Source organism: Dendrobates tinctorius, unplaced genomic scaffold (genome assembly GCF_039654945.1).
Source record: "Dendrobates tinctorius isolate UK_male_01 unplaced genomic scaffold, ASM3965494v1 ptg000297l, whole genome shotgun sequence".
Lineage (NCBI taxonomy): Eukaryota > Metazoa > Chordata > Amphibia > Anura > Dendrobatidae > Dendrobates > Dendrobates tinctorius.
In genome coordinates, this window is record NW_027361964.1 from 2733864 (window position 1) to 2876292 (window position 142429).

Sequence of the window (142429 nt, forward strand, 5' to 3'; positions counted from 1 at the left end):
AGATTTTGTGCTGATTTTGCCGGCGTTTTTACACCTGCAGATTCCTATAATGGAATGGGTGTAAAAACACTGCGGAATCCGCACAAAGAATTAAAAAGCTGCGGAAAATAAACTGCTGTGTTTCCACGAGGATGTTTCTGCAGTGTGTGCACAGGGTATTCTTTTTCCATAGGAAAACATTGTACTGTAATCTCTTGCGGATCCGCACAGCAATCCACGTGTGCATGTAGGGTTGAGCAGGTTCGCAGGATGCAGTGACGAGACACTAGACGGATGGTGGTTTGCAAAATAACTTTTATCTAACTGTAGCCACTGGGCTTGGCTGAACAAATATAAATTAAGGACAAAAACAAACAGTCCACACAGGGACTCAACAATCTTAACAAGATTATAATGCCACTTAGCCTTCCAGGGACTGCTGGTTTCGTGAGCGTGGCCGCGTAGAGATCGCTTGGGCGGCTGTCCTGAAGCCTCGCTACTCCGGGAAGGAATGGGGCTCAACAGGCCCTGAAGGAAGCGATGCCGATGGGGCGCAACAGGCCCTGAAGAAAGCGATGCCGATGGGGCGCAACAGGCCCTGAAGAAAGCGATGCCGGTGGGGCGCAACCGGCCCTGAAGAAAGCGAAGCTGGTGGGGCACAACAGGCCCTGAAGAAAGCGATGCCGATGGGGCGCAACAGGCCCTGAAGAAAGCGATGCCGATGGGGCGCAACAGGCCCTGAAGAAAGCGATGCCGGTGGGGCGCAACAGGCCCTGAAGAAAGCGAAGCCGGTGGGGCACAACAGGCCCTGAAGAAAACGATGATGGTGGGGCGCAACAGGCCCTGAAGTAAGCGATGCCGGTGGGGCACAACAGGCCCTGAAGAAAGCGATGCCGATGGGGCGCAACAGGCCCTGAAGAAAGCGATGCCGATGGGGCGCAACAGGCCCTGAAGAAAGCGATGCCGGTGGGGCGCAACAGGCCCTGAAGAAAGCGAAGCCGGTGGGGCACAACAGGCCCTGAAGAAAACGATGATGGTGGGGCGCAACAGGCCCTGAAGTAAGCGATGCCGGTGGGGCGCAACAGGCCCTGAAGAAAGCGATGCCGATGGGGCGCAACAGGCCCTGAAGAAAGCGATGGCGGTGGGGCGCAACAGGCCCTGAAGAAAGCGATGCCGATGGGGCGCAACAGGCCCTGAAGAAAGCGATGCCAGTGGGGCGCAACAGGCCCTGAAGAAAGCGAAGCCGGTGGGGCACAACAGGCCCTGAAGAAAACGATGATGGTGAGGCGCAACAGGCCCTGAAGAAAGCGATGGCAATGGGGCGCAACAGGCCCTGAAGAAAGCGATGCCGATGGGGCGCAACAGGCCCTGAAGAAAGCGATGCCGGTGGGGCGCAACAGGCCCTGAAGAAAGCGAAGCCGGTGGGGCACAACAGGCCCTGAAGAAAACGATGATGGTGGGGCGCAACAGACCCTGAAGTAAGCGATGCCGGTGGGGCGCAACAGGCCCTGAAGAAAGCGATGCCGATGGGGCACAACAGGCCCTGAAGAAAGCGATGCCGATGGGGCGCAACAGGCCCTGAAGAAAGTGATGCCGATGGGGCGCAACAGGCCCTGAAGAAAGCGATGGCGGTGGGGCGCAACAGGCCCTGAAGAAAGCGATGCCGATGGGGCGCAACAGGCCCTGAAGAAAACGATGATGGTGGGGCGCAACAGGCCCTGAAGAAAGCGATGCCGGTGGGGCGCAACAGGCCCTGAAGAAAGCGATGCCGATGGGGCGCAACAGGCCCTGAAGAAAGCGATGCCAAAGGGGCGCAACAGGCCCTGAAGAAAGCGATGCCGATGGGGCGCAACAGGCCCTGAAGAAAGCGATGCCGATGGGGCGCAACAGGCCCTGAAGAAAGCGATGCCGGTGGGACACAACAGGCCCTGAAGAAAACGATGATGGTGGGGCGCAACAGGCCCTGAAGAAAACGATGCCGGTGGGGCGCAACAGGCCCTGAAGAAAATGATGATGGTGGCGCGCAGTGATGACGTAGTTCCCCAGATGACCTGTAGCCGTCCTTTATCAAGGAGTCTCTCCCAAAGCCGGGGTAGTGGGCCTTTTTTCTCACCTGTGACGAGGTGGCGTATCTTCAGGCCGTTGATGGCCGGTCGGCGTGATGGGGGAAGGTTGGGGGGAAGTGTCCAGGCCTCTGTGACCTGGTTACGTGTACTCATGGCCACAACCTGAGGAAAAGTTCCTCTCTCACCAAGGCGGGGGGCAGCGGGGATGATTCTCTCAGAACGGGGGCGGGGAGCAGTCTCTGGTAACAGTCTCTCACGTCTCTCTTGTCGGTCACTGCACAGCTTTCTACTCTCAGGCTCCTCTCCGTGCCCCTGCAAGTCACCCAGCCTCCTGCCTTCTCCCTCGCTCTCCCCCAACTGCCACCTCAGCGCGCCCCCTGCTCCTTGTGTCCTAGCCCCGCCCCCTGTTGCCCTGACAACCTCAGTCGCATGTCTCCCTTTGTAATCCTCCTGATGTGGTTCCTTCAATAACTCTGATGGCGGTCCCCTTGGTTCCGGCCCAATCACTATATGGGGGTCCTCCTGCCCACATGCACATACCCCTAAGCTGCAGCGTTTCAGAGAAAACATGCTAATGGCTGCTGGGGAGCGAGCGGCGCTGTGCACTGGTCCTACAGACAGGCGACCTCTTCCCGCCCGCTGACAGTGACTGAGACGTGTCACCCAATGTGTGCGTATAGCAGAGACTTGTCAGTCACCATCAGCAGCCGGGGACCTGTCTGTAGGAGGAGTGCACAGCGCCGCTCGCTCCCCAGCAGCTATTACCATGTTTTTCTCTGAAACGCCGCAGCTTTTGGGTATGTGCAGAAGTTCAGGCATTGGCAGCGCTTTCAACGCAGCCCATGTCCGTCTCTGCAGGTGAGCTGCGGATGTCGGTGCATAGTGGACATAGGATTTCTAGAAATCCCATCCACTATGCTGTAACACCTGGACGCTGCGGGTTTGGCGCTGTGGATGTACGCACCGTCCAACCCGCAGCGTTTACTGATCGCGGGAACATACCGGCTGGGAGAGCCGCTGCTGACAGAAGCTGCACAACCCATGAGCGGCCTGTTTCACTGGTCAGGAGAGGGTTAATAACTTTATTATTATAAGAAGTCATTTACTATAACAGTATTCCATATAATGCAGCTCATGCCGCGGTTACTGTATGGGGGCTTGTACTCCCAGGCTGGGCGTATAAGACCCCCAGCCTGCATGAGCCAGAGCAGGGAGCAGAGCTGACCCCAGCCTGTCGGAAAGTGATCAGCTCCGTGTTCCCGCTGCACTGAGGACTCTGCCAGGCTGCGAGCCTGTGTGCACATTCTCAGGAAGGCAGCCTGATGACAGAAGCCATCATGGATTGGGGGGCCCTTCATTGGACGGGGCCCGGGGCAACTGCCCCCTCTGCCCCCCAGTAGCTACACTACTGTCTTGGGGAAGTGGAAATACTAATATGGGTGCCAGGCCCCAGCTGGTAGATGACAGATCACAAATATTCCTAAGGCTCTAAGGCCCACCCATCTCGTAACATATACGTGCCCACTCTACTGCACCTGTGCACCTCCTCACTCCCAGGCCCTTGTTATGCAGTTTAATCTGCAGTGCCTTAATCTGCTCCTGACTCTGTGAGTCCCTCCTTCTGCACCTTTATCTGCTCCTGGCTCTGTGAGTCCCTCCTTCTGCACCTTTATCTGCTCCTGACTCTGTGACTCCCTCCTTCTGCACCTTTATCTGCTCCTGACTCTGTGAGTCCTTCCTTCTGCACCTTTATCTGCTCCTGAATCTGTGAGTCCTTCCTTCTGTGCCTCAATGCAATATACTAAAGGAACAGAAAGCGCAATAGGGTCTCATCCGGGTTAATATTAAAAGAATAAAAGAGATTCACTCACCTATTTGTAGGAGAGATCAAGCACATAGGATTCGTGGTCAGCTGCTGCACGTCCAAAGGTCAAACCAGGTGACATGTCTGTCATCCCCTGAGGAAGAAGTAGTCCTTACTGCGAAACGCGTTGGGAATAAATGATTAATCTTTCACCGTAAGTGGGATTCTGTATTTTGTCAAGCAGCGCATGGAAGTCCATACATTATTTCCATTAGAATTGATCCTTCTGTGCCTCGTACTGCGCCTTTATCTGATCCTGAATATGTGAGTTCTTCCTTCTCCTACTTGTACTGCGCCTTTATCTGCTCCTGAATCTGTGAGTCCCTCCTTCTGCCCCTCTCAATACTGCACCTTTATCTGCTCCTGATTCTGTGAGTCCCTCCTTCTTGCACCTTTATCTGCTCCTGATTCTGTGAGTACTTCCTTCGGCCCCTCTCAATACTGCACCTTTATCTGCTCCTGATTCTGTGAATCCCTCCTTCTTGCACCTTTATCTGCTCCTGATTCTGTTAGTCCCTCCTTCTGCACCTTAATCTGCTCCTGATTCTGTGAGTCCCTCCTTCTGCACCTTTATCTGCTCCTGATTCTGTGAGTCCCTCCTTCTGCACCTTTATCTGCTCCTGATTCTGTGAGTCCCTCCTTCTGTGCAGTGTCCAGGCTTCTTTACTGTAACAGCAGTGAAAGATTCTCCTTCTCCAATCACCTGAAGGTCAGAGAATTTTTACTTTTTTCCTTCTCTGCTGCTTTTTCATTGGATTACCTCCTTTTTTCCCTGTGACCCCACAGATGACCCTCATAGACACTGGATGGACCAACATCTATGCTGTGATGGACGTGGTGGCCCCCGTACGCTGCCACGTCATTGTGAATCTGCAGCATCACTGGACCCCACAGCTTCTACCTCCAGAGTCTGCTGACACTGAGGCGGGAGGCAACGACACTCAGATCTCTGTCTCCAGAAATACTCTCAGTTCTGCAGAAATTTCACACATTTCACTAATGAAGCTTCACAGCAGCAAGAGTAGCTGAGAGAAGAGAGTGCACCCAGCTGCGAGACCCCCGCACCCCCAGGCATGGAAAGCCCCCTGCCCCACACACTGCTGCTGTGCCAGGGTAAGTGACCGCTGCATATAATCTGCTGTGTTCTGTGTATACTGTGTGTGATCAGCTATGGACGGGGCAGGGAGCGATGTGCTCAGGATTCTCCATAGACTGCTGCCTGTCACATCACTTGAAGGTTGTACAGTAATGATGAGGGGAACTTCATCCTCTTACCTGCCAGGTAGAGCTGCACACCTGGCCAATCTGCGTACTCCCTCCCAGTAACTAATCTCCAGCTTCATTACCACTGCTTACCTCATCTCTAATATGTCTCCAATACTGCACCTGGACTTCAGAATGTTCCACCTGGACCTGATCATCCCCAGGAGCACAGCATACTCCTCCTGTCTCCAAGACTTCTCACATGCTGCACCTGGACTTCAGAATGTTTTACCTGGCCTGATCATTCCAAGGAATGAAATGTACTTCTAGTATCTCCGAGACACCTCCTATACACCTGTACTTTAGAATGACCTGAACCTGATCATCCTCAGCAGCACAATGTACTCATCCTGTCTCCAAGACTTCTTCTTTGCTGCACCTGTACCCCAGCATGTTCTACCTGGACCTGATCATCCCCAGGAACACAGCATACTCCTCCTGTCTCCAAGACTTCTTTTATGATGCACCTGTACTTCAGCATGTTCTACCTGGACTTGATCATCCCCAGGAACACAGCATACTCCTCCTGTCTCCAAGACTTCTTTTATGATGCACCTGTACTTCAGCATGTTCTACCTGGACCTGATCATCCCCAGGAACACAGCATACTCCTCCTGTCTCCAAGACTTCTTTTATGATGCACCTGTACTTCAGCATGTTCTACCTGGACCTGATCATCCCCAGGAACACAGCATACTCCTCCTGTCTCCAAGACTTCTTTTATGATGCACCTGTACTTCAGCATGTTCTACCTGGACCTGATCATCCCCAGGAACACAGCATACTCCTCCTGTCTCCGACTTCTTTCATGATTCACCTGTACTTCAGCATGTTCTACCTGGACCTGATCATCCCCAGGAACACAACATACTCCTCCTGTCTCCAAGACTTCTTTCATGATTCACCTGGACTTCAGCATGTTCTACCTGGACCTGATCATCCCCAGGAACACAACATACTCCTCCTGTCTCCAAGACTTCTTTCATGATGCACCTGGACTTCAGCATGTTCTACCTGGACCTGATCATCCTCAGGAACAGCATACTCCTCCTGTCTCCAAGACTTCTTTCATGATGCACCTGGACTTCAGCATGTTCTACCTGGACCTGATCATCCTCAGGAACACAGCATACTCCTCCTGTCTCCAGTACTTCTTTCATGCTGCACCTGTACTTCAGAATGTTCTCCCTGGACCTGATTATCCCCAGGAACACAGCATACTCCTCCTGTCTCCAAGACTTCTCCCATGCTGCACCTATACTTTAGAATGACCTGGACCTGATCATCCTCAGCAGCACACCATACTTCTCCTGTCTCCAAGACTTCTCTCATGCTGCACCTGTACTTCAGAATGTTCTCCCTGGACCTGATCATCCCCAGGAACACACCATACTTCTCCTGTCTCCAAGACATCTTCTTTGCTCCACCTGTACCCCAGCATGTTCTACCTGGACCTGATCATCCCCAGGAACACACCATACTTCTCCTGTCTCCAAGACTTCTCCCATGCTGCACCTGTACTTCAGAATGTTCTCCCTGGACCTGATCATCCCCAGGAACACAGCATAATCCTTGTGTCTCCAAGACTTCTCCCATTCTCCCAGAGATGACAAATGATGACCTGCCCCTCGCTTATATCAAGCACTGGATAATCTATCTTGGTAGACAAGTACTAGTATAAAATTTCCCCCGCGATCATCACATGCCTATGTTCAAGATATTCGTATCTGGAGATCTTCTGTAGTGCTCTGGATTCTCGGATTGGTCAGGACTTTTCTGTTGTGACTATAATTGGGACATAATTTTGAATCTCTACACTTGTCAGCAGAATCCCTCATTGTCATCAGATGGTGTGGCCCCTGGGTTGTCTCTGTGGCCCTGTGCCCTCTCAGCTCCTAATTTGGAGTCTGCTGACTCTGCTTTTCCCCTCCCATATGTATGTGAACCCCTCTAATGTTCTCCAGTGTCAGAAGTTGCACAAGAACGCAGCATCCTTTTCAGAGAAGCAGGAAGAGTTGTCGGGGGCCCACAGCTGAGCACTATGTCTACACCCATTAGGGCTGATATAAGAATGCCCCCCACCCCACATAACATTATAATGTGCTTATAATCCTTCTAATATCAGGAAGTGATATTTATAAGTGTCGCCATCTGAACCTTACTTCCCCTTTACTTTATATGCACCCTCATGCTGGCAGAGATTCCCTGGTCAGAGCTTTTACATCAGTGCCCATCTGATGGCCAGAGCCTCCACAGCACCACATGGCTGTATACAGTGGTCTCCAAGACACACCACCCCTTAAGGAGAACCTGCCACGTTGTCCCAGCAGCTGTTAGGAGGAGCAAGACAACACGTGAGACTGTGGGAGAAGTTTGAGATGACTTAAATTGCTTTTTCTAGCTTTAGGAGTCCGGTAGGTGGCCTTACATGGTGATTGACAACTATCTCTGACTGTAGGACCACCTACTCCTAAGTAGAGAAAGAGCAATTCAGGTACACATAGTCTTCTCCCCCAATCCTATTTCTTAATTCCCCCAGTCCTCTCGCTCAATGTCCTGCTGGTCCCCACTGGCGTGAGGCCTGGAGATGAGCAGCCAAAACAAACTCCGGGGGCGGACAATGCAGGGTTCTCATGGTACAGCCCCTGGATCTGATGAATCTGTCATATTAATGCTGAGAGAACGTTGTGACAGTGTCTGCACTCATGGCTTATGCTGCTATTGTCACGGGTTTACCACAACAGAGCGGGAACAGAAGGCTGCTGCGTTTGAGTTAACGTATTCTACCACTGGTTAGAAGCAATTCTGCTTCATATTAAATGGGTGCAGGTTTCCGTGTGCTGTGCAGGGGTTAAACTGTTTAGCTTAGAATCTCTGAAGCCTCCCTGCTTGGATGGTCTCAGCTGTTCAGTATCGGCCAATCCCCTCTGTTATATAAACTCACCACTGGCAATCTGTACTTCCTGGTGTGGAGTGGAGGAGCCGGTTGGTGGTAGAGCAGTTTTGAGTGTTGATCTGTGACTGTTCCTTGGTGATTTGTCTGTGTGCAAATCCTCACCCTCTCCCATTTCATTTACCTTACTTTATTTCCTGGTGTTCCTCTCAGTTGTCTGTGAGTGCATATTTGTATGTTTGGTATTTTCATTTATCCCTGTACGTCCTCCCTTGTTAGTCTGGTTTGTGTATATATATACACTATCACTCTCCACTTCCCTGGGTGGGGAAGGGGGGCAGATATATGATATATATGGCTCAATGGGGTCAGCAAGGTAAGTGGTCCCGGCATCTTCACCATCAGAAGTAATCCGGGAGCAGAGATACCTAGGACACCCCTAGCGCTAGGGACAGGGAAGGAGAACCTGGCCCCTGATATTCCAACATCAGAGCTGTGACAGCTATTTGTGGGTGCACAGAATAAGATGCAGCATGACCAGTCAGAATAGTGAGAAAGTCATCAGAAAGGAAATGATAGGAGACAAAGCACAAGCTGTCAGAAGGCAGGAAAAACAGGTGAAACTCGGACATCCATAATCAATCAAGACCAGAAGGCTGTATTGGTCCAACAGCAGGTATGAGGCCGGCATATAGCCCAGAAACAAGCGAGTGCAGCAGGTGTGAGGCCGGCATCTATCCCAAAAACAACAGAGTGCAGGGGGTGTGAGGCCAGCATCTATCCCAGACACTGAGGAGTGCAGCAGGTGTAAGGCCAGAATCTGTCCCAGACACTAGGGAGTACAGCAGGTGTAAGGCCAGAATCTATCCCAGACACTAGGGAGTACAGCAGGTGTGAGGCCAGCATCTATCCCAGACACTAGGGAGTACAGCAGGTGTAAGGCCAGAATCTATCCCAGACACTAGGGAGTACAGCAGGTGTAAGGCCAGCATCTATCCCTGACACTAGGGAGTGCAGCAGGTGTAAGGCCAGCATCTGTCCCAGACACTAGGGAGTGCAGTGGGTGTGAGGCCAGCATCCGTCCCAAAAACTAGCGAGTGTAGCAGGTGTGGGGCCAGGACCTGTCCCATAAAAGAGTGGGTATAGTGGGTGCGAGACCAGGACCTGACCTAGAAACGAGCAAGTGCAGCGGGTGTGAGGCCAGCACCTGAACCAGAAATGAGTGAGTGCAGCCTGTGTGAGGCCAGGATCTGAGTCCGAAACAAACGAGTGCAGCTGGTGAGAAAACCGTATCTGTCCCATAAACGAGAGAGTGTGGGTGGGTGTGAGACCAGGACCTGTCCCATAAACAAGTGGGTGCCGTGGGTGTGAGGCCAGGACCTGTCCCAGAAGTAAGTAGGTGCAGCGTTTGTAAGGCCAGCACCTGACCCAGAAACAAGCAGGTGCAGTGGATGTAAGACCAGGACCTGACCCAGAAACAAGCAAATTCAGTGGGTGTGAGGCTAAGACTTGCCACAGAAGTGAGTATGCGCAGCAGGTGTGAGGCTGGGACCTGACCCATAAACAAGCGAGTGCAGCAGGTGTGAGGTCAGGACCTGTCGCAGAATGAGCAGGTGCAGCAGGTGTGAGGCCGGGACCTGACCTGGAATCAAGCGAGTGCAGAGGATGTGAGGACAGAACCTTTCCCAGAAACGAGCTGGTGTGAGGCCAAGACCTGTTCCACAAACAAGTGTGAGAATAGCCATCAGCAGCTAATCTGTCATGTTTTGCCTAGTACAGAGCCTAAAAGAGGGGCACCTCCAGAGGGGGCAATCTGGAAGGTTGTCCAAGAGAGGGTGGAGCCTGCAGAAGAGGATTCTGGAACACTGGCCCTGAGAGAGTGGAGCCTGAGGAGGAGTCTTGAAAGTTGGGCCTGAAGAGGTGAAGCTTGACATAGGGATTCGAAAACCCCAGAAAGAAGACCGTTTTTCTGCTCCTCCCCCTCAGGTTCGTTCTGAGCCTTTTTGAAGGGGCTTCTCAGAATGACATGGACATTGCATTGAACAGATATTGGATCGCCCTCACCCAGGACAGCGGGGTACTCGGAGCCGGGCCCGGTGGATTTCAATGGGAGATGTCACGGTAACTGTAACCCGGTCCACGGCCCTGGGCGTCCATTGTAAAAGGGGAATGTTGAGCGTGTGGATGATGATTAAAGTTTATAAGTGAATGATTCTTGACGCCACCTGTGGTGTTCGGCAATGAAGATGTTAAGCCGACGCTGCAGACAGATCCTCTGGGACAGATGGTGTGGTGCAGCAATGATGTTGTGGCCCTCCACAGGTAGGGCTGTAGTCCCAGGGCAGTGTAGATAGAGAGAGAGTGAGGAGAGGAGAACGGTGTAGTGTCTGGCACCGAGATGTAGCAGTGCTGAGTGGGTTGGCGCAGTAATAAGCGGAGGACACCAGGGCATGTAGCTCCAAAGCTTTACTCACAGTCTGTTGAGCATACAGGTGCCCGCCTCGGTGCCGTGTCCTCCCGGTCAGGGGCTCAGCCAACATATGTGCCTTTTCTGAACATCTCCCTTTTGCGCCTATAGTGAAGTACTCTCAGTACTGAGTTACCCTGGGGTTCCTCCTGTCAGATGTTCCTATGAACACTACTTGTACGGCAGACAGCTGTAGCCTGCTTCGGGGACTCCTTACTACTAAGTCCCGGCTCACTCTCGTTGCTGTTGTGCCCCCAAGTCTTGTGTGGGAATAAAGTGGTGACAACGTCTATTCCTCCGGTGTCTGCTGCAGGACCATTAGTATCCATACAACCTCGGGGACCGGACCCCGGCCTTGCGCTGTGAACTTGGGAAGGGTTCTGCTCTAACCCTAATCCTTAGTCCTCCTCTCCTTACATTCCGTACTAATCCTTCCTTCTTATGGAGAGAGTCAGGCTTTCCATCAATGTCTCTTTCCTGTGCCAGCGGGCCCAGGTCACTGAGGTCGGCTGCAGCACTTCCTTCATCCATCCCACTCAGGGGATCTTCACTCCTCCACTGACTCTGTCAGACTCACTGACCCAGTCCTAATAATCTCCCGCTCTCTTGTGCAGACTAATCTCCACCCACCTCCCAGCACTCTTCGTGTTCCAAGCAGGGAGCCACCAAAGGTGCTTTGCTACAGTACTTTGTGGTGTGGGGTGCAGGTGTTGGAGTGTGGTCAGGTGTCTCCACCTTACCTGAATGGTGGGGTACCACACCTCAGGAGGAGGTGCAGCACCTCTGTGGCGACTGAACCCTCAGGCGCGCCACAATATCATTAGTGGTGGCATAATATCCTCCGGGGGAGGGGTTCTCTCCTGTAGACGTGATTGTGTACTGTGCTGTCTACCTTGATCTTACCGCTGGGCCTGGTGACAGGTTGCCGCAGTCCTATGATACAGGCAGAATGTCCCCACAACAACGGGCATGACTGTGAGCACTGGAATAGCAGTGCGAGAGGGGCCAGGATACAATGATGAAGGACATCAAACCTATGGGCTATTAACGTTTAACCGTCCAGCTCAGTATTCAGGAGCAGTAATATGTGATGAAGGGACCTGCGCTCATCCAGATCTTAACCATCGATCTATAAATACAAGGTTCTTAGTTCAGACTTTTATGACAGTGTACAAGCCATTGCCACAATGTTCTCTCAGTCCACGAGTCCCCACGTCGTGATGGTGGACCCCCAGACAAAAACCATTTGAAATGGGGTCCGGTGTTACTAGATGAGCGAAGGTGACGTTGATCTATGACAGATGAGTCTGATGTTAATAGAGGCCAGGTACTAATGTTAGGTCCAGTGCAGAAGGACAAAACTGTCCACCACAAGAGCAAAACCAGAGCTTACCGGACTTACGCAAGTACTGGTATATAACAGGTGGTAAACAATGTCAAAAGAGACTTCTTCACCAGGGAATGAAAATTTCTCTAGTAGATGACACTAGTAGATGACCTTAGAGTCATTTACCAGTGATTGAAAATATTTTTTTTTCAGCTGACCTTACTCTAGTGGTTGACCAGGGAGCTGAGTGTTATGAATGGGTCACCGAGGAGGATAGCAGGACCAAGCTAAGCCACAGAAAACCAGAGAGGTTGGTAACTAAGCAGATTGCAGACCCCTGATCTTACCACACAACTAGCAGTAGCCGTGGAGCGTACCTACGATGATCCTAGACGCCTCGGCACAGCCGGAGAACTAACTCAGCCTAAAGCAAGAAAGGGGAAATCTAAACTGCCCCGCAGCAGACCCCAAAGGAATAGACAGCCCCCAAACATATATTGTCGGTGAGACAAGATGAAAGCACAAACGCAGGCAGGAAAATAGGCTGAGCAAATGATGGGGCCCACACTGACTAGACAGGACAGGAAAGGATAGATACTGTCTGCAATCACGCAACAAAACCCTGCCAAAAAATTTCCAACACGTCTGATGCACAAAAAAACACTGAAGTCGCACGACTTCACCTCCACTATATCAGCACTCTGGTATGTACTAAAAGCAAAGCAAAAAGAGACCAATATAACAGGGGACAGAACAAACTGACACAAGCAGTAACATATGGGTGGTGATCCAGCACAGCCCCAGCAGGAGCAAGCTGACCCGCACAACAAGCAGAGATAGACAAAACCAGATCAAATGCAAACAGAAAAGCAAATGAACCACTTACAGTTAGGTCCATATATATTTGGACAGAGACAACATTTTTCTAATTTTGGTTCTAGACATTACCACAATGAATTTTAAACCAACAATTCAGATACAGTTGAAGTTCAGACTTTTCAGCTTTCATTTGAGGGTATCCACATTAACATTGGATGAAGGGTTTAGGAGTTTCAGCTCCTTAACATGTGCCACCCTGCTTGTAAAGGGACCAAAAGTAATTGGACAGATTAAATAATTGTAAATAAAATGTCCATTTCTAGTACTTGGTTGAAAACCCTTTGTTGGCAATGACTGCCTGAAGTCTCGAACTCATGGACATCACCAGACGCTGTGTTTCCTCCTGTTTGATGCTCTGCCAGGCCTTCACTGCGGTGGTTTTCAGTTGCGGTTTGTTTGTGGGCCTTTCTGTCTGAAGTTTAGTCTTTAACAAGTGAAATGCATGCTCCATTGGGTTGAGATCAGGTGACTGACTTGGCCATTCAAGAATATTCCACTTCTTTGCTTTAATAAACTCCTGGGCTGCTTTGGCTTTATGTTTTGGGTCATTGTCCATCTGTAGTATGAAACGAGGACCAATCAGTTTGGCTGCATTTGGCTGGATCTGAGCACACAGTATGGCTCTGAATACCTCAGAATTCATTCGGCTGCTTCTGTCCTGTGTCACATCATCAATAAACACTAGTGACCCAGTGCCACTGGCAGCCATGCATGCCCAAGCCATCACACTGCCTCTGCCGTGCTTTGCAGAAGATGTTCTATGCTTTGGATCATGAGCTGTTCCACGCCTTCGCCATACTTTTCTCTTTCCATCATTCTGGTAGAGGTTGATCTTGGTTTCATCTGTCCATAGAATGTCCTTCCAGAACTGTGCTGGCTTTTTTAGATGTTTTTTAGCAAAGTCCAGTCTAGCCTTTTTATTCTTGATGCTTATGAGTGTCTTGCACCGTGCAGTGAACCCTCTGTACTTACTTTCATGCAGTCTTCTCTTTATGGTAGATTTGGATATTGATACGCCTGCCTCCTGGAGAGTGTTGGTCACTTGGTTGGCTGTGGGGAAGGAGTTTCTCTTCACCATGAAGACTATTCTGCGATCATCCACCACTGTTGTCTTCCGTGGGCGCCCAGGTCTTTTTGCATTGATGAGTTCACCAGTGCTTTCCTTCTTTCTCAGGATGTACCAAACTGTAGATTTTGCCACTCCTAATGTTGTAGCAATTTCTCGGATGGGTTTTTTCTGTTGTTGCAGCTTAAGGATGGCTTGTTTCACCTGCATGGAGAGCTCCTTTGACCGCATGTTTCCTTCACAGCAAAACCTTCCAAATGCAAGCACCGAACCTCCGATCAACTCCAGGCCTTTTATCTGCTTAATTGAGAATGACATAACGAAGGGATTGCCCACACCTGTCCATGAAATAGCCTTGGAGTCAATTGTCCAATTACTTTTGGGCCCTATAAAAACAGGGTGGCACATGTTAAGGAGCTGAAACTCCTAAACCCTTCATCCAATGTTAATGTGGAGACCCTCAAATGAAAGCTGAAAGTCTGAACTTCAACGGCATCTGAATTGTTTTTTTTAAAATTCATTGTGGTAATGTCTAGAACCAAATTAGAAAAATTGTCTCTGTCCAAATATATATGGACCTAACTGTAGCTGAACCATGCAGGAACAGAGCAGGAGACATCAGACCTCAGAAAGCACAGAAAGAAAATCACCAGCAGGGATTGAAGGAAGTGAGCTGTCTTAAATACACCAGACAGAAATCCCAGATCTCCAATCGTCATCATCATTATCAGGTGGCAAGCCTCTGTCAATCTGACCAGCTCCACTACCTCCAATAACCACCAGAGGGAGCCCAGAAAGAGAACTTGCAACACCTCTGTCAATCTGACCAGCTCCACTACCTTCAGTAACCACCAGAGAGAGCCCAGAAAGAGAATTCACAACAGCTGACCTTACTCCAGTGGATGACCATGTAGGGAACATTACTTTAGTGGATGACCAGGGAGAGGACCTTATTCCAGTGGATGACCATGTATTACTCATCATGACTCTATTGTCAGATATCCTGGGGTAAGGGAATTCTTCCCTGTCCTTAGCGCTAGGCGGCCCTAGCTTGCCCTGTTCCACAGATTACCTCAGATGGTGAAGATGCCAGGGCCATGTACTTTGTCATAGCTCCTGAATCCACCCTTAGTCTGTTCCCTCCCCCACCCAGGGAAGAGGGGAGTAGTAGTGTATGGAAATACATCAACCAGACTAACAAGAGAATGTGTACAAGGAAAAATGAAAATACCAATCACACAAAGACGCTCTCACAAACAACATAGGGGAACACTGGAAGTAAAGGAAGGGAAAAATCAAAGTAGGAGAAGAAGAGTATTTTCACACAACCAAAACCAAGCAACTGTCTTTACATAAATACACCAAATGCCTCCTCAACAAAACTCCTCAAGCTCCAGAGCTGGGCAGCTTGCAACTAACTCTGGCAATGACTGCTTGCTAGAGGTCAGTATATATAGGAGAGAGGAAATGACCAATACTGAACAGCTGAGATCATCAAAGCAGGAAAGCTTCAGAGACTCTCAACTGAACAGATTAACCCCTCCACTGCTAACAGAAACCTGCACTGTTTAATATGAAGGTGAAGTGCTTCTAATCAGTGCAGGTGTAGGAGAAATCAGACGCTGGCTCCTCTTTGTCGTGATTAACCCGTGACAGTACTCCCACTTCTACAAGGGGTCTCCAGAACCTCAGGGCCGGGTTTATCAGGGTGTGCCGCTGGAAAAGACCGACTCAACCTTACGGAAAGGTATTCAGATGCTGGTACCCACATCCTCTCTTCCAGTGTACCAAATAGTGAAGCAACTGACGAACCAAGCGACAATCAACGATCTCAGCAATCTAAAATTTCAAATACCCATGAACAGTGACCGAAGATGGAAGTAGTGGTGCTGGTACAGAGGATGCAAAGTATTTTTTGAGTAGATAACGGTGAAACATATTATGAATCCTAAAGGTGGGCGACAAAGCAAGGTGGAAGGCTACAGGATTGACGACGACCACAATCTTGTAAAGACCGTTGAACCTAGGTCCCAATTTCCAAGAAAGAATCTTCAACTTAATGTTCTTCGAGGACAACTACACCAAGTCACCAACACACAGGACCGGACCCACCAAGTGTCTCCGATCAGCCACATTCTTACAATTGGACCCCATCTTCGACATATGGTAGTAATAGAAGATGAAAACTGCTCCTCTTCAAGTATTCCCAAGGAATTATTCCTATTAAAAGAGTAAAATGACGTTCATTTAAAACTTTAAAATGGAGATACAAACAGTTCACCTAATGGAAAAGCAGCAGGGCGTCCCCTTGAGCTCCTACGACCTCCTTCTCAAGATCAGAGCACATAGACGCCATAACTGCACCTCTTTGTAGTGTAGAGACCAGTTCACAATTAATTACTATTAAAACAGCGAGATAAGGCATCCGCATTAATGTTCTTGCCCCCCGGCCTATACGTAACAAACAATTTACAGCAAAGGAAATAAGTAATTGATCCCTTGCTGATTTTGAAGGTTGCCCACTGAGAAAGACATAAACAGTCTGTAATTTTAAGGGTGGGTTAATTTTAACATTGAGAGATAGAATATCAAAAATAAAATCCAGAAAATCACATTGTATAAATTATATAAGTGCATTTGCATTTTGCAGTGAGAAATAAGTATTTGATCCCTCTGGCAAACAAGACTTAATACTTGGTGGTAAAACCCTTGTTGGCAAGCTCAGCAGTCAGACATTTCTTGCAGTTGATGATGAGGTTTGCGCACATGTCAGGAGGAATTTTGCTCCACTCCTCTTTGCAGATCATCTCTAGATTATTAAGATTTTGAGGCTGTCGCTTGGCAACTCGGAGCTTCACCTCCCTCCATAAGTTTTCCATGATCTTAATTTGCTTCTTTTTAAGCCACTCCTTTGTTGCCTTGGCTGTATGTTTTGGGTCATTGTCTTGCTGGAAGACCCAGCCACGACCCATTTTTAATGTCGTGGCGGAGGGAAGGAGATTGTCACGCAGGATTTTTTGGTACATGGCTCCATCCATTCTCCAATTAATGCGGTGAAGTAGTCCTGTGCCCTTTGCAGAGAAACACCCCCAAAGCATAATGTTTCCACCTCCATGCTTGACAGTGGGGATGGTGTTCTATATAAATACATCAAATGCCTCCTTAAAGAACCAACTCCTCCAGCTGCTGAACCAGGCAGCATGAATCTAACAGCTGAGAACATCAAAGCATGAAAGTTCCAGGAGGTACAATTGAACAGAGTAACCCCTGCACTGCTAAAAACCTGAACTGTTTAATATGAAGGTGAAAAGCTTCTAATCATTGCAGGAGTAGGAAAAATCAGAAGCAGGTGTCTTCTGGCTCCTCTTTGGCACAGTAAACCCGTGACAACTCCAGTGGATGACCAGTTAGTGGTATTATTCCAGTGAATGACCAGGAAGTGGACATTACTCCAGTGGATGAGCAGGGAGTGGACATTACTCCATTGGATGACCAGGGAGTGGACATTACTCCAGTGGATGACCAGGAAGTGGACATTATTTCAGTGGATGGCCAGGTAGTGGGCATTACTCCAGTGGAATACCAGGGAGTGGACATTACTCCAGTGGATGACCAGGGAGTGGATATTACACCAGTGGATGACTAGGAAGTGGATATTACTTCAGTAGATGACCAGGTGGTGGACATTACTCCAATGGATGACCAGGAAGTGGACATTACTTCAGCGGATGCCGAGGGAGTGGACATTTCTCTAGTGGATGAACAGGATGTGGACATTACTTCAGTAGATGACCAGGTGGTGAACATTACTCCAGTGGAGGACCAGGAAGTGGACATTACTTCAGCAGATGCCCAGGGAGTGGACATTACTCTAGTGGATGAACAGGAAGTGGACATTACTTCAGTGCATGACCAATGAGTGGACATTACTCCAGTGGATGACCAGGGAGTGGACATAATTCCAGTGGATGACCAGTGAGTGGACATTACTCCAGTGGATGACCAGGGAGTGGACATTGTCCCTTATGCATTTATTTGCAGTATTACTTACATTTTGGGTGTTTTTCATTGATTTCAGTCCTATCTTTGGCCAGCACCATCTTTGTGGACTTAGAACAGCCAGTCATCTTCCAGAACAGTGACCCCAGCTTTGGACACCAGGTCATACAGCTGGAAAAATGGTAAGAGAATTATCTGCTGCTTCCTCTATACTAGATGGTCCAGAAATGACAATCCATCCTTGGGGAGAGGGCATCTCATGGCGTGTCCGGGGTCTCATTACAGGGTGATCGTTAGTGCCCCCTGCTATCCAGAGGCAACGGATAAAACTGGTCAGTTGTATCGCTGTGATCCAGAGTCCACCAGCTGCTTTCCAATCACCATCACTGGTAATAGTGTGGTCACATGTCAGAAATTGAGAGATCTAATGATTGCGATGTAAAAATAGAGATGTGATGGATTTCACAATCCATGAATAAATGTAATGGAATAAAAAAGTGTCCAGAATGATCCTGTGTGTGATCTGCTGCAGGATCTCCAGATGATGATCACATCTCTCTTGGGCTGTCTCTGTCCCTTCAGGAGAAACCTCTTCAGTTACTGGTCAGTGACTCCAGGAGTTTACAGCTTTGTGCCCTGTATTGTATTTCTCATGTCCAGGTGCAATATTATTGGCTCTGTCTTTTTATATGTCTTATCTTCTTTATATGTCCTGTTTTATGCATCATGTTGTACTGTAGGTTGCTCCATTATTTCTCCATTATTCCTTGTCCTATGTTTTATGTGCCATGTTGTAGGATTCTTCTTCTTTGTTCTTTGTCCTATGTTTTATGTGCCATGTTGTAGATTCTTCTTCTTTATTCCTTGTCTTATGTTTTATTTGTTATGTTGTAGGATTCTTCTTCTTTGTTCTTTGTCCCATGTATTATGTGCCATGTTGTAGGATTCTTTTTCTTTATTCCTTGTCCTATATTTTATGTGTTATCTTGTAGGATTCTTCTTCTTTATTCTTTGTCCTATGTTTTATGTGTTATGTTGTAGATTCTTCTCCTTTATTCTTTGTCCCATGTTTTATGTCCCATGTTGTAGGAATCTTCTTCTTTATTTCTTGTCCTATGTTTTATGTGCCATGTTGTAGGATTCTTCTTCTTTGTTCATTGTCCTATGTTTTATGTGTTATGTTGAAGGATTCTTATTTATTCCTTGTCTTATGTTTTATGTGTTATGTTGTGGGATTCTTCTTCTTTATTCTTTGTCCTATGTTTTGTGTGTCATGTTGTAGGATTCTTCTTCTTTATTCTTTGTCCCATGTTTTATGTGTTATGTTGTAGGATTCTTCTTCTTTATTCTTTGTCCCATGTTTTATGTGTTATGTTGTAGGAATCTTCTTCTTTATTCTTGTCCTATGTTTTATGTGTTATGTTGTAGGATTCTTCTTCTTTATTCTTTGTCCTATGTTTTATGTGCCATGTTGTAGGATTCTTTTTCTTTATTCCTTGTCCTATATTTTATGTGTTATTTTATAGGATTCTTCTTCTTTATTATTTGTCCTATGTTTTATGTGTTATGTTGTAGATTCTTCTTCTTTATTCCTTGTCCTGTTTTATGTGCAATGTTGTAGGATTCTTCTTCTTTATTCTTTGTCCTATGTTTTATGTGCCATGTTGTAGGATTCTTTTTCTTTATTCCTTGTCCTATATTTTATGTGTTATTTTATAGGATTCTTCTTCATTATTCTTTGTCGTATGTTTTATGTGCCATGTTGTAGATTCTTCTTTATTCTTTGTCCTATGTTTTATGTGTTATGTTGTAGGATTCTTCTTCTTTATCCTTTGTCTTATGTTTTATGTGTTATGTTGTAGGATTCTTATTCTTTATTCTTTGTCTTATGTTTTGTGTGCCATGTTGGAAGATTCTACTTTTTTATTCTTTGTCCCATGTTTTATGTGCCATGTTGTAGGAATCTTCTTCTTTATTCTTTGTCCCATGTTTTATGTGCCATGTTGTACGATTCTACTTTTTTATTCTTTGTCCCATGTTTTATGTGTTATGTTGTAGATTATTCTTCTTTATTCCTTCTCCTATGTTTTATGTGTTATGTCGTCGGATTCTTCTTAATTATTCTTTGTCCTATGTTTTATGTGCCATGTTGTAGATTCTTCTTCTTTATTCTTTCTCCTGTGTTTTATATGTCATGTTGTAGATTCTTCTTCTTTATTCCTTGTCCCGTTTTATGTGCCATGTTGTAGATTCTTCTTCTTTATTCTTTGTCCTTTGTATTATGTGCCATGTTGTAGGATTCTTATTCTTTATTTCTTGTCCTATGTTTTATGTGCCATGTTGTAGATTCTTCTTCTTTATTCCTTGTCCTGTTTTATGTGCAATGTTGTAGGATTCTTCTTCTTTATTCTTTCTCCTATGTTTTATGTTATGTTGTAGGATTCTTCTTTATTCTTTGTCCCATGTTTTATTTGCCGTGTTGTAGGATTCTTCTTCTTTATTCCTTATCCTATGTTTTATGTGTTATGTTGTAGGATTCTTCTTCTTTATTCCTTATCCTATGTTTTATGTGTTATGTTGTAGGATTCTTCTTCATTCTTTGTCCCATGTATTATGTGCCATGTTGTGGGATTCTTCTTCTTTGTTCCTTGTCCTATGTTTTATGTGTTATGTTGTAGGATTCTTCTTTATTCCTTGTCCTATGTTTTATGTGTTATGTTGTAGGATTCTTCTTCTTTATTCCTTGTCCTATGTTTTATGTGTTATGTTGTAGGATTCTTCTTTATTCTTTGTCCCATGTATTATGTGCCATGTTGTAGGATTCTTTTTCTTTATTCCTTGTCCTATATTTTATGTGTTATCTTGTAGGATTCTTCTTCTTTATTCTTTGTCCTATGTTTTATGTGTTATGTTGTAGATTCTTCTTCTTTATTCTTTGTCATATGTTTTATGTGCCATGTTGTAGGATTCTTCTTCTTTATTCTTTGTCCTATGTTTTATGTGTTATGTTGTAGGATTCTTCTTCTTTATTTCTTGTCCTATGGTTTATGTGTTATGTTCTAGGATTCTTCTTCTTTATTCTTTGTCCTATGTTTTATGTGTTATGTTGTAGGATTCTTCTCCTTTATTCATTGTCCTATGTTTTATGTGGCATCTTGTAGGATTCTTCTTCTTTATTCTTTGTCCTATGTTTTATGTGTTATGTTGTAGATTCTTCTTCTTTATTCTTTGTCATATGTTTTATGTGCCATATTGTAGGATTCTTCTTCTTTATTCTTTGTCCTATGTTTTATGTGTTATGTTGTAGGATTCTTCTTCTTTATTTCTTGTCCTATGTTTTATGTGTTATGTTGTAGGATTCTTCTTCTTTATTCTTTGTCCTATGTTTTATGTGCCATGTTGTAAGATGCTACTTTTTTATTCTTTGTCCTATGTTTTATGTGTTATGTTGTAGGATTCTTCTTCTTTATTTTTTGTCCTGTGTTTTATGTGCCATGTTGTAGGATTCTTCGTGTTTATTCTTTGTCCCATGTCTTAAGTGCCATGTTGTAGGATTCTTCTTTATCCTTTGTCTTATGTTTTGTGTGTTATGTTGTAGGATTCTTCTTTATTCTTTGTCCCATGTTTTATGTGCAATGTCCCATGTTTTATGTGCAATGTTGTAGGATTCTTCTTCTTTATTCCTTGTCTTATGTTTTATGTGTTATGTTGTAGGATTCTTCTTCTTTATCCTATGTTTTATGTGCCATGTTGTAGGATTCTTCTTCTTTATTCTTTGTCCTATGTTTTATGTGTCATGTTGTAGGATTCTTCTTCTTTATTCTTTGTCCTATGTTTCATGTGCCATGTTGTAGATTATTCTTCTTTATTCTTTGTCCTATGTTTTATGACCCATGTTGTAGATTCTTCTTCTTTATTCCTTGTCCCATGTTTTATGTGCCATGTTGTAGATTCTTCTTCTTTATTCTTTGTCCTATGTATTATGTGCCATGTTGTAAGATTCTTCTTCTTTATTCTTTGTCCTATGTTTTATGTGTTATGTTGTAGGATTCTTCTTCTTTATTTCTTGTCCGATGTTTTATGTGTTATGTTGTAAGATTCTACTTTTTTATTCTTTGTCCTATGTTTTATGTGCCATGTTGTAGGATTCTTCTTTTTTATTCTTTGTCCCATCTTTTATGTGTTATGTTGTAAGATTCTTCTTCTGCATTATTCTTTGTCCTATGTTTTATGTGCCATGTTGTAGGATTAATCTTTTTTATTCTTTGTCCCATGTGTTATGTGTTATATTGTAGGATTCTTCTTCTTTATTCTTTGTCCTATGTTTTATGTGTTATGTTGTAGATTCTTCTTTATTCTTTGTCCTATGTTTTATGTGCCATGTTGTAGGATTCTTCTTCTTTATTCCTTGTCCCATGTTTTATGTGCCATGTTGTAGGATTCTTCTTCATTACTCTTTGGCCTATATTTTATGTGCCATGGTGTAAGATTCTACTTTTTTTCTTTGTCCCATGTTTTATGTGCCATGTTGTAGGATTCTTCTTCTTCATTGTTCTTTGTCCTATGTTTTATGTGCCATGTTGTAGGATTCTTCTTTTTATTCTTTGTCCCATGTTTTATGTGTTATGTTGTAGGATTCTTCTTCTTTATTCTTTGTACTATGTTTTATGTGCCATGTTGTAGATTCTTCTTCTTTATTCTTTGTCCTATGTTTCATGTGTTATGTTGTAGATTCTTCTTCTTTACTCTTTGTCCTTTGTTTTATGTGTGATGTTGTAAGAGTCTTCTTCTTTATTCCTTGTCCTATGTTTTATGTGCCATGTTGTAGGATTCTTCTTCTTTATTCCTTATCCCATGTTTTATGTGTCATGCTGTAGATTCTTCTTCTTTATTCTTTGTCCCATGTTTTATGTGCCATGTTGTAGGATTCTTCTTCATTATTCTTTGTGCCATGTTTTATGTGCCATGTTATAGGATTCTTCGTCATTATTCTTTGTCCTATGTTTTATGTGCCATGTTATAGGATTCTTCTTCATTATTCTTTGTGCCATGTTTTATGTGCCATGTTATAGGATTCTTCATCATTATTCTTTGTCCTATGCTTTATGTGCCATGTTGTAGATTCTTCTTCATTATTCTTTGTCCTATGTTTTATGTGCCATGTTGTAGGATTCTTTTTTTTATTCTTTGTCCCATGTTTTATGTGTTGTGTTGTAGGATTCTTCTTCTTTATTCTTTGTCCTATGTTTTATGTGTTATGCTGTAGGATTCTTCTTCTTTATTCTTTGTCCTATGTTTCATGTGCCATGTTGTAGATTATTCTTCTTTATTCTTTGTCCTATGTTTTATGTCCCATGTTGTAGATTCTTCTTCTTTATTCCTTGTCCCATGTTTTATGTGCCATGTTGTAGATTATTCTTCTTTATTCTTTGTCCTATGTATTATGTGCCATGTTGTAAGATTCTTCTTCTTTATTCTTTGTCCTATGTTTTATGTGTTATGTTGTAGGATTCTTCTTCTTTATTTCTTGTCCGATGTTTTATGTGTTATGTTGTAAGATTCTACTTTTTTATTCTTTTTCCTATGTTTTATGTGTTATGCTGTAGGATTCTTCTTCTTTATTCCTTGTCCTATGTTTTATGTGCCATGTTGTATTATTCTTATTCTGTATTCTTTGTCCCATGTCTTAAGTGCCATGTTGTAGGATTCTTCTTCTTCATTGTTCTTTGTCCTATGTTTTATGTGCCATGTTGTAGGATTCTTCTTTTTATTCTTTGTCCCATGTTTTATGTGTTATGTTGTAGGATTCTTCTTCTTTATTCTTTGTACTATGTTTTATGTGCCATGTTGTAGATTCTTCTTCTTTATTCTTTGTCCTATGTTTCATGTGTTATGTTGTAGATTCTTCTTCTTTACTCTTTGTCCTTTGTTTTATGTGTGATGTTGTAAGAGTCTTCTTCTTTATTCCTTGTCCTATGTTTTATGTGCCATGTTGTAGGATTCTTCTTCTTTATTCCTTATCCCATGTTTTATGTGTCATGCTGTAGATTCTTCTTCTTTATTCTTTGTCCTATGTATTATGTGCCATGTTGTAAGATTCTTCTTCTTTATTCTTTGTCCTATGTTTTATGTGTTATGTTGTAGGATTCTTCTTCTTTATTTCTTGTCCGATGTTTTATGTGTTATGTTGTAAGATTCTACTTTTTTATTCTTTGTCCTATGTTTTATGTGTTATGATGTAGGATTCTTCTTCTTTATTCCTTGTCCTATGTTTTATGTGCCATGTTGTATTATTCTTATTCTGTATTCTTTGTCCCATGTCTTAAGTGCCATGTTGTAGGATTCTTCTTCTTCTTCATTATTCTTTGTCCTATGCTTTATGTGCCATGTTGTAGGATTCTTCTTTTTTATTCTTTGTCCCATCTTTTATGTGTTATGTTGTAAGATTCTTCTTCTTCATTATTCTTTGTCCTATGTTTTATGTGCCATGTTGTAGGATTCTTTTTTTTATTCTTTGTCCCATGTGTTATGTGTTATATTGTAGGATTCTTCTTCATTACTCTTTGTCCTATGTTTTATGTGTTATGTTGTAGATTCTTCTTTATTCTTTGTCCTATGTTTTATGTGCCATGTTGTAGGATTCTTCTTCTTTATTCCTTGTCCCATGTTTTATGTGCCATGTTGTAGGATTCTTCTTCTTCATTGTTCTTTGTCCTATGTTTTATGTGCCATGTTGTAGGATTCTTCTTTTTATTCTTTGTCCCATGTTTTATGTGTTATGTTGTAGGATTCTTCTTCTTTATTCTTTGTACTATGTTTTATGTGCCATGTTGTAGATTCTTCTTCTTTATTCTTTGTCCTATGTTTCATGTGTTATGTTGTAGATTCTTCTTCTTTACTCTTTGTCCTTTGTTTTATGTGTGATGTTGTAAGAGTCTTCTTCTTTATTCCTTGTCCTATGTTTTATGTGCCATGTTGTAGGATTCTTCTTCTTTATTCCTTGTCCCATGTTTTATGTGTCATGCTGTAGATTCTTCTTCTTTATTCTTTGTCCCATGTTTTATGTGCCATGTTGTAGGATTCTTCTTCATTATTCTTTGTGCCATGTTTTATGTGCCATGTTATAGGATTCTTCGTCATTATTCTTTGTCCTATGTTTTATGTGCCATGTTATAGGATTCTTCTTCATTATTCTTTGTGCCATGTTTTATGTGCCATGTTATAGGATTCTTCATCATTATTCTTTATCCTATGTTTTATGTGCCATGTTGTAGATTCTTCTTCATTATTCTTTGTCCTATGTTTTATGTGCCATGTTGTAGGATTCTTTTTTTTATTCTTTGTCCCATGTTTTATGTGTTGTGTTGTAGGATTCTTCATCTTTATTCTTTGTCCTATGTTTTATGTGTTATGCTGTAGATTCTTCTTCTTTATTCTTTGCCCCATGTTTTATGTGTTATGTTGTAGATTCTTCTTCTTTATTCTTTGCCCCATGTTTTATGTGCCATGTTGTAGATTCTTCTTCCTTATTCTTTGTCCTATGTTTTATGTGTTATGTTGCAAATTCTTCTTCTTTATTTTTTGTCCTATGTTTTATGTGTCATGTTGTAGATTCTTCTCCTTTATTCTTTGTCCTATATTTTATGTGTCATGTTGTAGATTCTTCTCCTTTATTCTTTGTCCTGTTTTATGTGCCATGTTGCAGATTCTTCTTCTTTATTCCTTGTCCTATGTTTTATGTGCCATGTTGTAGGATTCTTCTTCTTTATTCTATGTAATTACTTATATGCTTTGTTATTGGATATATCTTTATTATTTGACCTGTGTTTTCTTCTTTATTTACGTTTACGTTCCTTGTTCTTTACCCTGTGTCGTTCCTACGATATACCGTAACTCTTCTGTTATTTTCTATGAGGCTTGTGGACCAACTCTGAGAAGAACCTGTGGAAATAACATGTATGTGAATGGCCGCTGTTACCTGCTCGATGGCAGTCTGCAGGTGTTGAGGTCTCTGCCCCCTTCTCTTCCAGGTATCTGCTCCTCAGAATGTGACTGTTCATCACACGCTCTTATACATGGCTGCTCCATGTCTTTCCGATTCATGGTTGCCCACTGGTTACCTCTGCTACCTTTCAGGGTTGATCTCCAATGTTTAAATTTATATAGAATCTTTATATTCTTCATGCATTTCCATAGGGTTTCCAGGGTGCACAGGTTTTTACCAAACACTTAAAAAATAAGCTCAGATGGTGATTGGTTTTCTATAAACTTGACTCTAACAGTTTTTTGAAATGTGCACCATGATAGCAACCACTGATCTCCTGCTAAAAGTCTCCGCATAAGAAGAACTTGTGAGCCTACACATGTAATATAGGAGACGCCTCCATCCCGTGTAATGGAGGAGAGGCCTCCATACCGTGTGATATAGGAGAGGCCTCCATCCCATGTAATATAGGAGACGCCTCCATCCCGTGTAATAGAGGAGAGGCCTCCATACCGTGATATAGGAGAGGCCTCCATCCCATGTAATATAGGAGAGGCCTCACGTAATAGAGGAGATGCCTCCATACCGTGTGATATAGGAGAGGCCTCCATCCCATGTAATATAGGAGAGGCCTTTATCCCGTGTAATATAAAGGAGAGGCCTCCATCCTGTGTAATATAGGAGAGGCCTCCATCCTGTGTAATATAGGAGAGGCCTCCATCCTGTGTAATATAGGAGAGGCCTCCATCCTGTGTAATAGAGGAGAGGCCTCCATCCCGTGTAATATAGGAGAGGCCTTTATCCCGTGTAATATAAAGGAGAGGCCTCCATCCTGTGTAATATAGGAGAGGCCTCCATCCTGTGTAATATAGGAGAGGCCTCCATCCTGTGTAATAGAGGAGAGGCCTCCATCCCGTGTAATATAGGAGAGGCCTCCATCCCGTGTAATGTAGCGGAGAGGCCTCCATCCCATGAAATATAGGAGAGGCCTCCATCCTGTGTAATAGAGGAGAGGCCTCCATCCCATGTAATATAGGAGAGGCCTCCATCCGGTGTAATATAGGAGAGGTCTCCATCCCGTGTAATATAGGAGAGATCTCCATCCCATGTCATATAGGAGAGGCTTCCATCCCGTGTAATACAGGAGAGGCCTTCTGTGACACTAGTCACTTCTCACGGCCAAGCTGTGAGTCAGAGTGATCAAGGAGTCCAAGGTCAGAAGCCAGGAGGGTACTTCATAAACAGAAGGAAGAGATAAAAGCGTATTCATCAGGTAACGTTCCGAGGTCAGAGTACTGGTAGGATAATGGATCAGAGCTGAAGGGGTTAAACATGGGGGTGGTCAGAACAAAGTCCAAGGTCAGGCAACAGTTCAAGCATATAGAACTCAAGGCACAGGAAGCACAAAGCACAAACCTCAATAAACACACTGACTGCTCAGCATGTCCCTGAACCAGACTGGACAGTCATGCTGTTAATCAAAGTACTGACAGCTTCAGCACGCCCCTGTACCGGATTGGACGGCCGAGCTGTCAGTAACTGCATTCCAGACGCCCTGAGGGATGGTGTCACGGGGTCCTTCTCCGATACCACGCAATCAACAGGGCGAGGGAAGTGTGAACAATCCAAAGACCTTTATTATAGGCAAAATTAAAAGGTCCATAAACAATCCACCATACTGAGGATACAGTAGTCCAGAACACGAATGCAGTTCAGTAACAGGATGAATGTCCAAGGAAATGAGAGTCCAATAATCCAGCAGTCAGAGGTTAAAATGGGTCCATATGCTTCCCCTCCTCTCTGACGTGCTGTTTTCACACGATCATAACGACACAAGGTCAGACTTGTACAGCTCCTGTCCTCCCCAGCCCCCTCCTTATGTCCAGGGGTAGTCAGACAGGTTGGGGCAGTTTTCAGGCCTCCCAGACCTGACAAAGGTGTCTTGGGGATTAAGGCACTACAGGGGGTTCATCAAGAGGCATAGATACAGTCAGGCTGCAGACAGTAAGTGAGCTAATTCAATTATCAGACTTTTGGAAGGTAACTGAGACTCTAGAAAATATGGGAATACACGGAATGATACAGGGCAACAAGAGAGCACTATGGAATTCCATTAAATATAAATATACACAAAATGATACCCACATAACATATCACACCATCACAGGTGGAACCGTGACAGTACCCCCTCTTCTAGGGTGGGCTACTGGACCCCTAAGCTTCTCAGGAAATTTTAGATGGAAGTCCCTGACTAACCGATTGGCCTTCACATCTCGAGCAGGGACCCAGGATCTCTCCTCTGGTCCATATCCCCTCCAGTGGTTGAGGTACTGGAGGTAATTACGGACCCTCTGAGAATCCACAATCCTCTGAACCCCATATTCCAGGCCACCGTCTACTTAAATTGGAGGAGGCGGTGATGAGGGAGACAATGCAGAAGGGACCTACTCCTTTAATAGGGATTTATTGAAAACGTTAGGGATGCGAAGGGATGGAGGAAGCTTTAATCTAAAAGCCACAGGATTGACCAACTCTAGGATCTCTTGTGGACCAATAAACTTTGGGCCCAACTTCGCCGACGGCACTTTAAGTTTAATGTTCCTAGATGACGACCAAACCTTATCCCCAATCTTAAAAGCAGGACCCACCGACCGTCTTCTATCAGCCTTACATTTTTAGCGAATCTGGGCAGACCCAATATTCGTTTGAACCTCCCTCCAGACATCCCCATGTCTCTGTATGGCGACCTCCACCCCAGGGAATTCAGAACTAATCCTAGAAAATTCACCAAAATGGGGATGAAACCATAATTACAGAAGAATGGTGAGGTCCCGTTAGATTGATTTACTCGACTGTTGAAAGCAAACTCAGCGAGCGGTAAAAATGAAGACCAGTCCTGTCGCAATGCCACAAAGCACCTTAAAATCTGTTCCAAATATTGATTTGTCCTCTCAGTCTGACCAATGGTTTGTGGGTGATAAGCAGATGAAAATGAGAAGTCAATCCCTAGTTTACTGCAAAAAGCTCTGCATAATTTAGAGACGAATTGTACTCCCCTATCAGAAACCATGTTCAGAGGAATCCCATGTAATCTTACAATATGAGAGATTAACAACCTGGAGAGTGTCTCTGCATTAGGTAATCCTGACAAAGGAACAAAATGAGCATGTTTGCTGAATTGATCAACTACCACCCAGATAGCAGTCTTCCCATCAGACAGAGGCAAATCAGTAATGAAACCCATGGAAAAATGAGTCCATGGTCTTTCTGGAATAGGCAATGGAGCCAATTCCTCAGTCAGCCGGCCATGACTGACTTTGGCGCATTCGCAGACTTCACAAGCATATAAAAAATCCTTAATATCCTTATGCATGGACTGCAACCAAAAAAGTCTAGTGATGGCTTTCCTTATGGCAGTAACCCTAGGATGGTCGCTTAAAACGGAATCATGAAATTCCTGTAACACCCGCAATCTTAGGTACACAGGCACAAATAATTTGGATCCTGAGGAAGTAGAAGGAGCCAACGACTGGGCTTTATGAATCTCCTCTTCCAGCTTCGAGGTTCCATAGACACCACAATAAACTGAGGAATAATGGAGGATGGAGGTTCTGGAGGAGAAATGGAATCTAGACTTAGATAAAGCATCAGCTTTCACATTCTTAGACCCTGGCCTGAATGTAATAGAAAAATTAAATTGAGAGAAAAACAAGAACCATCTGGCCTTTTAGGAGGTAATCTTTTAGTCGATTCAATGTAAGCTTAATTCTTCTGATCTGTGATCACCATTACTGGATGAACCGCCCCCTCCAAAACATGCCTCCATTCATCAAAGGCCAATTTGACAGCAAGTAACTCCTGATTCCCAACATCATGATTTCTCTCCGCCGGTGAAAATTTTTTAGAAAGAAAAGCACACAGACGCAGGTTAGTCAGAGTTTTGGGCCCCTGAAATAAGACTGCCCCCACTCCATTCTCCGAAGCATCCACCTCTACAATGAATGGTTCTTGGAGATCAGGTTGGATCAGAAAGGGTGCGAACATAAAACATTCTTTTAATCTTTCAAAAGCCCTGGTAGCACCCGGCGACCAAACCTTGAGATTCAACCCCTTACTTTGTGAAAACCACTTGATAAATTTTCTACAATAGTTGGCGAATCCCAGAAAATGCTGCAAAGCCTTAAGATCACGAGGTTGAGCCCAATCAATTATGGACTGCACCTTCCCAGGGTCCATCTTAAACCCTTCTGCTGACAAGGTAAACCCCAAGAAAGAGATTTCCCAAACAGAAAAAAAACACATTTCTCTAATTTAGCAAATAGAGAGTTCTCCCTCAGTCTCTGTATCATCACACGGACATGTTTCTAGTGCATGTCCAAGTCTGGAGAGAAAATTAGAATGTCATCGAGGTAAATCACAACAAATCTTCCAATGCAATCAGAGAAAATATCATTCATAAAATTTTGAAACACAGCAGGTGCGTTAGATAATCCGAAAGGCATGACAATGTTTTCAAACAGACCCTCAGACGTTAAAAACACTGTTTTCTACTCATCACCCTTCCGGATGTATATCAAATTGTAAGCCCCTCTAAGATCAAGTTTAGAAAACACCCTGGCACCCAGAAGCTGATTGTATAGGTCGGGGATGAGTGGAAGTGGGTATTTTTAACCGTGATCTAGTTTAGTTCACAGAAATCAAGGCATGGACGGAGACCCCCATCTTTCATTTTAACAAAGAAAAATCCAGCAGCTACAGGGGAGGAGGAAGGACGGATATGACCCTTTTGTAAACGTTTGTTAACATATTCTTTCATGGCGTTCCGTTCAGGCCCCAACAAATTGTAAAGGCAAGCTTTTGGCAACTTGACGCTATGAATAAGGACAATAGCACAATCATAGGGACGATGGGGAGGTAGTATTTCAGCCTCTTTTTCTGAGAACACATCTCCAAAATCCTTCAGGTACCCCAGAAGACCCTCCAGACTAGCGGAGCATATTTTTACATTTTTTTAACATTTCTTGGACCAGTTGGGGCTCCATTTCACAATCTCCTTCAGACACCAATCAATAACTGGATTGTGAATCTGCAACCATGGAAACCCCAGTACCAATCCAGCAGGTAAATCCAACACAAAACAGGAGATGGATTCAGAGTGGAGAGCTGACACTTGGAGAGTGAAATCCACCGTTGCACTCTTGACCAAATTGTGAGCCAACGGTATCTTGTCAAGGGCAATGACTTGAATTAATCTTTCTAAACTAACTGTCCCTAAACCTAACTTCAGAACCAGTCCCGAATCAATAAAGTTAGCAGCAGACCCACAGTCAATGAATACCAATGTTGATAACACCTGGTGCTCAAAGGAAATCATCATATTTATCAGTACTTTATCAGAGGAAGAAAAAGGTACCTGGGAGTTTACGTGACCTCCTCGGTCGTCACCCAGACTCAGACGTTCTCCTGATGGTTTGATGCTTTGAGGACGAGTTGGGCAATTCTTAAGAAAATGTTCAGAGAGACCACAATATAGACAGAGTCTGAGATCTTGTCTCCGTCTTCTCTCCGCAACACGAAGACTGGCAACTCTAACCTCAGGTAAATGGACCTGCTCTCATGGATTCTGCGGTCCATTTGTATGGCCTGAGTCATGGCCTCCATCAGAGAACAAGGGGCATAATGGAGGACCAGAGCATCCTTGAGAGTCTCGGAAAGGCCTCTTTGGAACTAGCACCTGAGAGCAGCATCGTTCCATAGAACTTCCGTGGACCACTGACGGAACTCAGTACAGTAGTCCTTAGCTGTGCGACCCCCCTGTGCAAGTTCATGATCTTAGCCTCCGCGACCTGGATTCTGTTGGGTTCGTCTTATATCAGACCTAAACTGTCAAAAAAGGCATCAAAGGAGAACCGTTCTGGGCTTGTGGGGACAAATAAAATGCCCATGTCTGAGGACCCTCTTGCAGTAGTGATATGATTATTCCCACCCGCTGGATCTCCTCCCCTGACGACCCGGGGCGCAGGTTGAAAAATAACTTACAGCTCTCCCTGCATACCCTAAACTGGTCTTTAACTCCCGAAAATTTATGAGGGAGGGATATGACAGGTTCGGGAGAGACCAACTGTACATCAGAGGGTACTGATGTTACAGCTACTGCCAGCAGTGAGTCGCTATGGGAGGTCTTCATCAAGTTATTTATCTGACCCTACAACTGATATTGCGATGACTCCAGACTCTGGCAATCTTTCGCCAGATACTGAGTCATCTGCATCAAATTCGCTACCTGGTCACAAAGCGTGTGAACAGGATCCATACTGGCGAAAAAGAAAAACGTATGAGCCAGACGTAATGTGACGCTAGTCATTTCTCACAGCCAAGCCGTGAGTCAGAGTGGTCAAGGAGTCCAAGGTCAGAAGTCAGAAGGGTATATCCTAAGCAGAAGGAAGAGACAAAAGCATAGTCAGGTAATGTTCTGAGGTCAGAGTAACGGGAAAGTAACAGATCAGAGCTGATGGGGTTAAACAGGTGGATTGTCAGAACGAAGTCCAAGGTCAAGCAACAGATCAAGCAAACAGAACTCAAGACACAGGAAAGCCCAAACCTCACAAGATGAATGTACGTCTGGCAGTGAGTGATCTGGGAGAAGCTGCACTCAGTTAAGTAGGCATGGCAATTACCCGGGATAGTGAACATCTGAGACAGCCGACGCCTCCCAGTCACTGATTGGCTAGTCGAGCTGTCAATAAACACACTGACCGCTCAGCATGCCCCTGAACCAGATTGGATGGCCATGCTGTCAATCAAAGTACTGACAGCTTCAGCACGCCCCTGTACCGGATCGGACGGCCGAGCTTTCAGTAACTGCATCCCAGACACCCTGAGGGGTGGAACCGTGACACCTTCCATCCCATGTAATATAGGAGAAGCCTCATCCATCTGAGCATTTTTCCCCAAGCACAGCTGCACCCTCCCCATTGAAGTGCAGCCTATCCCTACTATAGAGCCTGTAGACAACAAAGAACCCAAACCCTTCCTTCCTGCACCAATTTCTAAGCCACTTATTTATCTCCTTAAGCTGCCGCTGCCTTTCTAGTGATGCTTGTGACACTGGCAGTATTTCTGAAAACACCACCTTGGTGGTCCTGGCCTTCAGCTTCTCTCCACGTTCCTTGTAATCATTCTTAAGGACCTTGCACCTCCCGCTAACTTTGTCATTGGTACCAATGTGTACCATGACCCGTGGGTCCTCACCAGCCCCACGCAGCATTCTGTCTATCCGATCCGCAATATATCGAACCCGAGAACCTGGCAGACAAAACACTGTTCGGCATTCACAGTCTCCAGTACTGATCCTGATGTAGTGATTCCATTTCTGGGCCTGCTGTAGTAATCCTAGTCCTGGACCTGCTGTAGCGATCCTAGTCCTGGACCCGCTGTAGTGATCCTAGTCCTGGGCCCGCTGTAGTGATCCAAGTCCTGGACCCGCTGTAGTGATCCTAGTCCTGGACCCGCTGTAGTGATCCTAGTCCTGGGCCTGCTGTAGTGACTCGAGTCCTGGGCCTGCTGTAGTGATCCTAGTCCTGGGCCCTCTGTAGTGATCCTAGTCCTGGACCCGCTGTAGTGATCCTAGTTCTGGGCCCGCTGTAGTGATCCTATTCCTGGGCCCTCTGTAGTGATCCTAGTCCTGGGCCCGCTGTAGTGATCCTAGTCCTGGGCCCTCTGTAGTGATCCTAGTCCTGGACCCGCTGTAGTGATCCCAGTCCTGGGCCCCCTGTAGTGATCCTAGTCCTGGGCCCGCTGCAGTGATCCCAGTCCTAGGCCCCCTGTAGTGATCCTAGTCCTGGACCCGCTGTAGTGATCCTAGTCCTGGGCCCGCTGTAGTGATCCTAGTCCTGGGCCCGCTGTAGTGATCCTAGTCCTGGGCCCGCTGTAGTGATCCCAGTCCTGGGCTCGCTGTAGTGATCCTAGTCCTGGGCTCTCTGTAGTGATCCTAGTCCTGGACCCGCTGTAGTGATCCTAGTCCTGGGCCCGCTGTAGTGATCCTTGTCCTGGGTCCTCTGTAGTGATCCCAGTCCTGGGTCGTCTGGAGTGATCATAGTCCTGGGCCTGCTGTAGTGATCCTAGTCCTGGACCCGCTGTAGTGATCCTAGTCCTGGACCCGCTGTAGTGATCCTAGTCCTGGACCCGCTGTAGTGATCCTAGTCCTGGACCCGCTGTAGTGATCCTAGTCCTGGACCCGCTGTAGTGATCCTAGTCCTGGACCCGCTGTAGTGATCCTAGTCCTGGACCCGCTGTAGTGATCCTCGTCATGGGCTCCCATTCCTAATATCTGCCAAACAGGTAGATTTCTTAGGTTGTGCCAGATCAGGACCGAGCTCCCTGGCACTTTTCCCCCTAACAATTCTTGTAACATTTCCCCAGTTACGCACTTCTCTGTCCTGATCTTCTCCACCTCCACCGTCCTCCATATCCCTGGCCCGGCCATAGGCTCTCAGTGAGCTCTAAACTCCTCCCCAGGTCCACTATGCTCCTGAGTGTGGTAAGCTGCACATTTAGATCCATTACCTGGGCTTCCAAACATGTAACTCTCTGCCATCGAGTTCAGACATATTCACCCTCAGACGGCTGCTCAAGGCCTGCAGACATCTCACAGGATGCTAGATTTTTAGTAGGACGCCTTCTCCTCATGCTTCATGTTTTTGCCGTTCTTCATGAGCTCCTGTATTTTTCCTGGGCGTCCGTCTGGTTTCCATGCTTTGTCCACACATCTATTATTTGAATTTCCACTTTAATGTGTCTTCTTTTTTTACCTTCTGTGTTAGTTTTTCTGGATCTCTGTCGTCAATGTCTTTTTTTATGTCCTTATGGAAGTTGCCACATTTCTATATTATTTGTGATGTTTCTGTGACATCTTCTCATTATTCTGCCATGTTCTCCACAGAATGCTCTCTCCGTGGCCTGGACATTGCCTTCCTCATCGATGGCTCTGGCAGCATCGCTGGGGCTGATTTCCAATTAATGCTGGATTTTGTCACTACCATAATGGAGGATTTTAGCGGCAGTAACACTCAGGTAACACAATCGTCTCCACCACAGAGTCTCTGACCTTCTCCACCAGTCTGCGGCCGAGTCACTAGACATTGGCCAGCTACAAACTGGTGGAAGATCACATGTGTAACCTGAAGCAGAAAAGTTCCTGCCATGGATCTGCACGCTGAGGACATGGTACAGACATACTGTGGTGCACATGATGGAGATGATGGCTGTACGGTAAATGGTTCATGTATAGAATCATAGAATCATAGAATCCTAGAATGGTAGAGTTGGAAGGGACCTCCTGGGCCATCTGGTCCAACCCCCTGCTCAAAGCAGGATTCGCTAAATCATCCCAGTCAGATGTCTGTCCAGCCTCTGTTTGAAGACTTCCATTGAAGGAGAACTCACCACTTCTCGTGGCAGCCTGTTCCACTCATTGATCACTCTAACTGTCAAAAAGTTTTTTTCTAATATCTAATCTGTGTCTCCTCCCATTCAGTTTCATCTCATTGCTTCTAGTCTTTCCTTGTATGGTCAGGTCCATGTCCTGTTCCCGTATCTGTTCTTCTCTTTCTTATAATGACCCTATAATATCAGCCTCATGGTGAACCCATGTTTTCCCCCTCTTGTTTCCCCAGTTTGCCCTCATGCAGTATTCCAAAGAATTTGAAACGCATTTTTACTTTGCAAACTTTTCAAAAATAAGAGACCCTAAATCATTGACAAGTGGAATAACCCATCAGCAAGGAAAAGCAACACGGACCTGCAGGGCCATCCTGGAGGCCATGTAAGATCTTCGCCTACTTATTGTTCATGGTTAGAGATCCTCTAGGCTTAGATGAGACCACAACTAGTATAAAGCTGAATGAAGTCTCATAAGCAGCAGATTGATGGGACTTCATATTAGAACCTCATATACTAAGTGCATAAGGCTGGATGCCGCAGTGCCTCAGCCCCAAGTACCAAGATGCTGCCTAATACTGAGCTACTCTATCTAAGCCTCATGTGCCTATCGGATGTAATGCCGGCTGTTTAGCTACTGGATCAAAGACTCTCATTTGTGATACTGTTGGCCAGGTTGATGCAGCTACTCTTATCGTGTGTGATACTGTTTGTAGAGTGAACCTCACTTTACCATATAGAACAGGACTTCTTCTGTAGTAAGTCATTGCTATAACTTTTCCTGACCTCTGACCTTTCATAGTAAAGAACTATTTGATCCAAGAAGAGGCACTCGTAAGAACGTGGAGAAGCTTCTGATTATTATAACAGATGGAGAATCGCGCATGGACAGCACTCCATCATCAGAATCCACCCGGGAGGCCAACAGGATCGGGGTGCGGCGCTTCGCTATTGGGGTAGTTATAAGTCGTAAGCTTAAAGATTACACAGCTTTTCCGTGCACCTTGTATCCAAATTTCTTTCCTAAATGACCAACAGGTAGGAAATGTGTTCTCTCTTCCTATGGCTTATAATGAACTAAAGTCAATCGCCTCTCCGGAACCAGAAGATCACGTCTTTAAGGTTACTAATTTCTCTGCATTGGAAAGCTTACATAAGATGTTAGAAGACAAAATCTTCGCTATTGAAGGTAATGTGGCACAAATGAGCAATGACCCCTCTGACATTCAGTGTGTTCTCCTGTATTTTCCTGTACTCAACTGTCTTTATTTCTGACTCTGAGGAATGAGAAATGGAGAAGATTGAAGAGAACTATCTGTTCTCTATCGTCTCTGCATCTAATCTTCATTCTTCTGTTTGTTTTCCTCACCATTCTTTTCATTCCTGGGTCTCTTCCTCATCTTCTCCTCATCTGTCTTTATTCCTCAGTTTGTTTTCCTCCACATTGTCTTCATTCATTGGTCTGCTCTCCTTCACCTTCTGTGCTCTTCATTCTTGGTCTGGTCTCCTCCACCTTATGTACACTTCATTTCTTGGTCTGTTCACCTTCACCATCTCAACCTTTCCTTCCTTGGTCTGTTCTCCTCCTTTTCTCTACTCTTCATTCCTCAGACTGTTCTCTATCACTATCTCTGCTCTTCATTCCTAGGTCTGTTCTTTCCTATTCTTCATTCCACACTCTGTTCTTCTTCACTCTTTGTTCCTTTGTCTGTTCTCCTCCACCATCTCTACTCTTCATTCTTTGGTCTGTTCTTCTCCACCTTCACTATTCTTTGTTCCTTGTTCTGTTCTCCTCCACCTCCTCTACTCTTCATTCCTCAATCTGTTCTCATTCACCTTCCCTATTCTTCTGCCATGGATCGGTTTGGGGATTCGATCTGCTAACCTGTTATTCCGTGGTCGGTTCCTCGGTCTGCTGAGCTACTTCCTTTTCTTCCCTGCCAAATGCTGAAGATTTAAATTGTCTTTGTTCCCCCCTTCTTGGTTTGCTCCTCTCCAGATGTTTTCCATTTTCCCATTTTGGTCTGCCCTATCACATTTTGGAAGGAGTTTTATATGTTCACCCTTCATTGCTGGCTATAATTCTAGGTGGAGTTGAGTTTAAGAGTTCCAGCCCCTCAGCTAAGGGATTTGTGTTGCATGGTAAATACCAGTTGAATTCCTGCAATAAGTCTGTTTGTCTTCCTTCTCAATTTGTCTTCCATTCACCTCTTTAGGTTTCTGGGAGGTTATTCTTGTTTTCTTTATTTTGGCTCTCTTTAACTTTCCCTCTATACCTCATATGAACTTGTTTCAAATGTTTTCACCTTGGGATTTCACATCTTCGTGCACATTTTCCTCTCCTCTTGTTGGCTGTGTGTTGTGGCATTACCTCTGGTTCCTTAGGCAGTACGAGAAACCATTTGATGGCCACTGAGGGAGCAAGGTCCGAGCTGGTGCTTTTGAGTTGTGCGGTTAGGCTCTTCTAGTCTGTATAGGGATCAGTTGGGTGTGAGTGCGGCATCTGTAGTAGTTCTTCCCTTTTTTCGTTACCTGTAAGTGAGTGTGTATTATGTTCATAACATCTTCATTTCGTATTCTGTTCTTCACTGCCTTCTCTACTCTTCGTTCCTTGGTCTGTTCTCTTTCACATTCTCTACTTTTAATTCCTCGGTCTGTTGTCCTCCAACTTCTCTACTGTCACGGGGTTACTGCGACAGTGTCGACCCAGAAGACCGCAGCGTCTAATTTCTCCTACTCCAGCACTGAGAAGAAGCACTTCTCCAACATTTTATATGGTGTTTATTCCTCTTGGTAGAACAAGAGTTAATCGGCCATGTTGGAAAACTGTGCTTGCAGCTGAGCTCAGTTAGCAACTCCCTTCAACTTTATAATGCAAATCTCTGTCGGAGCTAGCATTTGCTGCATGGCTAACACTTCCTTCTCCATCTTCCCCACGCTCAGGGGGTGATCGCTTTCTCGCTCTCCCTCCCTCATAAGAAGAGGTGTTGAGGGAGTTATCTGTGACTGTTGCGTGGTTTGTATATGTGGTAATTCCCTTCCCTTCTCTACTTTAGTTTATTCCCCATCCTCCACTCCTCGATTCATTCATCTGTTATATGTGAGTGAATATTTTATACGCCTGAAGATTTCTGTTAACTCTTGTTTGTGTAGTCTTGTTTGTCAGGTTGGTGTACTGTGGTGCACAATAACGCCCCTCTTCCCTGGGTAGGGGAAAAGAACAGATGAGGGCTAACTCAGGAGATAAGGCAAGGGTGGAGGCCCCGGCATCTTCACCTTCAGAAGTATCCCAGGGAATAAGGTGAGCTAGGGAGCCCCCTAGTGGTAGGGTCAGGGAAGGAGCCCCTGGTCCCGGGTCACCTGACCACTGTGTCATGACATCTACTCTACCTTCCGCAGTTTGTTCACCTCCACCTTACTCTACTATTTGTTCCTTGGTCTGCACTCTTTCACTTTCCCTACTCTTCTTTCCTCAGTCTGTTCTCCTCTACCTTTTCTACTCTTCGTTCCTTGGCTTGTTCACCTTCACCTTCCCTATTCTTCATTCCACACTCGGTTCGCCTCCAACTTCTCTACTCTTCATTCCTTAGTCTGTTCTCCTTCACCTTCACTGCTCTTTGTTCATCAATCTGTTCTCCTTCACCTTTGCTGCTCTTTCTTTATCAGTCTGTTCTCCTTCACCTTCCCTATTTTTCATTCCGTATTCTGGTCTTCCCCTCGTTCTCTACTTTTCATTCTTGTTTTCCTCCACTTCTCTACTCTTCATTACACAGTCTGGTCTCCTCCACGTTCTCTACTTTGCATTTCTTGGTCTGTTCTCCTCCACCTTACTCTACTCTTCTCTTCATTACTCGGGCTGTTCTCCTTTACCTTCCCTACTTTTCATTCATTGGTCGCTTCTCTGTCTTCTCTACTCTTCATTCCTCAGTCTGTTCTCCTTCATTTTCCCTGTTCTTCATTCTACAGTCTGCTCTTCTCCACCTTCTCTATTCTTGTTCCTCAGTCTGTTCTCCTTTACCTTACCTACTTTTTGTTCCTTGGTCTTTTCTCCTTCACCTTCTCTACTCTTCATTCCTCAGTCCGTTCTCCTTCACCTCACCTACTTTTTTCTCCTCGGTCTGTTCTCCTTCACCTTCTCCACTCTTCATTCTTCAGTCTGTTCTCCTTCACCTTACCTACTTTTTGTTGCTTGGTCTGTTCTCCTTCACCTTCTCTACTCTTCGCTCCTCATTCTGTTCTCCACCTTCTAAACTCTTTATTCCTCGATCTGTTCTCTGCCACCTTCCCTACTCTTCATTCTTCCGTCTTCTTTTTGGATTATAGGATTCTTTCCCTCTTCATTCCTCAGTCTGTTTTCATCCATCTATTATTCTCTTCACTTCAAGGTCTGTTCTCCTCCACCATCTCTACTCTTCATTCCTAGGTCTACTTTCCTTCACCTTCTCTACTCTTAGTTCCTTAGACTGTTCTCCTTCACCTTCCCTATTCTTCATTCTGTGGTATGTTTTCCGCCACCCTCTATACTTTGCATTCCTCAGTCTGTTCTTCTTCACCTTCTATACTCTACATTCCTTGATTTGTTCTCTTCCACCTTCCCTATTCTTCATTCCGCAGTCTGTTCTCCACCTTCTATACTCTTCGCTCCTCGGTCTTTTCTCCTTCACCTTACCTACACTTTGCTCCTCAGTCTCTTCTCCTCCACCTTCTCAACTTTCATTTCTCGATCTGTTCTCTGCCAACCTTGTGTACTCTGCATTCTTTGGTCTGTTCTCCACCCACTTTCTCTACTCTTTATTCTTCATCCTGTTCTCATTCACTTTCTACACTCTTCGTTCCTCGGTTTATTCTCTATACCTTCTCTCTTTACTAGTAATTTAATTGCATTTCATTGCACTATTTGTGTGAATTACCTTGTACAAAATTTCTATAGATCTGACTTTCAGAACTGCATTGTAATTAACTTTGTGGATATACAGTATCTATGGGCATAGATAACCGTTATCATTCCTTGGTAGTCTTCTGCCATCCAGTGGCTATCTCTTGTATTGTTTCCTAGCTTGATTATTTTGTGTCTCTCAATAGCCTGCACTTGCGTCTTGGTTTTAACTATTAACTTTTTATTTTTATTTTTTAGTTGTGTATCGTACTAAGATATTTATTGTTTATATACATTTGTTTGATTATTACGGAGTAACACATATGATATTTTAGGCTTGCTCAGAGGTTTCTTTCCCTATTCATTTCTCAGTTTGATCTCCTCCACCTTCTCTACTTTACATTCCTTGGTGGGTTCTCCTCCACCTCTCTACTCTTTATTCTTCTCCTCCACCTCTTCTACGTTTCATTCCTACGTTTCTCCTCCTACACCTTCTCTACTTTTCATTCCTCAGTCTGTTCTCCAGCACCTCGTCTACTCTTCATTCATCGGTTTGTTCTCTTTCACCTTCTCAACTCTTAATTCCTCGCTCTGTTTTCTTCTGTCTCCTGTACTCTTCATTCGTCGGTCAGTACTCCTTTTCTCTTCATTCCTCGGTCTGTTCTTCTCCATCTCCTCTACCCTTCATTCACTGGTCCGTTCTCCACTCTTCATTCCTTAGTCAGTTCTCCTCTACCCTTCCTTCACTGGTTCGTTCTCCTCCACTCTTCATTCCTTAGTCTGTTCTCCTCTACCCTTCCTTCACTGGTTCGTTCTCCTCCACTCTTCATTCCTAAGTCTGTTCTCTACCCTTCATTCACTGGTCCATTCTCCTCCACTCTTCATTCCTTAGTCTGTTCTCCGCTACCCTTCCTTCACTGGTTCGTTCTCCTCCACTCTTCATTCCTTAGTCTGTTCTCCTCTACCCTTCCTTCACTGGTCCATTCTCCTCCACTCTTCATTCCTTAGTCTGTTCTCCTCTACCCTTCCTTCACTGGTCCGTTCTCCTCCACTCTTCATTCCTTAGTCTGTTCTCCTCTACCCTTCCTTCACTGGTTCGTTCTCCTCCACTCTTCATTCCTTAGTCTGTTCTCCTCTACCCTTCCTTCACTGGTTCGTTCTCCTCCACTCTTCATTCCTAAGTCTGTTCTCCTCTACCCTTCCTTCACTGGTTCGTTCTCCTCCACTCTTCATTCCTTAGTCTGTTCTCCTCTACCCTTCCTTCACTGGTTCGTTCTCCTCCACTCTTCATTCCTAAGTCTGTTCTCTACCCTTCATTCACTGGTCCATTCTCCTCCACTCTTCATTCCTTATTCTCTTCTCCTCCACCTTCATCCATCAGTTTGTTCTCCTATACTCTTCATTCATCGGCCTGTTCTCCTTCTCTTCTCTTCATTCCTCGGTCTGTTCTCCTCTACTCTTCATTCACTGGTCCGTTCTCCTCCACTCTTCATTCCTTAGTCTGTTCTCCTCTACCCTTCCTTCACTGGTTCGTTCTCCTCCACTCTTCATTCCTAAGTCTGTTCTCTACCCTTCATTCACTGGTCCATTCTCCTCCACTCTTCATTCCTTATTCTCTTCTCCGCCACCTTCATCCATCAGTTTGTTCTCCTATACTCTTCATTCATCGGCCTGTTCTCCTTCTCTTCTCTTCATTCCTCGGTCTGTTCTCCTCTACTATTCATTCCTTAGTCTGTTCTCCTCTACGCTTCATTCATTGGTCCGTTCTCCTCCACTCTTCATTCCTTAGTCGGTTCTCCTCTACGCTTCATTCATTGGTGCATTCTCCTCCACTCTTCATTCCTTAGTCGGTTCTCCTCTACCTCCATCCATCAGTTTGTTCTCCTATACTCTTCATTCATCGGCCTGTTCTCCTTCTTTTCTCTTCATTCCTCTGTTTTTTCTGTATCTCCTCTACCCTTCATTCATTGGACCGTTCTCCTCCACTCTTCATTCCTTAGTCGCTTCTCCTCCACCTTCATTCATCGGTTTCTTCTCCTATACTCTTCCTTCCTTTGATACATTCTCCTCCACTCTTTATTCCTTAGTCTTCCTCCACCTTCATTCATTGGTCCGTTCTCCTCCACTCTTCATTCCTAAGTCTGTTCTCTACCCTTCATTCATTGGTCCATTCTCCTCCACTCTTCATTCATTAGTCTGTTCTCCTCTACCCTTCATTCATTGGTCCATTCTCCTCCACTCTTCATTCATTAGTCTGTTCTCCTCTACTCTTCATTCATTGGTCCATTCTCCTCCACTCTTCATTCCTTATTCTCTTCTCCTCCACCTTCATCCATCAGTTTGTTCTCCTATACTCTTCATTCATCGGCCTGTTCTCCTTCTCTTCTCTTCATTCCTCGGTCTGTTCTTTATCTTCTCTACCCTTCATTCATTGGTCTGTTCTCCTCCACTCTTCATTCCTTAGTCTGTTCTCCTCTACGCTTCATTCATTGGTCTGTTCTCCTCCACTCTTCATTCCTTAGTCTGTGCTCCTCTACGTTTCATTCATTGGTACATTCTCCTCCACTCTTCATTCCTTAGTCGGTTCTCCTCCACCTGGATTCATCAGTTTGTTCTCCTATACTCTTCATTCATCGGCCTGTTCTCCTTATTTTCTCTTCATTCCTCGGTTTGTTCTCTATCTCCTCTACCCTTCATTCATTGGTCCGTTCTCCTCCACTCTTCATTCCTTAGTCTGTTCTCCTCTACGCTTCATTCATTGGTCTGTTCTCCTCCACTCTTCATTCCTTAGTCTGTGCTCCTCTACGTTTCATTCATTGGTACATTCTCCTCCACTCTTCATTCCTTAGTCGGTTCTCCTCCACCTGGATTCATCAGTTTGTTCTCCTATACTCTTCATTCATCGGCCTGTTCTCCTTATTTTCTCTTCATTCCTCGGTTTGTTCTCTATCTCCTCTACCCTTCATTCATTGGTCCGTTCTCCTCCACTCTTCATTCCTTAGTCTGTTCTCCTCTACGTTTCATTCATTGGTCCGTTCTCCTCCACTCTTCATTCCTTAGTCTGTTCTCCTCCACCTTCATTCATTGGTCTGTTCTCCAAAAACCACAAAAAATTCCTCAGATGGTTCTCGTATATGTCGCTCATCTTCTCATCTGCTTTCATTCCTCAGTGCTTTCTTTTCCTACTCCTGTCTTTCTTTTGTTGCTGTCTACCATCTTCTATTACTTTCTTCACTTGTGTTTATCTGTCTCCTCCTCGTCTCTTCATTATCCTCCTCCTCTTACTCTTTTCTCCTTTTTTATTACCAGGTCTACAGTCTCTAAGTAGAGATAAGTTTCAGATGGAAGTGTCTCAAGAAGGGTTCAGTGCGTTGTTGACTCCGGTACGGCTCAGCTCACGGCATTTGTGCCCCACCTAGTATATCCCATGACTTACTATTAGATATGCAGCAATTGATGTCGATAGATGATGCAAGTATATAGTATGTACGTCCTGTATGGACACTCACACATTAAGGGCATATATTTCACAGATGAGTAGTTTGCCCATTGGTGCATCTTCTTACCATAGTCACTGACCTTATTCCTCTATTATAATAGACGGCTCTACACTCATTCACATACAGTTGTAATATGAGCGGTACGGGGGTGAGCGGTGCAGTAAGAGCTTACGCTCCTGAATTAACCACTATTTCTGATCCACAGGATGGCGTGATCCTGGGGGCAGTGGGTGCCCATAACTGGGCAGGAGGGGCATACAGCTACAGAACGGGGCAGGAGTCGGCGACCTGGATAAATGCCCCTGAGGACGGCACTGACATGAAGGATTCCTATATGGGTGAGAACAGATGCCATATAGAATTCTGTGTGTGATTTATAAATGATAGTTCTCTTATATCTCCTAACTCAAGCTTGCCCCTACATTTCTCAGGCTATGCCATGCAGCTGGTCAACCAGGATTTAATTGCCATCGGCGCACCACGATTCCAGCATCTGGGAAGAGTCCTCCTCTATAGAAGAAACCCAGACACCTTGTCCTGGCATCAGGTGGCCACAACCACAGGAGAGCAGGTGAATGGAGGGTGATGGAATACTGGGTATTATCGAAAATGGCCAACAATGGAGAACAACTGGACCTGATCCATAAAGCCGAGCAGGGGTAGAGACATGATGAGCAGACGAGGAGAAGATATGGTGCAGGCATCACCCGAATATACATGGAGCACGCAGGACATGTAGTGAGCACAGTACACAGGAGTATACATGGAGCGGACAGTGAGTAGTGTAGAGAAGACATGGAGCAGGCAGGACATGTAGTGAGCGGAGTACAACCAAGTATACATGGAGCAGGCAGGACATGTAGTGAGCACAGTACACAGGAGTGTACATGGAGCGGACAGTGAGTAGTGTAGAGAAGACATGGAGCAGGCAGGACATGTAGTGAGCGGAGTACAACCAAGTATACATGGAGCAGGCAGGACATGTAGTGAGCGGAGTACACAGGAGTATACATGGAGTGTTCAGTGAGTAGTGTAGAGAAGACATGGAGCAGGCAGGACATGTAGTGAGCGGAGTACACAGGAGTATTCATAGAGCGGGCAGTGAGTAGTGTAGAGAAGACATGGAGCAGGCAGGACATGTAGTGAGCGGAGTACAACCAAGTATACATGGAGCAGGCAGGACATGTAGTGAGCGGAGTACACAGGAGTATACATGGAGTGTTCAGTGAGTAGTGTAGAGAAGACATGGAGCAGGCAGGACATGTAGTAAGCGGAGTACACAGGAGTATTCATAGAGCGGGCAGTGAGTGGTGTAGAGAAGACATGGAGCAGGCAGGACATGTAGTGAGCGGAGTACACAGGAGTATACATGGAGCAGGCAGGACTTGTAGTGAGCAGAGTACACAGGAGTATCCATGGAGCAGGCAGGACTTGTAGTGAGCAGAGTACACAGGAGTATCCATGGAGCAGGCAGGACATGTAGTGAGCGAAGTACACAGGAGTATGCATGGAGCAGGCAGGACTTGTAGTGAGCAGAGTACACAGGAGTATCCATGGAGCAGGCAGGACTTGTAGTGAGCAGAGTACACAGGAGTATCCATGGAGCAGGCAGGACTTGTAGTGAGCGGAGTACACAGGAGTATACATGGAGCAGGCAGGACTTGTAGTGAGCGGAGTACACAGGAGTAAACATGGAGCAGGCAGGACTTGTAGTGAGTGGAGTACACAGGAGTATCCATGGAGCAGGCAGGACTTGTAGTGAGCGGAGTACACAGGAGTATCCATGGAGCAGGCAGGACATGTAGTGAGCGAAGTACACAGGAGTATCCATGGAGCAGGCAGGACTTGTAGTGAGCGGAGTACACAGGAGTATCCATGGAGCAGGTAGGACATGTAGTGAGCAGAGTACACAGGAGTATACATGGAGCAGGCAGGACTTGTAGTGAGCGGAGTACACAGGAGTATACATGGAGCAGGCAGGACTTGTAGTGAGTGGAGTACACAGGAGTATCCATGGAGCAGGCAGGACTTGTAGTGAGTGGAGTACACAGGAGTATCCATGGAGCAGGCAGGACATGTAGTGAACGAAGTACACAGGAGTATCCATGGAGCAGGCAGGACTTGTAGTGAGCGGAGTACACAGGAGTATCCATGGAGCAGGTAGGACATGTAGTGAGCAGAGTACACAGGAGTATACATGGAGCAGGCAGGTCTTGTATTGAGCGGAGTGCACAGGAGTATCCATGGAGCAGGCAGGACATGTAGTGAGCAGAGTACACAGGAGTATCCATGGAGCAGGCAGGACTTGTAGTGAGTGGAGTACACAGGAGTATCCATGGAGCAGGCAGGACATGTAGTGAGCGAAGTACACAGGAGTATCCATGGAGCAGGCAGGACTTGTAGTGAGCGGAGTACACAGGAGTATCCATGGAGCAGGTAGGACATGTAGTGAGCAGAGTACACAGGAGTATACATTGAGCAGGCAGGACTTGTAGTGAGAGGAGTACACAGGAGTATACATGGAGCAGGCAGGACATGTAGTGAGCGAAGTACACAGGAGTATCCATGGAGCAGGCAGGACTTGTAGTGAGCGGAGTACACAGGAGTATCCATGGAGCAGGTAGGACATGTAGTGAGCAGAGTACACAGGAGTATACATGGAGCAGGCAGGTCTTGTATTGAGCGGAGTGCACAGGAGTATCCATGGAGCAGGCAGGACATGTAGTGAGCAGAGTACACAGGAGTATCCATGGAGCAGGCAGGACTTGTAGTGAGTGGAGTACACAGGAGTATCCATGGAGCAGGCAGGACTTGTAGTGAGTGGAGTACACAGGAGTATCCATGGAGCAGGCAGAACTTGTAGTGAGCGGAGTACACAGGAGTATCCATGGAGCAGGTAGGACATGTAGTGAGCGGAGTACACAGGAGTATACATGGAGTGTTCAATAAGTAGTGTAGAGTATACATGGAGCAGGCAGGTTATGTTATGAGCGGAGTACACAGGAGTATACATGGAGTGTTCAGTGAGTAGTGTAGAGAAGACATGGAGCAGGCAGGACATAGTGAGCAGAGTACACAGGAGTATACATGGACCAGGCAGGACTTGTAGTGAGCAGACTACACAGGAGTATCCATGGAGCAAGCAGGACTTGTAGTGAGAGGAGTACACAGGAGTATCCATGGAGCAGGCAGGTCTTGTAGTGAGCAGAGTACACAGGAGTATCCATGGAGCAGGCAGGACTTGTAGTGAGCAAAGTACACAGGAGTATACATTGAGCAGGCAGGACTTGTAGTGAGAGGAGTACACAGGAGTATACATGGAGCAGGCAGGATTTGTAGTGAGCGGAGTACACATAAGTATCCATGGAGCGGGCAGTGAGTAGTGTAGAGAAGACATGGAGAAGGAAGGTCTTGTAGTGAGCGGAGTACACAGGAGTATACATGGAGCGGGCAGTGAGTAGTGTAGAGAAGACATGGAGCAGGCAGGTCTTGTAGTGAGCGGAGTACACAGGAGTATACATGGAGCGGGCAGTGAGTAGTGTAGAGAAGACATGGAGCAGGCAGGACTTGTAGTGAGCAGAGTACACAGGAGTATACATGGAGAAGGCAGGACTTGTAGTGAGTGGAGTACACAGGAGTATCCATGGAGCAGGCAGGACTTGTAGTGAGCGGAGTACACAGGAGTATACATGGAGCAGGCAGGACTTGTAGTGAGTGGAGTACACAGGAGTATACATGGAGCAGGCAGGTCTTGTAGTGAGCGGAGTACACAGGAGTATACATGGAGCAGGCAGGACATGTAGTGAGTGGAGTACACAGGAGTATACATGGAGCAGGCAGGTCTTGTAGTGAGCGGAGTACACAGGAGTATACATTGAGCGGGCAGTGAGTAGTGTAGCATAAAGAGGACGGATGTGACTGACTACAGACAGTTGATGATCCTCAATGTTTTGTCCTTGCAGATTGGCTCATATTTTGGCTCTGTGCTCTGTTCGCTCCATGTGAATTCTTCTCGGTCTTTACTTCTGGTCGGGGCTCCGACGCATTTTTCTGCTGAGTCTCCAGGTGGTCTTGTTTTTTTGTGCCCAATCACAAGGGTGAGTCCTTGCCAGAGATAGAATGGCCATCTGATAATGCCTGTAGATCTGTGGGCACAGGGGAAGAAGGCGGCCTATTTGTATCATGAAGCCACTGCATCCCCCTACTTCATGTCAGGATCCTGACAGCGCCGGCGTGCAGCCTCCGCTGAGCAGGGACTCACCCGCAGTGTAGGGGGGGCCTGGGGACAGGTACGGCCGGAAAGTACAGATGCACAGGACCTGTGGACGCTGAAGTTTAGCAAGCAGTCACAGGACCTACGGTCATGTGACTGCAAGGGGGCGGGGCTTAGCATCCTGATTTCAGAGATGGCAGGACACTATACAGAAAACTCAGTCAGGCAAAACGGAGGTCATACACAGTACGGGCAAGCCGGGTACAGGAGGGATATACAGATGGGAGGTCAGACAAAGCCAAAGGTCATACACAGTACGGGCAAGCGCGGCACAGGAGGGATATGCAGATGGGAGGTCAGACAAAGCCAAAGGTCATACACAGCACAGGCAAAGCAGGTACAGAGTCAGCAAACCAGAGACGTAAACCGTAACAGAGCAGGGTCAGAATGCCAGGCAGACGGACAATGATTGGCATGACGCACGGACAGAGCAGGGTCGGGCAAACTCAGGAGTATAAGCGACAGGGGACGGCTCTCCCCTGAAGCAATAAAAACAATCCCCAGATCCACAGAGAGGCTCTCAGAGTTAACTCCTACACCACCTACCCAAAACTCAAAACACACCATGACAGTACCCCTCCTTCAATGGGGGGCCTCCGGACCCCCAGGTCTCTCAGGATACCGAGCATGGTAAGCTCTAACCAAACGATCAGCGTGCACTAACCTGGCTGGTACCCACGATCAGTCCTCCGGACCGTACCCCTTCCAATGTACAAGATATTGCAAGGAACCACGTACCCACCGAGACTGTACAATGTTTTGCACTTCGAACTCCATATGACCGTCTACCAACACTGGAGTTGGTATGGAGCCAGGTTCCTCTACCACCAAGCCTACTGGTTTGAGTAGAGACCTATGGAACACATTATGAAGTTTCAAGGATACAGGGAGAAGTAAATGATATGCCACTGGGTTGATTACCTCGGTTATTACATAAGGGACAATGAATTTAGGTCCCAGTTTGGCGGAAGGTAATTTTAAGGTTATGTTTCACGTAGAAAGCCATACCTTATCCCCACACTGTAGTGTCAGACCCGGATCCCTCTTACTGTCAGCAAAACGTTTATATTTCTCTTGTGCTCTGGAAATGTTCGTCCGAACCTTAGCCCATAAATCACTTATCCTGCTGACGGAGTCTTCCGCCCCTGGACAGCTTGAATCCAGCCGTGAGAACTTACCAAAGTGAGGGTTCAATCCATAATTAATAAAAAATGGTGACCTACCCGTGGATTGGTTTATTCGACTGTTAAAGGCGAACTCCGCCAATGGTAAAGCCTCGCACCAGTTGTCCTGTAACGTGGAAGTTAAGCACCGGAGGATCTGTTCCAATGACTGATTGGTGCGTTCCGTCTATCCTTTGCTCTCTGGGTGGTAAGCTGAGGAGAAAGACAGAGATGTCCCCAACTTCCTACAGAAAGCCTGCCAAAACTTAGCCACAAATTGTGTCCCCCTGTCCGAGACAATGTTAGTAGGTACCCCATGGAGGCGAATGGAGCGCCCCACCAGGGCCTAGCGGGGTACTCGTTACCGGGCCCGTTGATCTCAATGGGAGTTGTCACGGAAGCTGTGACCCGGTCCGTGGCCCTGGGGCTCCATGGCAAAAAGGGGATGAATGAACAATGAAATGAAGTTTATGAATAGTTCGTGACGCCACCTGTGGTGTTCGGCAAGTGAGGTGTTAGGCCGACGTTGCATGCAGATCCTCTGGGGCTGGTGGTGGGTTGCAGCCAAGATGGTGAAGCTCCCCACAGGTGGAGCTGTAGTCTCAGGGCAGTGTAGATGTAGCAATGAAGGAGAGGCACAAGGCGGTGTAGAGGCCAGTGCCCAGATGTAGTAGTGCGGGGTGTAGTGATGCGGGAATAAGTGGAGGACACCAGGGCATGTAGTTCCAAAGCTTTACTCACAGTCTGCAGTTCACACAGGTGCCTGCCTCCGTGCTGTGTCCTCCGGGTCCTGGGCTCAGTCAACCTCCAGGCAAGATAGGACGCTCCCTTCCAACACTCCGCCAACATGTGCCTTTCTGAACGTCTCCTCTATAGCGCCTTTAAGTGAAGTACTCCTAGTACTGAGTTACACTGGAGTGCCTCCTGACAGATGTTCCCAACTCTACTTGTACAGCAGACAGCTGAAGCCTGCTTCGGGGACTCCTTACTCCTGAATCCCAGCTCACTATCCAAGTTGCTGTTGTGCCCCCAAGTCTTAGATGGGAGTAGTGCATTTACAGCCCACTACTCCTCCGGTGTCTGCTGCAGGACCTTCAGTATCCATACAACCTCGGGGACCGGGCCCCGGCCTTGCGCTTAGAACTTCTAGGCAGGGTTCTTCCTCTAACCCACGTCTTCTGTGTTCCCTTTTACTCCTTCGTTCCATACTAATCCCTCTCTCTCTCATAGAAGATCAGGTTTCAGTCTAATGTCTTTCTCCTTCTTTCCTTTCCTGTGCCAGCTGGCTCAGATCACTGAGGCAGCTGCAGCACTCCTTCCTCCATCCCTCTTCCAGGGATCCTCACTCCTCTCCGAGTGACTCTCTCTCTCTCACTCACTGACTGACTCTTCCCGCTCTTTATGTATTCTAACTCCTCCCGCCTCCCAGCACATTTCGTGTTCCAAGCAGGGAACCACCAAAGGTGCTCTGCTACACTCCAAGCAGGGAGCCGCAATGTGGCTTTGCTACACTACTTTGTGGTGAGGGGTGCAGGTGTTGGAGCGTGGTTAGGAGTTCCCACCTTACCTGGATGGTGGGGTACCACACCTCAGGAGGAGGTGCAGTACCTCTGTGGCGACTGAAGCCTCAGGGGCGCCACACGAACAATTTGAGAAAGGAAGTGTCGAGATAGAACTTCTGCAGACGGTAATTTAGTCATGGGTACAAAATGTGCCAACTTAGAGAATCTATCCACAATTACCCAAATTACCATATTACCCCGAGAAGGAGGGAGGTTAGTGATGAAGTCCATGGACAAATGAGTCCAAGGCCTTCTTGGAATTGGTAAAGGCACCAATTCCCCGGCCGGCTGGCACTGAGAGCTCTTTGAACGTGCGCACACCCCGCATGCAGTGACATGTTTCTTAATCTCCCCCGACATACATGGCCACCAGAAGACTCTTTTTACCGCCTCACCTGTGGCAGCAATACCTGGATGAGCGCCCAGTTTAGAGTCATGAAACTCTCGCAGGAGATCAGAACGCAAGTGTTGCGGGACAAACAATTTTTTAGCGGGTTTGGACCTTGGAGCTAAAGATTGAGCCTCCATAATCTCCCGCTCCAGTTCCGATGACAGTGCAGCTAAAACTACCCCAGGTTGAAGAATGGATGACAAAGGATCAGGGGCAGACAATGGTTCAAAACTGCGTGATAATGAGTCTGTTTTCACATTTTTAGATCCTGGACGGAACGTAATTGAGAATTGAAATCGGGAAAAAAAAAGTGACCAACGGGCCTGTCTGGGGGTCAGTCTCTTAGCAGTTTTGATATATTCCAGATTTTTGTGATCAGTGATGACCGTAATCGGATGTTCTGCCCCTTCCCAAAAAATCTCCATTCTTCAAATGCCAGCTTAATTGCCAAAAGCTCTCTATTCCCAACATCTTAGTTTCTCTCTGCCGGAGAAAACTTTTTGGAAAAATAAGCACAAGGTCTAAGGTTAGTCAGGGTAGCTGGCCCTTGAGACAACACAGCCCCTACCCCTACCTCAGCGGCGTCAACCTTCACCACAAATAGCAAGGACGGATCTGGTTGCACAAGTATTGGAGCAGACATAAAACAATTTTTTAAAACCAGAAAGGACTGTTTCGCCGAGGGGGACCAATTTTTGATATCAGCCCCTTTGCATGTGAGATCAGTGAGAGGTTTCACAATCTGTGAGAAGCCCTTGATAAATCTACGGTAATAGTTTGCGAATCCCAACAAGCGCTGGAGTCCTTTCAGGTCCTGAGGTTGGACCCACTCCACAATAGCTTGCACTTTCTTGGGATCCATCCGAAACCCCTGTGGCGAGATTATGAGTCCCAAGAACGTTAGCTCCTGGACGAAAAAAGTACTCTGCTGACTGCCGACCCTGACGTGTGCTCATCACCATGTCCTCTGCCAAGCAAACCGTCTGGTTCGTCATAAATGCGGCCCAAGGCCTCAAAAAATGTATCCACAGTCATACGTTCTGGGGCTGTGGGGGCTAGAGAGAACGCCCAGGCTTGGGGGGCACCCCGAAGTAGGGAAATTCTCCCCCAGACGAACTGGGTCTCAGTGAAAAGAACAATTTGCATCCCTCTCTAAAAGCCCTGTACTCCCTTTTATCCCCAGAAAGAAAGTCCAGCAGTTTAACCGGAGATTCCGGGGAAGTAAGTGACACGTCCCTGATCTCAGGACCGAGAGCTCCCTGGACAGTATTAACCAGCTGCTGCTGGGTTTGGGCCATAGAGCGCTGCTCCACATTAAGTTTCTGAAACATCTGTGATAGTTGTTTAACCTGGTCAGATAATGTTTGCATGGGGTCCATGATGCAAGCTGTAATTCCCACACTCACACCTCTTACTCTCAGGGGCAGGGGAATGAACTGTTATAGGTCGCTTATCATCACCGGCGCACAGCCTCAGCTCACCCGCACTGTAGGGGGCCCGGGGACAGGTACAGCCGGAAAGTACTGATGCACAGGACCTGTGGACGCTGAAGTTTAGCAAGCAGTCACAGGACCTACGGTCGTGTGACTGCAAGGGGGCGGGGTTTAGCGTCCTGCTTTCAGAGATGGCAGGACACTATACAGAAAACTCAGAGTCAGGCAAAACGGAGGTCATACACAGTACGGGCAAGCGCGGTACAGGAGGGATATACAGATGGGAGGTCAGACAAAGCCAAGGGTCATACACAGCACAGGCAAAGCAGGTACAGAGTCAGCAAACCAGAGATGTAAACCGTAACAGAGCAGGGTCAGAATACCAGGCAGACGGACAAGAGAAGGGTCGGGCGCTCTCAGATAGGAGTATAAGCGTCGGGACGGCTCTCCCCTGAAGCTATAAAAACCCTCCCCAGATCCACAGAGAGTTAACTCCTACACCACCTACCCAAAACTCCAAAACTCAAAACACACCATGACACTTCACAGTAGTGATGCACGTTTGGGCTGAGGGGTCACTTCTTTGCTTGCAATGGCATGTTTGAGCCCCTTGGTGTTTCTAGTGTAATTATTGATCATTTTTGTCTTAGGTAGTGGACTCTCCTGCTCCAGATAACATGAATGTCACCTTCACCTGTCTGTGGACTCTTCATGGTGACAGAAGCCAGGTGGTGGGTCATTTTGGTTCTGCAATCTCCATCCTTCCGGACCTGACTGGGGATGGCTTTTCTGACCTGGCTGTGGGTGCACCCTGTGAAGATAACAACCACGGCTCAGTATACATCTTCTCTGGCCAGGATGGCGGCTTTAAAGCTTCCTATGTACAGGTGGGTGAAGGCTAACAGATTGACATGACATTGCAGTCGAGGAGGTCCACGCATATCCTGTTCTCGCCACTGACAGTAAGTAGCACATGGAGCAGATCTTACTCATACATGGCACTAAAAAAGCATGACTCCTAGTGTTAAAATTGCATTCATTATCCACATAGTTGTCTGTCATAGTCTCTCCTTTCCAGCGTATCTCCGGTCAGCAGGTCAGTAGGATGATGAAATACTTTGGACGATCGATAACTGGAAGTGTAGACATGACGGGGGACAATCTGCCGGACCTGATTGTGGGGGGAGAAGGCCAAGTTCTCATACTGAGGTGAGACAAGGACAATGGTGATGCTGGAGAACATCAGCTTCACGGCTTTACAGTTTTTACATTACTCTCAATACAGATATCAGTCATAGAATACTTTCATGATAAAAATTGGGCATCATAATATTTACTATTAATTCTCAGGAATACAATTCATAAAGTCAGAACATCTCCATCTCATCCGTTAACATTGCAGTAGACCAGGGTTCCCCAACTCCAGTCCTCAAGGCCCACCAACAGATCATGTTTTCAGGATTTCCTTTGTATTGCACAGGTGAAGCAATTATCACCTTAGCAATACTAAGGAAATCCTGAAAACATGATCTGCTGGTGGACCTTGAGGACTGGAGTTGGGTAACCCTGCTGTAGACAATGTGTGTCAATAAGAATTTTCCATTTTTTTGACCACATCACAGCAAAGATACTAAAACCACCCGAAACAGTCATTGATAATCCACCGTCCGTGTTTCTGGAGGCAGGAACAATTGTTGTCCGTCTAATTTATTGTCAGGCGACCCACAGAATCTTCAGTCTATGGCCATGGTGGCTTCTCTGTTACTTCTAACCATTCACCAAGGACTCTTCTTGCAGATCCCGTCCTGTCCTGAAAATCTCAGTCTCCATGATGTTTGATCCTAGTGAGATTTCACGCAGTCTCTATGAATGTGCAGACTATCACAGACAAGGGCTGGTGACAACCATTACTGTGTGTTTTACTGTCCACTTAAAAAGCAAAGAAGTTTCTGGTGAGTGAAGACCAAGATCCCCCTATGTAATCCTTGTATATGATGCAGAGGGATGGACATTGTCCTGCAAAGACATGCAGATTTGAGGGGCTCCAAGTAGGGTCTGGGAACAGGAGGAATGACGTGACTACACTTGATTCACACAGCAGTCTTGCCGCGAATGTCCTCCAGGAAAACATAATTTCCACAGTGAGGTGACCAGTCGGATCAGATCTGCCTCGGATCTGAATGTACAAGACTGGACCTGAGATTTTGAAGTATATATATTATGGTCATTCGGGGCTGTGACCTCTGTGCAGTCCCCACTCATGGATCCTCAGTGATAGGTTCTTCTCTTGGTTAGGTGAATACTTTGGTCAGATGACATACAATGTCCTGCTGGATACCGGCCGCACTAACACACGGGCCCTCTTCTCCAGCGGTGGACGGTCCATTAAGGAAACATTGACTTTAAATGATAATTACAGTTGTCGGCATCACTCTGTTGAGCTACCGGTAAGTTGCTCCCACACCTTCTACATCCTAGCACCATGGACAGTCAGTATTTTCTCATCTTTCTCCTGCTTCATTTTCCAAGGAGTGTGTGGAGGACAACTTTACTCCTCTCCGTGCTGCTCTCAACTATTCATTGACTGGAAATGCCGTCCTGAGTGAGGATTCACGATCCACTTTGATAAAAGAGGTGGGAAAGCAGAACACACCTGCACCAATGACCCCTCACCACTCAGGTTTCCAGTTTACTATAAACTACTAGTTTTACTAGACCCGCTCTCCAGCCATTGATGGCCTAAAACTGCAGCTACGCGGCTGAGACTAAGATCCTGGATGTTTGTTACTGGCCATCAGTCTCCAACATCTTACAGATCAAGTAATGCATTCCAATTACTTTTTACAGATATTATTTGAGAACTGTGGCAGAGATGGCGGGTGCGAAGATGATCTGCGGGTGAATCTGACATTCACCAAGTAAGGAAAAAACGCTCAGCCTCAATTCATTCAGAAAAACGTCCTCAGGGTCGAAAATCAGGGAAGTTGTTGGTGTTGACCCAGCAGTTGGATTTGTAGTATCATTGTTATATACCTGTGTCTCTTGCCCCTGTAATGTCCTGGTAGTGGTAAATGACTGTATCAGTTCTGTTGGCCTCTTGATGGTTTTTGTTGTATTGTGACAGTCTCACGCACTTGGTGGTTGGCTTGTTTCATGGTGTCAATGTCACAGTATCGGTGAAGAACCTGGGAGATGATTCCTACAACACTCGTGTTCTCATTCCCTTTCCCTATGGCCTGTCTTATCGCAGGGTAACTCTCACCGAGGTATGTCTTCATGTCAAGGCCAGGTCTTGTCCAGAGACACTTGGGTAACGCTCTTAACTGTTCATCTTCTAGAGCAACAAGCATGTTACAATCACATGCTCGACTCTCAAGAACGAGAGAGTGGTAAATTGTGGAGTGAACCGACCTCTGCTGAAACCCAACACTATGGTAAGAGACCTTCAGTATTCAAGGAGAGACAGTCTGAGGAAGATGTAGACAACCCAAGGGGAATGTGGACAGCCTCCACCCAACATAGACAATACTCAGTCTTACTGAGGGTTTGCATTTCTTTTAGGCTGTCTTCTCGGTCAGTTTTTACGTAGCTCCGGTGGCAGATCTGGGAGAAACATTGACTTTAAGAGCCAATGTGAGCAGGTAACTAACAATCACACTTGAGAGGATGTGGCAATGTCCTGAGGTCTCTTCACAAACCTCTACATCATGCCTCAAGGGCCTTGGAGACCATAATCTGTTTATAGTATAAGCTCCATGGCCACCAGGGACATTGTCCATCATAAAAGACCATCTAGACATTCCCAAATCTGAGTGGTTGTGACCCTCTTTTTCCCCTACAGTGATAATGGAGGACCGTCCAACCAGCTGATAGCATCATCTGGGGTTAGAGTCCTCTATTCGGTCTACGTGGCCATCAATAGGTGAGCATGTAATGAAGAGAGTTATGAGACAGAAACACTCAAGCAGCTAGTACTGTACAAATGACCCATCAATAGAGTATGTGATCACTGAAATAAGAAAAGATATTGACTAAAAAGGGTCTATGCAAGCAGTAGTCGAGCAATGACATGCAAGAGCAGTGGCCATGGTGTGAGCCACAGAGGCTGGAGAAAGAGGAACTTGAAAGTGGAATCCTAGTGGAAAGTCTATTGTTGTCGAGACCTGGAGATAGATCTGAGGGCAAGGGGGTTTGTATGGTCTTTCTGTCTTCTGGGTTTCATCATGTCAGTCCAAGAGTATTATGCGTCTATGATTAGAGGCTTTTAAGAGATGGTCCAGTCCTTACATAAATGCTCTGAACTTGGTGCAGACAAGAAAAAACCAGCAAACATCAGAATTTCTCATCCTCGGACCACAGCATCAGTCATGTGTACCAGGTGAGCACACAGCACATGGACGTCCACTGATCATAGAACAATGGCTGTAGACATCAGTAATACACAAAGTCATATGAAATCAATGAATGGCCGCTTGCTCTTTCCCCTGCAGGTGATTAATCTGGGCCAGCGCCAGCTGCCTGTCTCCATCATCTTCATGGTTCCCATCCAACTGGGAAACACATCAGTATGGGAGAAACCAAACATCACCAGCACTCAGGTACCGAATACTGTGTCAATGTTATCATACCTCCAAAAGTCAGTAACTAATGAACCACCAATGCACAACGATGCTAATGACTAGTAAACGACTACAAAGATAACTGGGTGGTAAAGCATCAGACTGGTGAGGGCTCCATCCTCATGGGAGAAGACCCAACCAACACTGATCCTAACCTCCTCTCACCTACAACCTCTAACTATCCAGGTCCAACAGCTCTTATGCATCAACCCCACCCCAAAACGACCAAAGCTAACTAACTAACTGAACTACAGTTGTGCTCAAAAGTTTACATACCCCGGCAGAATTTTTGCTTTCTTGGCCTTTTTTCAGAGAATATGAATGATAACACCAAATCTTTTTCTCCACTCATGGTTAGAGGTTGGGTGAAGCCATTTATTGTCAGACTACTGTGTTTTCTCTTTTTAAATCATAATGAAAACCCAAAACATCCAAATGACCCTGATCAAAAGTTCACATACCCTGGTGATTGCGCCCTGATAACATGCACAGTTGACACAAATGGGTGTGAATGGCTACTAAAGGTAACATCCTCACCTGTGACAAATGCCAGGAAAATTGTTTGGGATGCAAAGAAAAACCCACAAAAACATCAGCTGAAATACTGGACTCTCTGACAGCGAGCGGTGTGGCTGTTTCAAGATGCACAATAAGGAGACACGTGAAGAAAAATGAGCTGCATGGTCGAGTCACCAGAAAAAAGCCAAATGACCCCGATCAAAAGTTTACATACCCCATTCCTTAATGCCGTGTATTGCCCCCTCTAACTTCAATTACAGCTTGAAGTCTTTTGTGGTAATTGTGGATGAGGTTCTTTATTTTCTCAGCTGGCAAAGCTGTCCACTCTTCTTGGCAAAAAGCCTCCAGTTCCTGTAAATTCCTGGGCTGTCTAGCATGAACTGTGCGCTTGAGATCTCCCCAGAGTGGCTCAAAGATATTGAGGTCAGGAGACTGAGATGGCCACTCCAGAACCTTCACTTTGTTCTGCTGTAGCCAATGACAGGTCGACTTGGCCTTGTGTTTTGGATCGTTGCCATGTTGGAACGTCCAAGTAAGTCCCATGTGCAGCTTTCAGGCTGATGATTGCAAATTTGCCTCCAGTATTTGCTGCTAACATGCTTTAATCATCTTTGAAAAAAGTTTCCTGTGCCTTTGTAGTTCACACATCCCCAAAACATCAGCGATCCACCTCCGTGCTTTATAGTAGGAATGGTGTTCCTTTCATCATAGGCTTTGTTGACCTCTCTTCAAATGTAATGTTTATGGTTGTGGCCAAACAGTTCAATTTTGGTCTCATCACTCCAAATTTACCGTGTTCCAGAAGTTTTGAGGCTTGTCTCTGTGCGGTTTTGCGTATTGTAGGTGAGATACTTTGTGGCATTTGTGCAGTAATATCTTTCTTCTGGTGACTCGACCATGCCGCCCATTTTTCTTCAAGTGCCTCCTTATTGTGCATCTTGAAGTAGCCACACCGCTAGTTTTCAGAGAGTCCAGTATTTCAGCTGATGTTATTTGTGGGTTTTTCTTTGCATCCCAAACAATTTTCCTGGCAGTTGTGGACGACATTTTTTGTTGGTCTACCTGACCGTGGATTTGTTTTTACAGAGCCCCTGATTTTCCATTTGTTAGTCACAGTTTGAACGCTGCTGACTGCAATTATCAATTCCTTGGATATCTTTTTGTATCACTTTCCTGTTTTATACAGCTCAACTACCTTTTCCCGTAGATCCGTTGACAATTATTTTGCTTTCCCCTTGACTCACAATCCAGAAACGTCAGTGGCTGGATGAAAGATGCAAGAGTCTGTCTGGATCCCAGAAACTCACTCACCTTTAATGCACACACACTGATTACAAGCAAAGAGTTCACAGGTGAGGATGTTACCTTTAGTAGCCATTCACACCCATCTGTGTCAACGTCTGTGCATGTTATCAGGCCACAATCACCAGGGTATGTGAGCTTTTGATCAGGGTCATTTGGATGTTTTGGGTTGTCATTATGATTTAAAAAGAGAAAACACAGTAGTTTGACAATAAATGGCTTCACCCAACCTCTGACCATGAGTGGAGAAAAAGTTTTGGTGTTATCATTCATATTCTCTGAGAAAAGGCCAAGAAAGAAAAAATTCTGCCGGGGTATGTAAACTTTTGAGCACAACTGTACATGGGTCTGAAGCAGTCAGCTCACTGCCAGCATTTCAGCCACCTCAGCGCCTTGCAGAGAAATAAACACCAGTCAGCCACAGATTGTCATGTTCCACTAATCTTTCTTCAACTATAAATGAAAGTAGAAGTTTTATTACACGAGTTTAAAAAAAAAAAAAAAAAGCTTCACACTATTTAAGGTGTCGCCGTATGGCCGTCCTGTCCCAATCCCACATCTACACGATTACTAGAACAACACATTGTAACAAAACTTCTGGATAAAAATACCTGAAGTATACACAGTGCAAGACCTTCACAACAAGGAGTATATGGAGAGGACGTGAGGTCCTAGCTGGGGATCTGGAAGACCACGCTTGCCATGAGAACGTTCTGCTATGATCGAGCTTGTTGCACGGACGGTGGAGACTGAGATACATTATGTTACACCACATCTAAGTCCATTTACCGGTGGCGGTGCCAGGTGACTTCCCTGGCATTGGTTCTGATCCTATCAACCACATGTAACCTGAGCAGGAATCTGTCCGTCCTTATGTCTTTCCAGCCAGAGAGTGCCATGTGCGCCACCAATCTGGAGGAACCATTGGGAGCGGAGAACTTTAAAGAATTTCTGAAACTGAACCCGGTTTTCGTAAGTATCAATCAAGACATCATCGGCCATAAATACAAGGATCAACGCAAAATCTCCGAAACACTGGAAAATGTCAAATAGTGAAGTCACTCTCCGAGGTTTATGGATGAGCTGTATGGCGGCTAGAGTAAATGTCGGGTCTCCTAGGGCAGCATACATCGGGAGTGGCTGAGCTCACAGACAGGAAGGTTTCTTTGTTCCTACATGAAAATAGCCTCTTCAGATGGCTCTGGTGCTACCTATGGGATGGAGCAATCCTAAAAGTCAATAGCGACCCTTTAAGGAGCCTTATCACAAGATTTGGGACAAAAAGCCAAACCAGACACTCCATTTACAGACATGTGATCGGTCATGTGGTGAGGCTCTTTAAAGGGTGGATATTGAGGTGGTTGTGGTAGAGCTGCTGCTTCTGCTCGCTCTGGCACCCTACAGGAAAATCATGTCCCAGTCCTGGTGTGCTGCTGTGTGGGGTACATCTCACATCCTTGTAGCCCACAGGCCTCCACTAGCTCCAGGCTTTGATCTTTCAGAACCTTCAGAGCACACAATCCAGGGGATACTGAATTCGTTAAAACACTCAAACTTTTACCAGGCAGCTTATGGCCATTACAATGAAGTATGTAGGATAGGGCCCAACGGGTTACAATCTTTCCCACAGGTACCGGACGTAACTTCAGCACTAGTTCATGGTATGGGCAGTTCACCCCTCTTTCTAACTCCTCCAGCACTAGGAATTCTTCTCCCCACAAGCAGTGCCCGCAGATACCATTACTTCTCACAGAGTTTGAGTCCATCCTTCCCTGCAAATCCATAGGCTTAATGCACCCAAGAGCCCCCAAATTCATCTTGGGTTGTATGGTAATCCACTTCCCAGAGTAACAGGCCCACGCTGTCCCTGGCAGCCCACTGCCTATGACCACAGCTATCACTTCACCACACTTTCTCTGAAATCGACACTTCCTGAACTGGCACAAATTCTCAGTTCCTCCTCCCTATTCTGGGCCAGCCATTGTAGTTATCCCAGACTAAAGGCCCCTTTCCACTTAGCGATGCACCAGCGATCCCGACCACGATACAACCCGGTCAGGATCGCTGGTGCATCGCTAAATGGTCGCTAGTGAGCTTCCACACAGGCAGATCTCACAGCGATGCAGCAGCAATACAGCGGACGTTACTTACCTTTCAGACGCGGCGATCCCGACCACGATACAACCCGGTCAGGATCGCTGGTGCATCGCTAAATGGTCGCTAGTGAGCTGCCACACAGGCAGATCTCACAGTGATGCAGCAGCGATACAGCGGACGTTACTTACCTTTCAGACGCGGCGATCCCGACGTCCTTCTGCCCGCGTCCACACGTCACTTGTCCGCGCCACAGGAAGCGCCTAACGAGAAATGGAGCCGGCCGATCTCGCGCGATCAGCGATGGACAGCGGGGAGCCGGTCGGAGGTATCACACATAGCGATATCGCTATAACATCACGAAATCGGTGACGTTATAGCGATATTGCTACCGATATCGCTATGTCTAAAACCCCCTTAAGGTAAACTACAGCCCCAGAGGGTTCTACTTTCAGATAACATACAACAATATAAAATACATTTAACCACTTGTGGTGTCAGAGTAGAATATCACCTCCACCACTCCCACATTGCTACATCCAACAGGTAGCACCAGAGACCAAGTCCTGTTCCTTCTGAAGAGGCTATTTGCATATTTAATTTCCCCAAGGAGCATTGCACGGCCTAAGTCTGAGACTAGGTGGCTCCCCCTTATGTTCCTACAAACATCAGAAGTTATCGTGTGAGGCACAGGTCTCACGGGCTTTACAACCAAAGGTGGACGGAATGTCAAGAATATGAGAGTAATAGCAGCTACAGCACGTCACATCAAGGCCGCCATCAAAGCAACAGCTCTGACCCCAAATTCAGAACGAAGAATCTCATATCAAACAGCAGCGCAGAAAACACCAGTATAACGCCAGTATAACCAGCCCCAACCATTGTCACTTTCCTCAGAACTGCTCAGTGGGGATTTGTCTCAGAATGACCTGTCACATCAGAGATCTGGAGAACGGGACACCGGTGACCTTCACCATCAGTGGAAAAGTGACCACAGACTGGAGCACACAAGTGAGGAGACTGAGAATATAACTGCCCCGTATGCACAAGAATATAATTACTATAATACTGCCCCCTATGTACAAGAATATAACTACTATAATACTGCTCCTATGTACAAGAATATAACTACTATAATACTGCTCCCTATGTACAAGAATATAACTACTATAATACTGCTCCTATGTACAAGAATATAACTATTATAATACTGCTCCTATGTACAAGAATATAACTACTATAATACTGCCCCTATGTACAAGAATATAACTACTATAATACTGCCCCCTATGTACAAGAATATAACTACTATAATACTGCTCCTATGTACAAGAATATAACTACTATAATACTGCTCCTATGTACAAGAATATAACTACTATAATACTGCTCCTATGTACAAGAATATAACTATTATAATACTGCTCCTATGTACAAGAATATAACTACTATAATACTGCTCCCTATGTACAAGAATATAACTACTATAATACTGCCCCCTATGTACAAGAATATAACTACTATAATACTGCTCCTATGTACAAGAATATAACTACTATAATACTGCCCCTATGTACAAGAATATAACTACTATAATACTGCCCCTATGTACAAGAATATAACTACTATAATACTGCCCCCTATGTACAAGAATATAACTACTATAATACTGCTCCCTATGTACAAGAATATAACTACTATAATACTGCCCCTATATACAAGAATATAACTACTATAATACTACTCCTATATACAAGAATATAACTACTATAATACTACTCCTATGTACAAGAATATAACTACTATAATACTGCCCCCTATGTACAAGAATATAACTACTATAATACTGCCCCTATATACAAGAATATAACTACTATAATACTACTCCTATATACAAGAATATAACTACTATAATACTACTCCTATGTACAAGAATATAACTACTATAATACTGCCCCTATGTACAAGAATATAACTACTATAATACTGCCCCCTATGTACAAGAATATAACTACTATAATACTGCCCCTATGTACAAGAATATAACTACTATAATACTGCTCCTATGTACAAGAATATAACTACTATAATACTGCTCCTATATACAAGAATATAACTACTATAATACTGCCCCTATGTACAAGAATATAACTACTATAATACTGCACCTATGTACAAGAATATAACTACTATAATACTGCTCCTATGTACAAGAGTATAACTACTATAATAATGCCCCTATGTACAAGAATATAACTACTATAATAATGCCCCTATGTACAAGAATATAACTACTATAATACTGCACCTATGTACAAGAATATAACTACTATAATACTGCTCCTATGTACAAGAATATAATTACTATAATACTGCTCCCTATGCACAAGAATATAACTACTATAATACTGCCCCTATGTACAAGAATATAGCTACTATAATACTGCACCTATGTACAAGAATATAACTACTATAATACTGCCCCTATGTACAAGAATATAACTACTATAATACTGCCCCTATGTACAAGAATATAACTACTATAATACTGCTCCCTATGTAAAAGAATATAACTACTATAATACTGCTCCTATGTACAAGAATATAACTACTATAATACTGTCCCTATATACAAGAATATAACTACTATAATACTGCCTCTATGTACAAGAATATAACTACTATAATACTGTCCCCTATGTACAAGAATATAACTACTATAATACTGCCCCTATGTACAAGAATATAACTACTATAATACTGCTCCTATGTACAAGAATATAACTACTATAATACTGCCCCTATGTACAAGAATATAACTACTATAATACTGCCCCTATGTACAAGAATATAACTACTATAATACTGCTCCTATGTACAAGAATATAACTACTATAATACTGCTCCTATGTACAAGAATATAACTACTATAATACTGCTCCTATGTACAAGAATATAACTACTATAATACTACCCCTATGTACAAGAATATAGCTACTATAATACTGCTCCTGTGTACAAGAATATAACTACTATAATACTGCCCCTATGTACAAGAATATAACTACTATAATACTGCCCCTATGTACAAGAATATAGCTACTATAATACTGCTCCTATGTACAAGAATATAACTACTATAATACTGCTCCTATGTACAAGAATATAACTACTATAATTCTGCTCCTATGTACAAGAATATAACTACTATAATACTGCCCCTATGTACAAGAATATAGCTACTATAATACTGCTCCTGTGTACAAGAATATAACTACTATAATACTGCCCCCTATGTACAAGAATATAACTACTATAATACTGCCCCTATGTACAAGAATATAGCTACTATAATACTGCTCCTGTGTACAAGAATATAACTACTATAATACTGCCCCTATGTACAAGAATATAACTACTATAATACTGCCCCCTATGTACAAGAATATAACTACTATAATACTGCTCCTATGTACAAGAATATAACTACTATAATACTGTCCCTATGTACAAGAATATAACTACTATAATACTGCCCCTATGTACAAGAATATAACTACTATAATACTGCCCCTATGTACAAGAATATAGCTACTATAATACTGCTCCTGTGTACAAGAATATAACTACTATAATACTGCCCCCTATGTACAAGAATATAACTACTATAATACTGCCCCCTATGTACAAGAATATAACTACTATAATACTTCCCCTATGTACAAGAATATAACTACTATAATACTGCTCCTATGTACAAGAATATAACTACTATAATACTACCCCTATGTACAAGAATATAGCTACTATAATACTGCTCCTGTGTACAAGAATATAACTACTATAATACTGCCCCCTATGTACAAGAATATAACTACTATAATACTACCCCTATGTACAAGAATATAACTACTATAATACTGCCCCCTATGTACAAGAATATAACTACTATAATACTACCCCTATGTACAAGAATATAACTACTATAATACTGCTCCTGTGTACAAGAATATATCTACTATAATACTGCCCCTATGTACAAGAATATAACTACTATAATACTGCTCCTATGTACAAGAATATATCTACTATAATACTGCCCCCTATGTACAAGAATATAACTACTATAATACTACCCCTGTGTACAAGAATATAACTACTATAATACTGCTCCTGTGTACAAGAATATATCTACTATAATACTGCTCCCTATGTACAAGAATATAACTACTATAATTCTGCCCCTATGTACAAGAATATAACTACTATAACACTGCCCCTATGTACAAGAATATAACTACTATAATACTGCTCCTGTGTACAAGAATATATCTACTATAATACTGCCCCTATGTAAAGAATATATCTACTATAATACTGCCCCCTATGTACAAGAATATAACTACTATAATACTACCCCTATGTACAAGAATATAGCTACTATAATACTGCTCCTGTGTACAAGAATATAACTACTATAATACTGCCCCTATGTACAAGAATATAACTACTATAATACTACCCCTATGTACAAGAATATAACTACTATAATACTGCCCCTATGTACAAGAATATAGCTACTATAATACTGCTCCAGTGTACAAGAATATAACTACTATAATACTGCCCCCTATGTACAAGAATATAACTACTATAATACTGCCCCCTATGTACAAGAATATAACTACTATAATACTGCCCCTATGTACAAGAATATAACTACTATAATACTGCTCCTATGTACAAGTATATAACTACTATAATACTACCCCTATGTACAAGAATATAGCTACTATAATACTGCTCCTGTGTACAAGAATATAACTACTATAATACTGCCCCCTATGTACAAGAATATAACTACTATAATACTACCCCTATGTACAAGAATATAACTACTATAATACTGCCCCCTATGTACAAGAATATAACTACTATAATACTGCTCCCTATGTACAAGAATATATCTACTATAATACTGCCCTCTATGTACAAGAATATAACTACTATAATACTGCTCCTGTGTACAAGAATATATCTACTATAATACTGCTCCCTATGTACAAGAATATAACTACTATAATACTGCCCCTATGTACAAGAATATAACTACTATAATACTGCCCCTATGTACAAGAATATACCTACTATAATACTGCCTCTATGTACAAGAATATAACTACTATAATACTACCCCTGTGTACAAGAATATAACTACTATAATACTGCTCCTGTGTACAAGAATATATCTACTATAATACTGCTCCTATATACAAGAATATAACTACTATAATACTGCTCCTGTGTACAAGAATATATCTACTATAATACTGCCCCTATGTACAAGAATATAACTACTATAATACTGCTCCTGTGTACAAGAATATATCTACTATAATACTGCCCCTATGTACAAGAATATAACTACTATAATACTGCCCCCTATGTACAAGAATATAACTACTATAATACTGCTCCCTATGTACAAGAATATAACTACTATAATACTGCCCCTATGTACAAGAATATAACTACTATAATACTGCCCCTATGTACAAGAATATAACTACTATAATACTGCTCCTGTGTACAAGAATATATCTACTATAATACTGCTCCCTATGTACAAGAATATAACTACTATAATACTGCTCCTATGTACAAGAATATAACAACTATAATACTGCACCAATGTACAAGAATATATCTACTATAATACTGCTCCTATGTACAAGAGTATAACTACTATAATACTGCTCCTATGTACAAGAATATAACTACTATAATACTGCACCAATGTACAAGAATATATCTACTATAATACTGCTCCTATGTACAAGAATATAACTACTATAATACTGCTCCTATGTACAAGAATATAACTACTATAATACTGCTCCTGTGTACAAGAATATATCTACTATAATAATGCTCCTATGTACAAGAGTATAACTACTATAATACTGCTCCTATGTACAAGAATATAACTACTATAATACTGCCCCCTATGTACAAGAATATAACTACTATAATACTGTCCCCTATGTACAAGAATATAACTACTATAATACTGCCCCTATGTACAAGAATATAACTACTATAATACTGCTCCTATGTACAAGAGTATAACTACTATAATACTGCTCCTATGTACAAGAATATAACTACTATAATACTGTCCCCTATGTACAAGAATATATCTACTATAATACTGCTACTATGTACAAGAGTATAACTACTATAATACTGCTCCTATGTACAAGAATATAACTACTATAATACTGCCCCTATGTACAAGAATATATCTACTATAATACTGCTCCTATGTACAAGAGTATAACTACTATAATACTGCTCCTATGTACAAGAATATAACTACTATAATACTGCTCCTATGTACAAGAATATAACTACTATAATACTGCTCCTATGTACAAGAATAAAACTACTATAATACTGCCTCCTATGTACAAGAATAAAACTACTATAATACTGCCTCCTATGTACAAGAATATAACTACTATAATACTGCCCCTATGTACAAGAATATATCTACTATAATACTGCCTCCTATGTACAAGAATATAACTACTATAATACTGCTCCTATGTACAAGAGTATAACTACTATAATACTGCTCCTATGTACAAGAATATAACTACTATAATACTGCTCCTATGTACAAGAATATAACTACTATAATACTGCTCCTATGTACAAGAATAAAACTACTATAATACTGCCTCCTATGTACAAGAATATAACTACTATAATACTGCCCCTATGTACAAGAATAAAACTACTATAATACTGCTCCTGTGTACAAGAATATATCTACTATAATACTGCTCCTATGTACTAGAATATAACTACTATAATACTGCCCCCTATGTACAAGAATATAACTACTATAATACTGTCCCCTATGTACAAGAATATAACTACTATAATACTGCCCCTATGTACAAGAATATAACTACTATAATACTGCTCCTATGTACCAGAATAACACTACTATAATACTGCCTCCTATGTACAAGAATATAACTACTATAATACTGCCCCCTATGTACAAGAATATAACTACTATAATACTGTCCCCTATGTACAAGAATATAACTACTATAATACTGCCCCTATGTACAAGAATATAACTACTATAATACTGCTCCTATGTACAAGAGTATAACTACTATAATACTGCTCCTATGTACAAGAATATAACTACTATAATACTGTCCCCTATGTACAAGAATATATCTACTATAATACTGCTACTATGTACAAGAGTATAACTACTATAATACTGCTCCTATGTACAAGAATATAACTACTATAATACTGCCCCTATGTACAAGAATATATCTACTATAATACTGCTCCTATGTACCAGAATAACACTACTATAATACTGCCTCCTATGTACAAGAATATAACTACTATAATACTGCCCCCTATGTACAAGAATATAACTACTATAATACTGCCCCCTATGTACAAGAATATAACTACTATAATACTGTCCCCTATGTACAAGAATATAACTACTATAATACTGCCCCTATGTACAAGAATATAACTACTATAATACTGCTCCTATGTACAAGAGTATAACTACTATAATACTGCTCCTATGTACAAGAATATAACTACTATAATACTGTCCCCTATGTACAAGAATATATCTACTATAATACTGCTACTATGTACAAGAGTATAACTACTATAATACTGCTCCTATGTACAAGAATATAACTACTATAATACTGCCCCTATGTACAAGAATATAACTACTATAATACTGCTCCTATGTACAAGAATATAACTACTATAATACTGCTCCTATGTACAAGAATATAACTACTATAATACTGCTCCTATGTACAAGAATATATCTACTATAATACTGCTCCTATGTACAAGAATATAACTACTATAATACTGCCCCCTATGTACAAGAATATAACTACTATAATACTGTCCCCTATGTACAAGAATATAACTACTATAATACTGCTCCTGTGTACAAGAATATATCTACTATAATACTGCTCCTATGTACAAGAGTATAACTACTATAATACTGCCCCTATGTACAAGAATATAACTACTATAATACTGCCCCTATGTACAAGAATATAACTACTATAATACTGCCCCTATGTACAAGAATATAACTACTATAATACTGCCCCCTATGTACAAGAATATAACTACTATAATACTGTCCCCTATGTACAAGAATATAACTACTATAATACTACCCCTATGTACAAGAATATAACTACTATAATACTGCTCCTATGTACAAGAATATATCTACTATAATACTGCTCCTATGTACAAGAATATAACTACTATAATACTGCCCCCTATGTACAAGAATATAACTACTATAATACTGTCCCCTATGTACAAGAATATAACTACTATAATACTGCTCCTGTGTACAAGAATATATCTACTATAATACTGCTCCTATGTACAAGAGTATAACTACTATAATACTGCCCCTATGTACAAGAATATAACTACTATAATACTGCCCCTATGTACAAGAATATAACTACTATAATACTGCTCCTATGTACTAGAATATAACTACTATAATACTGCCCCCTATGTACAAGAATATAACTACTATAATACTGTCCCCTATGTACAAGAATATAACTACTATAATACTACCCCTATGTACAAGAATATAACTACTATAATACTGCTCCTATGTACAAGAATAAAACTACTATAATACTGCCTCCTATGTACAAGAATATAACTACTATAATACTGCCTCCTATGTACAAGAATATAACTACTATAATACTGCCTCCTATGTACAAGAATATAACTACTATAATACTGCCCCTATGTACAAGAATATAACTACTATAATACTGCTCCTATGTACAAGAATATAACTACTATAATACTGCTCCTATGTACAAGAGTATAACTACTATAATACTGCTCCTATGTACAAGAATATAACTACTATAATACTGCTCCTATGTACAAGAATATATCTACTATAATACTGCTCCTATGTACAAGAATATAACTACTATAATACTGACCCCTATGTACAAGAATATAACTACTATAATACTGCCCCTATGTACAAGAATATAACTACTATAATACTGCCCCTATGTACAAGAATATAACTACTATAATACTGCCCCCTATATACAAGAATATAACTACTATAATACTGCCCCTATGTACAAGAATATAACTACTATAATACTGCTCCCTATGTACAAGGATATAACTACTATAATACTGCCCCCTATATACAAGAATATAACTACTATAATACTGCCCCTATGTACAAGAATATAACTACTATAATACTGCCCCCTATATACAAGAATATAACTACTATAATACTGCCTCTATGTACAAGAATATAACTACTATAATACTACCCCCTATGTACAAGAATATAACTACTATAATACTGTCCCCTATGTACAAGAATATAACTACTATAATACTGCCTCTATGTACAAGAATATAACTACTATAATACTACCCCCTATGTACAAGAATATAACTACTATAATACTGTCCCTATATACAAGAATATAACTACTATAATACTGCCACTATGTACAAGAATATAACTACTATAGTACTGCCCCTATGTACAAGAATATAACTACTATAATACTGTCCCTATATACAAGAATATAACTACTATAATACTGCCCCTATGTACAAGAATATAACTACTATAATACTGCCCCTATGTACAAGAATATAACTACTATAATACTGCTCCCTATGTACAAGAATATAACTACTATAATACTGCTCCCTATGTACAAGAATATAACTACTATAATACTGCCCCCTATGTACAAGAATATAACTACTATAATACTTCCCCTATATACAAGAATATAACTACTATAATACTGCCCCTATGTACAAGAATATAACTACTATAATACTGCCCCTATGTACAAGAATATAACTACTATAATACTGCTCCCTATGTACAAGAATATAACTACTATAATACTGCCCCCTATGTACAAGAATATAACTACTATAATACTGCTCCTATGTACAAGAATATATCTACTATAATACTGCCCCCTATGTACAAGAATATAACTACTATAATACTGCCCCCTATGTACAAGAATATAACTACTATAATACTGCCCCCTATGTACAAGAATATAACTACTATAATACTGCCCCCTATGTACAAGAATATAACTACTATAATACTGCCCCCTATATACAAGAATATAACTACTATAATACTGCCCCCTATGTACAAGAATATAACTACTATAATACTGCCCCTATGTACAAGAATATAACTACTATAATACTGCCCCTATGTACAAGAATATAACTACTATAATACTGCCCCTATGTACAAGAATATAACTACTATAATACTGCCCCTATATACAAAAATATAACTACTATAATACTGCCCCTATATACAAGAATATAACTACTATAATACTGCCCCTATGTACAAGAATATAACTACTATAATACTGCCCCCTATGTACAAGAATATAACTACTATAATACTGCCCCTATGCACAAGAATATAACTACTATAATACTGACCCATGTCCAAGAATATAACTACTATAATACTGCTCCGATGTACAAGAATATAACTACTATAATACTGCTCCGATGTACAAGAATATAACTACTATAATACTGCTCCGATGTACAAGAATATAACTACTATAATACTGCCCCCTATGTAGAATATAACTGCTGCATACTTTGCTGCCTGATGAGGGTCGGTGGTGCAGACTTGTGTTTTCTGGTATCAGACAGGACTGCAAAGCATTTCCCTTCAGTCTTCGGCAGAGTTGACCTATGATCGCCGGCTCTTCCAGCACATCGTGGAGCAGGAGCGACCTTTCACCCGAGCGCAGGTTGTCGCCCGCACATGTTGGGGTGTCGGGAGCGGTGGGCGACGGAGGGTCCCTGGTCTCACTCTGCACCTCCTCTACCCTGCAGGCACAGACCACGCTGGAGATCCCCCCCGAGTGCAGCTTCTTCCCCCTGATTATAGGGGGCAGTGTGGGGGGGCTGCTGCTGCTGGCAGTCATCACTGCAGTGCTGTACAAGGTAAGACCACCCTCCACCGCAGGACAGAGGGGCCACGGACTGCTCAGCACTGACCCTGCCTTTCCTCACAGCTGGGATTCTTCAGGCGTCAGTATAAGGAGCTGTTGGATGGTCCTGGAGAAGAGCGCGCGGTGATTTCACAGGGGGCGGAGCCTGCGGAGGGCGGAGCTCCGGCGTGAGGATGACATGGAGATGGCGCTGATACAAAACCTTTATTATTAACTGTTAATCATCTGAATGCAAAAATAAGCAGAATGTTCTCGGGGGCGGGGCATTATATTTGCCGCCTGATTGGTCAATGTAAAGCAGAGGGAATGCCGTTTAGGAAGGTGCCAATAAATGAATGGGAGCACAGCCGCGGCCGTCCGTACCCTATATATACACGTCCCACACAGCAGCCGCTCCAGGCGGGGCCCCAACAAGTGCTCCAGGCGGGGCCCGAGGCCTCAGCAGCATCTCTTAACATGGGGCTTCTTCTTGGTCTTGGTAATGGTCACCACCTCGGTGGGCCGCAGCCGGGCCTGGCTCTCCTTCTTCATCCTCAGTACCAGACGAGTCACCGACAAGAACATCTGCAAAAAACAAGACCGAAAATGAGAGAAGCTCCACATACGGCGGAGTCTGGGGGCCACACCAGGGTGGAGGCCGGCCTAGTGCTCGTACATGGAGAGCCCCCCTCTAGGGTGGGCACAGGAGTGGAGACCCCACATCAGATACTACATCATAACACTACCTGAGACGCTGGTCACCGGACAGGGAAGAGACATCTGCCGAAATAAATCACTTAACATATTAGTTATTAGGAAACTAGGAAACCCACAACGGCACGCCGAGCGAGGAACGGGATCAGATAAATGGTGTGGAGGCCAAAGTAAAGGTCTGAGTGTCCCTCTTCCCCTGTCATGCCACTCCTCACCTGCACGATCCCCTATACACAGTGATATCACCAAGTCCAGCCACTTTCTATACCTCACTATTACAGCGTCATGTCCTCACCAGATTCACCGACTTCCATCTGATGCGGGGAGCGGGTATCAGGCTGAGACACGAGAGGAGACGCATCTGCACTTCGGCCACCGCGCTCTGCTCTATGGTGCATTCATCCACTTCTCTGATCCTGATCCTCACTCTGCGCTCAGTTGAGGTTTTTCTCCGAGGTTCCATATTGTGTTGTAACTAATATATGAAATGATTTATTTCGGTAGATGTCTCTTCTTTATCCTGTGACCGGAATCTCACGTAGAGATTAGATATTATGTTGTTAAAGTGGTGAATGACGTCTTCTGTAATGTCTGGGGGTTATATCAGTACTGGAGCGTTATAAGAGAGGCTGATATCAGTCACATATGGTGTAATGTCTGGAGGTTATATCCGTACTGGAGCGTTATAAGAGGCTGATATCAGTCACATATGGTGTAATGTCTGGAGGTTATATCAGTTCTGGAGCGTTATAAGAGGGGCTGACATCAGTCACATATGGTGTAATGTCTGGGGGTTATATCAGTACTGGAGCGTTATAAGAGGGGCTGACATCAGTCACATATAGTGTAATGTCTGGGGGTTATATCAGTACTGGAGCGTTATAAGATGGGCTGATATCAGTCACATATGGTGTAATGTCTGGAGGTTATATCAGCACTGGAGCGTTATAAGAGAGGCTGATATCAGTCACATATGGTGTAATGTCTGGAGGTTATATCAGTACTGGAGCGTTATAAGAGAGGCTGATATCAGTCACCTATGGTGTAATGTCTGGAGGTTATATCAGTACTGGAGCGTTATAAGAGGGGCTGATATCAGTCACATATGGTGTAATGTCTGGAGGTTATATCAGTACTGGAGCGTTATAAGAGGGGCTGATATCAGTCACATAAGGTGTAATGTCTGGAGGTTATATCAGTACTGGAGCGTTATAAGAGAGGCTGATATCAGTCACATATGGTGTAATGTCTGGGGGTTATATCAGTACTGGAGCGTTATAAGAGGCGCTGATATCAGTCACATATGGTGTAATGTCTGGAGGTTATATCAGTACTGGAGCGTTATAAGAGGGGCTGATATCAGTCACATAAGGTGTAATGAGAACCTATCACAAATCACCCAAATAACAGTCATTCTTTGAGAGACCGGCCTATCAGAGATGAAATCCATTGAAATATGGGTCCATGGCCTCCTGGGGACCGGCAAAGGCATCAACAACCCACTAGAGCGAGAACAAGATTTAGACCGGGAGCAAGTCCCACAGGACTGCACAAAATTCCTGACATCATGAGACAAGGTGGGCCACCAAAAAGACCGACTCACCAGATCTCTAGTACCAAAAATACCCGGATGACCAGCCAATGCAGAGCAATGAACTTCAGACATCACTCTCTTCTTCCACTGGTCAGGAACATACAACTTTCCACTGGGACAACGCTCAGGTTTGTCCTCCTGGAACTCTTGCAGAGCAAGTCTCAAATCGGGCGAGATGGCAGAAAGAACTACCCCTTCGCCTAAGATGGTAGCAGGCTTGGTCACCACAGGAGAATCAGCAAAGAAACTCCTAGAGAGGGCGTCTGCCTTGACATTCTTAGTTCCAGGAAGGAAAGAGACCACAAAATCAAAACGTGTAAAAAACAAGGCCCACCTAGCCTGTCTAGGGTTCAAGCGTTTAGCCGACTCTAGGTAAATCAAATTCTTGTGGTCAGTGAGGACCACAACTTTATGTTTAGCTCCCTCCAACCAATGTCTCCACTCCTCAAATGCCCATTTCATGGCCAACAGTTCCCGATTCCCCACATCATAGTTAAGTTCAGATGGAGAGAACTTTCGGGAAAAGAAAGCACAGGGATTCATTTTAGATGTTACAGGATCCTTTTGGGACAAAACAGCTCCTGCACCAATCTCAGAAGCATCCACCTCTACCTGGAACGGGAGTGAGACATCAGGTTGCCGCAAAACCGGGGCGGAGGTGAATCTTCGCTTCAGCTCCTGAAAGGAAGCAACAGCCTCAGGAGACCAATTCAACACATCAGCACCCTTCTTAGTCAGATCAGTCAATGGCTTGGCAATACTAGAAAATTTTGCTATAAATTTCCAATAAAAATTAGCAAAACCTAAAAACTTCTGGAGGGCCTTCAAAGAAATGGGCTGAACCCAATCATAAATGGCCTGTACCTTGGCCGGGTCTATTTCAATAGTTGACGGAGACAAAATAAATCCCAAAAATGAAATCCTCTGTACTCCAAAAAGGCATTTCGATCCTTTGACATACAGGGAATTCTCCCTCAAGATCCGGAACACAGTCCGAATATGTTCCACATGAGAATCCCAATCCTTGGAGAAGATCAAAATATCATCCAGATAGATAATCAAAAATTTATCGACAAAGTCTCGGAAAATATCGTTCATGAAGCACTGGAAGACAGAAGGGGCATTAGTGAGTCCAAAAGGCATCACCAGGTCCTCAAAATGTCCCTCTGGAGTATTAAACAGCGTCTTCCATTCATCCCCATGCTTAATGCGAATAAGATTATACGCCCCCCTGAGGTCAAGCTTGGTAAACCAGCAAGCACCTCTAACTCTGGAGAATAGATCAGAAATCAGGGGTAACTGATACTATATTTAACAGTAATTTTGTTGAGGGCACGATAATCAATACAAGGCCTTAAGGAACCATCCTTTTTGGCCACAAAAAAAAAAAACCGGCACCTAAGGGTGAAGAGGATGGTCTAATATGACCCTTCTCCAACGCCTCCTTAATATAGGATCGCATAGCCTCGTGCTCGGGTACAGATAAATTGAAGAGCCGACCCTTGGGGAATTTACACCCCGGGCTCAGTTCAATTGCACAGTCATAACTCCTATGAGGAGGCAAAGACGCAGACTCATTCTCACTAAATACATCATAAAAGTCCGCCAAATAGTCAGGAACATCATGCGACTGAGGAGAGGTGGAAAAAACCGGAGCCTCACTAAGGGCACACCGACAACCCCAACTCACCACAGACACAGATTTCCAATCCAAAACTGGATTATGAATTTGTAACCAGGGAAACCCCAGAACAACGGCATCATGCAGACCATGCAACACCAAAAATCTGCAATTTTCTTGATGGTCTGGGGCGACCCGCATTACCACCTGGGTCCAAAACTGAGGTTTATTTTTAGCCAAAGGAGTAGCATCAATCCCCCTCAAAGGGATAGGCGTCTGCAGAGGTGTCATCGGAAATCCACAAGGTTTAGCAAAATACAAGTCCATTAGGTTTAGCGCTGCTCCCGAATCCACAAAAGCCTTGGCGGAAAATGTGGACAGGGAGCAGATCAGAGTAATAGCCAGAAGAAACTTAGGTTGAACACCCCCAACAGAAAACGTGTGTGCAAAGCGTTTCTCTCGTTTAGGACAAACAGAAATAATATGCGAGGCATCTCAACAGAAAAAACACAACTTATTACGCCTTCTGAACTCCTGACGTTGCGCCTTAGACAAAACTCTATCACATTGCATAGGTTCAGACGTCTGTTCAACCGGTGGCAACACCTCTCGTGCAATCCTGCGTTCACGTAAACACCGATCAACCTGAATGGCTAATGACATAGAATCGTCCAGACCAGAGGGAACAGGAAATCCCACCATAGTATCTTTTACGGCTTCTGACAAACCCTTCCGAAAGAGAGCAGCCAAGGCATCATCATTCCAGGTAGTAAGGACCGCCCACTTTCGGAACTTTTGACAGTACAACTCTGCAGAATCTCGACCCTGGTTCAATGCCAACAGGGGCTTTTCAGCCTGATCAATAGCATTAGGTTCGTCATACAACAACCCCAAAGCTTGAAAGAATGCGTTCACATTAGTCAGAATAGGATCATCTGGTTTCAATGAAAACGCCCAATCTTGGGGATCGCCACGCAGCAAAGAGATGACAATTTTAACCTGCTGCGCGGAGCTCCCTGACGAGTTAGGCTTCAAGGCAAAAAATAATTTACAATTATTTTTGAAACTCAAAAATTTAGATCGATCCCCAAAAAATACATCAGGTGTAGGGATCTTTGGTTCAGCAGCATGTGAATGAGCAAGGTAGGCGGAAATTCCCCGCACTTCCGCAGCTCCACACGATCAGACAATTGCTTTATCTCCATTGAAAGAAAAAAAAATTCCCCCTACGGCCTCAGAGATATAGAGGAAAGAATACACACACTTTTTTTTTTTTTTTAAACACAATTCTTTCCTGCTATTGAGTACCCTAGGATCTGCGGTATGGCGGGTGATTCTGTTATGATTGAGTCACCATAGGAGGCAAAAACAGAAATGCTAGCTAAGTCCAGAAAACCAGAGAAGTTGGCAGCTATCGGATTGCAGACCCCTGAACCTATCAACACAACTAGCAGCAGCCGTGGGGGGTTCCTACGATGCCCTAGATCCCTCGATCACAGCCGGAAAATTAAATAGAGCTAAAGAAAGAAAGGGGAAATCTAAACTGCCCCAGAGCAGACCCCAAAGCAATAGGCAACCCCCAACATATAATGACGGTGAAGCAACACAGACAGAAAGATAGACTGAGCAAAGTCTGCAATCCGTGAAAAACCCTATGAAAATAAGAGCCAACAGACTGACAGTGAAAAAGGCCCTGAAGACGCTAGGCTTCAAAAAAGCTATGTCAGTACTCAGGAATATTCTGAAGACAGAGCAACAGGCAAAAGGAGATTCAGCTCACCCCAGCAGGGAATGGCAGAATCCAGAAAAGCAAGGAAAACAAAAACAAAACACAAAGGCTAACAGGCAAAGCAGAAAACTTAGCTTAGAGGAGCAGGAATCAGACTGGTGTCCTAGAAGTCCACAGAGAAATCACCCGCAGGGCAGAAGGGCGTCGGCAGCCTTATATCCAGTCAGTGACTCCACTCAGCCAGTCATCCTCATTAGGCTCAGGTGCCTGATAATCAGGCTCATTACCTTCCTTTACCAGAATAGGGAGTTCACCAGACCTCAGTGACGAAGGGGAAAATGAACTCACAACAGTGTAATGTCTGGGGGTTATATCAGTACTGGAGCGTTATAAGAGGGGCTGATATCAGTCACATAAGGTGTAATGTCTGGAGGTTATATCAGTACTGGAGCGTTATAAGAGAGGCTGATATCAGTCACCTATGGTGTAATGTCTGGAGGTTATATCAGTACTGGAGCGTTATAAGAGGGGCTGATATCAGTCACATGCGGTTATATCAGTACTGGAGCGTTATACATCACATATTGGGGCGTCACCTCCTCTACGTTGCGGTTTTCCTTCGCACTCGTCTCGTACATTCTCACTCCCATCTGGTCACTGAACCTCTTGGCGTCCGCTGTCTCCACGCGTTTTCGGGACGGGTCGTCATCCTTATTACCCACTGTAAGGGGAAATGGTAGAGAGCTGCGGTCAGCGCCGGATCCCGGGGTCAGATCACACAGATGCCACTAAAACAAGGAGACCAATGACCTGCAGCCAGAAAGCTCAGAAGATGAAACCAGTCTGTGCAGCACAGAGAGGCAGTGTATAGTACAGGCGATGGAACAAGTCTGAGCAGCACAGAGAGGCAGTGTATAGTACAGGAGATGGAATAAGTCTGTGCAGCACAGAGAGGCAGTGTATAATACAGGAGATGGAATAAGTCTGTGCAGCACAGAGAGGCAGTGTATAATACAGGAGATGGAATAAGTCTGTGCAGCACAGAGAGGCAGTGTATAGTACAGGAGATGGAACAAGTCTGTGCAGCACAGAGAGGCAGTGTATAGTACAGGAGATGGAACAAGTCTGTGCAGCACAGAGGCAGTGTATAGTACAGGAGATGGAACAAGTCTGTGCAGCAGAGAGAGGCAGTGTATAATACAGGAGATGGAACCAGTCTATGCAGCACAGAGAGGCAGTGTATAGTACAGGAGATGGAACAAGTCTGTGCAGCACAGAGAGGCAGTGTATAGTACAGGAGATGGAACAAGTCTGTGTAGCAGAGAGGCAGTGCACATGGTGCAGCAGCGGGTGTCAGTCTCCTAAGGTCATGAACGGCTGCTCCTCGGTGTCCCCCCCCACATTACGTTCGGCACTGCGGAGCACTCACCGAGCACTGTGCACACAGAGTCACAGTTCTGCGTTATTTCGTGCAGCCACCGTTTCACGTTTACAAAGGATTCAGGGTTGGTGACATCATAAACCACGATGACGCCGTGCGTGTTCCGGTAATACCTGAGAAAAGAATTGGACAGATCACTGCGATTATCTGCCGAGCGCGCTCCACCCCCACTGTGCCCACCCTGCGACTCCCCACACCCGTTCCTTCTGAGAGGAGGGGACTAGAACCCCCACTACCCCCGACTGCACGAGGCTGCTTATCCTAACAGACAAGAGCAACGCTTAAAGGAGCCAAGCCACACCACCACCTATCATTTCTGGCCTTTACGCTATTTGCCCCTCATCAGTGCTAAGCAGGAGGTCGGATTTGGCTAGAGGGGAGGATATTTGCAAATTTAATTTCCCAGAGTACTAAGGCATGGCCTAGAAGTGTCCTTAGACCGGCTGGGCGCTCTCCACAAGGATCCTATTAGAGGCCTCTTACCCAGCTAAATCAGATCTCCTGCTGCACTGATGAGGTTCAAACACCCTGAAACATGAGTCTACAAAGTGGTTTGTTTGGATTTTAATCTCAGTCCTGTGACACGGCTCATTATAGGGTCAAGTTGGACTGTCACAATTGTTACATCCAATAGGTGGCACTAGAGGTCCCGTCCTCTTCCCTTTTGAATTACAGTTGCCCATTTAATTTCCCAGAGGAGCATTGCACGGCCTATAAGTCTCCTTACACCAGCTGGGCACTCTCCACAAGGAGAGATGTTCCCACTCAAACATCCAGAATTTTGCTTACGTCGACGTGATAGTCCGAAATCTCTCTTGACCGGCTGTGTCCCAGATCTGAAGTTTTACTCGTTCTCCATCCAGAACAAGAGTCCGAATTTTAAAGTCAACTCCGATTGTTGTTATGTAGCTTCCTGTACAGGTCCAACGAAAGCAACATAATGCACAGAATGCAATGGAAATCACAAAGCTGTGGAAAGAAGGGACAAAGGAAAGGCCCGGAGGGGGGCCGCCAAGCAGGGGCAGAGGAAAGGCCGAGAGGGGGCCATCAAGCGGGGGCAGAGGATAGGCCGGGAGGGGGCCACCAAGCGGAGGCAGAGGAAAGGCCGAGAGGGGGCCACCAAGCGGAGGCAGAGGAAAGGCCGAGAGGGGGCCACCAAGCGGAGGCAGAGGAAAGGCCGAGAGGGGGCCACCAAGCGGAGGCAGAGGAAAGGCCGAGAGGAGGCCGCCAAGCGGGGGCAGAGGAAAGGCCGGAAGGAGGCCGCCAAGCGGGGGCAGAGGAAAGGCCGGGAGGAGGGCACCAAGTGGGGGCAGAGGAAAGGCCGGAAGGGGGCCGCCAAGCGGGGGCAGAGGGGGCCGCCAAGCGGCGGCAGAGGAAAGGCCGAGAGGGGGCCATCAAGCGGGGGCAGAGGAAAGGCCGGGAGGGGGCCACCAAGCAGAGGCAGAGGAAAGGCCGAGAGGGGGCCGCCAAGCGGGGGCAGAGGAAAGGCCAGGAGGGCACCAAGCGAGGGCAGAGGAAAGGCTGAGAGGAGGCCGCCAAGCGGGGGCAGAGGGAAGGCCAGGAGGAGGCCGCCAAGCGGGGGCAGAGGAAAGGCCGGAAGGGGGCCGCTAAGAAGGGCAGAGGAAAGGCTAGGAGGGCACCAAGCGGGCGCAGAGGAAAGGCCGGGAGGGGCCGCCAAGCGGGGGCAAAGGAAAGGCTGGAGGAGAGCACCAAGCAGGGGCTGAGGGAAGATCGGAGGAGGGTGCCAAGCGAAGACAAGGGAAGGCCAGAGGAGGGTGGCACGCGAGGGCAGAAAGATCAGAGGAGGGTGCCAAGCGCAGGCAGAGGGAAGATTGGAGGAGGGCGCCAAGCAAGGGCAGAGGAGGGTGCCAAGCGGGGGCAGAAAGAAGATCGGAGAAGGGTTCCAAGTGGGGTCAGAGGGAAGATTGGAGGAGGGCGTCAAGCAAGGGCAGAGGAGGGCGCCAAGCAGGGGCAGAAAGAAGACCGGAGGAGGGCGCCAAGTGGGAGCAGAAGGAAGGCCAGAGAAGAGCGCCAAAGAGGGGCAGAGGAAAGGCCAGGAGAGGGCTGCCAAGCGGGGGCAGAAGAAATGCCGGGAGGGGGCCGCCAAGCAGGGGCAGAGGAAATGCTGGGAGGGGCCGCCAAGCGGGGGCACAGAAAAGGCTGGAGGGCACCAAGCAGGGGCAGAGGAAATGCCAGGAGGGCACCAAGCGGGGGCAGAGGAAAGGCTGGGAGGAGGCCGCCAAGTGGGGGCAGAGGAAAGGCTGGAGGGGGCCGCCAAACGAGGGCAGAGGAAAGGCCGGGAGGGGGCCGCCAAGCAGGGGGCAGAGGAAAGGCTGGAGGAGGGCACCAAGCAGGGGCAGAGGGAAGATTGGAGGAGGGAGCCAAGTGGAGACAAGGGAAGGCCAGAGGAGGGCGGCAAGCAAAGGCAGAAAAAAAGATCGGAGGAGGGTGCCAAGCGGGGGCAGAGGGAAGATTGGAGGAGGGCGCCAAGCAAGGGCAGAGGAGGGTGCCAAGCGGGGGCAGAAAGAAGATCGGAGAAGGGTGCCAAACGGGGGCAGAGGGAAGATTGGAGGAGGGTGCCAAGCAGGAGCAGAGGAGGGAGCCAAGCAGGGGCAGAAAGAAGACCGGAGGAGGGAGCCAAGTGGGAGCAGAAGGAAGGCCAGAGAAGAACGCCAAGGAGGGGCAGAGGAAAGGCCGGGAGAGGGCTGCCAAGCGGGGGCAGAGGAAATGTCGGGAGGGGGCTGCCAAGCAGGGGCACAGAAAAGGCTGGAGGAGGGCACGAAGCAAGGGCACCAAGCAAGGGCAGAGTAGAGCAAGAGGAGGGCACCAAGCGAGGGCAGAAAGAAGATCAGAGGAGGGCGCCAAGCGGGGGCAGAAAGATCAGAGGAGGGCGCCAAGAGGGGGCAGAAGGAAGGCTGGAGAAGAGCGCCATGCGGTGGCAGCGGAAAGGCCCGGAGAGGGCCGCCAAGAGCGGGCAGAGGAAAGGCCCTGAGAAGGGTGCCAAGCATGAGCAGAGAGAAGGTCGGAGGAGGGAGCCAAGCGGCGACAAGGGAAGATCGGAGGAAGACGCCAAGTGGGGGCAGAGTGAAGGCAGGAGGAGGGCGCCAAGTGAGGGCAGAAGCAAGGGCAAAGGAGGGTGCCAAGCGAGGGCAGAGGAGGGCGCCAAGCGAAGACAGAGTGAAGGTTGGAGGAGGGCACCAAGCGAAGGCAGAGGGAAGGAAGGTCAGAGGAGGTAGTCAAGTGGGTAAAGAAGGAAGGTCGGAGGAGGGAGTCAAGTCGGGGCAGAGGGAAGACCATAACCAAAGGACAACAAAAATAAAGAAATAGAAAGGACAGAGTTTGCATGACCAATAGAAGGAAAAGCAAGAAGTAGACGGGAAGAAGGTAGAGTAATAATGGAGGATTGCAGAAAGGGATGAGAGCAGATCATGGAATGGAAGCGGGGATGATGGACATGGGGAATCGGACAAGTTACAGTGCTGGTGTCCCATTTGAGAAAGTTGTCACACTCACCAGAGAAGGAGTTGTCAGAGAATCTCAGGAGGAGGCTGCTCTTCCCCACACCTGCAGAAGACACAACCAACCTTATTCCAGAACCCCCAGTAAGACAAGAAGATGGAAAGCAGCAATGATGGCGGTGGGTGCAAGAGGTCCATCCATGGTGCAGGTGACAGTCGGCTCCCTGCCCGGCACTTACCAGAGTCTCCGATCAGCAGTAGCTTGAATAAATGATCGTAGTCTTTAGCAGCCATGACGGAGTCCGCCGGCGTCCGGCTCTGCCCAGTCTACAGGTATGTATCGTGTTGTACCCTGGTGCCAATGACAATATGTTGCTGAATGTTTCTTGGCCCCAGATGTCTCTCGCTGCCTCCAGTCACTCCAGACAACCTCGGTGCCCAAAACGTCAATGTCCGCGTCCCTCAAACGATTCTCTAGCTCCCTCTCTCTCAAATTCAGAAAAGCTTCATCGGCAAAGCCAAAAGCACTCACATCGCTGCTCTCTCGTCAGCTGTCCGAAGTCTCTCTCTCCATTTAACTGTCTCAGACTCCTTTCTGTTATGCAGCTGTATCTTGCTCTCTAACAAACAGTCTCTCCGGATCGCTCTCTCTTGGTCAGGCGGTGTCTTCGGCTCTCTCTCCGGCTCTCTCTTGATCAGGCGGTGTCTTCGGCTCTATCTCTGCCTCTCTAGATCAGGCGGTCTCTCTGGCGGTCTCTCTGGCTCTCTCGGACAGGCGGTCTTTCTGGCTCTCTCTCTGGCGGTCTCTCCGGCTCTCTCTTGCCTCTGTTGCTGTTTTCGCTGATCTCAGGGGAAGGAAATCCCTGCTCTTCCTGTACACGGAGAGAAAACACGTAGATTCCCTGATCTCGACGCTCACTCTGACCACATGACGGGGATAATTCTGGGGGATCCTTATAGTTTATAAAACTCCCCACAATCGCACAGAGTTACATTATTAACAGAATCTGATGATAAAACAAGGAGACAACAAAACTACTGAAGGCAGGAAACGGGAAAAAAAGGAACAATGTACACAGGGGTCAGTATATGATCAGAGGGGATCTATATGTACACAGGGGTCAGTATATGATCAGAGGGGATCTAGATGTACACAGTGGTCAGTATATGATCAGAGGGGATCTAGATGTACACAGGGGTCAGTATATGATCAGAGGGGATCTAGATGTACACAGGGGTCAGTATATGATCAGAGGGGATCTAGATGTACACAGGGGTCAGTATATGATCAGAGGGGATCTAGATGTACACAGGGGTCAGTATATGATCAGAGGGGATCTATATGTACACAGGGGTCAGTATATGATCAGAGGGAATCTATATGTACACAGGGGTCAGTATATGATCAGAGGGGATCTAGATGTACACAGGGGTCAGTATATGTTCAGAGGGGATCTATATGTACACAGGGGTCAGTATATGATCAGAGGGGATCTATATGTACACAGGGGTCAGTATATGATCAGAGGGGATCTAGATGTACACAGGGGTCAGTATATGATCAGAGGAGATCTATATGTACACAGGGGTCAGCATATGATCAGAGGGGATCTATATGTACACAGGGGTCAGTATAAGATCAGAGGGGATTATATGTACACAGGGGTCAGCATATGATCAGAGCGGATCTATATGTACACAGGGGTCAGTATATGATCAGAGGGGATCTACATGTACAGATGGGTTAGTATATGATCAGAGGAGATTATATGTACAGAGGGGTCAGTATATGATCAGAGGAGATCTATATGTACACAGGGGTCAGTATATGATCAGAGCGGATCTATATGTACACAGGGGTCAGTATATGATCAGAGGGGATCTATATGAACACAGGGGTCAGCATATGATCAGAGCGGATCTATATGTACACAGGGGTCAGTATATGATCAGAGGGGATCTATATGTACACAGGGGTCAGCATATGATCAGAGGGGATCTATATGTACACAGGGGTCAGCATATGATCAGAGGGGATCTATATGTACACAGGGGTCAGCATATGATCAGAGCGGATCTATATGTACACAGGGGTCAGTATATGATCAGAGGGGATCTATATATACACACAGGAGTCAGTATATGATCAGAGGGGATCTATATGTACACAGGGGTCAGTATATGACCAGAGGGGATCTATATGTACACAGGGGTCAGCATATGATCAGAGGGTATCTATATGTAAACAGGGGTCAGTATATGATCAGAGGGGATCTATATGTACACAGGGGTCAGCATATGATCAGAGGGGATCTATATGTACACAGGGGTCAGCATATGATCAGAGCGGATCTATATGTACACAGGGGTCAGTATATGATCAGAGGGGATCTATATATACACAGGGGTCAGTATATGATCAGAGGGGATCTATATGTAAACAGGGGTCAGTATATGATCAGAGGGGATCTATATGTACACAGGAGTCAGTATATGATCAGAGGGGATCTATATGTACACAGGGGTCAGTATATGACCAGAGGGGATCTATATGTACACAGGGGTCAGTATATGACCAGAGGGGATCTATATGTACAGAGGGGTCAGTATATGATCAGAGGAGATCTATATGTGCACAGGGGTCAGTATATGATCAGAGGGGATCTATATGTACACAGTGGTCAGTATATGATCAGAGGGGATCTATATGTACACAGTGGTCAGTATATGATCAGAGGGGATCTATATGTACACAGGGGTCAGTATATGATCAGAGGAGATCTATATGTACACAGGGGTCAGTCTATGATCAGAGGAGATCTATATGTACACAGGGGTCAGTATATGATCAGAGGGGATCTGTATGTACACAGGGGTCAGTATATTATCAGAGGAGATCTATATGTACATAGGGGTCAGTATATGATCAGAGGGGATCTATATGTACACAGGGATCAGTCTATGATTGGGGAGATCTATTTGAACACAGGGGTCAGTATATAATCAGAGGAGATCTATATGTACAGGGATCAGTCTATGATCGGGGGATCTATTTGAACACAGGGGTCAGTATATAATCAGAGGAGATCTATATGTACAGGGATCAGTCTATGATCGGGGGGATCTATTTGAACACAGGGGTCGGTATATGATCAGAGGAGATCTATATGTACACAGGGGTCAGTATATGATCAGAGGGGATCTATATGTACACAGGGGTCAGTATATAATCAGAGGGATCTATATGTACAGGGATCAGTCTATGATCGGGGGGATCTATATGTACACAGGGGTCAGTATATGATCAGAGGAGATCTATATGTACACAGGGGTCAGTATATGATCAGAGGGGATCTATATGTACACGGGTCAGTATATGATCATAGGGGATCTATATGTACACAGGGGTCGGTATATGATCAGAGGAGATCTATATGTACACAGTGGTCAGTATATGATCAGAGGGGATCTATATGTACACAGGGGTCAGTATATGATCAGAGGAGATCTATATGTACACAGGGGTCAGTCTATGATCAGAGGAGATCTATATGTACACAGGGGTCAGTATATGATCAGAGGGGATCTGTATGTACACAGGGGTCAGTATATGATCAGAGGAGATCTATATGTACATAGGGGTCAGTATATGATCAGAGGGGATCTATATGTACACAGGGATCAGTCTATGATTGGGGAGATCTATTTGAACACAGGGGTCAGTATATAATCAGAGGAGATCTATATGTACAGGGATCAGTCTATGATCGGGGGGATCTATTTGAACACAGGGGTCAGTATATAATCAGAGGAGATCTATATGTACAGGGATCAGTCTATGATCGGGGGGATCTATTTGAACACAGGGGTCGGTATATGATCAGAGGAGATCTATATGTACACAGGGGTCAGTATATGATCAGAGGGGATCTATATGTACACAGGGGTCAGTATATAATCAGAGGGATCTATATGTACAGGGATCAGTCTATGATCGGGGGGATCTATATGTACACAGGGGTCAGTATATGATCAGAGGAGATCTATATGTACACAGGGGTCAGTATATGATCAGAGGGGATCTATATGTACACGGGTCAGTATATGATCAGAGGGGATCTATATGTACACAGGGGTCGGTATATGATCAGAGGAGATCTATATGTACACAGGGGTCGGTATATGATCAGAGGAGATCTATATGTATACAGGGGTCAGTATATGATCAGAGGAGATCTATATGTACACAGGGGTCAGTATATGAACATAGGGGATCTATATGTACACAGGGGTCAGTATATGATCAGAGGGGATCTATATGTACACAGGGGTCAGTATATGATCAGAGGAGATCTATATGTACACAGGGGTCAGTATATGATCAGAGGGATCTATATGTACACAGGGGTCAGTATATGATCAGAGGAGATCTATATGTACACAGGGGTCAGTATATGATCAGAGGAGATCTATATGTACACAGGGGGTCAGTATATGATCAGAGGGGATCTATATGTACACAGGGGTCAGTATATGATCAGAGGGATCTATATGTACACAGGGGTCAGTATATGATCAGAGGAGATCTATATGTACACAGGGGTCATATATGATCAGAGGGGATCTATATGTACACAGGGGTCAGTATATGATCAGAGGGGATCTATATGTACACAGGGGTCAGTATATGATCAGAGGGGATCTATATGTACACAGGGGTCAGTATATGATCAGAGGAGACCTATATGTACACAGGGGTCAGTATATGATCAGAGGGGATCTATATGTACACAGGGGTCAGTATATGATCAGAGGAAATCTATATGTACACAGGGGTCATATATGATCAGAGGGGATCTATATGTACACAGGGGTCAGTATAGGATCAGAGGGGATCTAAATGTACACAGGGGTCAGTATAGGATCAGAGGGACCTATATGTACACAGGGGTCAGTATATGATCAGAGGGGATCTATATGTACACAGGGGTCAGTATATGATCAGAGGGGATCTATATGTACACAGGGGTCAGTATATGATCAGAGGGGATCTATATGTACACAGGGGTCAGTATATGATCAGAGGTGATCTATATGTACACAGGGGTCAGTATATGATCAGAGGGGATCTATATGTACACAGGGGTCAGTATATGATCAGAGGGGATCTATATGTACACAGGGGTCATATATGATCAGAGGGGATCTATATGTACACAGGGGTCAGTATATGATCAGAGGGGATCTATATGTACACAGGGGTCAGTATATGATCAGAGGGGATCTATATGTACACAGGGGTCAGTGTATGATCAGAGGGGATCTATATGTACACAGGGGTCAGTATATGATCAGAGGGGATCTATATGTACACAGGGGTCAGTATATGATCAGAGGGATCTATATGTACACAGGGGTCAGTGTATGATCAGAGGGGATCTATATGTACACAGGGGTCATATATGATCAGAGGAGATCTATATGTACACAGGGGTCAGTATATGATCAGAGGGGATCTATATGTACACAGGGGTCATATATGATCAGAGGAGATCTATATGTACACAGGGGTCAGTATATGATCAGAGGGGATATATATGTACACAGGGGTCAGTATATGATCAGAGGGGATCTATATGTACACAGGGGTCAGTATATGATCAGAGGAGATCTATATGTACACAGGGGTCATATATGATCAGAGGACATCTATATGTACACAGGGGTAAGTATATGATCAGAGGGATCTATATGTACACAGGGGTCAGCATATGATCAGAGGGGATCTATATGTACACAGGGGTCAGTATATGATCAGAGGAGATCTATATGTACACAGGGGTCAGTATATGATCAGAGGAGATCTATATGTACACAGGGGTCAGTATATGATCAGAGGGGATCTATATGTACACAGGGGTCAGTATATGATCAGAGGGGATCTATATATACACAGAGATCAGTATATGATCAGAGGGGATCTATATGTACACAGGGGTCGGTATATGATCAGAGGGGATCTATATGTCCACAGGGGTCAGTATATGATCAGAGGGGATCTATATGTACACAGGGGTAAGTATATGATCAGAGGGATCTATATGTACACAGGGATCAGTATATGATCAGAGGGGATCTATATGTACACATAGATCAGTATATGATCAGAGGGGATCTATATGTACACAGGGGTCAGTATATGATCAGAGGGGATCTATATGTCCACAGGGGTCAGTATATGATCAGAGGGGATCTATATGTACACAGGGGTCAGTATATGATCAGAGGGGATCTATATGTCCACAGGGGTCAGTATATGATCAGAGGGGATCTATATGTCCACAGGGGTCAGTATATGATCAGAGGGGATCTATATGTCCACAGGGGTCAGTATATGATCAGAGGGGATCTATATGTACACAGGGGTCAGTATATGATCAGAGGGGATCTATATGTCCACAGGGGTCAGTATATGATCAGAGGGGATCTATATGTACACAGGGGTCAGTATATGATCAGAGGGATTTATATGTACACAGGGGTCAGTATATGATCAGAGGAGATCTATATGTACACAGGGGTCATATATGATCAGAGGGGATCTATATGTACACAGGGGTCAGTATATGATCAGAGGGAATCTATATGTACACAGGGGTCAGTATAGGATCAGAGGGATCTATATGTACACAGGGGTCAGTATATGATCAGAGGGAATCTATATGTACACAGGGGTCAGTATAGGATCAGAGGGATCTATATGTACACAGGGGTCAGTATATGATCAGAGGAGATCTATATGTACACAGGGGTCAGTATATGATCAGAGGGGATCTATATGTACACAGGGGTCAGTATATGATCAGAGGGGATCTATATGTACACAGGGGTCAGTATATGATCAGAGGGGATCTATATGTACACAGGGGTCAGTATATGATCAGAGGGATCTATATGTACACAGGGGTCAGTATATGATCAGAGGAGATCTATATGTACACAGGGGTCAGTATATGATCAGAGGAGATCTATATGTACACAGGGGGTCAGTATATGATCAGAGGGGATCTATATGTACACAGGGGTCAGTATATGATCAGAGGGATCTATATGTACACAGGGGTCAGTATATGATCAGAGGGGATCTATATGTACACAGGGGTCAGTATATGATCAGAGGGGATCTATAAGTACACAGGGGTCAGTATATGATCAGAGGGGATATATATGTACACAGGGGTCAGTATATGATCAGAGCGGATCTATATGTACACAGGGGTCAGTATATGATCAGAGGGGATCTATATGTACACAGGGGTCAGTATATGATCAGAGGGGATCTATATGTACACAGGGGTCAGTATATGATCAGAGGGGATCTATATGTACACAGGGGTCAGTATATGATCAGAGGGATCTATATGTACACAGGGGTCAGTATATGATCAGAGGAGATCTATATGTACACAGGGGTCAGTATATGATCAGAGGAGATCTATATGTACACAGGGGGTCAGTATATGATCAGAGGGGATCTATATGTACACAGGGGTCAGTATATGATCAGAGGGATCTATATGTACACAGGGGTCAGTATATGATCAGAGGGGATCTATATGTACACAGGGGTCAGTATATGATCAGAGGGGATCTATAAGTACACAGGGGTCAGTATATGATCAGAGGGGATATATATGTACACAGGGGTCAGTATATGATCAGAGCGGATCTATATGTACACAGGGCTCAGTATATGATCAGAGGGGATCTATATGTACACAGGGGTCAGTATATGATCAGAGGGATCTATATGTACACAGGGGTCAGTATATGATCAGAGGGGATCTATATGTACACAGGGGTCAGTATAGGATCAGAGGGATCTATATGTACACAGGGGTCAGTATATGATCAGAGGAAATCTATATGTACACAGGGGTCATATATGATCAGAGGGGATCTATATGTACACAGGGGTCAGTATAGGATCAGAGGGGATCTATATGTACACAGGGGTCAGTATAGGATCAGAGGGGATCTATATGTACACAGGGGTCAGTATATGATCAGAGGAGATCTATATGTACACGGGGGTCAGTATAGGATCAGATGGGATCTATATGTACACAGGGGTCAGTATATGATCAGAGGGGATCTATATGTACACAGGGGTCAGTATAGGATCAGAGGGATCTATATGTACACGGGTCAGTATATGATCAGAGGAGATCTATATGTACACAGGGGTCATATATGATCAGAGGGGATCTATATGTACACAGGGGTCAGTATATGATCAGAGGGGATCTATATGTACACAGGGGTCAGTATATGATCAGAGGGGATCTATATGTACACAGGGGTCAGTATATGATCAGAGGGGATCTATACGTACACAGGGGTCAGTATATGATCAGAGGGATCTATACGTACACAGGGGTCAGTATATGATCAGAGGAGATCTATATGTACACAGGGGTCATATATGATCAGAGGAGATCTATATGTACACAGGGGTCAGTATATGATCAGAGGGGATCTATATGTACACAGGGGTAAGTATATGATCAGAGGGGATCTATATGTACACAGGGGTCAGTATATGATCAGAGGGGATCTATATGTACACAGGGGTCAGTATATGATCAGAGGGGATCTATATGTACACAGGGGTCAGTATATGATCAGAGGGGATCTATATATACACAGAGATCAGTATATGATCAGAGGGGATCTATATGTACACAGGGGTCGGTATATGACCAGAGGGGATCTATATGTCCACAGGGGTCAGTATATGATCAGAGGGGATCTATATGTACACAGGGGTCAGTATATGATCAGAGGGGATCTATATGTACACAGGGGTAAGTATATGATCAGAGGGATCTATATGTACACAGGGGTCAGTATATGATCAGAGGGGATCTATATGTCCACAGGGGTAAGTATATGATCAGAGGGGATCTATATGTACACAGGGGTCAGTATATGATCAGAGGGGATCTATATGTACACAGGGGTCGGTATATGATCAGAGGGGATCTATATGTACACAGGGGTCAGTATATGATCAGAGGGGATCTATATGTACACAGGGGTCGGTATATGATCAGAGGGGATCTATATGTACACAGGGGTCAGTATATGATCAGAGGGGATCTATATGTACACAGGGGTCAGTATATGATCAGAGGGGATCTATAAGTACACAGGGGTCAGTATATGATCAGAGGGGATATATATGTACACAGGGGTCAGTATATGATCAGAGCGGATCTATAAGTACACAGGGGTCAGTATATGATCAGAGGAGATCTATATGTACACAGGGGGTCAGTATATGATCAGAGGGGATCTATATGTACACAGGGGTCAGTATATGATCAGAGGGATCTATATGTACACAGGGGGTCAGTATATGATCAGAGGAGATCTATATGTACACAGGGGTCATATATGATCAGAGGGGATCTATATGTACACAGGGGTCAGTATATGATCAGAGGGGATCTATATGTACACAGGGGTCAGTATATGATCAGAGGGGATCTATATGTACACAGGGGTCAGTATATGATCAGAGGAGACCTATATGTACACAGGGGTCAGTATATGATCAGAGGGGATCTATATGTACACAGGGGTCAGTATATGATCAGAGGGATCTATATGTACACAGGGGTCAGTATATGATCAGAGGAAATCTATATGTACACAGGGGTCATATATGATCAGAGGGGATCTATATGTACACAGGGGTCAGTATAGGATCAGAGGGACCTATATGTACACAGGGGTCAGTATAGGATCAGAGGGACCTATATGTACACAGGGGTCAGTATATGATCAGAGGAGATCTATATGTACACAGGGGTCAGTATATGATCAGAGGGGATCTATATGTACACAGGGGTCAGTATATGATCAGAGGGGATCTATATGTACACAGGGGTCAGTATATGATCAGAGGGGATCTATATGTACACAGGGGTCAGTGTATGATCAGAGGGGATCTATATGTACACAGAGATCAGTATATGATCAGAGGGGATCTATATGTACACAGGGGTCGGTATATGATCAGAGGGGATCTATATGTCCACAGGGGTCAGTATATGATCAGAGGGGATCTATATGTACACAGGGGTCAGTATATGATCAGAGGGGATCTATATGTACACAGGGGTCAGTATATGATCAGAGGGGATCTATATGTACACAGGGGTAAGTATATGATCAGAGGGATCTATATGTACACAGGGGTCAGTATATGATCAGAGGGGATCTATATGTACACAGGGGTCAGTATATGATCAGAGGGAATCTATATGTACACAGGGGTCAGTATAGGATCAGAGGGATCTATATGTACACAGGGGTCAGTATATGATCAGAGGAGATCTATATGTACACAGGGGTCAGTATATGATCAGAGGAGATCTATATGTACACAGGGGTCAGTATATGATCAGAGGAGATCTATATGTACACAGGGGTCATATATGATCAGAGGGGATCTATATGTACACAGGGGTCAGTATATGATCAGAGGGAATCTATATGTACACAGGGGTCAGTATAGGATCAGAGGGATCTATATGTACACAGGGGTCAGTATAGGATCAGAGGGATCTATATGTACACAGGGGTCAGTATATGATCAGAGGGATTTATATGTACACAGGGGTCAGTATATGATCAGAGGAGATCTATATGTACACAGGGGTCATATATGATCAGAGGGGATCTATATGTACACAGGGGTCAGTATATGATCAGAGGGAATCTATATGTACACAGGGGTCAGTATAGGATCAGAGGGATCTATATGTACACAGGGGTCAGTATATGATCAGAGGAGATCTATATGTACACAGGGGTCAGTATATGATCAGAGGGGATCTATATGTACACAGGGGTCAGTATATGATCAGAGGGGATCTATATGTACACAGGGGTCAGTATATGATCAGAGGGGATCTATATGTACACAGGGGTCAGTATATGATCAGAGGGGATCTATATGTACACAGGGGTCAGTATATGATCAGTGGGGATCTATATGTACACAGGGGTCAGTATATGATCAGAGGGGATCTATATGTACAGAGGGGTCAGAATATGATCAGAGGAGATCTATATGTACACAGGGGTCAGTATATGATCAGAGGGGATCTATATGTACACAGGGGTCAGTATATGATCAGAGGGGATCTATATGTACACAGGGGTCAGTATATGATCAGAGGGGATCTATATGTGCACAGGGGTCAGTATATGATCAGAGGGGATCTATATGTACACAGGGGTCAGTATATGATCAGAGGGGATCTATATGTACACAGGGGTCAGTAGATGATCAGAGGGGATCTATATGTACACAGGGGTCAGTAGATGATCAGAGGGGATCTATATGTGCACAGGGGTCAGTATATGATCAGAGGGGATCTATATGTACACAGGGGTCAGTAGATGATCAGAGGGGATCTATATGTACACAGGGGTCAGTAGATGATCAGAGGGGATCTATATGTGCACAGGGGTCAGTATATGATCAGAGGGGATCTATATGTACACAGGGGTCAGTAGATGATCAGAGGGGATCTATATGTGCACAGGGGTCAGTATATGATCAGAGGGGATCTATATGTGCACAGGGGTCAGTATATGATCAGAGGGGATCTATATGTACACAGGGGTCAGTAGATGATCAGAGGGGATCTATATGTACACAGGGGTCAGTATATGATCAGAGGGGATCTATATGTACACAGGGGTCAGTAGATGATCAGAGGGGATCTATATGTACACAGGGGTCAGTAGATGATCAGAGGGGATCTATATGTACACAGGGGTCAGTAGATGATCAGAGGGGATCTATATGTGCACAGGGGTCAGTATATGATCAGAGGGGATCTATATGTGCACAGGGGTCAGTATATGATCAGAGGGGATCTATATGTACACAGGGGTCAGTAGATGATCAGAGGGGATCTATATGTACACAGGGGTCAGTATATGATCAGAGGGGATCTATATGTACACAGGGGTCAGTAGATGATCAGAGGGGATCTATATGTACACAGGGGTCAGTGTATGATCAGAGGAGATCTATATGTGCACAGGGGTCAGTGTATGATCAGAGGAGATCTATATGTACACAGGGGTCAGTGTATGATCAGAGGGGATCTATATGTGCACAGGGGTCAGTGTATGATCAGAGGGGATCTATATGTACACAGGGGTCAGTAGATGATCAGAGGGGATCTATATGTACACAGGGGTCAGTATATGATCAGAGGGGATCTATATGTACACAGGGGTCAGTATATGATCAGAGGGGATCTATATGTACACAGGGGTCAGTAGATGATCAGAGGGGATCTATATGTACACAGGGGTCAGTAGATGATCAGAGGGGATCTATATGTGCACAGGGGTCAGTATATGATCAGAGGGGATCTATATGTGCACAGGGGTCAGTATATGATCAGAGGGGATCTATATGTACACAGGGGTCAGTAGATGATCAGAGGGGATCTATATGTACACAGGGGTCAGTATATGATCAGAGGGGATCTATATGTACACAGGGGTCAGTAGATGATCAGAGGGGATCTATATGTACACAGGGGTCAGTAGATGATCAGAGGAGATCTATATGTGCACAGGGGTCAGTGTATGATCAGAGGAGATATATATGTGCACAGGGGTCGGTATATGGTAAGGGATCACATACAGACATTATTATTATTGACTCTCTCTTTCGAGCGCTTTATAGACGCACTAAGCCTCTGTCCCACTTCCTGGAGGTCTCATCTCGCTGCCGTCTCCCGTCCCGGGGGCTTCTGTACTCACTGTCTGTGCGGTCTCTGGACGTCTCTGCTGCCTCCTCCTCTTCCTCCTCTTATCTCCTCCCCGGACTGTCCGGCAGGAAAATAAATCAGCTCCGGACACAGCAGTCACTGACGGGACGTCTCTGTAGAGCGGGGTCTCCCGCCCCAGCCCCTGCTCTCAGCCAGGGATCTATATGTACAGGGATCAGTATATGATCAGAGGGGATCTATATGTACAGAGGGGTCAGTATATGATCAGAGGGGATCTATATGTACAGAGGGGTCAGTATATGATCAGAGGGGATCTATATGTACACAGGGGTCAGTGTATGATCAGAGGGGATCTATATGTACACAGGGGTCAGTATATGATCAGAGGGGATCTATATGTACAGGGATCAGTATATGATCAGAGGGGATCTATATGTACAGGGATCAGTATATGATCAGAGGGGATCTATATGTACAGAGGGGTCAGTATATGATCAGAGGGGATCTATATGTACAGAGGGGTCAGTATATGATCAGAGGGGATCTATATGTACACAGGGGTCAGTGTATGATCAGAGGGGATCTATATGTACACAGGGGTCAGTATATGATCAGAGGGGATCTATATGTACACAGGGGTCAGTATATGATCAGAGGGGATCTATATGTACACAGGGGTCAGTGTATGATCAGAGGGGATCTATATGTACACAGGGGTCAGTATATGATCAGAGGGGATCTATATGTACACAGGGGTCAGTGTATGATCAGAGGGGATCTATATGTACACAGGGGTCAGTGTATGATCAGAGGGGATCTATATGTACACAGGGGTCAGTATATGATCAGAGGGGATCTATATGTCCACAGGGGTCAGTGTATGATCAGAGGGGATCTATATGTACACAGGGGTCAGTATATGATCAGAGGGGATCTATATGTCCACAGGGGTCAGTGTATGATCAGAGGGGATCTATATGTACACAGGGGTCAGTGTATGATCAGAGGGGATCTATATGTACACAGGGGTCAGTGTATGATCAGAGGGGATCTATATGTACACAGGGGTCAGTATATGATCAGAGGGGATCTATATGTACACAGGGGTAAGTGTATGATCAGAGGGGATCTATATGTACACAGGGGTCAGTGTATGATCAGAGGGGATCTATATGTACACAGGGGTCAGTATATGATCAGAGGGGATCTATATGTACACAGGGGTCAGTGTATGATCAGAGGGGATCTATATGTACACAGGGGTCAGTATATGATCAGAGGGGATCTATATGTACACAGGGGTCAGTGTATGATCAGAGGGGATCTATATGTACACAGGGGTCAGTATATGATCAGAGGGGATCTATATGTACACAGGGGTCAGTGTATGATCAGAGGGGATCTATATGTACACAGGGGTCAGTATATGATCAGAGGGGATCTATATGTACACAGGGGTCAGTATATGATCAGAGGGGATCTATATGTACACAGGGGTCAGTGTATGATCAGAGGGGATCTATATGTACACAGGGGTCAGTGTATGATCAGAGGGGATCTATATGTACACAGGGGTCAGTGTATGATCAGAGGGGATCTATATGTACACAGGGGTCAGTATATGATCAGAGGGGATCTATATGTACACAGGGGTCAGTGTATGATCAGAGGGGATCTATATGTACACAGAGGTCAGTATATGATCAGAGGGGATCTATATGTACACAGGGGTCAGTATATGATCAGAGGGGATCTATATGTACACAGGGGTCAGTGTATGATCAGAGGGGATCTATATGTACACAGGGGTCAGTATATGATCAGAGGGGATCTAGATGTACACAGGGGTCAGTATATGATCAGAGGGGATCTATATGTCCACAGGGGTCAGTATATTATCAGAGGGGATCTATATGTACACAGGGGTCAGTGTATGATCAGAGGGGATCTATATGTACACAGAGGTCAGTATATGATCAGAGGGGATCTATATGTACACAGGGGTCAGTATATGATCAGAGGGGATCTATATGTACACAGGGGTCAGTGTATGATCAGAAGGGATCTATATGTACACAGGGGTCAGTATATGATCAGAGGGGATCTAGATGTACACAGGGGTCAGTATATGATCAGAGGGGATCTAGATGTACACAGGGGTCAGTATATGATCAGAGGGGATCTCGATGTACACAGGGATCAGTATATGATCAAAGGGGATCTAGATGTACAGAGGGATCAGTATATGATCAGAGGGGATCTAAATGTACATAGGGGTCAGTATATGATCAGAGGGGATCTATATGTACATAGGGGTCAGTATATGATCAGAGGGGATCTATATGTACACAGGGGTCAGTATATGATCAGAGGGGATCTATATGTACACAGGGGTCAGTGTATGATCAGAGGAGATCTATATGTACACAGGGGTCAGTATATGATCAGAGGGGATCTATATGTCCACAGGGGTCAGTATATGATCAGAGGGGATCTATATGTACACAGAGGTCAGTATATGATCATAGGGGATCTATATGTACACAGGGGTCAGTATATGATCAGAGGGGATCTATATGTACACAGGGGTCAGCATATGATCAGAGGGGATCTATATGTACACGGGTCAGTGTATGATCAGAGGAGATCTATATGTACACAGGGGTCAGTGTATGATCAGAGGGGATCTATTTGTACACAGGGGTCAGTGTATGATCAGAGGGGATCTATATGTACACAGGGGTCAGTATATGATCAGAGGGGATCTATATGTACACAGGGGTCAGTGTATGATCAGAGGGGATCTATATGTACACAGGGGTCAGTATATGATCAGAGGGGATCTAGATGTACACAGGGGTCAGCATATGATCAGAGGGGATCTATATGTACACAGGGGTCAGTATATGATCAGAGGGGATCTATATGTACACAGGGGTCAGCATATGATCAGAGGGGATCTATATGTACACAGGGGTCAGTGTATGATCAGAGGGGATCTATATGTACACAGGGGTCAGTATATGATCAGAGGGGATCTATATGTACACAGGGGTCAGTGTATGATCAGAGGGGATCTATATGTACACAGGGGTCAGTGTATGATCAGAGGGGATCTATATGGCCCTGGCACACAACGCAAACACACTTTCTTCAGCGCTGCTCGAGGTGTGCAGAGCGGCAGTGGAGAAAATCTCTCTTAGCAGAAGACTTCATCCACTATAAGTTCATGCTCAAAACCTATAACTCTGCCCTTCATCTGGCCAAACAATCCTACTTCACCACCCTCATCACCTCACTATCCAACAACCCAAGACGACTTTTTGAAACCTTAAACTCCCTCCTGAAACCTAAAGTACAGGCCCCCATCACCAACCTCAGCGGTGAGGATCTGGCCACTTATTTCCTAGAAAAAATCAACCACATCCATCAGGATATCTCAGCCCAATCTCCTCAGTGCCTGGATCCCCTTCCTTGCCGCACCTCAAGCTCACTAGACATCTTTGAGCCTGTTTCAGAAGAAGAAGAAGTTTCCAAGCTCCTCGCTTCTGCTCGGCCTACAACCTGCAACAGTGACCCTATTCCTTCACAGCTCCTGCAGTCTCTCTCACCAGTGGTCACCACTCACCTGACTAAAATATTTAACCTCTCTCTTTCTTCAGGTATATTTCCCTCCTCATTTAAACATGCCATCATAACCCCTTTACTTAAAAAGCCATTCCTGGACCAGAACTGCACTGCTAACTACAGACCTGTCTCTAACCTTCCCTTTATCTCTAAACTCCTGGAACGCCTGGTCCACTCCCGTCTAATCCGCTATCTCTCGGATAACTCTCTTCTCGACCCCTTACAATCTGGTTTCCGCTCTTTACACTCTACTGAAACTGCCCTCACTAAAGTCTCTAATGATTTAATAACAGCTAAATCGAAAGGTCATTGCTCCCTGCTGATTCTCCTGGATCTCTCTGCCGCATTTGACACTGTGGATCACCAGCTCCTCCTCACTATGCTCCGCTCTATAGGCCTCAAGGACACAGCCCTCTCCTGGTTCTCCTCCTACCTCTCTGACCGCTCCTTCACTGTATCTTTTTCCGGCTCCTCTTCCTCTCCTCGTCCCCTTACTATCGGGGTCCCGCAGGGCTCAGTCCTAGGCCCCCTCCTCTTCTCTTTATACACTGCCCCTATTGGACAAACAATCAGCAGATTTGGGTTCCGGTATCATCTCTATGCTGATGACACCCAATTATACACTTCTTCCCCTGACATCACCCCTACCCTAATTCAAAATACCAAGGATTGTCTGTCTGCTGTCTCTAGCATCATGTCCTCTCTCTATCTGAAACTAAATCTCTCTAAAACTGAACTTCTTGTGTTTCTCCCCTCTACTAACCTCACTCTACCTAACATCGAAATAACCCTGGAGGGTTCAACCATAACTCCCAAGCAGCATGCCCGCTGTCTTGGGGTCATATTCGACACTGAACTTTCCTTTACTCCGTACATCCGATCACTCAGTCGCTCTTGTCACCTGCATCTTAAAAACATCTCCAGAATCCGACCTTTTCTCACCTTTGAAACTGCTAAGACTCTTACTGTCGCTCTTATTCATTCTCGTCTGGACTACTGCAACTCTCTTCTGATCGGTCTCCCTCTTACCAAACTTTCTCCTCTCCAATCCATCTTGAATGCGGCAGCCAGGGTCATATTTCTGTCCAGCCGCTTCACCGATGCCTCCATCTTGTGCCAGTCATTACACTGGCTACCTATTCGCTACAGGGTCCAGTATAAACTCATCTCTCTCACCCACAAAGCTCTCCACTGTTCTGCACCGCCTTATATCTCCTCTCTCATCTCTGTCTATCGCCCTACACGTGCCCTCCGTTCTACAAATGACCTAAGACTAACATCCCCCGTAATCCGAACCTCGCACCTCCGTCTCCAAGACTTCTCTCGTGCTGCTCCAGCTCTCTGGAATGCACTTCCCCAGACGATCAGACTGATACCTAGCCCTGACCTATTCAAGCGCACTTTGAAAACCCATCTCTTCAAAGAAGCCTATCACATCAACTACTCAGCAAGCTAACTTTGCCCTGTTCCCTCCTTCCAAATATTACTCTGAATCTGCACCCTACTATTCATCTGTCTCCACACCCTTCATGCACATGATAACTGCACTTGATACTTGTCTATTGCACTTAAACACACGGGCTGATGACCGGATCATGCAGCTTTATATGAAAATCCCTATTATAATTGCCAGACCTGAATTAACAAGCATTTCTCACCTACTGTGTCCCCCCATTTCCTTGTAGATTGTAAGCTTGCGAGCAGGGACCTCACTCCTAATGTCACTGTTTGAATTGTCTTAACTTGTATTGAATTTATTGTCTGTACATGTCCCCGCTTAATTGTAAAGTGCTGCGGAATATGTTGGCGCTATATAAATAAAAATTATTATTATTATTATTATATGTACACAGGGGTCAGTGTATGATCAGAGGGGATCTATATGTACACAGGGGTCAGTATATGATCAGAGGGGATCTATATGTACACAGGGGTCAGTGTATGATCAGAGGGGATCTATATGTACACAGAGGTCAGTATATGATCAGAGGGGATCTATATGTACACAGGGGTCAGTATATGATCAGAGGGGATCTATATGTACACAGGGGTCAGTGTATGATCAGAGGGGATCTATATGTACACAGGGGTCAGTATATGATCAGAGGGGATCTAGATGTACACAGGGGTCAGTATATGATCAGAGGGGATCTATATGTCCACAGGGGTCAGTATATTATCAGAGGGGATCTATATGTACACAGGGGTCAGTGTATGATCAGAGGGGATCTATATGTACACAGAGGTCAGTATATGATCAGAGGGGATCTATATGTACACAGGGGTCAGTATATGATCAGAGGGGATCTATATGTACACAGGGGTCAGTGTATGATCAGAGGGGATCTATATGTACACAGGGGTCAGTATATGATCAGAGGGGATCTAGATGTACACAGGGGTCAGTATATGATCAGAGGGGATCTAGATGTACACAGGGGTCAGTATATGATCAGAGGGGATCTAGATGTACACAGGGATCAGTATATGATCAGAGGGGATCTAGATGTACAGAGGGATCAGTATATGATCAGAGGGGATCTAAATGTACATAGGGGTCAGTATATGATCAGAGGGGATCTATATGTACATAGGGGTCAGTATATGATCAGAGGGGATCTATATGTACACAGGGGTCAGTATATGATCAGAGGGGATCTATATGTACACAGGGGTCAGTGTATGATCAGAGGAGATCTATATGTACACAGGGGTCAGTATATGATCAGAGGGGATCTATATGTCCACAGGGGTCAGTATATGATCAGAGGGGATCTATATGTACACAGGGGTCAGTATATGATCATAGGGGATCTATATGTACACAGGGGTCAGTATATGATCAGAGGGGATCTATATGTACACAGGGGTCAGCATATGATCAGAGGGGATCTATATGTACACGGGTCAGTGTATGATCAGAGGAGATCTAGATGTACACAGGGGTCAGTGTATGATCAGAGGGGATCTATATGTACACAAGGGTCAGTGTATGATCAGAGGGGATCTATATGTACACAGGGGTCAGTATATGATCAGAGGGGATCTATATGTACACAGGGGTCAGTGTATGATCAGAGGGGATCTATATGTACACAGGGGTCAGTATATGATCAGAGGGGATCTAGATGTACACAGGGGTCAGTATATGATCAGAGGGGATCTATATGTCCACAGGGGTCAGTATATGATCAGAGGGGATCTATATGTACACAGGGGTCAGTGTATGATCAGAGGGGATCTATATGTACACAGAGGTCAGTATATGATCAGAGGGGATCTATATGTACACAGGGGTCAGTATATGATCAGAGGGGATCTATATGTACACAGGGGTCAGTGTATGATCAGAGGGGATCTATATGTACACAGGGGTCAGTATATGATCAGAGGGGATCTAGATGTACACAGGGGTCAGTATATGATCAGAGGGGATCTAGATGTACACAGGGGTCAGTATATGATCAGAGGGGATCTAGATGTACACAGGGATCAGTATATGATCAGAGGGGATCTAGATGTACAGAGGGATCAGTATATGATCAGAGGGGATCTAAATGTACATAGGGGTCAGTATATGATCAGAGGGGATCTATATGTACATAGGGGTCAGTATATGATCAGAGGGGATCTATATGTACACAGGGGTCAGTATATGATCAGAGGGGATCTATATGTACACAGGGGTCAGTGTATGATCAGAGGAGATCTATATGTACACAGGGGTCAGTATATGATCAGAGGGGATCTATATGTCCACAGGGGTCAGTATATGATCAGAGGGGATCTATATGTACACAGGGGTCAGTATATGATCATAGGGGATCTATATGTACACAGGGGTCAGTATATGATCATAGGGGATCTATATGTACACAGTGGTCAGTGTATGATCAGAGGGGATCTATATGTACACATGGTCAGTATATGATCATAGGGATCTATATGTACACAGGGGTCAGTATATGATCAGAGGGATCTATATGTGCAGGGATCAGTATATGATCATATGGATCTATATGTACACAGGGGTCAGTATATGATCAGAGGGGATCTATATGTACACGGGTCAGTATATGATCAGAGGAGATTATATGTACAGAGGGTCAGTATATAATTAGAGGAGATCTATATGTACACCGGGGTCAGTATATGACCAGAGGGGATCTATATGTACGCAGGGGTCAGTATATGATCAGAGGAGATCTATATGTACACAGAGGTCAGTATATAATCAGAGGAGATCTATATGTACACAGGGGTCATATATGATCAGAGGGGATCTATATGTACACAGGGGTCAGTATATGATCAGAGGAGATTATATGTGCACAGGGGTCAGTATATGATCAGAGGGGATCTATATGTCCACAGGGGTCAGTATATGATCAGAGGGGATCTATATGTACACAGGGGTCTGTATATGATGAGAGGAGATTATATGTACAGAGGGGTCAGTATATGATCAGAGGGGATCTAGATGTACACAGGGGTCAGTATATGATCAGAGGGGATCTATATGTACAAAGGGGTCAGTAAATGATCTGAGGGGATCTATATGTACACATGGTCAGTATATGATCATAGGGATCTATATGTACACAGGGGTCAGTATATGATCTGAGGGGATCTATATGTACACAGGGGTCAGTATATGATCATAGGGGATCTATATGTACACAGGGGTCAGTATATGATCATAGGGGATCTATATGTACACAGGGGTCAGTATATGATCAGAGGAGATTATATGTACAGAGGGGTCAGTATATGATCAGAGGAGATCTATATGTACACAGGGTCAGTATATAATCAGAGGAGATCTATATGTACACTGGGGTCAGTATATGACCAGAGGGGATCTATATGTACGCAGGGGTCAGTATATGATCAGAGGGGATCTATATGTACACAGAGGTCAGTATATGATCAGAGGAGATCTATGTGTACACAGGGGTCAATATATAATCAGAGGAGATCTATATGTACACAGGGGTCATATATGATCAGAGGGGATCTATATGTACACAGGGGTCAGTATATGATCAGAAGAGATTATATGTGCACAGGGGTCAGTATATGATCAGAGGAGATCTATATGTACACAGGGGTCAGTATATAATCAGAGGAGATCTATGTGTACACAGGGGTCAATATATAATCAGAGGAGATCTATATGTACACAGGGGTCATATATGATCAGAGGGGATCTATATGTACACAGGGGTCAGTATATGATCAGAAGAGATTATATGTGCACAGGGGTCAGTATATGATCAGAGGAGATCTATATGTACACAGGGGTCAGTATATGATCTGAGGGGATCTATATGTACACATGGTCAGTATATGATCATAGGGATCTATATGTACACATGGATCAGTATATGATCAGAGGAATCTATATGTACACATGGTCAGTATATGATCATAGGGATCTATATGTACACAGGTGTCCGTATATGATCAGAGGGGATCTATATGTACACAGGGGTCAGTATATGATCAGAGGGGATCTATATGTACACAGGGGTCAGTATATGATCAGAGGGGATATATATGTACACAGGGGTCAGTATATAATCAGAGGAGATCTATATGTACACAGGGGTCAGTATATGACCAGAGGGGATCTATATGTACACAAAGGTCAGTATGTGATCAGAGGGGATCTATATGTACACATAGGTCCGTATATGATCAGAGGGGATCTATATATACACAGGGGTCAGTACATGATCAGAGGGTATCTATATGTACACAGGGGTCAGTATATGATTTGAGGGGATCTATATGTACACATGGTCAGTATATGATCATAGGGATCTATATGTACACAGGGGTCAGTATATGATCAGAGGGGATCTATATGTACACATGGTCTGTATATGATCATAGGGATCTATATGTACACAGAGGTCAGTATATGATCAGAGGGGATCTATATGTACACAGGCGTCAGTATATGATCACAGGGGATCTATATGTACACAGGGGTCAGTATATGATCAGAGGGGATCTATATGTACACAGGGGTCAGTGTATGATCAGAGGAGATCTATATGTACACAGGGGTCAGTATATGATCAGAGGGGATCTATATGTACACAGGGGTCAGTATATGATCAGAGGGGATCTATATGTACACAGGGGTCAGTATATGATCAGAGGGGATCTATATGTACACAGGGGTCAGTATATGATCAGAGGGGATCTATATGTACACAGGGGTCAGTATATGATCAGAGGGGATCTATAAGTACACAGGGGTCAGTATATGATCAGAGGGGATCTATATGTACACAGGGGTCAGTATATGATCAGAGCGGATCTATATGTACACAGGGGTCAGTATATGATCAGAGGGGATCTATATGTACACAGGGGTCAGTATATGATCAGAGGGGATCTATATGTACACAGGGGTCAGTGTATGATCAGAGGAGATCTATATGTGCACAGGGGTCGGTATATGGTCAGAGGAGATCTATATGTGCACAGGGGTCATTATATGATCAGAGGGGATCTATATGTACACAGGGGTCAGTATATGATCAGAGGGGATCTATATGTACACGGGTCAGTATATGATCAGAGGGGATCTATATGTACACAGGGGTCAGTATATGATCAGTGGGGATCTATATGTACACAGGGGTCAGTATAGGATCAGAGGGGATCTATATGTACACAGGGGTCAGTATATGATCAGAGGGGATCTATATGTACACAGGGGTCAGTATATGATCAGAGGGGATCTATATGTACACAGGGGTCAGTATATAATCAGAGGGGATCTATATGTACGGAGGGATCAGTATATGATCAGAGGGTATCTATATGTACAGAGGGATCAGTATATGATCAGAGGGGATCTAGATGTACACAGGGATCAGTATATGATCAGAGGGATCTATATGTACACAGGGGTCAGTATATGATCAGAGGGGATCTATATGTACACAGGGGTCAGTGTATGATCAGAGGGGATCTATATGTACACAGGGGTCAGTGTATGATCAGAGGGGATCTATATGTACACAGGGGTCAGTATATGATCAGAGGGGATCTATATGTACACAGGGGTCAGTGTATGATCAGAGGGGATCTATATGTACACAGAGGTCAGTATATGATCAGAGGGGATCTATATGTACACAGGGGTCAGTATATGATCAGAGGGGATCTATATGTACACAGGGGTCAGTATATGATCAGAGGGGATCTATATGTACACAGGGGTCAGTGTATGATCAGAGGGGATCTATATGTACAAAGGGGTCAGTATATGATCAGAGGGGATCTAGATGTACACAGGGGTCAGTATATGATCAGAGGGGATCTATATGTCCACAGGGGTCAGTATATGATCAGAGGGGATCTATATGTACACAGGGGTCAGTGTATGATCAGAGGGGATCTATATGTACACAGAGGTCAGTATATGATCAGAGGGGATCTATATGTACACAGGGGTCAGTATATGATCAGAGGGGATCTATATGTACACAGGGGTCAGTGTATGATCAGAGGGGATCTATATGTACACAGGGGTCTGTATATGATGAGAGGAGATTATATGTACAGAGGGGTCAGTATATGATCAGAGGGGATCTAGATGTACACAGGGGTCAGTATATGATCAGAGGGGATCTATATGTACACAGGGGTCAGTAAATGATCTGAGGGGATCTATATGTACACATGGTCAGTATATGATCATAGGGATCTATATGTACACAGGGGTCAGTATATGATCTGAGGGGATCTATATGTACACAGGGGTCAGTATATGATCATAGGGGATCTATATGTACACAGGGGTCAGTATATGATCATAGGGGATCTATATGTACACAGGGGTCAGGATATGATCAGAGGAGATTATATGTACAGAGGGGTCAGTATATGATCAGAGGAGATCTATATGTACACAGGGTCAGTATATAATCAGAGGAGATCTATATGTACACTGGGGTCAGTATATGACCAGAGGGGATCTATATGTACGCAGGGGTCAGTATATGATCAGAGGGGATCTATATGTACACAGAGGTCAGTATATGATCAGAGGAGATCTATGTGTACACAGGGGTCAATATATAATCAGAGGAGATCTATATGTACACAGGGGTCAGTGTATGATCAGAGGGGATCTATATGTACACAGGGGTCTGTATATGATGAGAGGAGATTATATGTACAGAGGGGTCAGTATATGATCAGAGGGGATCTAGATGTACACAGGGGTCAATATATGATCAGAGGGGATCTATATGTACACAGGGGTCAGTAAATGATCTGAGGGGATCTATATGTACACAGGGGTCAGTGTATGATCAGAGGGGATCTATATGTACACAGGGGTCAGTGTATGATCAGAGGGGATCTATATGTACACAGAGGTCAGTATATGATCAGAGGGGATCTATATGTACAGAGGGGTCAGTATATGATCAGAGGGGATCTAGATGTACACAGGGGTCAGTATATGATCAGAGGGGATCTATATGTACACAGGGGTCAGTAAATGATCTGAGGGGATCTATATGTACACATGGTCAGTATATGATCATAGGGATCTATATGTACACAGGGGTCAGTATATGATCTGAGGGGATCTATATGTACACAGGGGTCAGTATATGATCATAGGGGATCTATATGTACACAGGGGTCAGTATATGATCATAGGGGATCTATATGTACACAGGGGTCAGTATATGATCAGAGGAGATTATATGTACAGAGGGGTCAGTATATGATCAGAGGAGATCTATATGTACACAGGGTCAGTATATAATCAGAGGAGATCTATATGTACACTGGGGTCAGTATATGACCAGAGGGGATCTATATGTACGCAGGGGTCAGTATATGATCAGAGGGGATCTATATGTACACAGAGGTCAGTATATGATCAGAGGAGATCTATGTGTACACAGGGGTCAATATATAATCAGAGGAGATCTATATGTACACAGGGGTCAGTGTATGATCAGAGGGGATCTATATGTACACAGGGGTCTGTATATGATGAGAGGAGATTATATGTACAGAGGGGTCAGTATATGATCAGAGGGGATCTAGATGTACACAGGGGTCAGTATATGATCAGAGGGGATCTATATGTACACAGGGGTCAGTAAATGATCTGAGGGGATCTATATGTACACAGGGGTCAGTGTATGATCAGAGGGGATCTATATGTACACAGGGGTCAGTGTATGATCAGAGGGGATCTATATGTACACAGAGGTCAGTATATGATCAGAGGGGATCTATATGTACACAGGGGTCAGTATATGATCAGAGGGGATCTATATGTACACAGGGGTCAGTGTATGATCAGAGGGGATCTATATGTACACAGGGGTCTGTATATGATGAGAGGAGATTATATGTACAGAGGGGTCAGTATATGATCAGAGGGGATCTAGATGTACACATGGGTCAGTATATGATCAGAGGGGATCTATATGTACACAGGGGTCAGTAAATGATCTGAGGGGATCTATATGTACACATGGTCAGTATATGATCATAGGGATCTATATGTACACAGGGGTCAGTATATGATCTGAGGGGATCTATATGTACACAGGGGTCAGTATGTGATCATAGGGGATCTATGTGTACACAGGGGTCAGTATATGATCATAGGGGATCTATATGTACACAGGGGTCAGTATATGATCAGAGGAGATTATATGTACAGAGGGGTCAGTATATGATCAGAGGAGATCTATATGTACACAGGGTCAGTATATAATCAGAGGAGATCTATATGTACACTGGGGTCAGTATATGACCAGAGGGGATCTATATGTATGCAGGGGTCAGTATATGATCAGAGGGGATCTATATGTACACAGAGGTCAGTATATGATCAGAGGAGATCTATGTGTACACAGGGGTCAATATATAATCAGAGGAGATCTATATGTACACAGGGGTCATATATGATCAGAGGGGATCTATATGTACACAGGGGTCAGTATATGATCAGAAGAGATTATATGTGCACAGGGGTCAGTATATGATCAGAGGAGATCTATATGTACACAGGGGTCAGTATATAATCAGAGGAGATCTATATGTACACAGGGATCAGTATATGACCAGAGGGGATCTATATGTACACAGGGGCCAATATATGATCAGAGGGGATCTATATGTACACAGAGGTCAGTATATGATCAGAGGAGATCTATGTGTACACAGGGGTCAGTATATGATCAGAGGGGATCTATATGTCCACAGTGGTCAGTATATGATCAGAGGGGATCTATATGTACACAGGGGTCTGTATATGATGAGAGGAGATTATATGTACAGAGGGGTCAGTATATGATCAGAGGGGATCTATATGTACACAGGGGTCAGTATATGATCAGAGGGGATCTATATGTACAAAGGGGTCAGTATATGATCTGAGGGGATCTATATGTACACATGGTCAGTATATGATCATAGGGATCTATATGTACACAGGTGTCCGTATATGATCAGAGGGGATCTATATGTACACAGGGGTCAGTATATGATCTGAGGGGATCTATATGTACATAGGGGTCAGTATATGATCAGAGGGGATCTATATGTACACAGGGGTCAGTATATAATCAGAGGAGATCTATATGTACACAGGGGTCAGTATATGACCAGAGGGGATCTATATGTACACAAAGGTCAGTATGTGATCAGAGGGGATCTATATGTACACAGAGGTCAGTATATGATCAGAGGAGATCTATATGTACACGGGGGTCAGTATATGATCTGAGGGGATCTATATGTACACAGGGGTCAGTATATGATCAGAGGGGATCTATATGTACACAGGGGTCAGTATATGATCAGAGGGGATCTATATGTACACAAGGGTCAGTATATGATCTGAGGGGATCTATATGTACACATGGTCAGTATATGATCATAGGGATCTATATGTACACAGGGGTCAGTATATGATCAGAGGGGATCTATATGTACACATGGTCAGTATATGATCATAGGGATCTATATGTACATAGGGGTCAGTATATGATCAGAGGGGATCTATATGTACACATGGTCAGTATATGATCATAGGGATATATATGTACACAGGGGTCAGTATATGATCAGAGGGGATCTATATGTACACAGGCGTCAGTATATGATCACAGGGGATCTATATGTACATACGGGTCAGTATATGATCAGAGGGGATCTATATGTCCACAGGGGTCAGTATATGATCATAGGGGATCTATATGTACACAGGGGTCAGTATATGATCAGAGGGATCTATATGTACACAGGGGTCAGTATATGATCATAGGGATCTATATGTACACAGGGGTCAGTATATGATCAGAGGGGATCTATATGTCCACAGGGGTCAGTATATGATCATTGGGATCTATATGTGCACAGGGGTCAGTATATGATCAGAGAGGATCTATATGTACACATGGGTCAGTATATGATCAGAGGGGATCTATATGTACACAGTGGTCAGTATATGATCAGAGGGGATCTATATATCCACAGGGGTCAGTATATGATCAGAGGGGATCTATATGTACACAGGGGTCAGTATATGATCAGAGGGGATCTATATGTACACGGAGTCAGTATAAGAACATTGGGGATCTATATGTACAGAGGGATCAGTGTAACGGGGTCTTCTGTGCTGTAGTGCCTCTTACATTACCACCCCGTGTTTCAGGAGGTCCACTCTGCTTTTCCTCACTTCTGGATGAAGGACGCTGGCTCGAAAGGCTTTGTAACATGGGAACATATAAAAGATCACTGCTTCTCCATGTATTTCCAGTGTGACAACATTTTACTCATCGGTCTCAGAATATATATACATAGACAGGGCAGGACAATCAATGTGTGTCGGGCCAGTAGATAACAGGCTCCAATTAAGACGCCAGGCGTGCATTACAATAGCAGCAGGTGGCCGGCGACCCCCAATCATTTACCGTGGGATTTACAAAGGTGGGGGAGGTCAGAAGTGGGATATCTCATTTACCTCTGCCCAGGGGTCGCAGCCAGTCGGTTGCTGCATTAGGGGTATGCATCTCACATTGCACCTATCATACATGCATCTCCTATTCGGGGTGCTGGGGGGTTCTGTGACGAACAGCCCACCGCTGTTCGTCCAAATACGGCGACTGACGGGGGTCCCGCTGCCACCAAAACGCGACGGACAGCGGACCCTGTGTCACCACTATGTCACAGTCCCACCCCTGACACGGGTGTATCAGCGGACGGAGGGACGAGACACACTGCCGGCACACGGCTATCACAGGCACAGTGGGGGCTTATCTTAGTTATCCCACCACTGGCACCATGTGACCAAAAATATCCAGCAAGCTAATCTCGCTCTGCCAATTTGCCGCAGGGGGAGTTTAATTTGGATGCCCCACCACTGTTATCAATCTTCCAAGTACTGCAGGGATTTATGTATATCCCACTTTCTCAGTTCCACTTTGGAACTCGCAGCTCTCCGGCTCCCCCCTTACCCTCAGGTCAGTCAGGGAACTGCACCTAGGATAATTAGTCGCCGGACGGGCTGCCTGTTGTGAACCGGCAATTAGGCTTCTGCAGTAAGGGAATTATCAATGCTGTGGCCGCAGCCCCTCATTCAGCAATATAAGACCCTTCTATACTGCCAGCAAGCCGCTATAGCCGTACACAACGCGCTGCCACCAGCTCCTGGTTTCTCCGCTTAAGTTATAGACTCAAGGGAGGGGTTCGAAGCCAACCCGACAAATTAGTAGCGATTATCTAACAAAGGCGTATAGTTCGATTCTTAGAGCATGGAGACAGGCTAAATATTACATCATTTATTTTCCGAAAGAGGACAGTGATTACAGATAAAAGTTGCTATAAAGTTGAGACATAAAGTATGTACAGTTACAAATATAACATAAAAGATGGATGAACATAGAAAGTACACTCACGGTTGTTCATGGCTCTTTAGGCAAAACCATGCGGCGGAGAAAGAAGGCGGAGCCACACATCTCCACTCATCTGGAGTTCTTGTCAGCACAAGGACTGGAGCTCTTCTGAGCTGGTTTTGCCCAGGGAATGCCTTGTAGACTTTCCTATGTGACATCACGGAGAGGTGCATTCTGGGTTAATCCCACCTCTCTCATCCCAATGTAGGAATCTTGCTAAAACTTATAATCCTCAGAACTCTATGGGGGAAGCTAGTATGGACTCATCAGTGGTATCAATGGTTGCAATTTACCGAATAGAATCAAACAATACCATGCACGCCATAGGCACGACCTTCTATTTGGGAGCAAATCATATCTCAGGTTCTGGACAGGTTAGAACTTCGAAAGATACCCTGTAGCGGAGGTGGGACCCCTCAGATTACCAAAATATGATTTTCATATCTCTACTTTGTACGGTTTTCGCAGGGCAGGCTCTTAGAATAATAGAATCGTAGAGTTGGAAGGGACCTCCTGGGCCATCTGGTCCAACCCCCTGCTCAAAGCAGGATTCGCTAAATCATCCCAGTCAAATGTCTGTCCAGCCTCTATTTGAAGACTTCCATTGAAGGAGAACTCACCACGTCTCGTGGCAGCTTGTTCCACTCATTGATCACTCTAACTGTCAAATAGTTTTTTCTAATATCTAATCTGTGTCTCCTCCCATTCAGTTTCATCCCATTGCTTCTAGTCTTTCCTTGTGCAAATGAGAATAAAGTTGATCCTTCTACAATGTGACAGCCCTTTAGATATTTGTAGACAGCTATTAAGTCTCCTCTCAGTCTTCTCTTTTGCAAACTAAACATTCCCAAATCCTGCAACCTTTCCTCATAAGACAGGGTTTGCAGACCGGTCACCATTCTGATCGCTCTTTTCTGAACTTGCTCCAGTTTGTTGATGTCTTTTTTAAAATGTGGTGCCCAAAACTGGACACAATATTCCAGATGAGGTCTGACCAAAGAGGAGTAGAGGGCAATAATGACTTCACGTGATCTAGACTGTATGCTTCTGTTAATACATCCTAGAATTGCATTTGCCTTTTTTGCTACTGCATCACACTGTTAACTCATATTCAGTCTGTGATCTATTAGTATACCCAAGTCTTTTTCACATGTGCTGTCACTTAGCCCTATTCCTCCCATTCTGTATATGCTTTTTTCATTTTTATTGCCTAGATGTACTTTGCATTTCTCCCTGTTAAAAACCATTCTGTTAGTTGCTGCCCACTTCTCCAGTTTATTTAAATCTTTTTGAATCCTCTCTCTCTCTTCTCTAGTATTAGCTATCCCTCCTAGCTTTGTGTCATCAGCAAATTTAATCAGTTTACCCTCAATTCCTTCATCTAAATCGTTGATAAAGATGTTGAACAATACAGGGCCCAGGACAGAGCCCTGTGGTACCCCACTTGAGACATTCTTCCAACTGGATGTGCAGCCATTTACGACCACTTTTTGGGTCCGATCACTAAGCCAGTTATGAATCCACCTAACAGTTGCCTTGTCCATTCCATACTTAGTCATTTTTTCAATAAGGATTGTATGAGAGACTTTGTCAAATGCTTTGCTGAAGTCAAGATATACTATATCTACAGCATTTCCTTGATCCACCCAATCAGTGATTCCGTCATAGAAGGAAATTAAGTTAGTCTGACATGACTTATTAGTTACAAACCCATGCTGACTCTGTTTAATCACTTCATTCTTATCCAGGTACTGACATACATGTTGTTTAATAATTTGTTCAAAGATCTTTCCTGGTATAGAAGTCAGACTCACCGGCCTATAGTTGCCTGGGTCCACCTTCTTCCCCTTTTTGAAGATAGGAACAACATTTGCTCGTCTCCAGTCTTCTGGCACTTCTCCTGTTTTCCAAGAATTTTCCAAGATTATGGAGAGGGGTTCAAAAATTTCTTCTGCTATCTCCTTCAGTACTCTGGGGTGTAATTCATCTGGACCTGGAGACTTGAATTCATTTAGGTTAGCTAAGTGTTTCCTCACTATCTTTCTGTTTATAGATATCCTGGATTCTTCTATTCCCTTAATAGGACAGTGAAGAACAATTGATGTTACATTTCCTTTGTCAGAGAAAAGAGATGCAAAATAGGAATTTAAAAGTTCGGCCTTCTCAGCATCCTGTCTTACCATTTCATCATTTTCATTCTGTAAAAATCCTATAGCATCTTTGACTTTTCTTTTACTTTTGACATATCCCCAAAATCCTTTATTATTGCTTTTGACATCTCTTGCAAGCCTCAATTCATTTTCAGCTTTAGTAATCTGATCTGTGCCCTGCAGGTTCTGCAGACAGCATTATATTCTTCTTTAGATATGCCTCCCTCTTTCCATTTTATAAACTTTTTTTCTTCCTTTTTAGCATGTGCTTAAGTTCTGTGTTCATCCATCCTGGTTTCCTTAAATGCTTCCTATTCTTCCCTCTTTTCGGAATTGTTAACAACTGTGCTTTGAGAATTTCATTTTTCAAGATTTCCCATCCTTCCTGGACATTTTTGTCTTTAAGGATATCCAGCCATTGGATCCCTCCAATTCTCTTTCTGAATCCCTTAAAATCTGCCTTTCTGAAATCTAACCTTGACGTCTGAGTCTTCACAGGTCTTCCGCCTCTAGTTATGCAAAATTCTAAAATAGCCTAGTCGCTACCTCCTAGGGTCCCAGCCACTTTTACCTCCTCAACCATTTCCTCCCTGTTTATAAGGATTAGATCCAAGGTAGCATTTCCTCTTGTTTTCTCCCCTACCTTTTGGAAGATAAAGTTGTCAGCAAGAGAGGATAAGAATTTCCTTGACCTGTTAGTTTTGCCTGAGAGAGATTCCCAACAAATGTCTGGATAGTTGAAATCTCCCATGACAACTATGTCATATTTTTTGGAGAACTTGGCCATTTGATGCATAAAGAGTTCATCCATATCTTCAGCTTGCACAGGCGGCCTGTAGTAAATGCCTACAATGGTGTCCTTTCCATTGTTCTGTCCTTGTATTCTTACCCAAACAGTTTCCACAGAACTCCCAGTCTCTGACGCTTGGATCTCTGTGCAGATATACGCGTTTCTAACATACAATGCGACACCTCCTCCTCGTTTATCAAGTCTGTTTCTTGCAAATAAGTTGTATCCTTCTAGTCTTGTATTCCAATCATGTGTATTGTCCCACCAAGTTTCAGTGATTCCAATGACATCATATTTCTTTTCCTGCGTTAGTAGTTCCAATTCTCCTTGTTTGTTGCCCATGCTTTGTGCATTAGTATAGAAACATTTTAGTTTGTGATTGGTTTCTCTTTCTCCAATATTTTTATTAATTAGATTCTTTTGTCTTTGTTCTTCCTTTCCACTTCTAATAGCAGAGTTCTCAATAGCATTTGTCAGGTGTATGGCTTTTTCTGGTCTTTTGCTTCCCTTCCCATGTTGTTCTAGTGTAAAGCTCTCCTTACAAGTGTAGCAAGGCGACTTCCAAATACCTGCTTTCCAGTCTTCGTAAGGTGCACCCCATCTCTAGCAAGTAGTCCATCGTATAAGTAATTCACTCCGTGATCCAGAAATCCAAATCGTTGCTGACGGCACCATCGACGTAGCCAGTTGTTCACCTGCAGAATCTTATTCCACCTCCTTGTTCCATGGCCATCCACTGGGAGGATGGAAGAGAAGACCACCTGCGCTCCCAGTTCTTTCACTTTCTTGCCTAAGTCTTCAAAGTCTCTGCAGATGGTTTCCAGGTCATTTCTTGCGGTGTCATTTGTCCCCACATGTAGTAGCAGGAATGGGTAGTCATCTGTAGGTCTGAAGAGTCCTGGTATCCTGTCAGACACATCTTTAATTTTTGCACCTGGAAGACAGCACATTTCTCTTGAGGTTATATCCGGTCTGCAGATAGCGGCCTCTGTTCCTCTCAACAGGGAATCCCCCATGACCACCACTCTCCGTTTCTTCTTCACAACATTTTTCTTTCTCCATCCAGGAGGACTCTGAAGGCGTACAAGGTTGCTGTTTGTTGGCAAAGTCTTATCCTGATGTATTTCTTCATCGTTCTCCTGTGTGAGAGCCTGGTACTGGTTCCTGAGCAGTATGGGCGCTGACTGCCTCCTGATCCTCCTGCTTCTCTGGGTCACATGTCTCCATTCCTCTGTTTCTTCAGGTGCACTACGAATTTCTTCTCTTTCTGTAACATGAAGAGATAATTCTGCTCTGTCTAAGAACTCTTCACCTTCCTTAATGATCTTCAACGTAGCTAACCTCTCTTCGAGATTTTGCAACTTTTCCTCCAACAGGGACACAAGCTGCATTTGTGACATGTGAAGTTTGGCTTTTCCACTGGTAAGTCTGTGAACATGTAGCATGAAATGCAGCTCACCAAATGGCTCCTGGCCTCTTCCATATTGAGATTTCTTAAAAACAATGAAAGATGAGCCAAAATTTGCACGCCGATAGGCGCGCGGTTTCCGATTTCCTCTTTTCAGCTGCAACGGCCAAAACCCAGTGATCGTTGAGGTCGCGGAGACTCTTCACTTATCCCAGAAGACACAGGGAATATGCAAATGATCTCCTCAAGACTCTTCCCCTGGTTTTCCGATTTCCTCTTTTCAGCTGCAACGGCCAAAACCCAGTGATCGTTGAGCTCGCGGAGACTCTTCACTTATCCCAGAAGGCACTGGGAATATGCAAATGATCTCCTCAAGACTCTTCCCCTGGTTTTCAGATTTCCTCTTTTCAGCTGCAACGGCCAAAACTCAGTGATCGTTGAGCTCGCGGAGACTCTTCACTTATCCCAGAAGGCACTGGGAATATGCAAATGATCTCCTCAAGACTCTTCCCCTGGTTCTCCTCCTCCGGTGACTCATTCATAACACTAAGCCCAGAAAACCGGAGAGGTTGGTAACTAGCGGACTGCAGACCCCTGATCCTATCCACAACAACTAGCAGTAGCCGTGGAGCATACCTATGGTGGTCCTAGACGCCTCGTCACGGCCGGAGAACTAAATAAGCCTAAAGAAAGAAAGGGAAAATCTAAAGTGCCCCAGAGCAGACCCCAAAGCAATAGACAGCCCCCAACATGTATTGTCGGTGAAACAAGATGAAAACACAAACACAGATAGAAAGATAGGCTGAGCAAATGATGGGGCCCTCACTAACTAGAAAGGACAGGAAAGAAAAGCTGCTGTCTGCAATCACGCAAAAAACCTTGCCAAAAAATGTCCAACACGTCTGATAGAAAAAGGCCCTGGCCCTGGCCCTATATCAGCACTCAGGTATATTCTGAAGACAAAGCAAAAGAGATCAACTGATCAGAGACAAAATGGGGATTCAGCCCAGTCCCAGCCAGGGCTGGCTGAACACAAAAACTCATATGAACAATAGCAGAGAAAACTTAGCTTTAGGAAGGCAGGAACCAAACTGTAAACCAGAAGCCACAGTCAGGAAAAATCACCAGCCAGCAAGAAACTAGGGAGTTGGCTGCCTTAAATCCAATCAGAAACTCCTGATGTCCAATCGCAGTCCTCTTCCTCAGGTGGCCAGTCTCTGCCATTTAGATCAGCTTCATTACCTCCCTTCACCAACAGAGGGAGTCCAGATAGAGAACTCACTACTCCTCTGTCAGCACAGCCAGCTCCATAACCCTCACCAGAAGCCAGAGGCAAACCCGAAAATGAGCTCACAACAATACCAGATTGCTGATATAGGGAATTGAAGTCTAGTGACTTCAGGGTTTTTGTTATCAGAAAGTGTTGGACATTTTTTGGCAGGGTTTTGTGCGTGATTGCAGACAGCATCTTTCCTTTCCTGTCCTTTCTAGTTAGTGTGGGCCCCATCGTTTGCTCAGCCTATTTTTCTATCTGTGTTTGTGTTTTCATCTTGTCTCACCGTCAATACATGTTTGGGGGCTGTCTATTGCTTTGGGGTCTGCTCTGGGGCAGTTTAGATTTCCCCTTTTCTTGCTTTAGGCTTATTTAGTTCTCCGGCTGTGACGAGGCGTCTAGGATCATCGTAGGTACGCTCCACGGCTACTGCTAGTTGTGTGGATAGGATCAGGGGTCTGCAATCCGCTTAGTTACCAACCTCTCTGGTTTTCTGGGGCTTAGCTTGTTTTTGTTTTTCCTCCTCGGTGACTCATTCATAACAGGCTTCAGCATATTCACGTGGAACACGTGGATAACCCTGGGGTCATCACAATCGGCGACATTGTAGGTGGTGTCGGCTATTTTCCCCACTACCTGGTAGGGCCCCTACCATGCAGCTTTGAACTTGTTCTGCCTAGTTGGTTCTAACACCAGGACCTTCTTATCCTCTCTTGCTGACAACTTTATCTTCCAAAAGGTAGGGGAGAAAACAAGGGGAACTGCTACCTTGGATCTAATCCTTATAAATAGGGAGGAAATGGTTGAGGAGGTAAAAGTGGCTGGGACCCTAGGAGGTAGCGACCATGCTATTTTAGAATTTTGCATAACTAGAGGCGGAAGACCTGTGAAGACTCAGACGTCAAGGTTAGATATCAGAAAGGCAGATTTTAAGGGATTCAGAAAGAGAATTGGAGGGATCCAATGGCTGGATATCCTTAAAGACAAAAATGTCCAGGAAGGATGGGAAATCTTGAAAAATGAAATTCTCAAAGCACAATTGTTAACAATTCCGAAAAGAGGGAAGAATAGGAAGCATTTAAGGAAGCCAGGATGGATGAACACAGAACTTAAGCACATGCTAAAAAGGAAGAAAAAAATGTTTATAAAATGGAAAGAGGGAGGCGTATCTAAAGAAGAATATAATGCTGTCTGCAGAACCTGCAGGGCACAAATCAGATTAGCTAAAGCTGACAATGAATTGAGGCTTGCAAGAGATGTCAAAAGCAATAATAAAGGATTTTGGGGATATGTCAAAAGTAGTGTTGAGCATTCCGATACCGCAAGTATCGGGTATCGGCCGATACTTGCTGTATCGGAATTCCGATACCGACTTCCGATATTTTTTCAATATCGGAATTCGGCATCGGAATCGGAAGTTCAGTTGATTGACGGCCTGACGTCATCATGATGCGCGGTGTGTGCGCATCATGATGCGCCGTCATTTCGGGCCTTCCGGGGGTCTCTGCCGGCCTGCCGGGGGGCTGTGCCGGCCTGCCGGGGGGCTGTGTGGACTGCCCGGGGTCTGTACCGGCCTGCCGGGGGGCTGTGCCGGCCTGCCGGTGGTCTGTGCACCCTGTGGGGGTCTGTACCGGCCTGCCGGGGGGCTGTGCCGGCCTGCCGGGGGGCTGTGCCGGCCTGCCGGGGGGCTGTGCTGATGTCCGGGGGTCTGTGCAACCATCGTCCGATGGGACTACAAGTCCCATCGGGCGATGCCTGCTACCATGACAGTGATTGACACATTAGCCAATGATGGGACAGTAGTAGTCCCATCATCCGGCTAATGTGTTAAATGTTAAAAAAAAAAAAAAAAAAAAAATACTACATACATACTACATGCATGCTACATACATGCTACATGCATGCTACATACATACTACATATATACTACATACATGCTACATACATACTGCATGCTACATACATACTACATACATACTACATGCATGCTACATACATACTACATATATACTACATACATACTACATACTTGCTACATACATACTGCATGCTACATACATACTACATACATACTACATGCATGCTACATACATACTACATGCATGCTACATACATACTACATACATACTACATACATACTGCATGCTACATACATACTACATACATACTACATGCATGCTACATACATACTACATGCATGCTACATACATACTGCATACATACTACATACATACTGCATGCTACATACATACTACATACATACTACATACATACTACATGCATGCTACATACATACTACATATATACTACATGCATGCTACATACATACTACATACATACTACATACATACTACATACATGCTACATACATACTACATACATACTACATGCATGCTACATACATACTACATGCATGCTACATACATACTACATGCATGCTACATACATACTACATATATACTACATGCATGCTACATACATACTACATGCTACATACATACTACATACATGCTACATACATGCTACATACATACTACATACATGCTACATACATACTACATGCATGCTACATGCATGCTACATACATACTACATGCTACATACATACCACATATATACTACATACATACAATACATTCATACAATACATACATAGACATACAGTACATATAACATAGAGTAACATACTTACCAATACTTGTCACATTGTTCCCCGAAGCCATTGTCTTTTCCGGGATAAATATTAACATAACAAACCACAAAAATACTCACCCACGATCCGAAGCAGTCCACGAGTGTGTCCCACGACGATCTTGGGTAGAGAACGGCAGCATCAGATGATGCTGCCGTTCTCTACGGGCTGCAGGAATCCAATGACGGAAGGTAGGTATCCTTCCGCACTGTATTCCTCCGCCACTTAAAAAAAAAAAGTCCCTAGTCTCACTTTATGCCATTGCTGTGTGGGAAATTCCCACACAGCAATGGCATAAAGTGAGACTAGGGACTTTTTTTTTTTAAGTGGCGGAGGAATACAGTGCGGAAGGATACCTACCTTCCGTCATTGGATTCCTGCAGCCCGTAGAGAACGGCAGCATCATCTGATGCTGCAGTTCTCTACCCAAGATCGTCGTGGGACACACTCGTGGACTGCTTCGGATCGTGGGTGAGTATTTTTGTGGTTTGTTATGTTAATATTTATCCCGGAAAAGACAATGGCTTCGGGGAACAATGTGACAAGTATTGGTAAGTATGTTACTCTATGTTATATGTACTGTATGTCTATGTATGTATTGTATGAATGTATTGTATGTATGTAGTATATATGTGGTATGTATGTAGCATGTAGTATGTATGTAGCATGCATGTAGCATGCATGTAGTATGTATGTAGCATGCATGTAGTATGTATGTAGCATGCATGTAGCATGCATGTAGTATGCATGTAGCATGTATGTAGTATGTATGTAGTATATATGTAGTATGTATGTAGCATGCATGTAGTATGTATGTAGTATGTATGTAGCATGTAGTATGTATGTAGCATGCATGTAGTATATATGTAGTATGTATGTAGCATGTAGTATGTATGTAGCATGCATGTAGTATATATGTGGTATGTATGTAGCATGCATGTAGCATGCATGTAGTATGTATGTAGTATGTATGTAGTATATATGTAGTATGTATGTAGCATGTATGTAGTATGTATGTAGCATGCATGTAGTATATATGTAGTATGTATGTAGCATGTAGTATGTATGTAGCATGCATGTAGTATATATGTAGTATGTATGTAGCATGCAGTATGTATGTAGCATGCATGTAGTATATATGTGTTATGTATGTAGCATGTAGCATGCATGTAGCATGCATGTAGTATGTATGTAGTATATATGTGGTATGTATGTAGCATGCAGTATGTATGTAGCATGCATGTAGTATATATGTAGTATGTATGTTGCATGTAGTATTTATGTAGTATGAATGTAGCATGTATGTAGTATGTAGTATGAATGTAGCATGTATGTAGTATGCATGTTGTATGTATGTAGCATGTAATTTTTTTTTTTTTTTTTTACATTTAACACATTAGCCGGATGATGGGACTACTACTGTCCCATCATTGGCTAATGTGTCAATCACTGTCATGTTAGCAGGCATCGCCCGATGGGACTTGTAGTCCCATCGGACGATGCCTGCACAGACCCCCGGAGCCTGCACAGCCCCCCGGCAGGCCGGCACAGCCCCCCGGCAGGCCGGCACAGCCCCCCGGAGCCTGCACAGCCCCCCGGCAGGCCGGCACAGCCCCCCGGCAGGCCGGCACAGCCCCCCGGAGCCTGCACAGACCACCGGCAGGCCGGCACAGACCACCGGAGCCTGCACAGACCCCCTGGCAGGCCGGCACAGCCCCCCGAAAGGCCCGTACAGACCCCAGAGAGGCTGTACAAGGGCAGGAAAGGGTTTTTCTTATTCCGATACCGGAAGTCCCATAGACTTGAATGGGACTTCCGGTATCGGAATCGGCGATACCGATACTTTTTTTAAAGATCGGCCGATACCATCCGATACGATACTTTGAAGTATCGGACGGTATCGCTCAACTCTAGTCAAAAGTAAAAGAAAAGTCAAAGATGCTATAGGATTTTTACAGGATGAAAATGATGAAATGGTAAGACAGGATGTTGAGAAGGCCGAACTTTTAAATTCCTATTTTGCATCTGTTTTCTCTCAGAAAGGAAATGTGACATCAACTGTTCTTCACTGTCCTATTAAGGGAATAGAAGAATCCAGGATATCTATAAACAGAAAGATAGTGAGGAAACACTTAGCTAACCTAAATGAATTCAAGTCTCCAGGTCCAGATGAATTACACCCCAGAGTACTGAAGGAGATAGCAGAAGAAATTTTTGAACCCCTCTCCATAATCTTTGAAAATTCTTGGAGAACAGGAGAAGTCCCAGAAGACTGGAGAAGAGCAAATGTTGTTCCTATCTTCAAAAAGGGGAAGAAGGTGGACCCAGGCAACTATAGGCCGGTGAGTCTGACTTCTATACCAGGAAAGATCTTTGAACAAATTATTAAACAACATGTATGTCAGTACCTGGATAAGAATGAAGTGATTAAACAGAGTCAGCATGGGTTTGTAACTAATAAGTCATGTCAGACAAACTTAATTTCCTTCTATGACGGAATCACTGATTGGGTGGATCAAGGAAATGCTGTAGATATAGTATATCTTGACTTCAGCAAAGCATTTGACAAAGTCTCTCATACAATCCTTATTGAAAAAATGACTAAGTATGGAATGGACAAGGCAACTGTTAGGTGGATTCATAACTGGCTTAGTGATCGGACCCAAAGAGTGGTCGTAAATGGCTGCACATCCAGTTGGAAGAATGTCTCAAGTGGGGTACCACAGGGCTCTGTCCTGGGCCCTGTATTGTTCAACATCTTTATCAACGATTTAGATGAAGGAATTGAGGGTAAACTGATTAAATTTGCTGATGACACAAAGCTAGGAGGGATAGCTAATACTAGAGAAGAGAGAGAGGATTCAAAAAGATATAAATAAACTGGAGAAGTGGGCAGCAACTAACAGAATGGTTTTTAACAGGGAAAAATGCAAAGTACTACATCTGGGCAATAAAAATGAAAAAAGCATATACAGAATGGGAGGAATAGGCCTAAGCAACAGCACATGTGAAAAAGACTTGGGTATACTAATAGATCACAGACTGAATATGAGTCAACAGTGTGATGCAGCAGCAAAAAGGCAAATGCAATTCTAGGATGTATTAACAGAAGCATACAGTCTAGATCACGTGAAGTCATTATTTCCCTCTACTCCTCTTTGGTCAGACCTCATCTGGAATATTGTGTCCAGTTTTGGGCACCACATTTTAAAAAAGACATCAACAAACTGGAGCAAGTTCAGAAAAGAGCAACCAGAATGGTGACCTGTCTGCAAACCCTGTCTTATGAGGAAAGGTTGCAGGATTTGGGAATGTTTAGTTTGCAAAAGAGAAGACTGAGAGGAAACTTAATAGCTGTCTACAAATATCTAAAGGGCTGTCACATTGTAGAAGGATCAACTTTATTCTCATTTGCACAAGGAAAGACTAGAAGCAATGGGATGAAACTGAATGGGAGGAGACACAGATTAGATATTAGAAAAAACTTTTTGACAGATAGAGTGATCAATGAGTGGAACAAGCTGCCACGAGAAGTGGTGAGTTCTCCTTCAATGGATGTCTTCAAACAGAGGCTGGACAGACATCTGACTGGGATGATTTAGCGAATCCTGCTTTGAGCAGGGGGTTGGACCAGATGGCCCAGGAGGTCCCTTCCAACTCTACGATTCTATGATTCTGTCCTATCTCAAAGGTGCGTTCTCTGGCCCTCCAATCGTACCACACGCGCTGGCACCGTTGGGCCGCCTGCATGTTCCCACGTACAGCCTGAGTCAGCTCCTGTAGGCGGTCCTGGAATTCCAGCACATAGGGCAGAATAGGTATCCCTTCTATGGTTCCCTCCCCTTCCCAGTGTTCTCGCACTAAGTCTAGGGGTCCCCTTACCCGCCTCCCTATACCAGGTCGAACGGGGAGAACCCCGTGGATTCTTGTGGCACCTCCCGATAGGCAAACAGAAGGTGTGGCAAGAATTTCTCCCAGTCCCTGTATGTCCTGGTAAAAGTCCCAATGAGTTGTTTTAATGTTCCGTTAAAACGTTCACACAACCCATTGGTTTGCGGGTGGTACGGGGCGCTTCTAATGGACTTTACGCCGCACAGCTTCCACAGTTGGTTGGTCACCTCTGCTGTAAACTGGGTACCCTGGTCCGAGATAACCTCCCGGGGAAATCCAACCCGTGAGAAAACATGGAGCAGGGCGGCCGCCACTGTCTCTACCAGTATGTTAGGTAATGCAACCCCTCTGGACACCGTGTGGCATAAACTACCACTGTCAATATATACTTTTTCCCTGACGGACTGGGTTTGGCTAACAGCTCTATCAGATTGGCCGCTACTCAGCTAAATGGCTCCTCCACAATGGGGAGGGGGCGTAATTTGGCCTTGCAGTGACCTCCCCTCTTGCCAATGCGCTGACAACTATCACAGGTCTGGCAGTACTGACGAACATCATAGGTTACCCCCGGTCAAAAGAAGTTTTGTGTCAGATGATGCCTGGTGCGATTGACGCCGAGGTGCCCGGCCAAGGGTATATCATGAGAGATTCGCAGTAGATCCTGCCTATACTTCTTGGGCACTACCAGCTGTCGTTTTATAGTGGGGCTCGTCCCTGTGTGGCGTTGCTCTGTAACCCGGTAGAGGAGTCCCTCATACCATACAAACTGTTCCCCTTCGAGTACTCCTCTCCCCTCCTGTGCCTTCCCACGATACCCCTGTAATGAGGGATCCTCAAGTAACTCCCTCTTAAATTCATCTGGGGTGGCCCAAGAAATGTGTCTGGCTATGGGAATACGTGTAGGGCTGGGGTGTCTTACCTGGGCCTCCTCTGAGTGTGATTCCGCCTCTGCAGCTCGAGCTTGTCTCTGGGTGGTCAAAGGATTGGTCTCAGCCAGAGGGGCGACCGAGAATGCAGACAACATGGGCCCCAAGTCATTTCCCAGCAAGACGTCCGCAGGCAAATCCTCCATCAGGCCGACCTCAACAAGGCCATCCCCGACTCCCCAGTTCAGGTGAATCCTGGCAGTGGGCAGTCGATGTATGGCTCCCCCGGCTACACGGACGGCCACTGTCCGGTCCGTCTTCTCTTGGTCCCGGACGAGATGAAGCTTCACAAGGGTCAAACTTGCTCCGGAATCTCTTAGTCCCTGCATACGTTTCCCATTAACCCACACCGCCTGTCGATGCTGTTGTCGATTATCTGCGCGGGCTGCCTGCACGGGGTCTACTTCATGCAGCACTTGCTCCATCTCTTTTATCCCCGGATTAGTCATAGCCTCCAATACCGGGTCAGCTTCGCCTTGGTAGTAGTGTACAGCGGCCCGGTTGACGGTAGCCGCTCCCGCCTTTGGCCACTGGGTACGCTGAGTCCGGTTGGGACATTGTCTTTGCAGGTGCCCCAGCTGATGGCAGGTGTAGCATCGTGCCCCAGGGGGACTCTGGAGGCCGGGGTTTTAGCTGGTCCCCCGACAATCTTCTGTGGTTTAGGGGCCTCCAGACCCATGGGAGGGCCCCTAGTGACAGTCTTTGATCCTGGCAACTGAGACCTCCTGGCATCATGATGTTCATCGGCCAGACGAGCGGCCTCCTCAAGAGTCATTGGCCGTCTGTCCCGAAGCCATTCTTGTGTCTCGGGGTTTATTCCAGTAAAGAATCGCTCTAACAAGAAGAGCTGGAGGACGTCCTCCTTAGTGGTTGCTTGGCTCCCTTGTACCAACTGTAGCAGTGACCGCCGTAGTTTACAGGCCCATTCAGCGTGGATATCTGTTGCCTGTTTTATAAGTCCGCGGAACTTTTGGCGGTATGCCTCTGGTGTCAGCGCATACCGGGCCAAGATCACTTCTTTGACCCGCTCATAGTCCATGCAGTTCTCATCAGGTACCGTGCGATAGGCGTCCACTGCCCGGCCTGTCAGCTTGTTGGCCAGAACCTGAACCCAATCCTCCGGCTTCACTTGATGAAGGGCACACTGCCGCTCAAAGTCCTGCAGAAAGCCATCAAAGTCTTCGTCTGCCTCCCCCAACTGTCGGAAGGCATTGTACTGGATCTTTTTGTGGCTTACTGCTGACGGTACCTGGGCGGAGGCCAGAGCTCCCCCTGCTCGCTGACTCTCCTCTCTCCGCTCTGCCATCTCCATCTTGGCTAGCTCTATCTTGGCTAGCTCTACTTTGGTCCGCTCTGCCATCTCCATCTTGGCTAGCTCTATCCTGGTCCGCTCTGCCATCTTTTCCTTCAGATCAGTACACACATCAGCCATCACCTCTCGTACGATCTCTACTGTAGGGTTTGGGCCATAGAACGCCAGTCGGCTCTTTACCTCCCTCTGGAATTCAGTCTCTTCCACGTTCACATTGGGGGGCGCTGCACTGTCGTGTTCCATGATGGCTGCTATCAAATCCGCTTTTGTTTTGTTGCTGGCGATTAACCCTCGAGCTTCCACCAGGTCTTTTAATGTATTTCTCTTTAAATTCTGGTATTTGTTTTCCATTCTGTCCTTTACTCCTATAGACGGGGTATCATATCCCACTGCTGCCACCAGTGTAACGAGGTCTTCTGTGCTGTAATACCTCTTACATTACCAACCCGTGTTTCAGGAGGTCCACTCTGCTTTTCCTCACTTCTGGATGAAGGACGCTGGCTCGAAAGGCTTTGTAACATGGGAACATATAAAATATCACTGCTTCTCCATGTATTTCCAGTGTGACAACATTTTACTCATCGGTCTCAGAATATATCTACATAGACAGGGCAGGACAATCAATATGTGGCGTGCCAGTAGATAACAGGCTCCAATTAAGACGCCAGACGTACATTACAATAGCCGCAGGTGGCCAGCGACCCCCAATCATTTACAGTGGGATTTACAAAGGTGGGGGGAGGTCAGAAGTGGGATATCTCATTTACCTCTGCCCAGGGGTCGCAGCCGGTCGGTTGCTGCATTAGGGGTATGCATCTCACATCGCACCTATCATACATGCATCTCCTATTCGGGGTGCTGGGGGGGTTCTGTAACAGTCAGTATATGTTCAGAGGAGATCTATATGTACACAGGGGTCAGTGAATGAACAGAGGGGATCTATATGTACAGAGGGGTTAGTATATAATCAGTGGTGATTTATATGTACTCAGGGGTCAGTATATGATCAGAGGGGATCTATATGTACAGAGGGGTCAGTATATGATCAGTGGTGATCTATATGTACAGAGGGGTCAGTATATGATCAGAGGGGATCTATATGTATAAAGTAAATATATCTTCTTGCATGGAGAGAGGATGTAGACTGGGGAGAAAAAGACCAAATAATGGTGTGCACCTGATGCAATATAATAGAGACAATATATACACAAATAGCTTTATTGCAAAACTTGGACATACAAAAAATAAGGCATTAAAACATCTAAGACATGTATGTAACATGGGAGTCCGCTAACACCCCGAACAACATCCGTATGGGACAACTGAGATGCAGAGCGCCCCCAATATATGGACAGGTGAGACACGTAATGGAGGTATATGTGATGAAGCCATCTACTGCAGGGTTATAAGGTACAAGTGCGTGTGTAATAAATATAGCGGATACTCCTTGGCTACAAATCACCGGCAGTTCTTCTTACCGGCATGACCATTCTATGGAGCGGCACGCCGGCACATGGGTTCGCTCTGGTTTGTAAATGTCACAGCGACGTTTGGGGGGTTTCCTTGCTGTATTCTTACAGTGCAATGCCTCGGACAAGAAATGGAAACATAAGATATTTCACGGTAACATAAGTGTGATCATCGGACTGTGAAGAGATTCGTGGCCTGAAGGTGAGGAAATGACCTCGGCAAAGTATATAGCATCACTGACTGACCACTTTCTAACGTGGTACAAAAACATCCCCTCTTTTTGAAGCCTGCAAAAAAAATTTCTAGTAGGAGATGAGCCTGAATATTCTCCCTGGGCTCCCAAGACCTCTCCTCAGGACCAAAACCCTTCCAATCTACCAGGAAAAAGGTCTTTCCCCTTATCCTTTTCGTGGCCAAAATATTCTCTACCTCAAAGACATCCTCCTCACTGATGGGATCAGGAGTGGTACCCAGGTCCTTAAAAAAGAGCTCAAGACAACTGGTTTGAGGAGGGAAACGTGAAAGGAGTTAGGCACATGTAAAGAGGCAGGCAACTTCAATTTGAAAGACACTGCATTTGTTTTAAGACCTCAAAAGGACCAATGAAACCAGGTCCTGATTTATAAGATGGCATCTTCAGATGGATGTACCTGGAGGAGAGCCACACTTTGTCCCCTGGCTGAAAGGTCGGAGCATCCAGGCATCTCTTTTCGGCAAACCCTCTTCAAACGTTGCGACGTCTTCTTTAGGGCGGTCTTGGTGTCTCCCCACACTTTGGAGAAATCTTCAACAAGAGTGTCAGCAGCTGGAATGCCCGACGAGCCAGAGACAGGAAGAGGGATGCCGGATTGAAGTCCAATAACAATCTGGAAGGGAAGCTTAGCAGAGGACTCGCTTATGTGATTGTTGTATGCGAACTCTGCCCACGTTAGTAACTCAACCCAGTCATTGTGGTGCACAGTGATGAAGTGACGCAGGAACCCGGACACGATCTGATTGACCCTTTCCACTTGACCATTGGATTGAAGATGATATGCCAAAGAGAAATCCAGCTCCATGCCGAGACATATTCCAAGATGTCCATATGCATGGTCGGCCACCAATAATACCGGGAAATGAGTTACGAAGTCTTCGTCTTCCCAGCGTGACCGGACAACTTAGAAGAGTGACCCCACTGAAGAACTCCTCTCCTGTCTGAAATACCTACCAAAGTCTTACCGGGAGGAATCTGAGACAGGGTGACAGAGGCCACTGTCACCATTCTGGAGGGCTCGATGATGTGTTGAGGTTCCTCTTACTAGTCAGGAGGCAGAAAGGACCTAGAGAGAGCGTCGGCCTTGATGTTCTTGCTAGCAGGGCGAAAATGAAGAACAAAGTTAAATCGAGCAAAGAACAGAGACCACCAGGCTTGGCTGGGGATAGGCGAGATTTTTATGGTCGGTGAAAATAATGACTGGTGAACTGCTCCTTCGAGAAGATGATGTCACTCTTGCAGAGGCAACTTGATGGCCAGTAACTCCGGATCTCCGATGGAATATTCTTTCGCAAGCGGAAAAAACCCTTGAGAAGAAGACACAAATGACCATTTGCCCGGAGGAAGACTTCTGGGTAAGAATCGCTCCTGCGCCTATGGAGGAGGCATCCACCTCGAGGAAGAACTGTTTATCTGCAATTGGCTGGTGGAACATGGGCACGGGAGAGAAGGCTTTTTTCAGAGAAGTAAATGCCTCCTCTGCATCGGGAGACCAATCCTTGGAGTTGGCGCCTTTTCGGGTCAGAGCAGAGTTGAGAGCCACCTGAGATGAGAAATGTGGAATAAATTGACAATAATAGTTAGCAAACCCCAGGAACTGCTGTATCGCTTTAAGCCCAGTCGGGCAAGGCCATTTGAGGATAGAGCCTAACTTTTCAGGATCCATCCTCAGATCACTGGACGAGACAATGTAACCAAGGAATGGCAGAGAGGGTTGCTCAAAGACACACTTCTCAAATTTTGCGTACAGCCTGTTTTCCCTGAGTCTCTGAAGATCCTGGCGGATCCGATGTGTGGCCAAATCTGGAGAGTAGATCAAGATGTCATCCAGGTAGACAACAACGCAAGAATACAGAAGATCTCTAACAATATCATTCACAAACTCTTGAAAAACAGCAGGAGCGTTGCTGAGCCCGAACGGCATAACCCGGTACTCATAGTGCCCATCTCGGGTGTTGAAGGCTGTCTTCCACTTGTCTCCCTGGCATATGCGCATCAGGTTGTAGGCCCTGTGATGTACAATGTCTGCAAGATATGTTTTCTGTTGCAATGTGCTAACAAATCCTCCATCCTAGGACATTGTAAACTGTCAGTAGTAGGAATTCCTTCCCCCCAGGTTTTATCAACCCTGCCACTTCCTCTGGAAGAGCAGGAATGTTAATTAGCTAGACCATCTTCCTCACACCATTTGGCTTCTCTCAGCTGAAAGAGAAAAATGCGGGAAAAAGGTCTTTGTTTGAAATAAAACTTTAAGAGCCTGCCCTGCGAAAACCGTACCAAGTAGAGATATGAAAATCATATTTTTGTAACCTGAGCGGTCCCAGCTTCGAGACCGCGTATGTTTCGAAGTTCTACCCTGTCCAGAACATGAGATAGGATTTGCGCCCAAATGGATGGTCATATCGCATAGATGTTTGATGTTTTCTTGATAGGCTCATTACGCTGGGAAACATGAAACCACTGATGAGTCCATACCAGCTTCTCCCATAAAGTTATAGCTAATCTAAGTTTTGTAGCCAAAACATAACTTGGATAAGAGGGGTGGGATCAACCCAGAATGCACCTCTCTGTGATGTCACATAGGAAAGTCTATAAGGCATTCCCTGGCAGAACCAGCTCAGAACAGCTGCAGAGTCCGTGCTGACAAGAACTCAGATGAGCGGAGAAGTGCAGCTCCGCCTCCACCCACCTTAGCCGCATGGTCTGCCTAAGGAACAATATGGAACTGTGAGTGTAATCTCTTTGTTTTCTCCACTTTTATTTTATACCTGTACTGTACATATTTTATGTCTCAATTTTATAGCAACTTTTATCTGTAATCACTGTCCTCTTTCGGAAAATAAATGAAATAATTATTTAGATCTGTCTCTATGCTCTAAGACTCGAACTATACGCCTTTGATAGATAATCGCTACTAATTCAAGGGGTTTGCCACGGACCCTCTTAATTTAACACTGTGAATTAAGTAACCGTGACTGGTGGCAGCGCGTTGTGTACGGCTAATACGGCTTGCTGGCAGTACAGAAGGGTCTTATATTGCTGAATAAGGGTCTGCGGCCACAGCATTGATAATTCCCTTACTGCAGAAGCCTAATTGCCGGTTCACAACAGGCAGCCCGTCCGGCGACCAATTATCCTAGGTGCAGTTCCCTGACTGACCTGAGGGTAAGGGGGGCGCCGGAGAGCTGCGAGTTCCAAGGTGGAACTGAGAAAGTGGGATATACACAAATCCCCGCAGTACTTGGAAGATTGATAGCAGTGGTGGGGCATCCAAATTAAACTCCCCCTGCGGCAAATTGTAGAGCGAGATTAGCTTGCTGGATATTTTTGTCACATGGTGCCAGTGGTGGGATAACTAAGATAAGCCCCACTGCGCCTGTGATAGCCGTGTGCCGGCATTGTGTCACGTCCCTCCGTCCGCTGATACACCGGTGTCAGTGGTGGGATTGTGACATAGTGGTGACACAGGGTCCGCTGTCCGTCGCGTTTTGGTGGCAGCGGGACCCCCGTTAGTCGTCGCCCGTAAGTGGACGAACGGCCGTGGGCTGTTCGTCACATATTGGTGGCAGAGCGGTGGGATAATCCTAGAGCATTAGTGATTTGGTTTGAGCAATCATTCCTCTCACTAAAAACCTGCACGGTTCCTGCGGGAATCCTGCATCATAGGTTTTGGAGAACAGACTCAGTGGTTACTAGTCCTGAGACATTAGTGTGTACTTGCAAGTATCCCCCTCCCGTTTCTTCGTTTTTCTTTTTCTATCTTTTATTTGGCAACCATGGCGGCGATGACAGTGGAGTGGTATCAGAAGCAGAAAAAGGACACCCTTGCTGGGTTATGCACGTACCGAGGCATAGACGCCGCAGGCGGAACCAAAGATCAAATGATCGCGGCTCTAGTGCAGCTGGACAACGACCAGAATCCAGCGAGCGCAGAAGTTGGCCCAAGTTGCCATGGGGCTGCAGCAGAGGCTCCACTCCTGAGCGCTGGCCCCACATTCAACCAGAACGGGGTGGACCCCTATCTGCAAATGGCCTTGGACGAACTCCCCGCCGAAGACAGGGATGGGCGGGTGAGGCTGATCCAGCAATATCGGCAGGAGGCCCAAGCCGAACGTGAGCGCCAAGCTGAGGCTGAGAGAGCCGAGCGCCAGGCGCAGAGGGCCCATGAACTGGAGGTACTCCAGCGAGGTGGGAATGCCCCCACAGCCCGAAGCAGTGAGCCCAGCAGCGTCCAGACTCCTAAACCCCGGCCAGAGCATTTTCCCGTGATGGAAAAGGATGGGGACTTGGACACATTTCTGCGAGCCTTTGAGAAAGCCTGCAGACAGTACCAGCTGCCTAGAGACCAATGGGCAAGGTACTTGACCCCAGGGCTAAAAGGCAAAGCCCTGGAGGCATTTGCTTCTCTTCCGCCAGAAGCCAATGACGACTATGACGCCATAAAGCAGGCGCTGATCGCCAAATACCGGCTGACACCTGAGGTATACCGAAAGAAGTTCCGGCACCTCCAACGTGGCCCACATGATAGCTACAGTGATGTGGTGCAAGGACTCAGGACCCACTTTGACCAGTGGATCCATGGACTGTCCGTTGAAACCTTTGAGCAGCTACGGGACCTGATGATCAAAGACCAGTTCCTGCATCTCTGCCCAGCTGAGGTCCGACAGTTCATCCTGGACCGCGAACCAACGAACGCGGACAAAGCGGCGCAGATCGCCGACAACCACGAGGCCAACCGGAAGCCCGAGACGCGGAGGCCAGTCGCCACCAGCTGGAAAGGGGGTAAGCCAGCAACCAACCCCAATGCCCCAGCTAGTCGTCCCTCCGGAGGCCCTGTCCCTGTTGCCAACAACAGGCCGGCTACTGACAGTCGCCTGTGTCACCACTGCAAGCGGCCTGGTCACTTCTCTTACACCTGTCCGGATAGGCCGAAGAACCCCCCCACCCAAGGCCCCCGGGCCCAACGCCTCTGTTCTTTTGGTGGGAGGTGTGGTTGGGAGGGCTGACGACAACGTTCAACCTGTTCAGGTGGGGGCCCGTCTTGCTACAGGCCTCAAGGACACCGGGGCTGAACGAACCCTCATCTGTCCTGGACTGGCGGCCCCTGAAGAGTTTGTTGAGGGGAAAACCTTGACTGTCACCGGGATTGGAGGAACCCGTTGTCCCTTGCCAGTGGCACGAGTTTTTCTTGATTGGGGTGCCGGGAGCGGGTTGAGGGAGGTGGGAGTGTCTGAAAATTTGCCCACTGATGTTTTATTGGGGACTGACTTGGGGAGGATGGTTGCATACTATGTCCCTGACACCCTTCCCCAAACTGATAATAAGGGTAACGTTAACCCTGATGATGATGTTGATGATGGGAAACTGAATGTGTTACCAGCTAATGCCTTGATGAGTAATGATGCAACTAACAACCATTCTTTCCCAAGGTATGATGCTGATGCTGATGTGAATGTACCAAAGCAAACTGATAACCATTCTTTTCCTAGGAATGATGATGTTGATGTATCTGTGCCGACTGAACCCGTTAACCCTTTCTTTGAAACGGTAGATGTGTCCACAGGTACCGAGGTGCTCAGCCCCGTCACTCTGCGGAGTGAGACGGCTGAGGAACCCCTGGCAGGAGCAAGCAACGGTGCTCAAGAGAATGGGGAGGTGCATGGGGACCATGAGGAAGGTAATGCCATGCAGCTGACCAGTGCCACCGAGGAAGGTAACTGGCCCATAAGTAGCACTGCTCCTAAAGTGTTGGGGGTGGATGGGGAGGGAGAGCCCAGGGCAGCACCGGCTGGTGGGTCTGTAGAAATCCCCAGGGAGACAGCATACATAGCAGCTGTCACACGCAGTCAGAGTGCCCAGATCGCAGGTAACGCACTGTCTTCTGGACCCTCTGCTGCTACAGGAGAGACTGAACCAGAGGTGAACCCAGAGCCGGTTCCAGAGGGTCCCAGTAAAGGAGGTACCCTGACGTCACTTCTGGCAGCCTCCAGCATGGAGTTCCAGGCTGCTCTGCACTCAGATGCCAGCCTGGAGAAATTGAGAGGTCTCGCCGAGACGCCCACCTCCAAGCCTGATAAGGAGAGGGTGTTCTGGGAACGAGGAAGGTTGTACCGGGAGACAGTACCCGGAGATCCTAAAAAGGAGTGGTTGAGGGAAAGACAGCTGGTCGTCCCCTATCAGTTCAGAACCGAGTTGTTGCGGATTGCCCATGAGATTCCACTCGCTGGACACTTGGGGATCAGCAAAACAAAGGCACGGCTGTCTCAACACTTCTATTGGCCCAAGATGGGGACAGATGTAACACACTACTGCCGCTCCTGCGCCACCTGTCAAAAAGTGGGTAAGGCGGGGCCTGCTCTTAAGGCTCCCCTTATTCCTTTGCCGGTGATAGAGGAGCCTTTCCAGAGAATCGCGGTGGACATTGTAGGACCGCTGTCCGTCCCCAGCAGCTCCGGAAAGTGATACATTCTCACCGTGGTAGACTACGCTACCCGGTACCCAGAGGCAGTAGCTCTGTCTTCAACCAGGGCAGATAAGGTGGCTGACGCACTGGTGACCATCTTTTCAAGGGTAGGATTTCCCAGGGAGATGCTTACCGATCAAGGGCCCCAATTCATGTCTCGCCTAATGGAGGCTCTCTGTGAGAAAATGCAGGTGACGCACCTGGTATCGAGTCCGTATCACCCACAGACTAATGGTTTGTGTGAACGCTTCAACGGTACCCTCAAACAGATGCTCCGCATACTGGTTGAGACCCAAGGGCGCGACTGGGAGCGGTACCTCCCACACCTGCTGTTCGCTTACAGAGAAGTTCCGCAGGCCTCGACCGGGTTCTCCCCCTTCGAGCTCCTGTATGGCAGGCGAGTCCGGGGACCCCTTGGGTTGATAAGAGAATCCTGGGAAGATGAGCCAAACCCCACAGAAGTGTCCATCGTGGATTATGTCATGCGCTTCCGTGACAAGATGCAGACCTTGACGCAGTTGGTGCATGACAACATGACGCAGGCTCAGGCTGACCAGAAGCACTGGTACGACCAGAACGCCCGGGAGCGGACCTACCAGGTGGGCCAAAAGGTGTGGGCGCTGGTCCCTGTACCAACGGATAAGCTTCCGGCAGCCTGGGAAGGCCCGTACGTCGTCCACCAACAGCTCAACCCGGTCACCTACGTGGTCACGCTTGACCATGCTCGGGGTAGGCGCAAGGCCTTTCACGTCAACATGCTGAAGGCGCACTACGAACGTGAAGCTTGCGTCCTACCGGTCTGCAATCTGCCAGAGGATGGGGAGGAAGATCCCCTCCTGGACATGCTGGCCCAGGCCAAGGCCGATGGGTCCATTGAGGACATGGAGATAAGTGGTTCGCTCACCGTGTCCCAGCGGTTGCAGTTGATGGCCACCCTGAAACTCTTCCGGCCCGTGTTCACCAACCAACCGGGGAGGACGGAGTTAGCGGTTCATGAGGTGGACACCGGGAATCACGCCCCATTACGGCGAACACCTTATCGGATCTCTGAAACGGTGCAACAAGTCATGCGCCAAGAGATCGATGAGATGTTAAGGCTGGGGGTGATTCGACGGTCAAAAAGCGCGTGGGCTTCACCTGTAGTCCTCGTGCCTAAAAAGGATCGAACCACCAGGTTCTGCGTGGACTACAGGGGGCTCAACGCCATCACAACCTCTGATGCCCACCCGATGCCACGCATCGAGGATCTGCTCGAGCGGTTGACAAATGCCAACTACATATCCATCATGGATTTGAGTCGGGGATACTGGCAGATTCCCCTGAGCCCTGAGGCGCAGGAGAAATCCGCCTTTATCACCCCCTTTGGACTGTACGAGTCCACGGTCATGCCCTTCGGCATGAAGAATGCCCCTGCCACTTTCCAGCGGATGGTCAACCACCTGCTTCGGGGACTGGAGGAGTACGCAGTGGCGTACTTAGACGATATTGCCGTCTTCAGTTCTACCTGGGAGGAACACCTTCAGCACCTCCAGGAGGTGCTCAAGCATCTTCACAAGGCAGGCCTGACCATCAAGCCGGGGAAGTGCCAGATAGGCATGCACAAGGTCCACTACCTGGGGCACCGGGTAGGCGGGGGTTCCATGAGTCCGGAGCCAGAAAAAGTGGACGCAATCGTGTCCTGGCCCACCCCCAGGACCAAGAAACAGGTGAAGTCCTTCTTGGGCACTGCAGGGTACTATAGGCGGTTCGTACAGGACTATAGCGCCCTTGCCAAACCCTTGACTGACCTCACCAAGCAGAGGCTACCCCAAACAGTCAACTGGACAGATGACTGTGAGGCGGCTTTCCAAGCTTTGAAAGCAGCCCTGTGCAACTCTCCAGTGTTGAGAGCAGTCGACAGCAGTCGCCCGTTTCTGGTACAGACCGACGCCAGCGAGTTTGGCCTCGGTGCTGTGCATAGCCAGGTCGACTCAGGGGAACCAAGAGCACCCCGTGTTGTACCTGAGCCGGAAACTTTTGCCGAGGGAAGTGGCATACTCGACCATTGAGAAGGAGTGTCTGGCCATGGTGTGGGCACTGCAGCGTTTGCAGCCCTACCTGTACGGGCGCGCCTTCACGGTGGTAACTGACCACAACCCTCTGAGCTGGTTGCACACAGTGTCCGGAACCAATGGAAGATTGCTCCGCTGGAGCCTTGCCCTTCAACAGTACGATTTTACTGTAAAACACAGGAAGGGCAGTGAAAACGGCAATGCCGATGGGTTGTCCCGCCGGGGCGAACCCGCTGAGGTGCGCATGGCAGATTACCGAGAGGTAATGCCTCCTTAGCGCCCTCTTAAGGGGGGAGGTGTGATGTACAATGTCTGCAAGATATGTTTTCTGTTGCAATGTGCTAACAAATCCTCCATCCTAGGACATTGTAAACTGTCAGTAGTAGGAATTCCTTCCCCCCAGGTTTTATCAACCCTGCCACTTCCTCTGGAAGAGCAGGAATGTTAATTAGCTAGACCATCTTCCTCACACCATTTGGCTTCTCTCAGCTGAAAGAGAAAAATGCGGGAAAAAGGTCTTTGTTTGAAATAAAACTTTAAGAGCCTGCCCTGCGAAAACCGTACCAAGTAGAGATATGAAAATCATATTTTTGTAACCTGAGCGGTCCCAGCTTCGAGACCGCGTATGTTTCGAAGTTCTACCCTGTCCAGAACATGAGATAGGATTTGCGCCCAAATGGATGGTCATATCGCATAGATGTTTGATGTTTTCTTGATAGGCTCATTACGCTGGGAAACATGAAACCACTGATGAGTCCATACCAGCTTCTCCCATAAAGTTATAGCTAATCTAAGTTTTGTAGCCAAAACATAACTTGGATAAGAGGGGTGGGATCAACCCAGAATGCACCTCTCTGTGATGTCACATAGGAAAGTCTATAAGGCATTCCCTGGCAGAACCAGCTCAGAACAGCTGCAGAGTCCGTGCTGACAAGAACTCAGATGAGCGGAGAAGTGCAGCTCCGCCTCCACCCACCTTAGCCGCATGGTCTGCCTAAGGAACAATATGGAACTGTGAGTGTAATCTCTTTGTTTTCTCCACTTTTATTTTATACCTGTACTGTACATATTTTATGTCTCAATTTTATAGCAACTTTTATCTGTAATCACTGTCCTCTTTCGGAAAATAAATGAAATAATTATTTAGATCTGTCTCTATGCTCTAAGACTCGAACTATACGCCTTTGATAGATAATCGCTACTAATTCAAGGGGTTTGCCACGGACCCTCTTAATTTAACACTGTGAATTAAGTAACCGTGACTGGTGGCAGCGCGTTGTGTACGGCTAATACGGCTTGCTGGCAGTACAGAAGGGTCTTATATTGCTGAATAAGGGTCTGCGGCCACAGCATTGATAATTCCCTTACTGCAGAAGCCTAATTGCCGGTTCACAACAGGCAGCCCGTCCGGCGACCAATTATCCTAGGTGCAGTTCCCTGACTGACCTGAGGGTAAGGGGGGCGCCGGAGAGCTGCGAGTTCCAAGGTGGAACTGAGAAAGTGGGATATACACAAATCCCCGCAGTACTTGGAAGATTGATAGCAGTGGTGGGGCATCCAAATTAAACTCCCCCTGCGGCAAATTGTAGAGCGAGATTAGCTTGCTGGATATTTTTGTCACATGGTGCCAGTGGTGGGATAACTAAGATAAGCCCCACTGCGCCTGTGATAGCCGTGTGCCGGCATTGTGTCACGTCCCTCCGTCCGCTGATACACCGGTGTCAGTGGTGGGATTGTGACATAGTGGTGACACAGGGTCCGCTGTCCGTCGCGTTTTGGTGGCAGCGGGACCCCCGTTAGTCGTCGCCCGTAAGTGGACGAACGGCCGTGGGCTGTTCGTCACAGGCCCCTCTGAGATCCAATTTGGTGAAGATCTTAGCCCCTCTGAGATGGTCAAACAACTCCGAAATAATTGGCAACAGGTATTGGTTCTTTACCGTGATCTGGATTAAATCCCTATAGTCAAATACAGGGCCGAAGAGATCTGTCCTTCTTGACAAAAAAGAAACCCACGCCCACCGGAGAAGATGACTTCTGGATGAATCCTCTAGCCATGTTCTCCTTGATGTACTCCAACATAGCTTGGGTCTCCACTAGGGATAAAGGATAGATTCAACCCCGAGGAGGAAACGTCCTAGGGAGCAGGTCAATGGGGCCGTCGTACAGCCTGTGGGGTGGCAACATCTCTGCTTCTTTCTTATCAAAGACGTCAGAAAAGGACCAGTAGGAAGATGGTAAACTCCGCAGGGTGGATGGCGCCACAAGACGGCAGACTGGATAGACGAAAGCGAGACATCTGTTGAAACAGGAATCTCCCCAGCGCAGAATCTCACTGGTCTTCCAATTCAACATAGGCTCGTGTGCTTGAAGCCAGGGTAAACCTAGGAGCAAGGGGTTAGACAAACCAGGAAACACATGAAAACAGATTCTCTCAGAGTGTGTCAAACCTACCCGAAGTTCCACTGGTACAGTCTGGAAACGAACGAGCTTGGTCAGGACTCTGCCATCCACGGAGGTCACCAGTACAGGGTTCTGGATGTGTTGGACAGGAATCCGGTAACAATCCACCAGGGCTTGTTGAATGAAATTCCCAGCGGACCTGGAATCCAGGTAACCTTACTCGGAAAAATTGACAGTGCCGAAGGACAAAGACGCGATCATCAGCAGAGAAGGAGAGGAACTATCCTCACTTAGAGAAGCCTCTTCTACAGACCCTAGGCTCTGGGGTTTCCCAGTCGCGCCAGAATAGACCGAATCAAATGCTTAGACTGCCGCAGTAGAAACATCCTCCCACCGAGTGGCGCTCCTGGCGCTGCTTGGTCACACTCACTCTACCTGCGTAGGCTCTGGGGAAGAAGCAAAGTTCAGATAAACAGAGACCACTGGGAACTGGGAGACAGGCGAAAAGGTCTGTTCTCCCGCTTAGTCTCCCTGGAGCGTTCTTGAAACCGGAGATCAATCCGGGTCGCCAAGGATATCAGATCATCCAAGGACGTAGGAATGTTCCAGCCTGCTATTTCGTCCTTGTTTCTACCAGACAGACCCTCCCAGAAGGTGGCCACCAACGCCTCGTCATTCCAGGACAACTCGGAGTAAAGGGTGCGCTGTCTCTTTAAGAGACCGGGAGAGCGTGCGCGCGCCCTTATAGCCGTACCAGGAGACCCGCGGGCTGCACGCCGAGACCAGGAAGCGGCAGCAGAGGCAGGATGCGAGGGGCCCGGGACGGAGGCATCGGAGGAGAGCCCTGACAGGTAACGAGAAGCTGACCGGGTACGGGAAGTACGGTGGAGACCCTGCAGGGGACAAGGACCAGAACTATGCAGGGGCACCGGAGTTACACATGGCACTTGCTGCCATCTTGCAGTCTGTACTCGGCACCATCTTTTCACTGGATCCTTCCCCGCATTCATCAAGTCTTCTTGATGTATGGCTTATCCTGCCCACTATACTAAATGTAAAGTGGCCGAGAACAGGAGATATGAGGGAGCTGCTATCCAGTTACGCTCTGGCTCTTTACAGAAAAACAGTGTCCCAGTCCCAGTGTGCTGGCAGGTTTTGGGAGCATCACATTCACATGTAGGCCTCAGGCCTCCATCTTCAGGAGCCTGTGAAATGAGGATGAATGAACTCATGGAGATCAACATCCAACACTGCGGAGACACCGTCACATGTTTCTCAACGCAGTGATTCTAGAGCACTGCTCCCATCCCTTATGGGAAATATGTAAAACATGCAAAACACAAGCCGCGGAGACACCATCACATGTTTCTCAGCGCAAGCAATGACTAGCCAGGTCTTTCCCCGGGAAGGAACAACCACGGGAAGGGCAGTCTCCAATGAAGGAAACCACCTATGCCAAAACATGGTATCCATCCACAGACAGCTGTTTCGGGGTATTGCCCCTCATCAGTGTGGAGTAGGAAACTGGCCAGTAGGAGCAATGCCTAGTAGAAGACTGTGAAATGAGGATGAATGACCTCATGGAGATCAACATCCAACACTGCGGAGACACCATCACATATTTCTCAACGCAGTGATTCTAGAGCACTGCCCCCATCCCTTATGGGAAATATGTAAATCAGGAGCAACGGCTCACAACTCAGGAGACACCAAGTTCATTGCAACAAGCAAATGTTTACTGGTTAGTTCAAGTTCATCAAATTGTACCATGTGGGATAAGGCTCAACACTTCTTGTTCATTCCTTCCTTAGCACAACACATCTTCAGCCCCAACACTAGTTCTTCCTGGACTATTCCCATGGCCACCGACTCAGTCAGCCCCAGGGATTTCCTGTCCATTTCCGCGGTGCACCTGGGACCAGCCACCTGCCTTTCACACGGTTCTGCATCCATCTTCCTCTGAAGTCCAGAAGACACGATGCGTCCATCAGCCCCACTGAGTTTGGGCTCCTGACGTTGCCGGAATGTCTACAAGGGATACCAGTATGGCCTTCCACTGACTTGAACGATGGGTACATGCTGACCCTAGCAGCTCACTGCACCTGTACTTAATCTTGTGATGGCTCTTCCCTATCTGGGTCACTACCAGGAAGTGTCTTCTTTTCAATATCAATAGCCCCCTCCCACTCTGGGTTTGTTCTTAACTGTATCTTATCCTAAACATCAAGCTAAGCACAGTAACTATCCTATGACAGTATGTACTAAGCTTATTCTTATCTTATGTCCTAGTCTCTCTCTTACCCTATGCTGGTCACTGCCATATCACAGTCTATTACAATATACACTAAAACCACAGTCGTCCATAGTTCACATTTCAGATGACACGAATATATCTACATAAATATACATAAAACGCATGACATTATCTACATTACGCGATTACTGTCTTCAGGGACAGGGCGATACAGTCCACACCCTTACACTGCCACCGTCCTGCCCTGACCTCAGCCATATTGAGAACCTTTGGAGGATCCTCCAGCAGATCTATGAGGTGGGGGGCGATTCCAACATCCTGCAAAGAGATTCAAGCAGAAACTTCAAACATTCACCAGTTCAATGGATGCAGAATTATGGCGGTGAAACCATCGACGCTCCGGTGTGACGTGGACTCGGCCTGAGGAGGTTCCTGGTGGAGAAGCTTCTGATGTCAGTAATGTGATGTCACCGATCTCAGCTCCTCACAACCTAGAAAATGTCCGGACTCTCCATCTCCAGGAGAATTTACTGCATCACTTAACCCATAGCAGCTCCTCCTACAGTTGGAGATGGGTCGCACCGCAGTGGAATCCCTGACCGTGGACGAGCAACAAGAACAGGTACACCGGTAGAAGCTGATGGTATTTCTGTGGGAGGAGGTGAGGACACCAGAGCCCCGGTGTCCTTGGCTACGACTACCGTCCTGCCCTCCTCTTACACCCCTACCCTCCTCACACGATACTCTCTCCCCTGAGCTCCATGTGTGCTCGCTTCCTCTCCCCTCTACATGTGTAGCTCTCACTCCTTCCCTTTCCCCCTGCCCTCCATGCATGCTCGCTTCCTCTCCCCTTCACATGTGTAGCACTCGCTCCCTCTCCACCTGCCCTCCTCACACAACACTCCTTCCCCCTGCCCTCCATGCATGCTCTCTTCCTCTCCCCTCCACGTGTAGCACTCGCTCCCGCCCTCTCCCCTTCTCACGACACTCCCTCCCCTGCCCTCCATGTGTGCTCGCTTCCTCTCCCCTCTACAGGAGTAGCTCTCACTCCTTCCCTTTCCC

General features: G+C 45.4%; 2 protein-coding genes across 4 annotated transcripts; one reads left to right on the plus strand and one right to left on the minus strand.

Moving 5' to 3' along the window:
- Window positions 1–4206: 4206 nt before the first annotated feature.
- On the plus strand, window positions 4207–72277 carry LOC141073146 (integrin alpha-M-like). The gene is made up of 30 exons (XM_073560513.1): window positions 4207–5022; window positions 17883–17985; window positions 18089–18192; window positions 18336–18406; window positions 25719–25833; window positions 34729–34859; window positions 35462–35610; window positions 36028–36181; window positions 36264–36414; window positions 43411–43484; window positions 43807–43939; window positions 44033–44172; window positions 47564–47698; window positions 53074–53310; window positions 53502–53632; window positions 54221–54375; window positions 54719–54870; window positions 54953–55057; window positions 55271–55341; window positions 55548–55689; window positions 55762–55857; window positions 55985–56064; window positions 56265–56345; window positions 56735–56801; window positions 56914–57021; window positions 59749–59835; window positions 61855–61968; window positions 71778–71882; window positions 71968–72078; window positions 72150–72277. Exons 1-30 carry the CDS (start codon window positions 4983–4985, stop codon window positions 72255–72257), a joined length of 3450 nt encoding a protein of 1149 aa, XP_073416614.1. The 5' UTR covers window positions 4207–4982; the 3' UTR covers window positions 72258–72277.
- LOC141073147 (ras-related protein Rab-35-like) lies at window positions 72272–95668 on the minus strand. 3 transcript variants are annotated; one of them, XM_073560514.1, is made up of 7 exons: window positions 95484–95668; window positions 82862–83494; window positions 82678–82728; window positions 79954–80077; window positions 79153–79277; window positions 78320–78444; window positions 72272–72650 (listed from the first exon to the last, which is right to left on the minus strand). In XM_073560514.1, the coding sequence occupies exons 2-7, from the start codon at window positions 82914–82916 to the stop codon at window positions 72525–72527; spliced, it is 606 nt and encodes a 201-aa protein (XP_073416615.1). In that variant the 5' UTR covers window positions 82917–83494; window positions 95484–95668; the 3' UTR covers window positions 72272–72524. The 3 variants fall into 3 exon arrangements, with proteins under 3 accessions (XP_073416615.1, XP_073416617.1, XP_073416616.1); XM_073560516.1 differs by having other exon boundaries at window positions 95413–95497; XM_073560515.1 differs by having other exon boundaries at window positions 95365–95495.
- Between the last annotated feature and the right edge of the window lie 46761 nt (window positions 95669–142429).

Coding starts and splice junctions, on each gene's coding strand:
- LOC141073146 (XM_073560513.1), top strand. CDS start 4,983: ATGGAAAGCCCCCTGCCCCACACACTGCTGCTGTGCCAGG. Junction 18,407..25,718: donor AGAAACCTCTTCAGTTACTG/GTCAGTGACTCC, acceptor ATTTTCTATGAG/GCTTGTGGACCAACTCTGAG. Junction 43,485..43,806: donor TCAGTGCGTTGTTGACTCCG/GTACGGCTCAGC, acceptor TCTGATCCACAG/GATGGCGTGATCCTGGGGGC.
- LOC141073147 (XM_073560514.1), bottom strand. CDS start 82,916: ATGGCTGCTAAAGACTACGATCATTTATTCAAGCTACTGCTGATCGGA. Junction 79,278..79,953: donor TTTCGGACTATCACGTCGAC/GTAAGCAAAATT, acceptor TTCTTTTCTCAG/GTATTACCGGAACACGCACG. Junction 72,651..78,319: donor AAAACCGCAACGTAGAGGAG/GTGACGCCCCAA, acceptor TGTTTTTTGCAG/ATGTTCTTGTCGGTGACTCG.